The sequence below is a fragment of the Cuculus canorus genome, chromosome Z (genome assembly GCF_017976375.1).
Source record: "Cuculus canorus isolate bCucCan1 chromosome Z, bCucCan1.pri, whole genome shotgun sequence".
NCBI lineage: Eukaryota > Metazoa > Chordata > Aves > Cuculiformes > Cuculidae > Cuculus > Cuculus canorus.
This window is the reverse complement of record NC_071441.1, coordinates 13,182,992-13,327,170: the sequence shown is the minus strand read 5'-3', so window position 1 is coordinate 13,327,170 and position 144,179 is coordinate 13,182,992. Positions and strand designations below refer to the sequence as shown.

At 39.8% G+C, this 144,179-nt stretch overlaps 1 protein-coding gene across 7 annotated transcripts; it reads right to left on the bottom strand.

Moving 5' to 3' along the window:
* Nucleotides 1-75,167: 75,167 nt before the first annotated feature.
* On the bottom strand, nt 75,168-135,943 carry PIK3R1 (phosphoinositide-3-kinase regulatory subunit 1). 7 transcript variants are annotated; one of them, XM_054053625.1, is made up of 16 exons: nt 135,807-135,943; nt 130,877-131,643; nt 104,707-104,799; nt 102,949-103,023; nt 100,077-100,208; nt 99,004-99,205; nt 98,725-98,804; nt 88,516-88,618; nt 87,755-87,853; nt 87,454-87,634; nt 86,865-86,990; nt 85,697-85,839; nt 85,247-85,423; nt 85,067-85,135; nt 82,829-82,999; nt 75,169-82,372 (listed from the first exon to the last, which is right to left on the bottom strand). In XM_054053625.1, exons 2-16 carry the CDS (start codon nt 131,208-131,210, stop codon nt 82,183-82,185), a joined length of 2,175 nt encoding a protein of 724 aa, XP_053909600.1. In that variant the 5' UTR covers nt 131,211-131,643; nt 135,807-135,943; the 3' UTR covers nt 75,169-82,182. The 7 variants fall into 7 exon arrangements, with proteins under 7 accessions (XP_053909603.1, XP_053909602.1, XP_009564596.2 ...); XM_054053626.1 differs by lacking the exon at nt 135,807-135,943 and adding an exon at nt 131,856-131,992; XM_054053628.1 differs by lacking the exons at nt 130,877-131,643; nt 135,807-135,943 and adding an exon at nt 109,270-109,413 and having other exon boundaries at nt 75,168-82,372.
* Between the last annotated feature and the right edge of the window lie 8,236 nt (nt 135,944-144,179).

The following is a 144,179-nucleotide window of genomic DNA, read 5'->3' as shown; positions in this document are numbered from 1 at the left end:
TGATAATGTAGACCTGAGTTCCCGAGTTGGGTTGATCAAGGTTTCTTCCTGAATGCATATGGCCAACATGGTATGCCACTAAGCATCACTGCTGCCAGCATGGCGAAGAACAATGGGTGCTGGATGGACAGTGACTGAAACCATAGTGCCTGGAATGGGGGAAGGTCAATTACTTCCACAACTTGAAAATAATTAATACTAAGACTCTTACACTCTGGTGTAAGGAAGCTGCATTCAGACTGTGTAGTGCAGCTTATTATAGTGTGGGAAAGCAAGCACAAACAACATAAAAACTTCCTTCTGTGCCTGCCTGGGTTGTTCTTCACCTGGGGCTAGACTCTCAGGACACTCAACAGCGCCCCGGGAAGAAATATGCCTGAACAAACTGCAAATAGTTCCTTACAAGTGCAAAAAAATTTATTTTCCACATTGAATGGACAAATTTCGGTCATCTGGATAGACCCTTTCTGATCTAGTCACTAGGGGGTATATTGCTTCTTTGTGTGAACAGAATTCTCACGTAGTATTAATAGCAGTTATGTGTATATTATTATATTATTCTCTTGTGCACCAAGAGAATAATATGTTCCTAAGGAAATTACAAATAGCCCTGAAATCTTTCACTGAACCACCACTGTAACTTCCAGAAGTCCAATAGTCCCTCGAAGCTTGGAAAAAAAATTATATAAAGATGCACTGGCAGTCCTAAGAAGACCAGAACTCACTACAGGGGTCAAGATTCAGTCTCTGTTATTTTTTGTTGCTTGGTGTGATGCCTATGCCAATTTGCCCCACTGCAATGGTTGAAGACCAAGTCTATGACAAGAAGTTTGTGCTGGTGTCTTCTTCATTTTACAGTCCCTCTGTAAGAGTGCACTGGAACACCTTTGAAATATGGAAGCTTCAGCCCTTCAAAGAATGAATTCAGTAGGTGTTTGTCCAGAGGCTGTGGAAATGCCATGTACTTTATTTATGAAAATAATAACATTTCCAGAATAGGATAATCTAGAGGATCTTAAGTCAGTTTGTTTTCTCCTCTTCGGTTGGTGTTCATATCCCTGCTCAAGCCAATACTTTGAGTGTAAAAGCAGAGGTTCCCTAGCCAGGGGATATAATATTAGTCTGAATTCACTAACCAGGATAAACTATAGTTAATACAGCAGACTTTTTTTTTCTCTCCCTCCTATCCCTGTCCTTGCAGCAAAGTTGGCAGCTCAGCCTCAGGATCTACAGCAAAGGAGCAAAGGAAACCTGCAGGTTCTTTTCACTGAACATGACACTGAAAAAGGCAATCCAAAGCCACAGTCAGACAAAATGCACAAGAAAATGCATGGCTAGGAATTTTGCTTCAATATCTCTGGGCTCGTGGGCACCCACCTCCCAGCGGTACTTCCACACAGTGTAGAACAATGCCCTGTGGGCTGGATCAAAGTTTCAAACTCAAGATGGGGGTCTTGGAGAGATCAGAGTCCTGTTAGTTTCAGAACAGCATCATGTAGGCCTGTCTGTGCTAATGATGTTACCCAAACCAAGTGCAGCCAGCTCAGTCATCCCTGCTTTCCTTGGCTTGCAGATCCAGGGTGAAAGCTGGCAGAGCACTATTCTGATCTGTGTGCACTCTTGGCTACGGCATGGCCTGATGTCATTTCTCATGGACTCACTGCAACTCCTTGCGTGCGCTTACTCAGGTGGAGGAAAGGTTTATACTAATTCTGCGCTCTCCTCCATGTTAGTTAGTAGAAGGACCTCTCGTACTTTGCCATGACACCTATTCCACATTTAGGTCAGGACGTGTTTTCAGCTTTTGGTGTGTAGATTTTTCTCCAAATCTTCCCTGGATGTGCAGTGAGGGAGGATCCCAAATTATTTATGGAAACCTTTGTTGACTCTATGGTACACACAAAAAAGTACAAACATCTTTAAGGTGAAACTTTGAATTTATGAGAATTTTCAAGTCAGCCTCATCATTCTGACTCACAAGGTCTAGACATTTGGGGTCAGCGATGTGTGCAAGCCTCTTTGTGTGCCCTCCACTCTTTGCCTTTCACTTTGGCCCCGGCTTAACAGTTGCATCAGGAATTTACCATTTGGGCTCTCTGTTGCTACTGCAATCATGCTTAGGTGATTTGGGGGAGGGGGGAGTAGTGGTCTGGGTACAAATTTCCATGGCTATTTTTAAGCTGCATGAATTGCTAATAAACTAATACCTTGTGATTTCCAATTTGCTGATTTGTCTGCATGTTCATAAGCAGGAATGCAAACTGGCTCCATATTTTCAATTAAATTTTGCATGCTCTTATCCTCTGATGTGGACTAGGAGCCCTGCTATAACTCGATTTGATTTGAAACAGCCAGCCCATTAGGACTGGAAAGCTGACTACTGAGTCATTTATGTTCAGAAGGTTTTAAAATGCCATTCTGTCCTGGTACCAACCCTCACGATGGCTTCATGCCACCCACTGGCAAGATGCAGCAGGTGACAAGAGTCAACATAATATGTTTTATTAATATGAGATGTGCTTCCTAGGGGAATTCAGGTTAGATTCTGACCTTAGCAGAATCTAGTCTAACACCATAGATTCTCACGGTACCATTCTGAAATGATTTTTCTGCATTGGAATGAAAACATTTCTTTGGAGATGGACTTCAAAGATGGCCTAGAAGTTCATGTGAAGTTCTTGTTCACAGAGGTACAACTTGCCCCAACACAGGCGGTCTGTGCAACTGCACTGAGACGTGAGGAATGGTTCGAGAGTCAGCTAGGCAGTAGTCTTTCTCTGCACGAGGCAAATTAAACAAAAGAACAGTGAAACTAACAAAGAAAATGTATTTTAAATTGGCAGAAGCTCGTGTTGTGTAAACATATTCTAAATTATCTCACACGGCCTTGATGTCTTCAAGAAGAACCCTTAATATACACTTCTACTTAATTTTTTTGCACCTCTTGAAAAGTTAAGATCAGTGAAACCACTGGGGAAAAAAACTAGAGAAAACCAAAACCCCACCCTATGAAATTAATGGCAGGGTTGTACTTATTCACGCAGCACATAAGCAGAATTCATTGCCACAGGATGTTTTATGGCCTAGATGTATAAAAGGTAAAAAAACTAAGAGAAGGTTTCATGAGGAGCTATTGAAGTTGATGGCCTGGGAGTGACCTCTGGCTAAGGAAATTATCAAATCATTGATTGCTGGACTGTGGTATAAAACCCAATAGGGATTGTGTTATCCTTTAGGAGCTGCCAATAGCCACTGAAAGACAGGACACAGGGGCAGATGGACCTCTATTGTAAGTGTGGATACTTTAATACTCCTGAGTAAAAGATGGAGGATCAGATGGAAAAGTGGTCTTCCTTTAGGCCCTGTGGTGAGCTTTAATAGTATCAGAGATAACTAATTCATCTTTAAATTACAACACCCATCTCTGAATATTTAAAATGAATTTTCAGAATAAAAATATGTTATTTTTAAAATTACAAAAAAATTAAGTTAGCTCTCTGACTTCAAAATCCAGGAGAACATTCATGGGCATATTTCTTGAATAATTCGGAGTAATATTTTCCTGTGAAGGAGTATGTTTAAAATGAAGACTTTTGTTAAGGAAGCAACTTTTCTAACTTTGGAAAAGTTTTGGTGCTCTGCCCAGATAACAATGAAATGTCAGGGTAGACTTACTCCATAGATATACCATTTCATAACACCTTTGGAGAGAGCTCTTGCAGATCAGTGTGGATCTAAACACTATTCCAAACTCTGTGTTATCCTGATGAGTACCGTGAAGAAGAAGATTTCTTCTCTCTCACTTTAATGCCCCATCTAGAAAAAGGTTTGCAAGAACTCAAAATGGCACCTATAGCTTCTATGGGAATTAGATATCTGTCAAAACATAAGGGGTGAGTTCTTAGACTTAAATGGCCTTTTACTGGCATAAATTATTTTCCTAAGTGATTTTCCTCAGTGATTTTTAGTCTGATACAATTCCTTCCAAGGGATGAGGAGTATCCCTTTAGGTTTTGACATAGTTAAAGTTGCCTTCAGTGCGTATCTATAGGAGAGTTTTTAAAAGCTAAATGGTAAATTATACCATGGTCCCTTTGGCAGATGAATAAAAGAGAATGAAGTTGGCATCCTTCTCTGTTTTTCAATAATCTTTGCTGAACTTAATTACCTGTAAATTATACAACCCCAGGGCAGGTTGGACAATAGAGAGGAAACCAAGTTAGTACACATATACTTTTCTGTTAGCAATCACAATAGTGATCAAGGATCCTGATTAATTTTGATTTGGCATCAGGCAGCAGCTGGCATTTTAAATTCTCCAGCTTGTTTTCATCATGTCTCTGTGACTCAGACCTACTGCATAGACTTTCCTTTCAGCCATCGACAATAAGGACTGAATAATCCTACTCCAGAGTCGGGAAGAGCAAAGAACAGGCAGTGCATGTTCTGCTCAGTGCTGCGTGGAGAGGATGGGGGGAAGGACCCTCTCCTGAAGATGTCAGGAAGAGGCACGGCTATCACTGTTGAAAGGGAGGGGATCAGCATGGGACAGTGCTGCCTCTGTGTTGCTGCCAAAATAACAGCTGGGTCTCCTCCCTGCATGGGCTCCCCAAAATCCTAGTCGTGGAATATAACCACCACAACCCCTAAAATAAATTGCCTCCATTGCCTCTACACGAATTCTCCACTGACTCAGAGATGTGAGATTTGCCACAGTATTTCCTTCTTACCTTAAAGCATGAAAAAGTGCATTGATCTGATCTCTGGGTCTGAAATAATCAGTTCTAAACAATGGAGCATTAAACATTTACAGAGACGGTGAGGGCTGGAAACTTGTGCATTCTGTCACTGGAGAGCTGGTAACCTTCCTGCCTTCTTTCTTTCTTGATTAATGTAAGGCATTTATTTCAAGTTCTGGCTGGGTGTGGGCCCTAGACTCACACTACTTTAGCTGATAGGAAGGCTGGTTTATATCACTTCCAGACCTCATAAATTTTCCCAAATCTCTCCACCTCCCTCCTGTGTCTAGTAAGAATCCTTTGGTATTGAAGCAGTTTAGCTTTGGGTGAGTATATAAAGATATATGGAGAATATTCATGCTGACCTATAACTTTTCCTGAAAGTTTGGTGTAAATATGGTCCACGTTGGTTTGTGATGGTGTGACTGTAGCTCTGGGTGTCGTTTGGCCAGAGTAGTGAATCACCTGGCTGGGCCGTACCTGGGGGCTCTGTGCACTGCAGTTTTTTGCTTTTCTCTGTGAGGTCTCTGCTGGTGTGTTCCACCAGCCCCAGTTCTGCGCTCCCCTAAAACATGCCTGTTCCTAAGCCTTCATCCTTGCCTCACTGATGTGGGAAGGCATAGAGCACAAGAGGACTCTGGAAGAAAAAGAAGAACAAAAAAATATCACTGCCTGAGGATAGGCAGTGACTAGCTGAGTGCTCAGCTTTACCTCAGAAGATCAGTCCAGTTGTTCTCACCTGGAAGATGGTCCTTGCCTCCCCACTGCATGCTGCACCTGTGGAGATGGTTGTACTGGAATTCACAGGTTCTTCAGGTTCTTCCTGTGGTAATTCCCACACGGGGAACTGCACCTAGGGCAGGGAGTCTAGATTTTAACTACACAAAGCATCCTAGTCCTTACATCATCAAGAGGAACATCCTCTTGCATTGCTTTTTCAGTGTCTCTCAAAATGCAGAGGTGGGCAGTGAGGCCAAGGATCTGGTTGAAGGCATACCCAGACATCATGATGGCCAATGTCAACTCCAGCAAAGTCAGCTGCTACTCGCCCATCTAGCAATGCCTATTTTGGTTTTCTGCCTCAGTTACATACATCAGCAGCAACTTGACATTGTCTCTGCTCCCAGTGATAGCCAAGGGCTGATTGTGGTCCCCCTGCACCTGCAGCACCCCAGGCAGGTGGCTGCCCTTGGCCAGGAGAAGTGGCATTCTCAAATATCTGGTTTCTTGCCAGGGTGGGCCCCTTTCCATTGACATGAGGGCACTGTGCCCTTGACAAACATTTATTTTGAAATGCATTTAAACAAACCGGCCCTGCAAAGTTCTCCATGGCTGGCTAGCACCTGGCTTCTCTCCAACAAACACGGTGGGACAAAAGCTGTGTTGATGGTCTTCTTCCCTTAAGTCCTTAAAGATCTTGTCCCTTTGACAAATGGTGGAGAAAAGGACTGTGATACAGTGTGAGGAAGAGTAGAGTGGATAGCCAGAGATAGAAACAGGGGTCTCAGAGAATACATGTGCACTATCGAAATAGAGATCAGACTGTTTATGGAAAAGAGCTATGGAAACCCAGCATGAATGTAGAGAGCCAGATGCTCAGCCTGCCATTACTCCATGCCAGCCTGGGAGTACATGACAGCTGGACCGGCAGTGTCACAGAGAGCCTTCTGGAACTGGAGGGCTGTCACACGCACAGACTGTGCAAATTGTCTTACACTCTAGTGTCATTGACCATGGTTACTGCCAGCTGAAGATCAAATGTCCTGAATCATTGAAGAGTGCTGGCTTGGCACTGATGACTTTATCCTTATGGTTTATTGTAGGTAGCACTGTGTTCACCTACTGAGTTGATGCAAAGTTGCATTCAGTGGGATGCTTCATCTTTTGCTGAAGCATAGGTGTGTTGGTAGTTCTGTTTGGGAAGTGTTGGAAGAGTTAGTTCAGCATCAATGAGTGGGCTCCTTCAGCATACAGAGGGAAATGGGCTGATCCTATTTTTCTGTGTTTTTCTATTCTGCTAGGAATGCTTTTCTTTAGTTCTATCTCCTTGATAAGCATAACAGCCTTAAGTAGTCACAATCATAACTAAGAAATGCCCAAATTATGTAGTTTGCTTTGAAATCAACAGAGCAAAGATCACTTGGTCTGCTTTAATTATTGTTTAGAAAACGTTGAGGTTTTGTAAACTTCAGGCATACTGAGAGCATGCTTGGGACCTTTTTTTCTCCTCTCCTATCCCTCCTTTTCTACAAAGTGTAGGGATACACAGTTATCTTTATTTCAGACTACAAAACATGGTGCTTTTTTCAATATATCAAAATACTTTAAAGACCTGTGCCCATGTCTTTGAAACACCAACTTTCTTATGCTGTGTTTTGAAGGATACAACCAAATGTGTTTAAGACTAGATGCCTTGTCCATTCAGAACACAAGCTGAAAACTTGACCTTATGAGCAGCCAGAGGCCAATGTCTGAAGCATGCAGATAGCTACTCTGAGTCCCTTCCTGGAGGTGAGTCTGAGGACAGCTATAAACTATATGGTCTGATATGTTGATTCAAAATAAATCCAGACTACATGTGTAAAGTTATAGGGAAGTGTTGAAAAGCAAATGCCAACATCTGTGCCCTAAAGAAAGTGTCGCTTAGAGGTAGAGACCTTCCAAACTATCCTTTCATGTGGAATCACTGAGTTGGTATGTGGAGTCAATGCAAGGTGATATACGTGTGTATAATAAAAGAAGTAATCTCTCACTGCCTCAGTGATCCCAGGGTCCCAGCTGGCAGGCTGTGTCTGCTGCTGAGGGAGGATAAAGGCTTCCCAGGGCTGTGCAAAGTGGCTATGACAGTCAGTTTGGAAAGAGGTGGTTTGCCTATGCACTGCCCAAATATGCTGCTTCCTGCAGGGAAGTTTCAGGGATGTTTGCCGTTTGTTAACGCCTCTGCAAGGTTTGCCTGTGAGCCCACTGCATGAAGCTGTTCTTCCCCAAAGCCTGTGCTTGTGGTCTCCAGCACATGAGCACTTGAAACCTCAGAGTAAAATGCATCGGGTACTCATGGTGTGAAGGCTTGCTGTCAGAAGTGCAATGGCACTGTCTGTTGCACATCTTTTTGGCCCCCTCACTTTGAGTCCTTCTCAAGCAGGTTTTGCAGCCTCAGCATGCTCAGTTTTCTTTGGTGCTTGCCAGACACAAATAATTATAAATGATGAAGACTTTTATATAAACTAGTCCCAATTCAAGGAAAAAAGAAAGCACAGCCCATCTCGGGAGTAAAGAACTCCAGCAAAATACTTAAGTCAGAGATTTATTATGAAGCACATGTACAGTCCTGCTAAAATCAAATAAAACTTCGTAAAGGCTTTTCTGAAGCACAGCCAGGTGATCTACCCAGGTATACCATGCAAAGGCAATAGGAATTACTCATATGCTTAGAATTAAGCAGTGTGCTTTGTCATCTAGTGGATTAGAGTCTATGTGCTCTGTTTACAGAAAAATGTTTTCAGAAACAGCTTATGCAAACTCTCACTCATGCATATCATCTGGATAACTGCATATACAGACACCTGGGTCTTGTGCACAGGCAACAGTTAAATTTTGTCCAGGCACCTGCTTAAAATGGGCCTTAAGGCAGGATCACAGAATCATAGAATGGTTTGGGTTGGAAGGGACCTTAAAGATAATCCAATTCCAACTCCTCTGCCATGGACAGGGGCGCCACCCAACAGACCAAGCTGCTCAAGGCCTCATCCAACCTGACCTTGACCACTTCTAGGAAGGGGGCATCCACAATCTCCCTGGGCAACCTGGGTCAGTGCCTCATCACCCTCATTGTAAAGAACTTCTTCTGTCTAATCTAAATCTTCCCCCTTCCAATTTAAGGCCATTCCCTCTTGTACTATCAATACATGCCCTTGTAAAAAGTCCCTCCCCAGCTTTTCTGCAGGCTCCCTTTGAGTACTGGAAGGCTGCTGTAAGGTCTCCTTGGAGCCTTCTCAACTCCAGGCTGAACAACCCCAACTCTCTCAGCCTGTCCTCTTATGGGAAGTGCTCCAGCCCTCTGATCATCTTTGTAACCCTCCTCTGGACCTGCTTTAACAGTTCCATATTCTTCTTGTGTTGGAGATTTCAGAACTGGACATGATACTCAAGGTGGGGTCTCATGAGAGCAGAGTAGAGGGGGAGAATCCCCTCCTTTGACCTGCTGGCCACTCTTCTTTTGGTGCAGCCCAGGATACGGTTGGTCTTCTGGGCCGTGAGTGCGCATTGCCATCTCATGTTGAGCTTCTCATCATTGAGCAACCCACGTCCTTCTTTGCAGGGCTGTTCTCTTCATCTGGGGATTTGTGAAACCTTGATTTCATTAGCCATTAAAGTAAAAGTTGTGTTATCTCCTCAAATGACGCAAAACAATGGGTTTAATTTGAAAAATGTTCAAGCCTTTATCTTATCTGGAGTGCAGCCTTTCTTGCTCTCAATGCAACTGAGACCAACCCTGTGGAGATGTGGAGTAAAATTCATGTATGACTTTAAGTTTTCAGATTGCCACCACTGAGGTTACATCAAAATCCTTTTCTCTTAAATGACAGAAATGCACCTAGTGACCTTTTTCTTTCATCAGAACAGCAGATGAAGTTATTAATTTTAAGGGTAAATATTAATTATGTGCTAATTAGGAATTGGGTCAAAGAAAGCAAAAGTGAAAGGCAACAAGAGCCCATGTTCAGTGAGTGCAAAGCCACTCATTTCACACAGGGGAGGATGAAGGTAGAAATCTACTTGCTTTTGATGTCTAGATCTTGAGAAGAGTTCAAGACAACAAAGATTACTAAAATAATAAACTTATCCCCCGGGTACTGATTTCAGTTGCAATACTTCTTTGGTTTTTCAGCCTGGCAATTTTCTTTAGGGTCAACATGATTTTGTCTTTCAATGTAGACAAGCTCTTTGGCATTTTTTAGAGCAGGCAGAGACAAATATTAACAAAGATAGCTGGTCCGTTGAAGAGCTTGTTACAAATAAGACTGGAGTATTCTGGTAGCAACACAGTACTTGCAAGTTACAAAAGAAAAGACTGCATATCAGAAGCAGCTAGGTGTTGCTTCTGTTTTACGTAGAAGGAGATTCACTGTGCCTCTTGCTCACAGCAAAATAAATGAGCAGCAGACCAGCACCACAATACCTTCAATTTTTCCCTTTTGTTTAGAGTGTTAACTTTTACTGTTTTATTTCTTGAAGTCTCAAGAATATATTAAGTCTCGTAATAAGCATAGGCTTGGATGAAATAGTAGGCATTTCCAGAAGTTGTTACAGTTTTTAATACTCAAATGTTAGTCATCCACAGTCAGATTTTCATAAGTAATTATATTTTGAATGTGAGTCTGAGCTCATTAACTTGGACATAAGATGCAAGTAGTCATGGGCATTAGCAAACATTGGGACAGAGTGAATGGGAAAGAGGGAAAGGTTAGCATCTCGCTATCTGTTGGCACAGCTGTAGGCTTGCTTCTGACCACAGTTAGGGCACTTCATTTCTGCTTCAATTACCAGGAGATGGTTTCTGTTTCCTGGTGAATGCCACCAACGTAGGTAAAGGTAGTAGAGAAAGGCAAATTAACTGTTTACATAAAACCAGTAGATATTAAACTTGTTAATCCATGAGTGGCTGAGAATGAACAGCCCCACAAATGCAGTGAAAAGATTACACTGCTTCAAGGGATGGGCAGGTACTGAAGGCTGTGGGCTTCATTCACCCTGGTACAGAGCTGGAGCAAATATCATAGCGGAGATGAAGCCGGTTCAGGGTAGACCAAGCTGCGGTCGAGCAGGATTCAGGTAAGCCCCCTGTCTTTGCTGATGTCAAAATACCAGCAAAAGCAAATTCATTCAAATATGGCCCAGATTTTTAAACCCACTAAAACATTTTCCTGTGTCCTTTCAATGCATGAGGACAGCAGGTTTCCATTTCCTGTGTGTTGGAGTGAGAGTTAGGGGCTAATTTTTTGTTTGGATCTGGGCAGTAGGAGCCTAAATGGCCTGAGTGTCTGTTTCAAATTGATTGTAATAATCTTAAACATTTGGCCAGGTATAAAAACTAAAGGATAGATATTGATTTCAGTTGCATACCTAGGAGTGTATGATATCTTCACACCTCTAAAGAACGAACCAACAGATCTTCAAGCCAAAACCACCTCCAAATAATCAAAGTGAAACAATGCCTACATTCCCTTTGAATATTTTTATTTCAATACTTTCAGTCATTTACTAAAGCAACTAGAAATTATTTAAGAATTCCTTATTCTGATAAGGCTGAATTCTACCCTCAGCTGGGCTGTGCCCCTTGGAAAAAAACCAACAAACCCAAAACCAGTAAAAAGGATTGTTTTGGTTCATTAGAGGACAAAAGGAAACTAAGTTAGCATGAGACTGCTGGTCTGTTTTACAATGAACTGTAAAGTACTCCTGCCCTGCTATGATGGTTGGGCACTACTGGAAAGAAGACCCCTGTGTTGAGAGGAAGATATTGTCCCTCATGAATTTCCTTTTGCAGGAAAAGAAATTATTTTCCCCATTCCTCTATCTGTCATATAGATAGTGAAACAAAATGTTTTAAGCAGCTATTCTGTACCCATGACCCACTGCCCTCAACTTCCTCTAGCTCTGAGAAAGCCCTAGTTATCTCTGCAAAATCCTTGTGGGCAATTATTTGTTCTTCAATTTTGTTGCATTATATGGGCTGGAATAAATCCAGAAGCAAAAATTCTACACCAGAAGAAATTTCAGTACCTTTGTTCTTCCTTTTGTCCTTGCTTGACATCAAAACTGAAAAGACTGTCATTTACTATAAAATTAAGTTCTTCATGTATTTAATTTTGGAAGTGCTAAGAATGCTTTTAAATGAAACATTCTATTTGTTAAAAGCCCCTTTGCCTTATTTTGATTAGTCTAAGACATCTTTGTCTGACTTCTTTGTTGCTTAACTTTTAGGTAAAGACGTAGCACAGAATAAATCATATGGACCTATAAAGGGAATCATGTTTTTCCGTTGAAAACCATAACCAATGACCAGGTAACTTTTCTCTTGGCTTTTTTTATATTATTGTATCAGTGTTTTCTGAAGGAAAAAATTGTGACCTGGAAAATTTCCAGCCAGTGTTATGGAAACAATATTCGTGCTTCTGTGTCCATCTCCTTTGAGGTCAGGGGGCTGGTTATTATTGGCAGAGATGTATAACAATGGATATGCCCTTATATAAGTCAGCAATTTCAGTTATTTCAAAATCAGCAAAGTTTATTTAACACAGATATGAAATCCAAAGCTAACAGAAGCTAAGCGGAATATATCCCAACACCGGCTATGATAAACATCGCTAGCCTGGTTTGTCTACAAAACTGGCTGCAAAGTATTTGCTAAAGGGGAGGAACCTTAAATAGCATGGAGACCTGGCACAGCTGGGCAGAGCTGTGTCTCTGCAGCCCCGTGCGTTGGGAGCCATTCAGAGACATCCAGCCAGAGTGGGCAGCAAACCTCTGCCTGCCCTTACAATGGTTTTTCAGGGTCCCTTCTCTTTTGCAATGTGAGATACAGCAGATATGCTCTCCCTGGCTTTATGCTGACATCTCAGCACTCTTCGTTAGCTCCATCTCTTTATGTGCAAAGTGGTAGACAACCAAAATGTGCCCTACTAGTGAACTGCCTGGTTCAGCTGCCCCTCTATCAGGTAATACCTGTGGGGACCAGGAGCTCCCTGCTGCTGACTGACTTAAATTGAAGTGTAATTTAGACCTGTAAAATAATCTGCTAAAATTATGTTTGAATTCATATAGATTAAGTGGTATAAAAACCAGAGACATGGTATATTTGCAAGAGTTTCAACACAAGAGTAAGAAATTAAGACTCTTCCCAACAGAAACACTCACTTTTGGGGAGAAGTCATATCCGTTGCTGAATCCCACCCTACACGCTGTAAATCATTGATTTACAGATAGTGTACAGTAACACCTGTCTCCACTGATGCAGTGCCAGTGCTGGCAGCAGCTTGAGCCCACAAGGGGTGGGCAGCTCTCAGGACACTGGCTCTCAGTCACACCGGCAATATTCAAGAGGGCTGGTCTGAAGGAAAGCTGGAAACCTTCACAGTTATTAACACTAGTTCTGTGTGCCACAACTCATCCTGCAATACAAATCTCACGCAGGTGTTGTGTTCAAGATGCAAAGCACGTTTCTACCCAATGCTGGAAGCACAGAACACAGCAGTAATACTGCCCTCACGCCCTGCACTGGCCTTGTGGAGGCTGTGGAGCAGACCAGTCCTGAGCTGGTATCAAGGACAAGCTACTCTTTCACTGTTTTTTTTTAACTGAACGAAGGTGGGTAAAACAAGTTTGTACCAGCTCAGAGCTCCACAGCCCTGCAAAGGTGATTGGGCTGAAGTAAGGGGCCAGCAAAACAGGTTTAGCACCTCAAACTCTGTGGCCGGTGACTGCTGGTTATTCCTAGACAGACACAACTGCAAATGCCTTTACAGATCTCAGCATTTATAATTATGCATTTGTATATTTTCCATCTGGCCACAAGGCATGAAGATGAGTTATCAGTTTACACACACACACACACACACACACACGAAATCCCTTTATCTAGGAAGAAGTAACTTTTTGCTTGCTGATACACCAGTGTATTAGTTTCCCTGGCTGAGGGTTTGTTTTTTTTTTTGAATGCTAAGGAAATCTGAACCACGCTGTGTACTGAGAGCTTTGACTGAAAGACTAGGAATTCTTTTGCATGCTAATGCCTCAGCGTTATGCTGAGGTCTGACATCCTACTTGTTTGCCCAGGATTATTTGGTTTTTTCCCTTGCTCTTAGCATTGTTGCTTCACGTTTGTAGGATGGAAACTCTCCCTCTAAACCAGATTGTTGTGATGTGGCAGCAAGTGATCCCATCACATCAGTCCCTAAAATGTATTTGGATTAGTGTGCTGATGAGTGCACACTCACGCTGCTTTATTTGGACTCCTAACCTGCTTTAATAAGTTTTCCAATTCGTCCTCCTTCTACCTTGCTCCCATATCCTGGAACAGACTTCAGGAGCAAAATAAACAAGATTCTTATTAATCAAGGCTGAATGTCAGGCTTTTCATTGTAAGAATAGAAATAAATTACAAGAAAAGACAATGTAAATAACAGCACTCCAGGTGAAACTAGGTAGCTTTCAAGTGTCCAAGCACTGCTATGCAAGAGCACCCGAACACGAAGCCCATGGACAGGGATAAAGCAGCAGCTGCGTGTTTACTTCACTTTCTGCAGGTAAATCTTGATGAGTTCTCTGTGCCATGTCCTGCCTCACTATGGCATATATCAACTTAAAGGGCTGTGGAACATGTTTTGATGTCACAGGTTTCCATATGCATCTGCTTATTTTTGAATAAGAACTTGCCCTTCTTCTCCTGACATACTGCTTCAATACAGAATTTCATTTCTTTCTCCCCTGCGGTCACTGGTAGTAGGGGTTTTGGATAAAAATGTAAAAATCATCCATGGCTCCATTAATAGGGAGGCTGGTTAAGTTATTAAGGCTTCCTCTCACTGGCTTATTTCTATCAGTTTGCTGTTTATTTACTGCTGACCAATATGGACCATTTAATGCTTATGCTTGTTGGATCTACACAGACTGCGTGCTAAATAATATGAATAGTATAAAAAGACTTAACTACATATGTGTCCTGTGAAGATGGTGGTCTGTGTTGTGTTACTAGCCTCCTAGCGACACCATGCAAGGTGCATGGACAATACTAATGACAGACTTGTGAGAAAATGGTTTGTTTAGTCCACTTTTTACCTGCCAGAAATTCTTTGCTTTAAGAGATTTGATTTCACAGCTGGTCAAAAAAGTACAGACTAAGCATTCTTCTGTTAAAAATTACAATCTAATATATGTAGAAGAAATATTACATGCAATTAGGAAAAATATGTCTCTTTCAGTAAGCTTGTAACTAGAAAAAAGAAAATTAATTGCTTGGATTAATTTTTGACCTTATCAGAACAGAATATTTTCATAGTTCAAGTTTATATTACTTGGCTTTGAATTAACATGTTACAAATTATAAAAGTTTATGTTATTTATATTTTCACTGAATTCAGGTCTTGTCAAAGAAAGGCAACAATTTTGTTTAACATTATTATGGGTCTGGTTGACGTAGGTAACCATATTGATACAATAGGTGACAGCTTGAAGGCATCCTGCATAAGAATTTGATTAGAATACTTGAATTATGTAATTTATGGTGATTGTGCCAGATGGTTTAAAAATCAACTTGCTGATGTTCCTCAAAATGCAATTGTCACTGAGGAAGTATCAAAGAGCAGGCATACAGTTGATTCGGGTGAGATTGCTCATATATCTGCTCACCATCATAAGCTGGTTTATAATCCATATACAGACATAATCTTATCATGGAGTCATCATCAAAATATGAAAATCAATAAATGGTCCATGTATTGGCATTAAGAGGAACACATTGGGGACATTTAACTGCACATTTAGAAGGTTATTCTTGAAGGAAGAATTAATCTTCTGGATTGAGGCTGGTATAATTTCACGTTTGCAGGAGTTTTTATGTGAGTCTGCATTTAAAACAACAGCGTGACTGTGGACACATCTTAGTCATGTGAGGAGGCAAGAGGCATGCCACATGAGTTTTGCCTTCAGTGTGATCAAACCACTTCCTGAAAGAACAGTTTTCTGCCCCTTGAACTGGTACAGATGAAGTCTTACCTTTAGATAGTATCAATCACACTATGTTCTACAAATCTAGTTTCATTTTGCAAACCTTTTTTCTTTTAGCAAAAAAAGAAAGAAAATGAGCAGAAGTTATCTTACTTTTCACTATCTATTGTTTTCTAAACATAGCATCAGTTACATCTGCACATTGTTGAGGGTCATGGAATGGTGTTCCATTCCTTGGCTCTGTGAAGGCATTAATTGAAGTCCCCCATCAGGTTCAGTCCTGTAATAAGAGTAATTGCAATGACCTACTTCTACCTGAGAGAGAGTCATCACCGTGATTATCAGTGACATTTCATTGTAATGAACTCATTCACACTTGTTGCTTCTTCATCTCAAATTGCTGCACTGGATATTTATGCATGGAAAATATGTCATCCAAAAGAGGTACTCCTTACTTTCCAAAGAGCAAAGGTGCTTTGTTTCCATTCCAGATCTGGGTATGATTGATGAAGTTAGGATATGACCAGAGTAATCTCTGGTGCGTGCATGCCATTGACAATGATGGAGAACAAGACAGGTCTCAAGCTATTCTTTCTTTTTAATGAACGCTTTTATTCATATGTTTGGAGCCAACAAAGTACTGTCTACAGAAATAACATTGCCTTGTGGCTTTTCTATGAAAACCTACTACCCAAGGATCAACAAGAGGCAGTCAAAAAGATTTAATGAGATTTACACTGGCAGAACTTGAAACTTTCACCCCATAGGTGTGAAATCCTTATCTTGGACACCACAGCTTTTGCCTGGATTATCAAAACCTGGCTACTCACGTAGTAAAATGGCAGATCTTCCTAATTGCTTTTTCTTTCAGCACAAGGTGTTAACTGGCAGAAGAAAGTTTTATAGTCAATACAGTCATACATATCACACATTCATGTATATCATATGTGTATTTATAGAGGTATCATGAAGCCACATATTATTTTGAACTCCACTCCCAGTTGAAAATCAAAGCAGAAGTTATGCACATTTCTGCAAAACAAAACCAGTATAGCCAGAAGACCATAGTTATGGGTGGTCTTGAAACATCTTCAAGAATCCCAGAGGACTTTCAGAAGAATAGAGAAGGGAGGAGAAATTAGACAGGACTAGGGCTAGTGCATAGACCTAAGATTAAGGGTTCCTCAAGAAAAAGTCAAGTAGGAAAAAATGCAGTACATGAATTTCAAAAATAGCACAGTCTGTGGCTCACCCTTCAAGTCTTTCTCTGAGGTTTTCTCACAGTAAGTAACAAAACAACTCCCATATAGAACTTGCTACAAAAGACATTAGAAATGTAAACATACGTTGACAAACACAAAACAAGCCTTCCCCTTAAGACAGAAATATTTCAGTTCACCAGTGTAGATCCTTTTCTATTTTAGCCAGTCTTATCACTTGGGTTCCTCTTCATTAAGAACATGTCTTATCAATGTCAGAATTACTGGGAAGTTATTTTTTAATTTTATAGGACTTTGTTATCTTTTCATGAGTACCTCTCATATTTGAAGTAAAAAAGCTGAATCCAACAGCATATTGAAGTAAGAAAGTACCTTTAAGAGTTTGGTTTTGCATCAAAGGTACATTAAAACAGATGGATGTAAGGTAGGCAACTCTGATTCTTATTTTCTTAACTAAATTTATTGCATTTAATTTCTGTCTACTATGCATATTCTTGCATCCAAAACTGTGGACCGAACTCACATGTTATGAAATGCTCCTCTCTAACAAAATGCAGAGGAAGCCATGCACTTATTTATGCAAGGAACTTAGAAAACCCTACAACTCTCTGTACCCTGTTCCTTATTACTTTCCCATTGTGGTTTTCCTTCACAGCATAGCAAAACTTTTTGAGTCCAGCTTAAGGGACTGAGATCTCATACTGAATGACAAAAGAGACTCAATGCATGCTACTGAGCAAATGCTGTTTCCTGAAATAACTCATTGGTGTCCTGCCCACAGCATCACAAAATAGGTCCTGCTGCTGCTAGAGTCCTCCTTGATGTTTATCTCTTTGCTGTCTTGCTGGAGAACTGTGCTGTAACCAGTGGCAAGAAGTGATGCAAAAGCATTACAGGAGGTCCACTTTCTACTGCCGAGGCAGGGGACACAAAAGACTGGTCCTGCTTCCCCAGGACAGCGTTCCCATGGATGTACCAGCCACATAGTAGAAGCGTTACACTCTGTAGCTCAGGTACTGTTGAGCTGAGACCTTCCTGATGTCCAAGGCTGACACAACAACCTGTACAACACACAGGTGTTGCATCTAATTATCTCTTGCGTAGTTAGGAATTAAAGCCATAGAGGTCCTACTAATGCCTACCTGTAAAGAAGCACCTGCACTGAGTCTGTTTCCTATGAGTTACTAGTTAATACAGGATCAGCTCTCACTGCTCCATGATCTGGTGTTTTATGTCCCACAAAGGAGACACGTTACAGCCACCGGATATTTGAAAACTATGATTGTGATAATCACGTGTCTAGTTGGTTGGGCTTCACTGAAATTTTGTAACTGGGGAGATGGAAGTACCACAGAATACACATGAATAATGAAAGACCAGAAATACTACTGATTCTGGCACATTGAACTTTCTCCAGTACAGCAACAAAGCACACTTGCAGGGTCTAGTCTGTGTAGAATATCTATGAAGAAAGGCAGGAATCACCATTCAATATAATTCACCATTATACTAGAAGGATGTTACATCTCGCAAACAGGTAATTGGCACTAGATCAAAAAGTGCCATCTAGAAGTTATATCCTACAGCCTGATGGTTTGGGCTGAACTAGGGTAGGTGAAAGTGAGACTTTTCACAGGCAACGTTTATCCTAATAAGTGATGTCTCTGTCCTGTGCTTGTGGTCCCTGGCTTGCTGGAAACCTCAAGAGCTGAGGTTTGGCTGCTTCCGAATGTCTGGGAAATTTCCTGTGATGCTCTTGACCAGATCTTCAGAAGGAGTAAGCACAGATACAGAAAATGTTCCTGAGGAAGTCTTCTTTGTGGGACAATGCATGTGCTGCATCTGAACGGTTCATAGAGAAAATCCTGGATGATCAGCCTCTGTCTGTTAAGCATTCTGGATGTGAGAGGTTGTTGGGTATCCGGCAGTTTGAGTTTAGAACGAGAAAGGCTGAGGAATTTGCAAAAGCAGCATCAGTGGGTGAATGTAGATCTTTGTCCTGTAAGATGTTTTAAAGACAATTTTGCTGCTGGCCCACAGAGTTAGAGTGCATTACATGTCCAGGGCAAACACAAGAACAACAGTTAGATGTGAGAAGAAGACAACAGTACCTTCACTCAGAGGTACTGCTGCTGTCATGCAGCCCATTGCACTAGTGTTGTCACTTCCCTCCAGTTGTACAGCTGCTGCATGAGAGAAAACTGATAAAGCATGATCTCAACCATTTAGAAACTTTGAGGTTGTGGTCTGCCCACTCAGGATTCAGGCATAGATCTCAGACCTTGGGAGGAATAAGTTCATGTGCGTCAGCTGGGCTGTAGTAATGAACTATATTTTCTTTCAATGTAAAAGACAGCAGATTGAGCATCAGTGAGAAGCGTCTGACCCCATGCATTTGAGGCTAGCAGTATGCACGATCACACAGAACATCAGCTGATGCAGAAGAACTACAGCACAGGAAATCAGCCACACCCGAGATCTCTCTAACCTTGTGGGTAACCTCATGACAGCAGCAGCCGTCCAAAAGATCATAAATGAAAGACTAAGTTATAAAATTGACATTTTTTTCGCTGCTGAATCTCCATGAACAAAGCCACATTGTGTATCAAGGAAAGCAGAGAAGTTGTTTTATGAGGGTACTGAAGGGCTTCTTATGTGAAGGATGCCACAGAAATGTGGTACTCAGCTGCAGCTTGGAAGGAGACAGCAGTGGGGGACATTTGTCCTCTGGTGCAGCAAGGACCTCAGCACAGCTCTGTAGCAATGCACATTTAACACAGGCAAGTCCTTTCCTTATCTCCCTTCTCTGCAGAGTGGACAATCCCCAGCCCCGGACACCTACTAGAAGGCGGCTGAGATCTGAAATGCGGGCCTCCCCTGCCTCCTCCTCTGGGGCCTCTCTCCTTTGCAGCTAAAGGGAAAGCCAGAAGGACTTGATGATCCTGGCTTTTTGAAACTCCTTTTGCCTGTTGCATGCTGAACACTTACCCCAGGCAGTTTGAATACATTGGAGCAATAGCTTTTTTGTCCATTCACATAGGTGGTTTTGTGTTTAAGAGCTTCTAACTGGTCATAATTATTTCTTCATTTGATAAAAATATTTGTAACTGGTGACTATTCCAGAGAACAGTCAAAAACTGTGAACCGCAATGACCACATCCTGTTCTCTGAGTCTTAGATAGTTATGTTCTTTTTAAAACATTGTTCTTTTTAAAACATTGTTCTTGCTAGAGCATCAGTCCCTGTATATTATTGGGAAATTTAACTATTCCACTCAATATCGAAAGGAGGTATCTGCGATGCCTGTACATGACCTTCAGAACTCACAGAAAATAAACCCACATACTCACATTTGGACTGGGTGTCCAGTCTACCCAATGCAATGTTGCTTAGATTGTCTAGGTTTGTACATGAAAACAGAGCAGCCTGCTCAAAGTAACCACACTGTGCTGCTCATCTAGAAATTGAAATAAATGCCTCAAAAGTTGTCCAGGGATGATTTAGGCGGATCCATTCACCTTCTGAAGGGCATTGTCTTATACATGTTCTGTCCTAATATTACACTCCTCTCTCTGTTTTCATTAGAGAATGGTGTTGCCTTAAGAACAGAACTGTTAGGAGGGTCATGATATTTAGAGAGGACCATTGTCATTGTAATGGTGGTGTTGTTTGTCTCCTCCTGTATGGGCTGCATGGTCTGTCCTCTAACATTGTAGAGGTACCTCAGCCGCATTGGAGGTGTCAAGCGCTGTGAAGGGTGGTACCTCACTCAAATATGTCAAAGTCTACTGGAGTGTAAAATGGTTAGAGAATAAAAAGAAATTTTCCAGCAAATGTGATTTTCTCTGTGTGTGAAGTTGCACAAGCAAGATACGTTCAGATATGCAGAGGTCTCTTAACTGCAAAATCACTGTACCTTGTAGAGATTATTAGCAGTTTATTGTTTCTTTTATTAAGAGAGAGTTAATGAATAATGGCTACTATAACTTTCGTCATTGGGGCATTTACTTGACTCTTCGTGGTTTTGTTAATTTCTTGTTTCATTAATTCTTTGGATTGAGGTTTATGCCGTGCACCTCTTTTTTTTGTTTGTTATACTTTTTTTTTTGCCAGCTTAGCAGTGATTTGGTAACCATTTTTCATCAAGATCTTTTAATTCACCATACTACCCAGTTCCTGCTAAATCTTATCCTACCTAGTTTCTATTCTCACCCAGGAACTGAAATTCCTTTAGTAAATTGTGTTCAGTTCTTCAATAAACATGGTACTTGTCCTTCAAACAAATGATCTTCCTGAACACATTTTCACTGTAATTTCTCCCCACATGATACACCGAAGAGCAAGAAAAACCCTTAACAGGTTTTAATCTCCAATTCTACATATAGTATAAAGTCCAGTTGTAGCAAAGGGCATTTATGAAGAGATTTTACAGCTATTAAGACTTCATGTAAGTTGTTATGAAGATGAAAGCTTAAATTACGCAGTGGCAGATGAAACAATAGGCAGTTTCTAACAATAGATTTTTTTTTTTCAGTGTCTTCTTTCCTCATTGAGTTGCTATGAAACGCATTTAGTCTGTATGGACATGCAAACTACACCTGATCTTCCTTGCTTTTCTTCTGAGTTCAGTTCTACCCCTACCCTTGAATTTTACTTGGGCCAAATAAATTGTGAACATTTCTATAACCTTTTTCTGTCCATAATCTATACTGTTGCCAATATCTGGTAAAACTTGACTTTTTTTTAGATGAGAAGGTACAAATGTGGCACTAAAACACCAAGAATGGGTCAAGTTGACACCTAAACATAGTTACATATGGGTTTTGTGGTTTGAAGACTTCTTGTGAACTGTTGTGCTAACTGGGTGCACGTGGACAGGCTGATCAGTGGCTCATTACCTTGTGATGCTCTCAAGTCCTGTAGTTTCAGTGTTGTGAGAAGGGTGAATAAAATTCCACATTTATTTTTTACTTATTTCTGGTAACACTTTAAACTTCATAATTTTCATATATCTTATTTTGGAGGTAAAAGTTTCACTTTTTCCTTCCCTAGAGTCAATACATTACTTTGCATGTATCAAGTGCAGAAAGGAACAAAGTATAGGTATGGACCACAGAGTACACTGGATCAGAGAGAAAGTATATTTAAGATACCTTCTAGAATAATGAGGCTTTCAACCATGAGTCAATCTCTGACTACCAGCCAGCATCAAGAAACAGAAAGCACTGAAATTTCAGCTTTACGGTACAGTTCTCTAACCTGAGAGAACATATTGACCAAGGTGTAGATTGCATTTAGCTTCTTCCTATTATGCAATATAGGGCCTTCCTGAATATTTCAAATACTTTTTCTCAGGTGGGAAGCAAAAAGATGAACAAGATCTCTCATGGGATTTCAGTGTGTTGTCTTGCTACTCTCTGGTAGTTTCTACTTTTGGACATGAGAACATGTGCAAAGTAGAGCAGGTAGCACGTATTTATACTGTTCAAAACTGCTACAAGGTGTAAACCCATTGAAACAGGTACTTGTGTGACCATTCGTAACTCTCACAGGAGCATTTTCCATAACATGATTTAGTGTTACGTTGATTTTCACATCAGTTTGGATAAGCTTTACTAGTCTAATACGTCAAGGCAGCTGACTGTTTCACCCTAGATTTTATTAGGGTGAAATTTTAATATTCTCCCTGCAGAACCACTGTAGCTGCTGGAGGCCCTGGTCTGTTGCAAGACATAGTCCATCTCTCTGGAATGCCAGATAAATTTTTTTTCTTAGTCATGTGCTGCTGACAATGGTTCATGAAATCCCAAGAGTGCTGACTGATATTAAGATAAAGAATGAGTTTCTGGTATGCAAAAAGAGCGACTGCGTTTTAGGAGACAGAAAGTAATATAAAGGATGCTATTTTCAAGCCAGAATTCTTACATGAAGCAAGTTACGGCACTACTACGTGATATTACCGGTGCAAAATAAGTGGTTGGGACAAAGCAGCTATATAAGCCTGCTACAGCTTTTGTGGCAGGCTCCTGGTCTCTTCCATGTAGGTTGCCCTATTACAATCAGTGGTTTGCATACTTCAGGCAGGCAAGGTAACTTGGCTGTGGTTGTACTGAGTCTGGTGGGAATGGAACACCCCACTTTTGTAGCTAAAAATCTGTTGATAACACACCAATGTGTTGACTATTCCTGAACAGTGCCTGCACAGCACCAAATCTTTCTCTCTTTCCCCTCTCCCCACTAGAGTAAACTTGCGGTGAGCTAGAGTTTGGGAGGCGACACAGCCAGGATACCTGAAGGAAGAGATATTCCCTGCAGTACGACATCGTATTGAGCAATAAATACTCAGGAAGAGGAGGAAAGGGGGATGTTAGTGGTTATAGCGTTTGTCTGTCTCAACAACCCTTGCATCTCCTGAGGCTCTGCTTTCCAGGAAGTGGCAAAACATCCATCTGCCAGTGGGAAATAGTGAAAGATTTCCTCTTTTTGCTTTGCTTCTGCATGTAGCTTTTGCTTTTCATAACAGAAAGTAATTATCTTGATCCATGAGTCTCCTCACCTTCTGCTTTCTCCCGATTCATGAGAGAGTGGAGTTAGAGAGAGTGTGGGTGGGGGACTGGCAGTTGGCCAGGGTTAACCCACTGCAGTGGTAGTAGATTTTTTTCCCTGCATGTAGTTATTAACACATCAAGATCACAGAAGTCACATTGCTTAATGCAATGATGTATAACGGAGCAGACAGCAAGTACTGAAATACATAGAAAATCACTTTCAGCTGTTTTGTCCAGGGAGTAATAGGTAGGCTTAGTTAACATTGCAAAACTGTTCACACTTGCACTTCAAAAATAGTTTATACTTGATGATTCATTTTTTAATCCAGTTATTTCAGAGAAGAGAATCTACACCTCAAATATACAGCAAGAACAGATTGTTCAAGTTGTTAATATTGTATTTCAATTAAAATATTTCTTCTCCCTGTAATGTATTGGAGCTTCAGCTGAGTACGAGAGAGAAAAAGACTTCTCAGATTTTTTCTGCCCACACGTACCTCACAGACTGAATAGTTTGGGGATTTTTATATATTTTAACATTAATTCCAGTAGACCTGCAACACAGAAATATACCAGACTTCCCTACAGAGATTTACTGCCACATCCACTCAGCTCACGTTAGCCATCTTTTGGCTACACATGCTATAAACCCACTGGTCCCATGCAAGGACCTGACGGCTCACAAAACGCTGCCATATGCATAAAGCCATCAGATCCACAGAAAATACTTCTGAGTCCTAATAAAAACAGTTTTTCACATGATTTCCCTGTTTACTGAAGTACTTCAGTTGTGACATTTCTAACATTTACAGAGGTGAGTGACGGTTGGTGTGGCCCCCTGGTTTCCTGGCTATTCATGACAGTAGCACTCAAAATGCACAAGTGCCTGCGGAAAGTGAGTTAAGAAAGTCAAATGTGACTGAATATCCATGTGTTTTCAAACATGAAAATGTTTTCAGACATTGCTCTTTTCCTTTGTGTGGGTTTGTAGTGCTGAGAAAGAGTGAGTGCAGTGAAAAAGCTGACCTCTGGAAATGCGGGAGCAGCTTAAGAGGGACGGAAATTCAGCTTCTTCTAAGAAACTTCTGCATCCAAAATTTGCTTTTATTTCTGTTCAGAAATACCAATATATTCAAATTTCTCCTCCAGTATGTATCCTAAATAAAACATTTTTTTACAATGTTTATTTTTTCTAAATTGTGTATCTTTGTTTTATTTGTATGTGTGCTTTGTTGCATAATGTTATGTACAACTACTGACTTGTGAAGAAATATAGAAGCAAAGCAATAAAAAAGGTTTTAAAATGTTCAGTTAACATGATAACTGCATTCTAAACAAATTCTATCTTGAAAATGTTGCTTGGAAGTTTATAAAATTTTATTTCAAGGTTTTTTCCCTCTGCTGAATTTTGCTATACTTTAAGAATTTTATGGAAAAAAAGACTTGTTCAAAGGGAAAAATCTTTTAGACCAAAAGCCTCTGATCAGTTGTAACCTGATAAGTTAATGGTCATTCCCAATCTTTGGGTTTATCCCATGATAAAAGGATAGTTCAGCTGTTTCTGCTCACATAAAATTTAATGAAATATTTCTTTTCCTTGTCACTTAGGCCACTATTGGCATTTGGTATGGGGACTCCGTATTATAATTATTATTTTTATTAAAACATTTTATGAGCAGTTAATAAAGTACACACTTGGACATGGAATATTTTTGACTTTGAGCTGGAGCGACTTGCGTTTGGGGTCCTCACTGAATTAGGCTGGACTGTCTTCCACATGTAAAACTCCTGATTCTGTGAAAGAGGCAGTGATTTTTAAATGGCACTGCAAATTGTTGACAAAATATGCATTTTAAGCATGGGGCAGCAGTGACTTGCAATGAAAGAAAACTTAATTTCTTAAAATTATTTTTTTGATGATGCTTTCTGTCTGTTATGAATGGCTGAAAAGGTTTTGCATCTCAAAAGTTACAAGTAATTTTCACGTATTAGCTCCATTTTCAAATTCAGCATTGTGACTTTAAATACTACCTATGACTATTGATGTTCGTTTTAAAAGTTTTCATATTAAAAAAATGTTGGAGAAGTTCATCTGAATGCTTACCTGGGTTTTGTTATCAGTTATTTGTAATTTAACACTGCAGAGCATGATTTTGGTTGCAAAGAGAATTGCAGAAAAATGCTACCAACTTCAGTGAGCCAAGGACAATACATACTGAGTCTTCTACATTACAGCTGTAGTGGCATTGGTGGAATTTCATACCAGTGACCATTCAGCCAACAAAAGTACGGTAATGCGGTTGCAAAACAGCTCTCTATAGAGTCATTTATCCCTTCTCTTGTTTCCTAAGGAAACTGTGTATTATTAAAAATCTACAGGATTTGTGTACTGCAGCTTTCATAGCTGAGTGTTTCGGGCTCATTTCTTGGTTTTATTTCTGTTTGGTGTGGTGTGGTTTTGGTTTTTTTTTTGTGTTGGTTTGGGGGTTTTGCTTTGGTTGGTTGTTTCACTGTGTTTTTTTTTTTTTAATCCGGGTTGCATGTTTTAAAAATCAAAGTTTCTAAAATGATGATAGCAACTTGTCTATCTGAACAGTGAGTTGGCAGTTATCTGTACCATATTCTTACCTTCCTTTGAACAAAATACTGTCCATATTCAACTCAAATTTACCTTCTTCTCTCTGAATCAAGTATCTCCCTGTCTATGGCAGGATATCTAAGTGGAAAATGAAGGATGCCTACAAATAAGATACCTTTGTTGAAATCTGACAACATATTTGACCCAACTAATTTCCTGTAAGGTGACAACCTCTCGAAGCATTGCCATTCCACTTACATGGACTTGGAACAAAATGCTATGTTAGACTAGTGGTGGCTAGAGATATCTTTTTCCTTGTAAGGTGGAAAATCTAATGAGTCCTGGGGTAGAAGCTCAGGCAAAAAGTGATGAAGTGACAGCAGTAACTTAGGAACAAAGTTGAATGCATGTCACAGAAGGGGGGAGCACCATAGCATCTTTCCATGAGTCCTCATTCTTCAGAGATGATCGTATACCAAGGTTAGCAACACATTCCTGCCCTATCATGTCAATCTACCCTGACAGAACTTCTGTGGGATCCTGACCTTCATATGGCTGTTAACTAGTGTTTTTCTCACTACAGAAATCCTGGCTACCTTCGCATCTTTAGTGCCAAGTAGTACCATAATAATGAAGTGTAAAGTTTATAAAGAGTAAGAAGGAGAAACCCAGATAGAAATCTGCAAAGCCAACACTGTTTCTAAAGTTATTTTTTGCAAAAACTAATACATAAATTAGAAACAATCTCCTCCCAACACACAACTCGACAGTCACTTCTCTAGGCAAGCAGAACACGGATAGACAAAGGACAACTTGCGCACTTTTCTGAAAGCACTGAGTAGATACAATCCCTGTTTTAAGCTGAAGAAACACAACTGCATTCCTATTCCCAGAAGTAAAGTCACTGGCACAGGCTGCAATATGTCACCTTCAAATTCAAATGAAGTAGGGTTTTTGCAAGTAAAAAATCTGAAGGCATGAGATAAATATAAAAATTCAGGAAAGAACTCAGTAACAAACTGTCCGTTCGCAAGAACATAAAGCTATAAATGGATCAACAGTTTTGCAATACCACAGTTACTTAATTACAAAATGCACAAGTGCAATAAAGAGCACAATCTGAATGTTAGCTCACGTGGCACAAAGTGTTTAAGACGATGCTATATTTGTAAACAGGACATTAGGTAGATTAGCACAATAAAAAGCAATTCAATTACAGACAGCGTGACCTTTTATTGCTTATGCTCAAAAGCAGCAGAAGAGACCTCGCCTATAACGAACATTTTGCTGTCTCTACCTCGTTGCTGTTTTCTAGCATTATGTAAGTGAACATGTCTTTTCTATACTGTAGGTGAATTTGACTGTCTGCAGCCTTTCAACAGGGAGATTTCCCTTTCTCAGCTCAATGTTCTGAGTCTTGTCAATGAAGTCATACATATGTTCTCAGTAATATAACAGTAGCTTCCGTTTAGCCATCAAGATATTGATTTCACCCTTGGGAAACTACCAAGCTGAGAGTCATTAAAATAACATTTGCCAGTCATTGCAGCAATGCCGTGCCTCCTCTGGTGCATAAGAGAACGACATTTCTCCTTTACTGTCCTTCCCATGGTGAAAGTCATGCATCAAGCAGTACCTTCTGCAGGTAACAACAATGTTGCTTGCACTATCTCACCTTAGTACATTCAGAATCAAAATTACAACCTGGATTAAGATGTGTTTTGTCCCAGAAACAAAGGAAATGCCATTTAAAAAAAACCTACTGACTTCACGTAAGAAATATAACTATCATTTATACATCAAAATTAATGAGTACTGTGTGATCAAGATCTCAGTTTTATCTCTCTTCTGTATGATAAAGTGTTATGACCCCTTCACATCATGCTGGCAAATTGGCTCTATAATGACTCAGAAAATGTCACCTCCACTTGCCACCCAGCAGCTGAGTTTAACTAAAACTCCTTGAATCAGAAATACAATTTTCCAGTTAGGCTTTCTTTAAAAAAAAAAAATTACTGTTCTTCATTATGAACACCCTGTATCTGCTTTGTTTTAAAATGTACTGCTTGGCACATACATTTTGTGATACTGAATATTATCCTCCAGTATAACAAATACTGCAAATATATGGTGTCAAAAAGTGGATTGTTGAGAGCAGGAGCCTAGTTAACATGGAAGAAAGGCACCTTATTGTGCAGCATTGGATAGTCTTCAGGTACAGCTACTTGACTCTATAGTCTCTCTCAATGCTGTGAGTGGAACAATGAGAAGAAATTAGATAGAGGATTTAATTACAGGAAAGTAAGGAGCAGGGAATGGGTAGGTCTGTGATTAGTGGCATGTTCAGTTAGGCTTTGCTGGCCACCTGGATTTCTGGGAATTTAATCAAGTGCCAGAAAGCTTGGACAGATAGTTAGTTAAGGATTACCTCTATCAAGCCACTCCAGCTGCACCTGGAGGCATGGAGGGAGTTAATGAGTTCCCCTGGCCCCAGCCAGCCAGTGCCAGGAATGCAGCTGAGTCAAGGGGGAAACCATGAACTCACTGGATGGACTCACCAAAGAGACTAAAAGGAAAGCTCTCTTTCCTCCTGGAAATCCCCAGATGAATGTGGTGCAGGGAGGGGGGCAGCACTTCTGCTAACTCTGCAGGACAAAGAGACTATATATGTACATCTACTTGGGGTCATTGTTAAAAGGAATATTTCCACCCTACTCTTCACACAAGCATGTTGGAAGCAGGAATAAACTTTTTTCCAATTAAGGCATTGCTGGCTTGTGAGGGACTGGAGACTCTAGGATTTCAAAGAGGATTGAGTGTACTAAAGAAGGCACTTCTCCGTCATTTCCTCTGGACTTTTGTCCCTTCAGCCCTGCTGTGATGATTGCCCAGTCAGTATATATGCTAGTTTGTTCCTGAGCTTCTTTGTGTCATGGACCAACTAATGGCTACCAAGAGGAAACCCAGAACTAGTGAATGAACACTTTGCTCGAGGATCTGCTTCACACAGCCAACAAGATTGTGGGCTGTGCAAGGGATCACTGTTGAGCCCACCAGTCTTTCAGCATTATCTATAGAAGTCTTGGGGTCTCCCACATGCCATGCGTGCATGAAACACTCCTGCTTTCCTGAGATGAACACACAATACTTGTGAAATACCAAGGCTATTTCTCTAAGTATATCTGTCTTATATTGAATTGGTACCCTAAGAAGAGGTAGCACGTTGCAGGGTCACAGAAGGGCAAGATGAGGCTGAAGTGTTCAAAGGCTTCACAGGTGCTCTCTAGACTCCATCAGCCAGGCAACTCTTACCAGGTGGCATGGCATCTTGGCACATTAAGATACAACCACTGTGCTGAGCTGTGCCAACTTGCAGTTCAGAATCCAGCCTTGTGTAGGGCCAGAGATGCCATCAAAAGGTCTGCTGCAACCTCACATAAATGTGCAAGCAGCACTGAGTCTTGGGTGAGGAGGTCCAACTCTACTGTACCACCAACTCTACTGTACCAGCCTCCCTCTGGTCTGAGTCTGGGACTCTGTATCAAGTCAGTTAGGCCAGGGAGCCCAGCTGCCATCTCCATGTCCTGAACTGTCAGCACTAAGGGTGAAAAACCAGAGGAAAAGCCCCTCACACAGTTGATGTTTATTCCTCATGAAGAGGAGATGGTGGTCCAGAGGAGGACCAGTCCTCTGGAAGTAGGTGAAAGCTGATGCTGAGTTAGTCAGGGTCAGGCGAAGGTGGTTACAAGCACACTGGTGCCAACAGGCACTCGCCTCCCATACAAGAAGCGGCTTCACAGATGGTTCTTGTGACTGAGCTTGTACAAACCTGTCAGCACTCTTCCTGCTTTGGCCCACTGGCTGGACTACAGACATGGATCCTATGAGTAGCTCTTCCCCACAACTGGTAACCTTGACTGTGCAATGTGGACTATGTGGGTGCACATACTTTGTAGAGTGGCATTGCGAACATCTATCACCTGTATGATCAAAACAGATTTTTTCAATCCTTAATTTAATGGCTCTGTTAAGTTTGGTATTTTAAGGGAGTGGCTTTGAGGTCTGGTGATGTGTCCCCAAGGGCCCTCCCAGTTCCCAGCCAGGCACCTTAGAGATGGCCTTCCATCTTTATAAATTTTGTAGCCTGGGATGTTAATTTCACATGTTTAGTCCCAACAGTGAAAGACAGACAGTGGCGCCCATAACTCCAAACGTTCTCCATACAAGGGAAGGATTGCAACCGTTTGCAATTAAAACTGGAGTTTTTTAGCATGTGGGGCTGTGTTGAGAACAGCTAAAAGCAAGTGTGGTCTGGAGATCTAGGAGCCAGAGTCGCACCATATCTGGTGGTACTCTTCACTCTAGCCTGCCCCGTCTTATGTGGGTTCCCCAAGGCAGCATCCATCCCAGTGAAGGGCTTCTGCTATCACGTGCCAAGAATCTGTGAGTGCAAGTTGGGGAGGAATAGGCTGAATGTCACTTTGCCAGGCAGTAACAATTAATATGTGCTGCCTTTTCTTTTGGTGTGCTCTGTTGTGGTCCTCTGCAGAGTGCGACACACATGAGACAGGGGAATATCCATGAATGAATATGAAGGGTTACAGGACTGGGACCCCAACAAGATTTGCTCTGACTTTTGCTGCAGTCAGTCAGCTCCAGGGAGGCTGATGATGAAAAGCATGAACATGAATCATCCCTCACCAGCTGATCAGAGGCCCCAGCCTCGCTCCATGGATCATAAAGGCTGCATAGATGTTGCCTGAATGTCTCTGTAAGCATCAGAACTCAACTCAGGCACCACTATTACTCACAACTTGTCATATGACAAGTTAAGTTATTTGGAATCTGATTTTCTAATAAAAGCTTCTAAATCTGTGCATTTTTTTGGTTTTTTTGCTGGTGTGTAGACATCCAAATGACAGTGCTGTCCAAGGAGAAACTCATCACTAAGTCTTCCTGGAGTTCACAAAATTTATATCCTCCTGCATATTCTGTTTTGCAGCTCATTCTCGTGTGTATATCTTGAACTGATTGAACACAAAGGATGTGTGGAAAGCAGGAAGAGAACCTAGTTACCATATCACCTGCTTTCACCTGCTGCTGAAACTTCCTCAGAAAGACCCATTAAAAAGTTGTACTCACATCTGGACTGCCCTGTGGTCCAGACTGAAGCTTCCGTCACAGTCAGGATCTCATTTCTGGTTAGGTCAACTGCTGCACAGACAAATATCCTCATCCCCGGCTGCTCAGAAAGAATGGCTCTGCCATGAACATCTTGGCTTGCCCCTTGCAAGAGAGGAATGATATTTTTTGTCCACACTACTTATTTGAAAGAAGAATTTAGGTTGTTAGAATCAGGACAGTGTTCATGAGTTAATAAATCATCAGTTTTCACTAAAAAGCTTTGATAAAAAAATCCCTCCGTGCCAACTCTACTATAGATCATCATCAGATCAATACCATAAAATAACTCCTCCAAATTAATATTTTTCTATTAAATATGGTTCTGACCATTCCCCATTTTGTAACAAAAATGCACATATTTTTGATTAATATTGGTCTGAAATGCCTTATGAATTTCAGGGAAAAGACTATGTTTTGTAGTATTGTTACAGGCAGGTAGAGGGGGAAGTGAGGCAGGAGGTGGCTAAAAAAGGGTCTGTAGGTTTGCCATACTAAACATACTGGAAGTGGCTTGCTGATATTCTAGGTTCTCTGGAGTAGATGGGGAAGTTTCAGGAGTGTTTAGTGGTTTGAGTGAAAAGGAATGAAGATGGGATTTTTTGAACAAAATCTTCCTTATTTCATATGTTAATTAATAATTGATGCTACCTAGGTGTCAATAAAAACAAGCAAAATATGAAGAGCTTTGAAAATTCCATCTCTAAATCCTATCATTCCAACCTGTTAATGCTGAGGTTATTTTGCCCTACATAATCTCACTATTTCATTAGCATTTAACTGATTTAGGTCTTCTCAATCTGCGGGGTTTTCTAGACTACATGTCTGATGAAAAAGAAATTCCTAGGGGAAGAGATCGTCTTTTGCTATTCACTAGGGCAGAGTCCCAGTCAGTCATTTGGGTGCTGATTGAGAAGCAGGACCTTTAGCTACCATACCAGTGGCAATGACATGAAGAGCTCCTTTCTTTCCAGGTAAATTCTACCCAGAATTTTTTTGGTCTCTGGTTGTGAAAAAATGCTGAGGAAATAAAATCGTAAGTGACTTAGGTAGGTCTCATCCCCAGCCCTTCAATGGTTAAGTAAAAGTAGTTCTTCACTCATGGTGACTTCATCACTTCAGGGTTTTTCCATCCCCTCAAACACGTGGTACACTCTGTCTTTCTTTTTTTCTGATGCAATGCAGTCTACATTATTGAAACACTCCATCGCTGATTTACTAATTAGCCTTTATTACCAGAATTGGTCTGACCTTATCTACCTTCAGTACTGTTCTTCCTGGCTCTGTTCCTCCAGAGCATTCTCAACAATTCCCATGTACAATGCAAAACCAGATGCTTGTTTGGATTATGAATCAGAAGATAAGTCAGTCTCCTAGTCTGCAAATGTAGCTGGAGGGCTCCTGAAGCTTAGCTCTAATCTCCAATATTCTTTACAATATTTATTCTTAATTGTTGTTTTTTATATTCTTTTTTATTCTTTTTTTAATATTCTTTATTTATTCTTAATTATTATTTTCTTTACAGAGGAGATTGAAGGATCGATGTCCAAAAGCAGCAGAGATATTATTATTATTATTTGGTATTTCTAATCTAATCTATAGATTATAGAGAATATTTTAGAGGCATAGGAGTGCATACCCTGAATATCACAATGTTTTTTCCTGCTGTTAGGCGGGGCGGGGAGGGCTCTCAAGGGTCTTCAGGATGAGGTGAACAGTTTCTGGAGGCTGAATAAGGTTTGTTCCACTGTGTACTTCTTGCTCTGAAAAGGACAGTGGAGGTTGGTGGGAAGCTGTCATCCCATCTTCTCCTTCCTGAGCACCTGTGCTAACAACGGTGCCATGACATAAATTATCAAAATAACATTAACTTAAACCAAACACTAACCAACTTGGAAAACCTCTCTTGGAGTAGGCAGCTCTGCTCTGCAGACTCCCACAAATGTGCTTATCTGCTCGCCAGGCTTAGGTGGCAAGTAGGAAGCCTCCCCAATGGGCTGATTCACTTGCAACCAGCAAGACTACAACGAATTACAGACAGTTTAGCTGAAAGGCTAGGGCTGCTATCAGAAGCTGAGGAGTCCAGCCCAATAAGAAAATGGTTGCTATCACAGATTTATGGGGAGAGCACACAGGAAATTACTGGTACTTGGGGTTTTGGACAGGCAAAAGAACTGTGGTGTTTCTCTGAGAGGCTCTGTTGAGTTGTTGATCCCATAGAACTTGTCTTATTTCTTCAGATCCGTGAGCCTGCTGCCTTTAGTGGGGCAGCAACACCCAACAGCAGTTAAGGGACTAAGCATGAGGAATTATACATAATTATACATGAACAGTTAATAGCTGTTCATACCCTGCACTTCATGAATATTGCACCACATAGCGTGGCAGCATGGCAGCCTTAACATTTTGCTATCTAGATGGAAGGTAAGAGGGATTTCCTGCATTACGTGGATGTGACTACAACACTCTCATCACTATATGATTTATCAGAGAGATCACTGAAAGAATTTCTGTAAAACACATTTTTGCCCAGGAAATGGAACATTAGAAATGGGAATAAGTTCTAATGGAAAATTATCTTTCTGCCTTTTGATCCCCCCAGGTCAGACAGATGCACTTTATACTGTTTTTTTTATTATGCTTAGCGTATATTTAAGTACAATGCATAGCACTTCTAGCTGAACACTATGTATGAACCTGTTGTGTAATGTTGTCTCCCGCGTTTGTAATACAGACCGTACAGACAGCTGGTACGTGGATTACACTGTAGGCAAAGAGGCAAAACCATTTCCTTGTGAGGCATTGTAAAATTATTGACAGTATAGGACAGCCCAGTTATGAGCAGGCTGGAGCATTATTTGGAATAACACCTGCAATTTTCCCCATAGATTTCATCCTAAGAGAAGATGGTGGGGTCATTATTCATTCTCTCTATAAGGCTATAGCAATTTGGCACTCATCCTCTCAGTTGAGGGAGAAGAAGAGAACTGTGGTCTTTATTCAGACATAGCCATTTTTCAAGAAAATACAGCTGACAATGACAGAAGACTTCCCAACAGAGTACACAAATCAGGGACAGAAAAAAAAAAACAAAAGACCCTCCAAAGTGCTCCCAACAGTGCAGGCAACCTTCTTCAAACAAAGAATATGGTTCCTGTGGTAGCGACCAATTTCCTGTTGCCAAGCAGATGCTCTTGAAAAGGGATGAAATTATGAACTCTTTTGGCAAAACTATTTTCTTTTGATTGTGCTGGAACAGCTAGAAGATTACAAGAGGCTGGCTAACAAAGAATGCAAAATTAAGAACTGGGTATAATATTAGCATGGTGGGAAAGGTCATCAGCTGCATCAGCTGCATCCAATAGAGGCAGAATAGGAGGCTCCACCCAAAATCCTGCAAATACTCAAAAAACATAGTCAGTTCCTCAAATACATAAACAAATAATCTCTGTTTTCAGCTAAAGTCCTCAGAAAGAGAAAGAATTAGAGATCGGTCAGTTTACAATGCATGCAAAAGAACTGGATAGAACAAGGAGCACCTCATAAAAGGTGAAGCAGTTCGGACTAAATTCATAATCAAGACGAAAGGGAATGACACAAGCAGCCTTGTAACTCCACCAAGACTGACAGTTCTGGGCAAGGCTAACGGGCAATTTTTCACCCGAACACAGAGCAAAGATGGGATAGGCAAAGGGGCTGCTGCCAGAAAACATGATGGCATAAATAGGGAAAACGTGCCTGATTACACAGAAGATAAAATACAGAGAAAACTCTTTGAATGTCATGATGAAAAAAACTGTGGAAACAATGGAAACAAAGGAACAAAATCACAGAAACAAGCAAGAATCCAAGGAGTGAATGTTTGCACATAGATGAGCTTAGCACAGCACAAAACACCAAAGGAAACCACCAACCACAAAAATGCAGATGGACAGAAAATGTCTCTAGACCGTGGTGGAGCATCAGATGCAAAAGAAGGACTGCAGCCCTGAAAACCTAAAAGCCAGAAGCCAGACACTGGGACACGACTGGGTGTTTTATGTCATAAAGTCACTCTGAGCATTTTGCAAGGAGAGAAATTGAAATTGCAGCAAACCAAAGCAAATTAAAATCATATGATAGCACGCTCACAAGTCTAGAAACAGAGTGTAACTTAAAAGCAGGGTACAGGGAAAGAGAAAGGCTTGCATTTCAGGTAGACAAAAAAGAGAACAAAGAAGCCTCTCCTTTTAAAAAAATAGAAGTCCCTTACAACCCAGAAGCCAAATGAAATGTTCCTCTTAGAGACAAACAGCAAAGTGAAGGTGTAGCAGGAGGAACTAAATCTTCTATCCCGCTAAGGTAGAGAGAAAGCTAATAAGTTACCATCAAGTTATTTTTTTGCTCGACCGGGATATCTTCTAGGCTTGTTACATGGGATAATAGATAAAATAGTTTGGCAATTACGGAGCTGACTCACAGAAAATCAGTTCCATTACAAGAGCATAACAACTAACAATGGGAGCTGCAAAGAGAATGGAAAAGGAGATCATTACAGAAGCCAAGAGTTGGATGAGCAGCATGGTAAAAAGAGCTCAACATCAAAGGCCTGCAAAAGGAGAAATACAAACTGACTTGACATCTGCAAAATATGTTGGCAACCAGCGCCAACAATGGATATTAATAAATGTCATTTGAGCTACTTCACCATATTTGGATTGTCATCGGATGGATAGACATGTCAAAGAATGACATTTTGGGGTAAAATCTAAGGCCAAGACTTTCAGTGTTACCAGAAAGTTGTACAAACAAGATTCTTAGGAACTTGCATCATAACGGATGGTGTTCTGGCAGTACAAATACAATGATAGCTCAGGGGAAGATGCTGCAAACCATGCCAGAAATCCTCACTGTCTTCTGGTACCACCCAGGGACGCAGGACTTCAGTTGGAAGTGGGATCATGTGCAGGAATCCACTGACTGTACAAGATCTGTGACCTGGCCTTGGGAAAGCAGAAGTAATAAAACACGTATCCACACTAAAAGAATTCGGTCAATCTACAGACTATTAGCATTTATGAGCTTATAGACGTATAAACCCTTTTTTCCCCCAGAGCCTCTTGGCATAAGTAAACTTTCATGATTTCTGCTACTCAACGTGGTATGTGGTTATCACAACGTTGTATAGTTATTCCAGATCTCAGACACTGCCAACCCATCCGGAAATACTGGGATATACACAGAGAGAAGTGACAGAGGCTGCAAAAGTGTCAGTAAGTGGCTCCTGTGTTGAAGGCCAGACTTAAACAGGGGTTTGCAGGACCGTGTGAAAAGTACATGGGAAATAAACCCAGCACGTCTAAGCATGGGAAACCTTCAAAGAGAAGGTGACCATGAAATACTAGATAGCTTTTCAAAAAGTCGTTACTGTCAGTTTCTGAAAGATTTCATCACAAGCTGTTGCAGAACTGGCATTGAAGTATACATATCTGGAGGCTTGAGATGTACCTAGTTGGCTTCTTTTCGAAAGAGACATTGTAGCTTGAAGCATGGCAGTTCCCCAGAAATATGAGATCATCTATTTGAAAGAAATACAAGGAAATGGATGACACAGAAAACATTTATCAAGGTAAATTTCAAGAGAGAGGTTAGAAAGTCTGAGAACAAGCTACATAAAACAAAAAATTGCAAGTGTTCATGCCAGTTGTTCTTTTGGCAGGGTGAGCAGAGTGAGGCACAATCTGCTTTTGAAGACTGGTAAGATGAGATGAGTGGACCATGACAACTTCATATGTAAAAGCAAAAGTTTTCTTCAGGAGATGTTTGAGTCAATCTGGAGTAAAAGCAGGCAAAGCAGAGATTCAGTAGCCAGTTGACCATAAGACAGTGTGGTCACTTCGGATACATGTGTGAAAATTAAAATAAACCACTTTCCTAATTAATCTGGTGGTATTGCAGGGGTGAAGATTTTCATTGCAATGCTTGAGTGTGTTTCCAGTAAAAACTGCTGCTCAGACTCTTAGGGGCCAGAAAAATGGGCAATATAATCACAGGAACTGTCCTGGACAACACAAGGAAGATGAGGCAGACTTGCAATCTTATGGTGTGGTCTCACAGGGGAAATACAGGTTATGCAAAGCTTCATTCATGCTACCTGTGTCTGGGAGGTGAGTTATATCAGATCACCACTAGTGGAAGAGGGCTAGAAATGTTTTTTCATGTGCATCAGAATGTTTCATGATTACTAAAACTTGTTTCTTTGGCAGCAAAATTTACTGAAGGCATTTGTTGGATATTGTGAAAACTACAGGATAAAAACACACATGTAGAAGAGGGAATCTGTAGTCCAAAGATGGGGCTCCTGTTCTTGACTGTTGTGAATTCAGTGTTCAAATTCTTTACTCAGCAGTCAGGAAGGATATTTAGCCAGGTATTCCATATTGCATCTTTATCTAGAAATATAATCTGTGCTGACATCACTTGGCTTTTTTCCTGAGAATCTTTCCCTTAATCCTCTCTGCTGTTGATCTTTTTTAGGGGGGCAATGAGGGGAGGAAATAACTACTTTTTGCTAGGGTTAAGCTGCCAAAGATCAATGGGAGCAGTGTCCATAGGGGACTGGCAGATAATTCTCCCAGGCAGTCTCCCACCCTTGACTACTTCAGCTCAAGGGGTATCCTAACTTGGACGTGCCTTTGCATATTTGTTTTTTTCTCCTAGTACTTGCCTGGTGTCCCCCTGAGCCCTGTTAACCTTCAGTAGTTAATGCTTTGTCACACTCCTGTTGTGTGCTTGTATGTAGCGTAACATAACGCAGCCAGGTGCCTTAAACCTTTGCTTGATTCCTCTATATGGAGAGTTATAAACCAGCCTTTTCGGTAAAGAAAATCCTTGAAGTGGCACAAGGCTTATCTACATTAATTTATAAAAAAAAGTCTTTTTGAAAAGAAGAAAGTAAAACACTTCAGATTTTTCATTTTATCAAATCATTATACCAGCAGCATCCCTTCGGATTTAGATGTTATCCCACTAAAGATAGTTTTAAAACTTTATATACTAAACGAAAAGTTACATTCTACAGGATTTATAATTAAATGACTTAAATAGCTTTCTCGTTAATTTCTTCAGGGCTCCTGGACGTAAGCTTCACACTACATTTTTCTGAGAAGTTCTGAATACTAGCTGATGTGTAAGAGTCTGCTTGATCTGACCGCTCCTCATAGTCTGTAGGCATATGAAACTCCTTCCTAAATCTGTCTATACGAAGCTCTAATACCTGTTTTAGTGAAGGCCAGTGTAGGTCTGGGCTGAGTACAGCTGTGTGGCAGGGTACACTCTTCCCCACACCATCTCATCTACCAATGCTTGTGCCTCTCCTCTCAGGGAAGTCTTGGAGATAAGGTTTGAACTAGAAGGAAGATAGGCCTGATATTAAGAGTTAGAAAGCCAGAACTGGCTGCCATTGCAGGCAAGTGTTATTGACAGGAGTTCACTACACAGAGGAGTTAATAACTAGAGACTGGCAGATTTCTTCCCACCTCAACCTGTAGGAATTTTTAAGCATTCAGTTTTCCTGTATCTCATATCAAAGCAGAAAGTTTAAATACTGAAAGCTAAGCCAAATCCTCCCTGCACCCCCTCCCCCCCCCCCCCCCCCCCCCCCCCCCCCCCTTTCCTTCTGGATTATGTTATTCAAAGTGTCTTTCAATTTCAAATGTATTTTTTCACGTTCTTCTATTTTTGTCTTCGGGAGGAAGTCATGTGTTTTCTTTGATCTGCTCTCCTTTTTCCACTGCCCTCCAGAAGGCATCCCCTTGGCAGTAAATGCCCACACCTCTGGCTATGCCCTCTCATCATCTACTAGTGAAGAGTTAAGCTGAGCTGGTGTAGGTGTCCTCAGCACTTTCCTTCTAACTGCTATCACAGTACCTACCCAGCATAAAATAGAAAATAATTCAGCTCTGATTTGTGACTGACTGCCTCCCAGGTAAAATGCAGTGAAGCACTTGGACAGACATTTATAAGAGAGAAACAGGGCCTCTGCTGATTTTACACTCTATAGCACAACTGACTCTAGAGTGAACTGACCTTGTTTTCCAATGCTGGTTACTCTAGTAGGTCCAAATGAGGCTCAGCACTTTTGAAAGTCAGACCTTGTTATTCAGGGACTCAAGCATAGATTCTGGATCTAGCTTCAAACACAAATGTTTGTATCCCATGTTTACCTTAGACACAGTAAATCATGTCACCTACATCTACAGTATTCACCAAGATGACAGTGGAAATGGTTACACTACTATTGATTTTCCTCAGAATACAGCTGTGTTACGTAGGGAACTATACTGCTGTAAAATGTGATTTTTCTGGAATCTGGTATGCACCTCCTCTGTATTTATATTCCTTGTTGACTTTCTTTGATTATTATTCAAGTTGATTTGCTTAAATTTGATTCAGCTTCATTTAAGTTCTTAATGCTTAGTCTCTACTTAAGAAAAGATAAGAAAACCCCTACTTCTTGTTTTGCTTCCACCACCAAAATAGTGAGTATGGTGATGTCTGTAGTGGGCTTATGCTTAACTCAGTAAAGCAAGATAGTATGTTCCAAACAAAGAGACTGGCTAATTTTATTCAAAAACATTTGTTAAGCTGAATAGCTCCTGATTTATCCTCTCTTTGTGCATACCTTTAGTGCCACAGTGTATAAACATCTGCAAGGAATACAAATACCTAATATCAATAAGGAAATTCATACCATCCAGGTGCAAGTGTGCACAATGGCATTCCCTTAATGCATTGCCTCCTATCTAATGTCTTTTAAAATCATTTGCACCTAAAGCAGATTGTAAGGGATACCTGTTTTTTCTGATGGGGGACAAGTTGCCTTCCTCTTAAGGAATGCTTTTGTGTATCATTACAACTACTATATGCTCGTGTTGTTGTGACATCTATAAACCTTGGTCAAGGCTCAAGACACTCTTGCTGTTGGACCAAGTATTATTTACTTGTCATCACAGAGTCATAGAACAGTTGGGGTCAGAAGGAACTTCTGGATATTACCCAGTCCATCCCCCGTACTAAAGGACGTTCACCTGGAGAAGAAGGCATGGGAATTTGTCCAGGTGGATTTTGAATATCTCCAGAGAAGGAGACTCTACAACCTCCCAGTGCAGTCTATTCCAATGCTCTGTCATCCTCACAATGAATTTTTTCCTCATGTTCAAATGAGACTTCCTGTGCTCCAGTTTGTGCCCATTGCCCCTTGTCACGTTGCTGGGCGCCATTGAAAGGAGTCTGGCCTCATCTACCCTTTCGATATTTACTACATACACTCATAAAATCCCCTCTCAGTCTTTTCCAGGCTAAATAGACCCAGGTCTCTCAGCCTCTCCTCATAAGAGAGATGCTCCAGTCCTCTAATCATCTTAATGGCCTTCTGCTGGACTTTCTCCAGCATTTCCTTGTCTTTCTTGAGTTGTGGAACCCAGAAATTACATCTCTTCATGTAAGACCCATAGGTTGTACCTTCTCTTTCCCCAGCAATTGTAGTGGTAGTAGTTGGTTAATATTGTTATTGCAGGTGCTGATCGTCTTTATTACACACTGGGAGCCACAGTGCCAAGCAGGGAGCAACCGAAGAGCAAAGGCGGTTTCCACTTTGGAAGACTGTAGCTCAGCAGAAAGAGGAGGGCTTGGGCAGATGGAAGAGCACAGGGAAGTAGAAGAGCACTGATTAAAATCACAGGGTATTCATACTCACAACAGCACATGGGCACTCTAACATTATCAGGTTGCCCACAAATAGCTAGAAAACCAGCCACACCTCCACAAGTTGCCTCACAGTTCTTCCAACCATAACCCAAAGGCACAAAAATCAACCAGCTGATAAAGTAAAACCAGAAGTCTGTTTAAATCCATCCTTATAAATGCAGAGATGGGAGCAACGGGGCAGGGCTGGTAACTGGGGATGTGTTGAGCTCCTTGTGGCCCCAGGCAGCCTGTTACCACGAGCCATACTTGAAGAATATCCCAGAGAAAATAACTATGGTCCTAAAACGTCTTCTGACCTCCTAAGTGTGCATCTACCAGGGACAGCCACTGTCCTAGAAAATTTTGTCAGTGGCCCCAGAATTAGCAGATTGAAAAGAGACCTGAGTAACAGACATTTGTTCTGTGAAATCTCACACCAATTCAATTTTAGGTAAATACGCATAGATGGAGTCAACCCACTTCTACTTCAGATTAATAGCACTTATTTATTTATTTATTTCCCACACTCACAAACTGGGAGAATGAACCTGCCTTCTTGTTTAGACCTGCATGATAGGCCTCATCCAGAAGCTGGAGGTGATTTTTGTGAATTGATATAGATGAGTACTTAAACCACCACCGTTTCTGCAAGAATCCTAGAAGGCAGAAGCTGCAACATGCATTAGGTAAAAGAGATGACAGAAAAATAGAGCAGACAGTAACAGGAGGATCAGTAAAAACCTGAATGACACAAAATGGCTTTATGCAGTGTTTCTGGTGCCTTGGCTTAGTCCTGTGGCTTATCGGACAGCATGGGAAAACGTTTAGTCTTGCATCCCTGGCTCTGGTCCAGATCAGCCCTTGATGTGACAAAATACCTGGAAAAAGCTGTAAAGAGAAGTGACAACAAGGACATGGCAATGAGGTCCCATTGCCCGACCTGCTGCCGTGGCAGGTCCCAGCAGGAACACACAGTGCATGTACTGCAAGTATACAACACACGCTGTTGCTTGAGCAGGAGGGTTGGGAAAGACAGAATTATGCTCCTTCAACACTGCTCCAGACTGTTCCATCTCCTCCACTGCCTTCAGGATGTATGGTAAAGCACCAGAATTCAGCACTACGGTGCTGCGCGTTCCTTGGCAGCAGTGTACTGTTATCGTTTCAAACATAGAAGGCAGCTGTGGTGTTTGCACATGAGGCTGCTGGCCTAACTGCAGAAGTGCATGCTCTCATCTCAGTCTTCAGCAGAGTTTTAGTTTATTTGCTCCAAACTATTTATCTAACATTTTTAAACCTCACACACACACCGGATTTCAGCAATTAAAAATGTTTTAAACCGTTTCCACCTCCCCCTTTGACTTCTATGCTGAAAGAATGGATACTTTACGTGCACTATTTAACACTAAAGATGGGAATAGAGTTGAAAAGTTGGCAAGCTAAAGCTAAACGAATACTTTGCAGTGTATCTATTGTATTCTTGCTTGGTTAAAAAGACCCAGCCGAAATCGCCTGATACCTAACTTGTGCCATGTACCATTCAGAAATCAGAACCTAAGGAAGATCTTTGGCAATGTTTTGTCAGCAGATAAGCCAGCTAAACATTAACAATTTTTTTGCAATCCCTAATCAGAGGTTTCCATTCATACCTCTGCTCTGTACTCTGAACCTCGAGTTAATTTGTCTTTGTTTTACAGGAAAGCTTTGCTCACGTTGCTTTTGGGCTCTGCAGGCTTCACAATGTGACCTTCTGCTGCTGGCTCAGGAGAGAATATGATGCTGCCTCTGCTTAGGTCACGTTAGTTAATGAGTTCACGTAGGTCCAATGATTAGCTTGTTAAGCATGGCTTGAGGTTTCTGAATGAATCTACCATCCTGAAAGTAGAGGTTTGCAGGTTAAGAGAAAGCACTATGATTTAGAAATTCACATTGGATGGAATAAAAATATTTCCAAGTCCTTGTACAGGAGTAAAGGAAGCCTGAAACAAGCTACCCTCCAGGCAAAACAAACTCTGTCAGCAGAGGAGTTATAAGCCCCCAGGAATCTTCTTCCATGAAAAAAAAACCCAGAAAAATAGATATTTTGTTGTTTCTGGATAGACTGTCAATGTGGTCTACTTTTTGAATATAAGTGAAAGAGAAACATTAGCCCAATATTGTCATTTATTGATACTAAGTATTAAAAAGGAAATAGAGATAAGGGACAAAATAGCAGCAGAAATGTTAGAGTCATACATTGAAGGTTGTATTTTAATTTTGGTAATGTAGGATTGTTTTATGACTTCTCGGTAGAATCATAAAATCATAGAAAAATTTGGGTTGGAAGGGACTTTAAAGATCATCCAGTTCCGACCCTCTGCCATGGGCAGGGCAGGCCAATCCCCCATCCCACTGGATCAGGCTGCCCGAGGTCCTACCCAACCTGGCCGTGAACACCTCCAGGGATGGGGCATCCACAGCTTCTCTGTGCCAGTGCCTCACCACCCTCATGGTGAAGAAATTCTTCCTTATGTCCAGTCTAAATCTGGCCCTCTCCAGTTTATACCCATTGCCCCCAGTCCTATCACTACAAGCCTTTGTAAACAGTCCCTCTGCAACTTTCCTGTAGCCCCTTCAGGTGCTGGAATGTCGCTATAAGATCTCCTCGGCGCCTTCTCTTCTCCAGACTGAACAACCCCAACTCTCTCAGCCTGTCCTCATAAGGAGGTGCTCCAGCCCTCTGATCATCTTTGTAGCCCTCCCCTGGACCTGTTCCAACAGCTCCATATCCTTCTTATGTTGAGGATTCCAGAACTGGACACAGTACTCCAGATGAGGTCTCACAAGAGAGGAATAGAGGGACAGAATCCCTTCCCTTGCCCTGCTGGCCATGCTGCTTTTGATGCACCCCAGGATACAGTTGGCCTTCTGGGCTGCAGATGGACATTATTGGCTCATGTCAAGCTTCTCATCAACCAGCAGTGCAGAACTGATGCTGTAAAACTTATTGTGGGTCATATGCAGGGTTCTGGGGTATAAATGTTCTTGTGGAGCAGCCCAGTGGCTCCTTGGTCGATCATCAAGCCCGGTCAGGAGTCTGGGGAGAAAGAGCAGAAAACATCTTATAATACTCTCTGCCTGTCTCAGCCTGCCTGGACTCTGGGAAAGCTCTGTAGGCAGTCCTGGGCCTTCATCTCTGCAGAACAGACCCATGTCCTCTCTTCCCAAAATCTGCAGCTCTGAGACTTTTGGGCTGCAGTGAGATCTTGCGCCTAGACTTGTTCTCAGTATGCTGTGTGTCAGGGCTCTCACCTGCTGAATTTTAAGGATGCCACTGCAGGCTTAGCCTGTCTCTTCTGTGTCCTGAGAACCGAGTTTTGAAATATTATTCCTCAGCTCCTGCTTAGACATTTTATTTTCTAGAAAAGAATTACAACTGGGTCACAATTCAATAACCCATCCCTATTCCACACAACACTTCATCACATACTTAGCTGTAACTTTAGCACTGACCTGAAGGGGATGTGAACACATGCTTAACTTACTGTCCATATCGAAGCATTTTCCTGATCAAGGGCTGGCAGAAGGATCAACCCTAAGCTGAACCGGGGTATTGCCAGATTTTAGTTTTTAAAGCTCAGCTGTTTCTTTTCTATTGTTTAACTTTAAAAAAAAATAAGACAACAGCATTGTAAGAATTTTTTTATACTATGAGAAAAGATATATTTTTAATGTTCTGCTGCAACTCAAAAACAATTGAAGGGATAAAGGTTAAACTGATTTATTTATGTTCAGAAAGCCTAGATGAACATATTTGGCTCTCAACCTGAATGTTTGTAAGGCTCACAAAAGGTGAGAACTGAGAATGATGACTGAAACTGTCTTGTGGTCTTATTGCAGCCTTCATGCAAAAGATCCTGAGTAAATAACTTCTTCATACATGCAGCCTAAGGAAGTAAACTTTTTTTGTAGAGGTCCTTACAGTACTGCAATGTAGTCCTGTGGACATAAGATCATCAGTACAGAAATTATATTTATCTTTCCAGTTGTACAGCTCCAAGCGCGCTCTGGGAGGGATAGTAGCAGAGTACAGGGTCAGATATAACACTGTGTTAAAAACGCAGCACTGGTGATTACATTAGCTCTGACTGTGGGTGTAGATAAAGACATTTTCCAATTGTGTTACAGCTGTGGCCAAGACAAGCTCTCCACCAGCTCCCAGCAACTGCAGTTCTTGCCTAAGGATCTTAATTTTAGATTTTCACAATGAAGAGCAGTAATACAGAAGCCTCTCCTATCCCCATATCCTTTATATGCGCACTGTACCACTGATGCACGGTGTTTGCTGCAGTATAAGTAACGAGTGGTTTATAAGTATGTTGACTCTTGCTCCTATTCTCAGTGTGAATCCTGACAGAACAGGCTCGGTCCCTTGGGACACAAGAGGGAGTAAAACCTCAGAGGAGCCTGATGCTGCCTCTCTGTCCCACACAGCTGCCTCCCCAACCCTACCATGCCACTTCTACTGAGGCTTTTTTGAGAGGTACTGAGGTCCTCCAGCGTCCAGCCTGTCATAGCCCTACTGAAATGATTTGTCTCCTGAGCGTCCTTCCCTTCTGAACCTCTACGAAACCTTCCTACATCCTGTACTGTCTCACCTAGGCAAACCTGCTTTTCTCTGGTATCTTTCTGCGCTCATTTGAGAGAGTGGGAAAATAATTTCCTCCTAAGAAATCCTGCACAGCTTTACTTTTAAATCCCCTATGACTCACTACCCTCATGAACAGATTTCTTTTACCATTTTTGATGTCAGATACAATCTAAATTATATTTACATGTGTCCTAGGCTTCTGCTATGCAAAGGATTTCCAACATATTGAAGCAAAGCCTGATAACTGCTTAGGACTAAGCAGTATTATCTGATTTTTTTTTTTAGTGTCAGAAGAATAGTAATCATACATTACTCTGCAGTAGAGCCATTATATAATGACCCATCTGTGGAAGAAAAAATCCCATGAACCTAGTAGTAAAGAAATGATTCATTTTAACCGCCTATCACTTCCTTATGAAGCAGAAGAGCATGGCTATATTGCAGAAAATTTCTTCTCCAGGAAGGCTGGTGATAAGGAGAAGCCTCTGGATGGAAACTAGTTTGCCTGAAAAACATCGTGTTGATAGCTGCATTGTAATAAATATCTGTATCTGTTTAGATTTACCTCTGTAGTCACTGAGGGATAGCAGAAGCATATAGTGTCATGTGCAATTAGAGACTCCATCCTTCCCTGTATGGGAGGAGGTAGCACAGCTTTCATTAAACATCTTTTTATCCCAAGCTAAGAGTGTACAAAACTGATGAATAAACCGGAAAGTAAAACATACCTTTTATTCAAAATAACAAAAACTCAGACTGAAGTATAAGCACAAAGGGTCAGACTGTGATGTCCTTATGGGCAGAGAACAACACTAGATGTGGTTTGGTGGAAGCAAACAGCAAACACAAGGGATCTAAAGGGTTAGCCAGTGTCAGGAAAGAACCGCAGTCAGGCAAGATGACAAGAGAACAAAAGAGATAAAGAAGGATGAGTGAAGGGGAGGAGTCTGATATAGTGCTGGCAGGGTTGTATGGAACCGTGTGGGGTTTCCTCTGAAGAAAAGTGTAAGAAACACTTCCTGATATTCAGTGCCTTGGAATACTAACACCCTCTCCCAACAGATGTTCACAAAGACATCGCATTTTGCATGAACCCATCTGAGTATATATCGTATGTTGGTATATATAGATTTGTTATATGCATTCTTGTTGAATACAGATATAAGGTATAAAATACATGTTATCCACTTTACAGTGTCCAGAATAACCTGTAGAAAAAGAGCAGTGACTGTTTAGGGCGTCTAATCAGCCAAGTAAGTTAATAAAATGTAATGAAATTCTTCCTGCCCTTACAGCACATGGACAAAGGATGCACCTTCTCAAGATTGCAGTGGTTTTGCAACTCTTGTTTTCCTCTCTACTCTTTGAGTTTCTGTGGGCAAGCTGACTTACATCTGACTTGTGATTCTTGCAGGGCAACCATTGGTGATGAGGTAGAAAGTTGCACTGTGAGGTGTTCTTTGAGTTGGCTGTACTTGCAGGTGATCAGAAGATTTTGATTTGTTTGTTTCAGGGGTGTTTTTTTTGTTTTGCAGTTTCTCTCTTGGCTTGTATGTATGATTTATAGCTTTCTTTGTTTTCATGCAAGAGCAATCATTCATTTTCTCTCTGCATGAAAACTTTAATCTGCTCTTTTGTAGCTGCTTTACTCTTCAGGATTGCTGTTTCAAATTCAAGAGGTCCTAGCAATACTAGTTAAAATTGTCAATTTCTGGTCATCATTTAGAGGATAGGGGACAGCAGGGCCGGATGCAAGCTGCAGTGCCAGTGGTGGAAGTGGGGATGGATGACACTTGACACCCAAACAGACAATGCCAATGCCTGTAATCCCCTACTTGCTACTATGTGAGCCAGATATACACATGGGGGTAGGGAAGACTGTCTGGTGCATCTGTCCCTGTCTCCATATTCCTATGGAGAAGGATTTAGAGTGATTATTTGCAGGACTTGATAAGCCTTCATCCATTTGAGGAGCTCTTCTCTTTAACTAAGAGAATATATTAAGGCAGAACCTCAGAATACAATCAGTAAATGAAGCTAATCTTCCCTGTGCTTATTTTACACTAAACTGACTGCCTTCATTTTGTATGTCAAAGACAGATATCCTCCTTTGCTGCCCGGCTTGGTATGCATTCCCAGCAACTGCCAGCATTCCCCCTGAAGATGACTGATTCATTGAGAACTCTTCAGAAACTGAGTCCCAGAAGCTTTCTCCTTTGCCACAAGCATAAACTATGATTTATCTTCATGACCATGCACAACTGCAGATATAATTGCTCGTGACAAAAATAACCTCCTAACATCCAACCCAAGTTTTTAATTCTGTAGCAACTCTGAACTGTGAGCCACACATCTTTACAGTTCTGCTGCTGAAAGGTGGGGTTTAGAGGTCAGCAGGTCCTACTGGGTAATAGGACATACAACCCAAAAGAACTGAACATTTTACCCTTTCCTAAGACAAAGACACCAAGTGAAAAGAGTCAACAAGAGGCCTAAAAAGATAGATCCTGAACATGCAATTGAAGTTGAGTTTGTCTCTAGTAGCTCCAGAAGCATGCCCTATGTTTGTAAGCCTGTTGACAGCATTAATGGACACCAAAGGCTTGTGTTGACAGTCTTGAGGACTGGGCAAATGTGGCTGATTAGTGGTAAGGTAGTAGCAGTTGCACAGAGTGAATCTTCACATTCATGCAATGCAGCTCCACATTCTGCTGCTTACAATGCACTTTGCAGAACTTGGATCCACATGAACAGGAATTCTATTATTTCCATAGGTGAGGAAATTGCATCACGGAGAGGTCAAATTATTATCCCTCGGTTACGCAAATTCAGAAACAGACCACGGGAACATCTGATTCATTGTCCTGGCTTGAACTGTCAGATGAAAGTTCTTTGGGATGAAGAAAACAGTCAGCTTTTTCAATAGTAGGACACAATTGCTCTGTCACAGGGAAGATGGTTAGGCCATTGTTCATGGTATTTGTAACCATTAGGACACCATTTGAAGAGGTGAATAAAATGTGAACAATCTTTATGAAATGATTGTTCCAGTCTCTGCTCTTTCTGGTGCTGGCATTATCACCGCAATCCTCTGTGCCTTTCTGAAACTATGCCATTTTTCTTCCAGTACTTACTCCAAGGACTTCTCCCATAGGCTTTGTAAACAGGTTTGCTATTTCAGATAAATGTTTTTTTAAGAAGTCTTAGGGAATAAATGCAGTGGTCAAATCTTACTCCCTTCCAATGTCTGTTCAGAACCTGCCATAAGTCAGCACAATGGTGTGCTAACTCATAACCAAGCAATTATTTGACTAATCAAGTGCTTTGATAAACTATGAGAGACACTGAACAGAATATGGTATCATCTTTCTTTCCCTAGGTGCTCAATTTGAGTCAGATTTAAAACAAAAAACGTAGAGGGAAATAAAGAAAAAAAGAACAAACAACCAAAACTGATGACCTAAATAACAAAACAAAGAGAAACTAGTAGAGCAAGGGAAGTTTTTAATAATGCAGGAATCCAGTACTTCAAGTAGAAAGAACTTTAATCAATTTTAAAATATTTAAACTAGAAAATCTACTGTAGGAAACATTTCCAATAATTCATTCCATTAAACAAACAAACAAACAAACATTATCAGCGATGTGTGCATGACGGAAAGCTGGAACGATTCAAACCCAGAATGGTGAGGGATTTGTAGTAGGCTCCTGATTATTTTCTGTGCCAATTCTTCACATTGTTTCCTGGATACAACACTTTCCTAATTCTGTTGCCAGCTGCCCAGTAAGCATTAGAGGTGAGCATGCAGTGTCAAAGGTTCTACAGAGGTGACAGAGGCAGTACAGCCCTCAGGGTGCTGTTGGCATACAGGAAGCACAAGGGAACCAGAGTGGTTTGTGGAGAAAAGCATCACCTCCCAGTCATAAAGTAGAAAGGGAATCCTGCAGGAACACTGGTTTTCTCCTTGAATCTGCTGGCCAGAACACTGCCAAGTTCTTTATACCTGGTGGTGATAGATACCTAATTTTCACAGCAAAGAAAATTGGCACACCCACTGCATGGTGATACAGTGAAGAACTTCAGCACAAGTGGAATGAAACTCTCTTGTACACTGCTGTAGGATTGCTTCTGTTTACCCGCTTCCAGATGTGGGGTTTTAAATGCATTTTGGGGTTGCTATTAGAAGCTAAGCAATCAGCACTCACAGCTCTTCAGCTGAATCTAGTGCTGATGTAAAACTCAGTCTTTAGCTCACGCAAAACAGTCCAGAAGAACCAGACACCCTGCTGGATTGTAATCTATTCTGATGCTACAGGAGCACACTCCTTTGATGTAGAGGCATGTCGTGAGCATGTTTGCTCTTCTACAGTGTTTGTTACTCAGATGTTTTTTATTATTATACTTCCATTTGCTCTTTGCTCTGAGTTCACCCCTTTCCTGTTATTAGTTCATCAGAACTAATTTCTTTTAAAAGTTTCTTACTCAACCCTTTTAAATGTTTTTGCACTGAGTATCAAATCCCACGAGCAAGCATGGATGTTTTTTTAAGGCTGTAGGTGTATACTAACCTGTAAGTGTAACGAAACATAATACCATGAATTAGTCTCAGGGGCTTGCATGGTGGTTAACAGGTATAAAAGAAAATGTTTCCCTGGTTATTGCATAATCCCGCTACTCAGAAGTACTTTGAAGCCAAGCGTAATTTATAGGATCAGTCAGTTCCAAAAAATGTTCCCAGCAGATGTCAAGCTCTGGTTTAGTAGAACCAATAAGCCACTTTCTTTATGGCAGTGTTGACAAACTCTGTCAGTGATGGTGCTTGTAGGTATTTTTCATCAGCTATGGCTGGAATGGATTTGACTTCCATGTGGTGACTCCGATTTCTTTCAGCACTTCTCTGATGCTTGGCTCTGTTAATGTGCTGAAATCTGGAAGAAGAGGAAACATATCCACTCATGTGCTTTTGGTGTGGTTACTCCCATACTGGAAGGGCTTCTGCAGGGCCAGGTACACCTGACGCTTGTGTTTTCCCGTCCCTAATACTGTGCAATGCTGTTTTCTGGAGAGACTGGGGGCGCTGAGGGCTGGCAAGTGGAGGGAGAGTCTGACAGAGTCTGGAGTGTGGGAAGCAGTTTAAGAGCTGTAAAGCCAGGACTGAGAAATCTCCCTACGATTGACATCCCTTTGGGGATTTGGGGAATATTGGGAAAATGTCTGAATCTGATATTTTCCATCTTCTGTTTTATTTTCCTTCTGCAGGTTTAAAACTTTTTTTTTTTTTTTTGCAGGAAAGATTTTGGGACAGATTGGCCTCCTGCGATAGCAGTCCTTGTTGGTATTTATATAAAATTCCTTATCAGGTTTTAGGTGCTCCAAGGAGGCAGCAACAGGGTACATTCCTGTTGTGAAGCATCAAAGGGATTTATGATAGGCAAAAGATGGAAGAAGATGCAAAAAAGATGTGTTACCCTGTTAAGTTTTAAGGTACAAACAGAATAGTGCTATATCATAAAATTAATTTACACTCTTTCATACATTCTCCCTGTAGTATAAAATGCCCTAAATATCTCTGGGCTTCTCTTCTTATTGGAAAGTACATAAAGAAGAGCAGCCAATTATTAAAAGAGCTACATAAACACTATGTTTATGTGTTTATGTACATAAACAACAAAACCACTACATAAACAACAAAAAATTCTAACACATTAGTAATGTTTTGCTATAAACCAAACAAATTCTTTAGAACGATGTGCTGATGTGTGAGGTTTTTAGCTTATCTGCTGTTAGGAGATTTCATGCTGCTTGCCCCAAAGTTATGACTATCAACCCTTCCTGCAAACCAAGAGGAAGGTTAGTTATGTATTTGTTCAAGCAGTTACAGAAAACCAAGTTTATTTAGTTTGGCTGGATACTTAGGTCACTTCAGTCTTCCCATTCTTAGACTGATAAGAGTGGAGAGGATAAGGATAGGAAATAAGAAGAATGATAAGGATGGAAAGGTGGAGGAACCTGAGTGTTATCAGGCTGAGCAATTCAAAGGTAAAATATCTGTAAGTGTGAGTTGAGGGTTAGAGAATTGCCCTGTTACTAAAATGCCTTACTACTTTTATGAAGAGGAAAAGTTTGATCAGGAGCTTCCAAGGAAAACTAAATTCACAGGTAAAAATTCCCTCTAAAGGGCTAAAGGTGGCTTGGGCAGGCAGGTAAGGGTTTAGCATTCACTAGAAGAAGGTAAGAAGCCTCTTTCACACCAGATTTAGCAGATGTCTGTCTGAGCAGTGCTGGGGGAAGGAATGTAGAGGTACAAGTAAAAATGCTAACGAAGAAGCGGTTTGTAGAATTTTGTATGCATGAGATTTAAAAGAGCAACTTGGAGTGAATATGTAGGTTAGAGAGGCAGTTTGTGGAAGGATAGCTCAGGTACAGAAGGAGTGAAGAAAGAATTGGAGAAAGTGCTGGCAGAGGCATGTCTCCTTCAGCACTGGAGAGAAGCTGTGCAATGAGCTCTGAATAGACACCATTTTTGCCTCTCACTAACCACTGTGTGTGACAACAGTCAAATCATTTTACTTTTCCTGTCTTTTTTTCTCCTTTCCATTTTGGAAATGCCTCTTGCTTCAGGTTTGCATAGTTCTAACAAAGGAGGGCCTTAGGTTTTCTGCAGCCTTCTGGCACCATGGCAACAAAATAGTGCCTAATTATAACAGAAATAATAGAAAGGAGGCCAGGTCTAACTACATGGCTGGAAACATAAGGTAATAACTAAGAGGGAAAACACAAAATACCCATAAACTTTGCTAAGAAGGAGGACTGTTCATCAGCTTTGAAATTTCTATATCTCTTCTCTTTGTCCATCCCTTTCCCTCCTGTCATTCCTCTGGTATTGTGCCTTCATTTTTATAGCTACCAGCTGACATCCAGTAACTAAAATCTACTTGTGTCATTCCAATCTGTAGCTTGCACATTACTACAAACTGCCTTGCTAGCCCTGTTTCCATGGAAATAGAAGCTACCAGCATGACAATAAAACAGGAGACAAATCATCAAAAGAGAGCAGTTTAATACCTTTATTTTCTGTTTAGTAGTATCAATAAAGCAAATGCTTTCCATCCAGAGCCATTTCCAGTGGTGGGTCTCAAAACGCTTTCCAAACATAACTGTAGTTAGCCTCAAAACAGCCCTGAGGTAAGCAATACTCCCATTTTATAATGGACAAATAGACTTTCCAGACTTGAAGATCCTTTCCCAGATATGTACAGGGTCCTTGTTTCAGACTGGGCCTTTTAGGCACTGTATAGCAGAGTCACATAGCATGTGACATGACAGGCTCATGCCAATGTGTTCAGGAATAGACCCCAGGGCTGACTATCATAACACTCTACCCCAACAACTATTTTCTTCATAGGCATGAAAAGAAGTAAAATGGCCTTTCCTGGCTTCCTGGGATTATAGATTCATATTATACACTACAAAAAAACCAACAAGAAATGAGTGTTTGGCTTTCATTCCCTCTTCCATTCTCAGAAAAACTGTGATCAGGGAATAGCAAAGCCTTTCGAGGACATTAAAATGATTGCCTATATCATGTATGTGACCTTCTCACTCCCTTTCCATAGTAACAAAGCAGAAAAAATTGTGCAGTAGAATGGGACAGAGGACAATTATGCAAGTGCATGTAATAGGTGTCACTAATAGACTGCAGTTTCAGGTTGGGTGCATTTTAAGTAGGGAAATTTAAAAAAAAAAAAGCTATCTGAAGGGAGATCTCTCCCCTAAAAAAAATCTTCACCAGCCTGCCAGATTTAATATTTCTTAGTGTTCATATCACCATAAATGTTATTGCACTGATCGATAGGTCTCTTCAGGTTGGTTGTTGGTTGCACCAAACTTTGCCTTGTAGTCCTATGGAACAAATGTACTAGAACAGGTACACAATGAACACCAGAATCTTAAAGAAGTCTGAGACACATTGAAAACAAGTCTGTCTGTCTATTTTGTCTGTCTATTTCTCTTTGATCAAGAAGTCTGTGCGACCTTAAACAAAAATTTTATAAGATGTTGTAATTCTTTACAGCTCCTTCAGACTCTCCTCTGCCCTCACTATGGACTATTCAGTAAGAAAATAGTAAAAAAAAACACCCTGAGGCCATAGCAGGCAGCTACTGCAGACTCTTGTTAAAATACCAGAAGGAGCTCAGAACAGAAAACAGAAAACAGATTTCAATGTGTAAAGGGGAGTCATGGAGGACAAGAGAGAGGGAGAGACTCTGGAAGAAAGAAGAGTAGTTTGGAAGAGTGTTGCCAGCAGATGGAGGAGAGAGCGGGTCGTAGAGTATTATCAGTCTTGCAACTGTTGGGAAAACACAAAGAGTAAGTGAAGGGGAACTGTGGTCTTATGGATACTCTGGAAGAACACAAATAGGCTGACTTAATCGGACAAGTTATTAACTGTGAATTACTCATTTCACCTGGATGATTAGCAAGTCTATTTAATCTTGTAGCCCATTTTATATTTCTTGACAGATCTCACAGGTAAATGCAGAACTGGTTACTTAGGTAAGGCATTGTGATAAAGGAACAAGGCATATTAGTCAACTTGCTTACAATGGCTTCCTGCCCAAGGGCACTTGACACAGATTACCTTACACAAAGAAATAATTCAGGTGTGACTCTGAAACAAGCACATGACTTGCACTGAACTTTTATTAGAAACCTTGTTAATTGTTTACATGTGCAATTAAAAAGCGTATACCTCATCTTGGCATGCACAGAGACAGTTCTATTCTCCTTGAACTTTACTTGGAAAATCCTGAGTTTAGACCAAGTAAAGGAGATGTGCCCTTATCAGTAGAGCTAAGGTGTTTTGACGAGGTTGGCCTGAACTGTAGAGAGGTATTATGTGATGGTATCCTTCCACTCCAGCAAAGGAACTGCCTTACTCACTGACTAATTTATTTATCTTCAGATATTGCATGGAAAGAGAATTGCTGTCCTGGGAGAGACCTACCTTTCTGGTGCTACGAAAGTCAGGGCAAGTTAAGTCAGAAAAAAGGGGGCAGATTAAAATCCAGCTCCTCTTTGAACTGTTTGGGAAAGCTTTGCTTTCTGACTCATCTAGCTTTTCACTAAACTGATGTCACAGCAAGTCTGACAGATTTTTTTGCCTGTCAGCCAAGACACCCAGAGCGGATTGTTTCTTCTGAGAGGTGGAGGACAAAACTCTGGTCTTGGTCTGATTCACATGATTATCTGCCCTGGGTCTGCTAGATCTGCCTGTACTTCTGGGGGCATAATTCAGCCAGAAACACCTCTTAAGATCAAGGTGTTTGAGGCTTTCCACACGGATCTGCATAGCTCAGGTTAGTTCTCCCTCCACTCTCACAGCTCTGCTCCAGATGTTCTTTCTTTGCTGCAGTAGAACGACTCCTTCACTGTGTAGGTCTCATCAACAGTGACAGGATTTTTGATTTGCTTATCAGAACATTTTGTGTCTGATACCAAAGCTTCTTCATATATGAGAGATGAGAGTGGGTGACTGATGACAGCTCCTCTGCTTCCCAGCCTCCCCCAGTCCTTGATCTTTGCCTGTCTTCCTGTTAATTATTTCTTTGTTCTGGAGACCAGCAGTGCTTTCCTGGTCACTTGACCCCTAGCTGCCTTAGGAAGAAGATGCAGAGGTCCAGACACCACAAGGAGGAAGGCTGATGCCTACTGCTAGGAGCTTGCTTCTCCCTTGGTATTACGATGCCTCTGTCCTGTTTTAGAGGAATGTGGATTTCTTTGCTGTGCACAGCTCAGAGGCAGTCATGTAGCTGTGGTAGTGAGTCTCGTGCTCCAGAGTGAGGCTGCTCTGGGTGCACTAGGTCACCCTGCATTTGTGCCTTACGCAGGGAGAACCAGTAACAGGTCCCTTTCTCAGAAGATTCTCAAATCTAAGCTCTGTCTTTCTTCCTTCACGTGAAATTAACACACCAAAATGGAAAAGAAGGCATACAGTGGAGTGAGGTATAGTAAATCTGAAGATAATTTTGGTTGACTCTCTTCTGGAAGCCGTGTGGCTTGTTTACCAGAAATCCTTTGGGTCTTTTGAGGAGGGAGTCATCGACTTACAGGAACAGTCCTGCTCATTCTTGGATATCCGGACTTCCTTTTAAAGCCATCTCTGTCATCCAGAGGAGCTCAGTTCTAACTTCTCCACACTGCAGTGCCTCTGGGATGCTGTGATGCAATGTGGGGTGGTACTGCTGGGAGGAAACCCCAGGAGCCCCTGGGTTATGCCCTGCTCAAAAATCACAGCTATCAGACACCACAGAGAAAACAGGTGCAGAGCCATTCATCTCCTTAAAGAGATAAAACCACAGCCTTCTTGCTTTGCCTTTCCTGCTTATGAGGTTGGTAACATAACCTTGGAAATGCACTTCAATTTTGCAAATATCACCTTCTGCTCTCAAACATTCTTCAGGAATCTTATCAGCAATGCTGAATGTTTTTTTGCATTGAGGTAAATTGCCAAAATAGCTGTTTAGTTAGGTTGTCACTCAAAAGATCTGTCTACAGTTTAATGCTCTACACCAAGTTAATTTGCGGTCATAAGAAGATCCCTTCCTCTGGCTGTAATGCAGATTGGTGAACTAACAGTGAGGTCGGGGATTTAATTATCTAACATTTTGCTTGTCCAAATGCAGAATTTATCACGGCTCCATAATATGTTAAACAGGAAGGCAGTGAGTGAAAAATGCCAATAAAGTCTGCACAGCCTTAGAATAGAATTCGTGAGCAGTGAAAGGAAAGAAATAAACTTCTAGAAAGTTCCAGTCAGTTCTGCAGCTGCCTGCAGTCCCTAGAAATGTTTTAGCATGTATAAGTTCGGAGTGTTTATTAGGTCTATATGCAAGTTTATTAAAAAAAGAAAAGCAATCGTGGGTACGTACTTATGTATGTAGTTGCACACATATAGAGTTGTAATTATAAATGTAGGTTACAGTTTCATAGATAGCTTATCACACACGCTTACATGTATATGTATTTTTTTTCTGATCCAAGGAAAGAGTGAAGACCATTCCCATTATAACAGGAGTCTCTCCTAAAAAGAAAATGATCACAAAAATCACCTCAATTTTATCTCTGTTCTTCTAAATGCTGCAGAAATCAACCAATCTATTCAAAAGGTATTGGAGAGACAGCAGATCAACAACACAGTTTTCATTGCCTTAGAAAACTAGGCCAAAAATCAAGCTTAGAAATTGGAAAGATTTCTATAATACTCATGCTTTAGCACCTGAACAGGCAGAAATAATTCTTTTCTAATGTCGTCACAGAAAAATTACTTTATCTATTTGTTTACCTTTTTAGACTCTAATTTCCCTGTATTAATTACTGTGTTTTTCAGACTTGCCTCCTATTTTCTGCCCATTTTCTTTTTCCTGTTGAAAACAACTTACAAAATGCCAGGCAGAAGTCTGCATAGCCTCAGGCTAGTGATACCTTGGATCAGCTTCTACCTACTTAACAGCTTTATCATGGTCTACAAGTAATTTTTGAATTAGGCTTGTCCACCTGACTGGTCACTGACTATATCGATCCTGTGAGACAGTTACGTTCAGCTGTCTATAGAATTCAGGTGTTTCATGGTGTGTTGATGCATGCCTGTGACCTGAGACCCTCAGCTGTTGTTACGTCCATACACAGCCTGAGCCATATCCTCACCCCTGAGCCACTGTTGTATCCAACTGACCAGCCCATAGCACGGCCCCAGAATCAACACCCCTTGCTGAAAAATTGGCTGACAAAGAACTCAGCTTTAAATGAACAACTTCTCAGGGCCAATACACACAAAAGCGCTTGTTCCTTGCCTCTCACTTCCCCCAAATCCACCAAAGCATACTGCAGTGATTGGTCACATGGAGAAACATCAAGAGATATTTGGAAACTGTGGCAAAAGTAAGAAAAGGACAAACTCATCAAATGCTTATATTGTCCATTCTTAAGCTTTGACCCAGGGTGTTTGTTCCTTCTCATTAATTTTAATTACAGAAGTATTTTGATTCTCATCTTCATAGGGTACGAAGCTTGTTTGTCCTGAAGAAGAGTGTGGACACATTGCTTGTTGCCACTGAGAAAGTTTCTCCAAAGTCTTGCTCAGACTCTCTACAAAAGGAATCAGAGTTAGTCCCTCAGCTCTCAAACCCAAGCTGCCCGCAAATCCTGTCCAAATATTTTCAGCAGTGGTCACAGGACTGAAAGCATTTTCTGGGGTCATCTTACTCCAGTGATATTACAGAAAATTGAAAGAATTCAGCACCGTGCACACCTCAAATAACGTCTTCATTTTCTTTAGGTGGAGAAGTTAATTTTGAGTGCTTTCAATGCATAAAAGACACCCTCTAAAGAGAACCTACAGGTGATGCAACAGATATTACACTAACAAGAAGGCTGGAAAAAATATGGCTCTGGAAGTATTTTATAATTTCAAATCGCCTTTTATAAGTTTACATATTCATCAAGTTGCATTTTTTCTCAAGATTCCATCAGTTTTGCATAACATTTTTTTTTTGATGATCAGGGTTTTAGAGTACTTATGGCCTTTTTTTTGGCAGGTTCCTATTTCTTGTGACATCTGAAGCACAGGAACTATCGCAAAACCTTCCTTTAAGTCACTCCCAAACATGAGTTCCCTTCCTTTCCTCTCTCCACTTCACCTCTGTGATCTCTGTTATCACAATTTAATCTTCCAGGGCTTCTTGCTCAGCAGCCACATGTCCAGGAAGAAAAGAATTCTTTACATCCTCCTGACATGATGATTTACCGAACCCTGTGTGCTGGCACTACTTATATTCTAGGGGGCTGCTTACATGCTATGCAGGCACTGGCTTTTGGTCAAACTTATATCCTGTTGTAACAGCCACTGTGCTCTTTGCCTTGCCTGATTCTCTCCTCTCCTACTCCTCATCTAACCCATCTCAAGTCCAGTGAACGCTGCCTAATGACATAAAATATGGCAGTGACACAAATTTACATAAAAGCACAATCTACTGTGGAACAGTATGGCTACTGGAAAGCCCAAGTCCTTTATCTGTTTTTCCTGAGTCATATTTCTTTAGTTCTTTCTACTTTCAAAAATACTTCCATAACCTTGCAGGCACCAAAATGGATTTTCCTTCTGCTTTTGTGTTGATCATGGTGGACTGCTCAATGTTAAACATAATAAGTTATACAAAGAAGGCAATTGTTTTGGCTGTAGTAGGACAAAGAAGTTAAACTGTACCAGCCTGAAATAAGCATCATGTGTTTTCAAGCTTACTGATAGTCTCTTATCCAAGTCATTCATTGATCAGACCCACCAAAACAAATGAATTATCAGATTTTGTGCACTTCTCAGTGTGTCTGTTAATGTCCTGTCAACTGTAGAAAATAAACATTTAGCTGAAGGTATTCAACTGCATAAATAACTTATTAACCCATCAGCATGCAGGCTGGGCTAAGGCAAAACACCTATATGACAAAAACTTTTTAAAATATGTCTTCGTATTTTTCTTGGCTGGATTTCTAATCCTGGATATAATCTTTTATTTTTTTCTTTTTTTTCCATCCAGTTCCAAGGGGAAAACAAACCAGGATACTTTTGCATCTCTTCCACGCAATGCTGTGAACTACTTTGCTATAATCGTATTTCTCCCCTGTACAAGAAACTAGCTGGACTCATCCTCCATGTGAGCGCATATGAAGTTAGAAAAGCCCCCAGTGATTTCCAGGTTGAATTGATTTCCAGTTGTGGCCTCTCCCATTATGTTCTGATGGAATTAGAGTACTGTGGGAGGAAGAAACCACCAAGAAAAAGGGTTTTTAAGTTCTGCATACTGTTAGATGGATTTAGGTCCACAATGTTTCATGAAATCAAGAATATCAGATCAGATTACATTGATAGGGAATGAGGTGAGGGCGTAAGCGTGGTTTAACTTAGTGAAACACCTTGAAATATCTCAGTCACTGGCTGGAATAACAATCAATGGACTCAGCATGGTGTTGAAGGTTATTCTTTGCAGTGCAATCTTAGCTTACATGCACCCTCCCCGTTGCTGTAATCTGTATTGGTTTGCCACAGATTCTTCAAAGACGATGAAACACTGTTCTCTCCTGAATTTCACGTTTATTAAAAGATTTCATCTTCTCCTGTGTAATGTTTGCATCACAACACAAATCATCAGCTTTCTTTGACCCTGACACCATTTTATAGGCTTAATAATAATAAATCTATGTCCTGGAATAGTTTCTGCAGATTACGGCAATCAATCAAAATTCAGGGAGCCTTAAACCATTAATGTCATCGGCAATGATCCAGCACCCTGGGAATCCATCTAAATCAGCCATTATTACTGAAAATGCTCCTTAAGAGCCTTAAGATAAAGGTAGTATTTGGAAGCATAAATTGCAGTTCTATTTTTATCAGCCATTGAGGGATGATTTTCATAGCAATTTTTTTGTATCTGTTTTGAACAACCAAAGCCAGAACAATTCTTTCTTTTGCCTCACACAGATGTTTCAGTTATTGTACTAGAAAAAGAGAAGGCAAAGAATAACAGATTGCTCTACTAGAGTGAAACAGAAGCATTTGTTATGTAAAGGAGTCTTCAGATTTTTTGAAGGAAAAGGAAAGATCTGCCATTACAAGTTGTTAGTGCACTTCATGTTGAAACATTCCTAGTTCAAGGCTATGCTCCTAAGAGAAGTTGTGCCCTCTTATTGGACTACAGATATCTACAGATTTTGGTAATTTCACACTCTAGAGCTTTGTGATGTGGAGAAATAATGCAAGAGTTCAGGACAAAACAATTCCTTTGCTGAGAGATACATCTATAACTCTTTGTGTTCGGATTTTCTGTAGTCATCCATTAACAGAGTACCCGAAAGCCTATCATGTGAAATCAATGGTAACAGTGAAATGATGCAGAACTCAGATACTTTTTATCTTTTGTGTGTAAAACTCTGTTTACTTTCTGATTTCTGTGTAGATTTTTAAAATTAGTTTTCTTTACCAAAATTAATCGCATTTGTATGCAATTTTTTAATGTTATTTTTTTGCTTAGATGGTTGGTTTGAAGGATGTTAGTGAAAGAGAAAGGCTCCGTGATTCGGGGTAAGGTCTTTTGAAAGTATTTAAATTATGTTGTGGTGATTATCATACCTAATGTTCTCTGACAGCCTGTTCCCACTCATTTGTGAGCACACAACACGTCTCAAACACATCAATATAAGCTCTGTGTTCAGCATTTCCTGAGAATAGTCTTCAAGTTAAAAGGATCAGAGCTCCATCATTAGTGGGAATGGATCCAAGATGCCATTGAAGACTAGGTCCTGCCTCAGATTTGCTAGAAGCCAGCTGATCCCACAATAAACTAAACCTAAGGGACAGTGCTGAGGCTGTCTAGCTGCCTCCATCTTCAGCAATCCGTATTTCCTTAGAGATGTAGCCAGATAGCTATAAAATGTACCAGCAAACTCCAAGCTAAAGGAAAATGTTTAATTTGTGTTGCCTCAGACAGGAATGTAAATCAGCTAATCAGACTGCCCCTATCATAAGGCATCTCTGAAAACAGAACAAAATTTTTTCCAGTGGCCTGGTTTATCCACAGGTATTATTATTATTACAGCTACCATTCTGTTGCTCATGCCTTGCTGTTTCCCCAAAATAGAGCAAACCTGAGCTTCATGGACGATTTTGAATCTTAATACCTAAAAAAATGGGAAGGACACAGAAATAAAAACTGTCTCAAAAACCATGATAGTTGTTGAAAAGCACCTTGAAGTTAGATCTAATTCAAAGGAATCATACACGTACAGAGAGGTTTTCAGTGTCCCATGTCACACTGAAAAGCTGAATATGTAAGAGAATAATTTGTTGGTTCCCTGCTTGTGAGAAGCACTCTAGTCTCACTTGGTGGCTCTCTTTTTCTGCAACTGCTATAATTCCTTGATAAGAGATTAGCTGCTCTTCTGCACTTGAAAGATGACATTGACATTGTTGTCTTTTAATGGTTCAAAACAAGCTTCAGTGTCTAGGGAAAAAGATTTCCACAGCTAACACATTCTCAGTGAGAAATCTCTAAATTTTTCTCCCTATCACCACAAGGTCTATAAAATTCTGGTTTTGCATGCCGAATTCCTTTACTTGAAGCTGGATTATAGACCGTGAAGTCTATGCAGTAGAGAGAGACAGGTGTAAGGGTAAAACAGGCATTGTCATCTGTTCTGTGGGTTAATGGAAGAATAACCTTTGAAAATTATAAACTACAGAGCACAGAGCTAAATCACCTTCTCTTGTTCTCCCTTTAACCTTGTATTTCCTAAAATGATACACTTGACCTTTCATGTCTTTTAAATTTGATAGCAGTATCTTTCAAAAACAGACAGGCAATTCTGACCTCGACAATGTCAAATAATTTTATCTACCATTAGATGCCAGTCCTTCTCGTTTAACTGATTTGCATTCGGGACTGCAGCTCTCCCTGAGCTAGGTGGCTGTTAATGGGGCCTGCTGCTGTGGTTGGTGATGCAATAAGCTATAAATGCAACCTTTTATTTTAGCTTTTACTATGCAAGTAAAACCAGTTACTGTAAAAGCTGTTTGGGGAAACGGGTGACGAAGCCCATCAATTCAGTAATGTAGCCCATTCTACGTCTAATTTTGCTGCAGGAATTACAGTTAAAGACTGAGAGTCCGGACCGAAAAAGGCCCAAGGCCAAGACTTCAGAGGTGGGTAACTACTACTTTAACGTAGTAGAAGAACAAGCAACAAAGTTTTTATTAGGTTATTTCTGAGGAAAGTTTCCCAGATGTACTAAATAAAGCACTCAGCTAAAGAGAAAAAGCAGCGTGTGAAGAGGAGATATGTAATTTCTTGGGGTTCATGAAATTCCCCATTATCTTGAGGCTGGTCTAGGGTCCATCTCATGGCTGCTACCCACCTGGTAGGCAGGACAAATATAGATTTCCCTAGGTTCTTCCTTTCCTGCACTTCTTTTTCTCACACCTGTCAAGCTGCATGAGATTGCTTCAGCAGCTCTAACGAACGGCTGTGAGATCAGTATAAAGTGGTATTACCGTGTAGGAATGAGCCATAAGAGAACCCCAGACAATAATGAAACCCATGGACCTGGGCAGTAACAGAGCTGAGGGATGTGCCACATAATGACTTAATCCTCAGTTGAGGATAAAACCAGGTTCTTTCTGACTTGCATTTTATCTTCAGCAGAACAAGCAAAGGTTAATTAAGAATACCTATACTCTCCAAAAATTTTTGAAAGATTTTAACCCATGAAAGCTCTTGGAAAGAACATTTGGACTTTGAACACCTAACTCTTGACACAGTATCCTTGCTCTCAGAGGACTGTTATCTTATCTGAGAGAAGGGCTAATTTGCTCTGAGTTGTGTTTCTATGCAATCTAAACAGGAAGACAGTATTTCAGAACTGGGACGTTTTGTGTGTGTGGACTCCCTGTACTCGTGAACATTTAGTCTTTTACTTAACTTTTGACCCTCCATTTCTGACTGTCCCATTCTGGAAATCTGAGGGTTTTGACCTATGAACTCTCATCTTCCACCTAAACTGAAAATTGACACATAGATGTCGGCACTGCAAGGGAGAAAAGACCAGCAGGGTCACCCTCATTGCAGAGTGTTTTATATAGCATAGACAGTCCTTCTGGCGACTAACTCTCTCCCAGAGATTTCTAACTGTCTTTTGGTTATTTTGAGGAGCAGCATAGATTCTGTTATGTAGCACTTTGGTGTATGCTACAGTACATAAATTAGACAATAATCTTACAAATCTCAATCTGATTTTTGCAAATAACTTACATGTATTTAGTAGAACACTCATTGCATTTAGTTAACCCATGTCCATAGAACGACTCTAAGAGCTGAACCTTAATTATTGCATGTAACCTTAATTGTTGTATGCATTTTGTCCTGTCCTACATTCTCTCAGATTTATTCCATAAAAAAGTCAGTGATAAGGTTTCAAAAGTGTGACCTTGGAGATCAATGGAGTCAAATTAGTATAGAAAGGCTTGGAGTACAAGTATGTATGTCTTGTTGAATAAATCAAACTCCGTCTTTCTGAGTTTGGATTAGTTTAATAGTAGAAGATTTTGGTTTCCTGATTTCCAGGTTCCACACCTTGAAGATTCAAAATCATTCTGCTAGTTCAAGCAGCTCCAGGCATTCCCAGTTCTGCTGGATCAAACACCATTGAGAAGCTACGCCATAAGGTACCCCTTCCCTCCAGGTGCACAGCCCTACATCTAGAAAGCTCCTCAGGAACATCAAGTACTCTCTGTAGGAGCAATTGTAGCAATATGAGGTCTTGAGGGACTTGAAATAAAGAGTATGTTTCACAAACGGCACTAGGTTACCCAACCATTATTCCTGCCTACAGGCACCAGGCCTTTCAGATCTGCTACAGATGCAGATAAAGCAATCCAGGCCACAAGCTGGTAGGGTGTTGAAGGGGAGGACTGGAAAGTGGACAAAAATGTCATCATAAACATACCAAAATGTACAGAGAAATTCTTCAAAAACTTCCGGAGACTTTTCTGTTCCTAATCTGAAAATGTAAATTTCTTCCTCGCTGAGTTGGTTCTCCCAATACCTGCCTCTATACTCCTGAGAATTTGATCATCAGATGAGGGCTAGGGAGAAAATGCAGTAGCTACAGGCAGACTGGTGAGTTAGAAAGAACAGGATTTACACTGCTGGTTTTATTGAGGATTTACACTACTGTTTTTATTTATAACTTAAAGACTTAATGCTTATGGCGCCATTTCTGAAGCTAAAGATGGAAGGAGGGATTATTATTTTAATTATCATTCTGCTGAACATCTGAGAAAAGCATTTAACAATTTCCATACTGTCCATGAAGTGTTAGTTGTCCCTGTATTTTCAGGAGATTAAGGCAAACTATCCAGTATCTGTTGTCACAGGAAATTAAGTATAGTAATAAACAGTAGGATTTTCCAGAAAAAAAAATCTTGCATTAAATATTGTTAGAAGTATATATAAATCTTTCATTTCTGTGTAGACATGTACTGTCATTCTCATGGAGTTGAGGCAGAGTCTGACTGCCGGTAGAGAAAGCTGAGAGTACAAAACAGTGTTATCTGCACAGTTGTAGAGTAATGGGCTATGGTCAGGAAATATTTTAAGCATTTAGACTTGATGTTGTGATGAGGTTCAGTATACCCAAAGCCCAGTGAGGTTTGCAGAACAGATTGACCATAGCAGAGAAACAACATTCATTACTTCTTTTTTTATCCACATTATTCTAGGTATAAGGAGGAGCAAGCAACCTCAAGATGTTACATCTCTGAAGTGTCTAACTAAATTTCTTAATTTCCAGTGTGAAGTTTTTACTTTTTCGTGATGAAATGTTAAGTGGAAGTGTTGTCTGTATTTTGGACAAATATACAGTGGAGGGTGTCTGAAAATTAGCTGTAGTTTTGACTCACTAATTCTACAGCAAACCTGTGCTTAGTCTGAAATTATGCACAGCTGTTAGCAGAGATGTAAGAGAGAAACATATCTCAGAGTATTTCCTGGTTTAGGGCTTGCCAAATGTTGTGCAGTTCTCAGTGGTGACGGATGTTTTTGAATCCCAGGAAGTCAAAAGGATCATTAGGTTCCTAGCACTTCTCTGTAAGAACTGAGCCAACAGGCTCATGGCAAATTATGTCCCAGAACAGTGCAGGTAGGGAAGTGCATATATGCTGGTAGGCAGAGTTTTAGAGGTCTATAATCCCCCAAACAACATCAGCCCAGATAGGCTCTGATGCCATCTTGGGGTAACGCTGCAGCTTGGCTTTTTGTGACAGAAAGGTGGACATGGCTGAACAAAGAGTTCTTGATTGAAGTCCCATCCATCCATGGTACTATGCATGTCAGCTACAAAACAGCAGGTTTCCATGCTTTTTTGCACTGCAGTAGAAGTGTGTTGTGCTTCACCGGCTGTGTAACAATATGGTTGCATTCAGGACTAGAAACTCCACTTAGAAGAGCACAGAGCGAGTAACTTTTGCACCACATCTATACCAAAGCTGTGACAACATTCACAACTGTTCGGGATTTTGCCTGAGTATCTTGGTGGGTAGAAAAAACAATCCGCAGCATAAGCTTATCCTTTCATTTTGATCTCTGTTCCTGCTCCCTCAGAGATCCTGTCTTAGTAAGCTAAAAAGTACCCTTTTTTTCTCATTTAAGCTCAATCAATGCAACTGAGAAATTGTGTCATGTTAACAACTAATATGGTAAAAAACTTGTTAGCTGCCCATATTTGACCTGGGGCAGGAGTCTAAGCTACAATACATTGAGTAATACACCTTCAACCTTTGCTTTACTCTTAACAATTAATCTGAATATTGATCTAATTATTAACTGGAATAAAACCAGAAAACCATGTGGGTATAATTGGATTCCAAAGACACACATCCATCACTAATACAGATGCAGATAGATATACATGTAGTTTCACTATCTACCTTCTTCAGCAGGTTTCCAATAGCATTCACAATACTAAAATGAAAGCCCACACAAAAGCTACTGAAAATTAGAGAGATACTAACATTTTTGTAAATTGCCGCTATGTATTGTACCGGGCTTTTCAATCATCCTAAGTTAGCTTAGCTGCTCCTTTTCTACTCCTAAGGGTGGATCAAACCCACTTTTTCTGTTTCTCCTGACTTGTGGCGAATGACACTTATGTGACTGAATAATCAAGCTAAATCAGTGTAACAATTCTGTTTTATTTGAATATGTTTGTCCAGGAAATACATTCTCCCATTGTTCGTGAGGTACATGGAAGCTGGATATGGGTAGATTCATGTAGGGGTTGGCTTCTTGGGTGCTGATTTCAAAACCAGTCTGAGGACCAAGCCTCAGGTTTTCCAAGGATTTAGACTGAGCTCAAGAAAGAGATGAGAGCATTTTGGACCATTACAAATTCACACCAAGGGTATTTAAACACACAGGTGAATTCATATATTGTTACTGTTGTAAGCCCATTCCAAGCGCGCAGCATGATATGGATTTGCTGCCTCTCAAATCTTTCTGGCAGATGATAGTGTTTGCTCTTGTAGTGGTTCTGTTTCTGTTTGAGGTAAATGGCAACCAAAATACATTATTAAAACTAAAAAAATATTTCCTAGACCACATGAGGATAACATCCCTTGTGTACAGGGCAGCTCCTAAACGATGCCCTGTCAGTCTTCCTCTGCCACCACAGAGAATCTTGTGCACCAGCCCATGGGAATCTGTTACCTCTGCCCCACTCCTTATGCTCGTACTTGCAGGATTTGCTCCGCAATATAACCACCATCACTGGCAAATCTTCTTGCATGCTTTCTTTGAAAAATCTAACAAAAAAAAAATAATATCCAGAGCACTCTCTTAGTCTTCCCTATTACTCATAGCTTTAAAATATCTAAGCAGTTTATTTTAAGCAACTCCTTCATCTAATTCCATGTCTCTAATCAAATTATCCTGCTGTTAGCTGTTCTCTCAGTAATCCTCATAAAATTGTTTCTCAGCTAAGCTGATTTGTAACAAAGTCTCCTCCACAAACTCAATCCTGGGACCAGAGCTCCTGGTCCTTCCACTCTGATCATGAGCTTTTATACTATTGCAAGTTTGCGATTTGGGCTATTTTGTCTGGGCGTAGACCAGGCAAGGTGATACCACACTGCTGAAGAGCTCCACAAGCAGAGCCTGTTCCAGCTGACTTCAGAGTCCATTTGCAACAGTCCTTGTTTTCCTTCTATACTCCCAAAATCACTGAAAAGTTATCAACTGAGCGGAGGTGACCCGCCAGCAGGGATGCAGGATTTTTGCCACATCAGTGGCAGACAACAAGTTTTCTTCTTTCATGAATGTAAATGTAAATGTAAATGTAAATGTAAATGTAAATGTAAATGTAAATGTAAATGTAAATGTAAATAATATGAATTACAAATAATATTACTGTTTGTTGGGAGAGGACACCAGTCTTGTGCTCACTAGGATGGCTAATAGTTAATTAGTTTCTGTCTCTGAGTCAGTCTTGGTTTCATTTGCTTTTGTATTTGCAGTGTTTGGAAATAGAAAGAGATTCCATTTTACTAGTACTTGTTCAAGTAATGGGGAGTGATAAAATAGGCAAATGGCAGAAGGGACTGATACTTCAGGAATGTGTCCGATGGAAATTAGATAACTGGCCTATGATACTTCAGGGAGGAAGGGACTGAATCTGGCATGAACCTAGGGCTTTCATTTTCTCTCCTTCCACTCCAAGACAAAACTCCCCCTAATGGGTGAGCATTCGGTAATAAAGAAAAAAACCCTAATTTTTAATCTTTTTTTGTGTGGGAAGAGTTTTCCAGAATGGAAAGGAGGAGGAAGTCTTAGTTGAACTACTGGAAATTAAAAGGACTAAATGGTCAGGAAAATATTTCTAACAAAGTGGATGTTATTTTCATGCAGCAGGAGTTCTCAATACGTGGGCAGGCAATTACCCAGTCTATTATAGGCCACTGCATATTTGGTGGCAGCTACTGAACTCAAGGCTTCAATATGTTTGGATACAGCAGCACCTTAATTCTTCTTCCCTGTTATGCTAATGGGAAGAACAGCAGCTGGAGGGAACATTTGCTGTGGGCAGAGCGTAGACCGCATTAAGGATCAAACATTTAAGCAGAACATTTCAACAGGGATGCAGAACCCATTTAGATTTCAGCTGTGAACATGTTCAATCTTGTTTAAAACTGAGCCTCTTAGAATGCCTCTGCAAAAGCTGAGAAAGATTAGAAATTAAGCTTCCATTTGCCTTTAAAGCCAAAGGACATAAGAACACCATAAGAATATCCCCTTATTTGTTTATGTTGACAAATACTTAGAGTAATTTTAGTATGTGTAGCTGTAGTACTGTAACTCCTAGAGTTTGAAAGTGAGACTTGCATCCTCTTGTAGGGATGGAATTCTGTCAGGTTTTTCCAAAACTTTTACTTGATCAGCCATGGGCTCATGGAGACTTAAAAAGCAAAAGTAATATTAATGAGACACGAGTTTGAAACAAAATTCAAAAAAAAAAAAAAAAGCCAAAGTAGAACAACACCCCACAGTTCTAAAGGCAGAAATTTAAATAACTATTAGGAGCTGAATATTGCAGCTGAAGTTATAAAGAGCCTACCCCTAAATTCTTAACAAATTTGGAACCCAGGTCTGAATTTTCTCAATAACTTCTTTTCCAGATACTTGATTAGTGCTAATATAATATATTTCTTGGTTTAGTATTGCTTCAGTTCTTCCTCCAGTCTAAGGATTCTGCTGCCCGACAGTTGTAGCAGTAGCTTTTGTTCAGTAAACCTGATGGATTTAACAGCCATGAATTTCTCTAATAACTCTTTGATATTCACAGTTTCCCATGTCAAAGAATTTCACAGTCCACCTACATATTATTTATATAAATTTGTTTTAAATCAGCTACCTGTTAAGTTCATTTGATGCCCTTTGACCTTGTGTTCTGAGACACAGTAACTACATTTTTTTTGTTTGCCTTCTTCTGTTTTTCAGTAGTGGTACCTATCACACCTGCTTTCCAGCCTGTTTTCCAAACAAAAGCACCCCAGTCTAGCTTATCTCCCCTCTGAGGGGGAGACGCTACTCCACACCTTCAACCCGCTTTTTCATCCTACCGGGTACTTTTGCCAGCTTTTTCATCTGCTTTTCTAGATGAAGGAGACCTCAACCATATGTAGTCTAAGATTTCTACCATCATTGAAAGAGTTGAGTTGTTTACCAGTTTACAAACTGATCTTCTTTGGGTCGAGTACTACGTAAGGCTTTTCTCATACATTCAGGTTTGATAAAGCAATAGACTGAGCTGTGAATTTTTACTGCCAGCCAGAGGAAAAAAGGTAGGTATGGGCTTCTGACTGACTGTGCTTATGGTACAAGCTGGTGCTGCAGCAGTGACTTGCTACTAACTGATTTGTTGTGTAAGCCTCTCTGCACACATGCAAAATCCTCTGAGCAGCTTCATATATTGCACTTTTAGAAGAGGAAATGTACACCTCCCTTTGCCCTCACTACTAACAGAAAACCCACTTCCCCTCTACCCCGGCTCAGCTAAGCTATCTCCACAATAAAACAGAGACTGAAAAGGTTGAACCTTCTTAATTCAGGTAAATGCCGCAAGAATATCTTTTCACAAGCCCCTGTGAATTTGCTTTCATATCAACTGTTTTTTCCACCCTGCAAGTGACTGCTGATGACCATGTAAGACAACAATTACTGCCAATTTGCTCTCCACCCTTCCTCCCCACAGCTTGTTTTTTAGGCTGGGAGGTAATTGTGCAGAAGAAAGTTAAAAAGAGTAATCCTTTCTGTGGGAACAATATTTAGACAAAGTTTGTAGTTCAGATTTAATGGAAAAGAGCTCAAGAAAGCTGGGCATCTGTGAGGATATTCAAGCTCTCTAATTGGGGAATACCAGTTCTTTTTTCCATTGCAAATTGTCATTCAGGTACACTGGGGCCATGCAGCCAGGCATGCAAGAGGAACATGTTTCTATAATAGTAGTACAAAAACATTGCATGGGAGACGGCAGCAAAATTAGATGGGACTGATAATTTACACTTTCTCAGTTACAAATGCAGTATCCTCAGTAGTAGATAAATTATTGAAAAAGTCATATAAATTGCCTAGTGGATATGATTTCCATTTTGTTGGTTGAAGAGCATTTGAGCAGGTGTTCCTCCAAAACCCTCCAAAAAGGATTACTTGAGTGAAGTTTTAATGCAACTCTTCTGAACTTTCTTTAATGAATAGCCTTGTTGTAATTCTGGCACTCATTCAGGAGTTTTGCACTTTGATACTGTTCCCATGCTAATGATAGGACAAAATTTGTCCACTACAAGACCATGCATGTCTTCAAGGCTTGGTGTCCTGAACAGTGGTTTCTGCTAAAAATGTTGAAGTAGAAACTATTTAAAGAAAGAAGTAGAAACTATTTAAAAATATTTTAGCTTAGCAAGTAGGCAGAGCTAATCATTTTAATTTAACAGTAAAAGTAGTAACCTGAATGGCAGCCAAATCTGTTCATAGGGAATGAAGATAAATCTGGGGAGATTCTTGTGCTGGGATTGGATGGAATCAGTGAACCTAAAGAGATTTTTGGCACACACAGTCCTGTGGCGTACATTTCTAGTTCACAAGAATTTGTGCTGCAACTGGTGTAGTCTGGAGGGAAGGGATTTGAAACGAAGACCAAAAGGTCTTTTCTGACTTGGAACTTCCAATCAATTAACAGTTAGTTACACTGTGATGTATTTTTAGAGCCTTAAAATCTTCTAATACATTCATTGGCATTTTGTTACTGCTGTGTTCAAATGTTCATGTTTTGAACCAAAAGACTAGGTACTATTGAGCTTTTCCAAAAAAATAAACTACACTGAAACTGATGACCTAAGATACCTTTGATTTCTGGGTGGATAGAGTACAGTTGTGAAAACGCTATACCAGTCTGGCTTCTGTGTTATACTCAGATCTGGCTGGCTTTGGTTTTCTGCTCTGTTTTTAAGTTATATCTGTTCAAAGCAGGTTTGTGATTTCTACAATTGCATGAGATGGTTTTTGTGGCAGAAATACCTCACAGACTTTGGTCCTTTAGAAACCAAAGCCAGACTCACATTGGAGACCTTGAAATGTGAATATTGGTCTAAAAGTATTTCTGATTGAGACACCACTTCTTGAGCTGTAATAGTCAGTAAAGAACCAAGAAGTCAAACTGCTTAGAGAAAAAGACCACCATCTCCATCCCTATACATTTACCTGTCTCAGTCTGAGCATGCTTAGTTTTCAAGAAGCTTGAGGCTTCATGCTGTACACACAGAGTAACAATTGAAGATGAGATGTGAATTCAGTCTATCCCTTTTTTCTCTAGTGAGTGCCGTAACAATTGGACGTTATAATAATTTTTGTTTATCTCAATGAATATTTTTATTTATGTGGAGTAAAACCACCAGTAGATAGAAACTAAAGTTTTAGTCTGATGGGAAAAACATTAACCTAGGATGTCTTATCTCCGACTTCATCCACTCCTCACCAGAGGCTATCCCAGATATCACATATGCTAAGTGACCATTAGCACATTCACTGTTGGTTACCAGGCTATATTAGGTTTAAAATGGAGTCCTGGTTTTAATTTTGAACATTGCAAAGTTTTTGCTGGATCAATAATCCTTACTAGGGTTTCATATCAAACAAGTGAGATTTTAAAAAAAATAATAATTATTCTTGCAGAACTATCATTGATCAATTCTAATATGTGCATACTGAACTGTACCTTCCTTGCCTCTTTCAAGTTCATGATTAGATTGATTTCTAGGAAAGGATAGAAATGACGACATCTTGTTGCTGAGTGAGTCATTTATCTGACACATGAACGTAGCCTTGGATTATGAAATGCATCAGCACTAACATATAAATCAAAAACTTTAAATTGATAGAGACACTGGGCTGGAAAATTTTGACCTTAATGATCTGCAGAGCAAAATTAAAAAGATAAGTAAATCTGTGGTTTAAGAAGAATACGTGAATAGAAAAGCTAGTCATTAACAATCTTGTCATATGTGTTGGCCTTGACCCTTCCTCTTGCATTCAAGTATATCTTCCAGGAAATTGATCCACTAAAAATGAGTAGCTCAGGAAAATGTTGGAAGAAAATTCTATTTCCAGGTCTCCCTCTCTCTCGCTGGGACTCAGTTCTCAAAGTTCCAGAGCCAGCTTTGCTTCAGAAAGTACAGAGCTGAAAGTGTAGAGAGACTTCAGATGTGAAGTGTCTGCTGGGACTGATGCCCACAAGTACCCATTATTTTTCTTGTGGGTAGCCCCAAGTCAGCCACTTCAGCTGTAAGACTGTACAGAGTAGAGCTGATATTAAACAAAAAAAAAATCAGAAGAAACCATCTGCCTATCTTGTGCTCATGCTTAGTGTATGAAGCTAAAAAGCTTTGAAGATGAGAGCTCAAGAAGAAAACATTCCTGTTAAATTGTGCATTGATATGTGTCAGTCAAGGCCTATAAACGTATTACTAGATACAGAAGCACTTTCTTTGAGTTTCTGAGATCAGGCATGTTCCTGAAGTGGGTCTCAATTTCACATCAGGGCACAAATTAGCCACAACTTTCCCTTGCAGTCCCATTACCACAGAAAACAATGCAGGTGCACGAGTGGGAGCAGCTTTGGTCTGCTTCAGCCGGCTCCCCTGTCAGTGGCTGTAATGCTAAGATTGGGTGACAGTCAGAAAGACCCCAGTCTTTGGCTTTTGACTGGAGATGAATCCAGGAAATATGATCTAGAAATCATAAATACTTACAGCAAGGATGGGATGCAGTGACAGAGCTGGGGAAGACTCACTTTCCAAGCTCCAGAGTGTCTTTTCTGGAAAACTCTCATAGCAGTGGATTTCAATCATGCAGCACCGTTACTTCCTTACTGAGTCATTGACATGGATTTCTCAGGCTTCTCAAGATGCTTTTCACCAATTTTACACCATTTCCAAGGGGTAAAGGAATTTTAAGAATGAGGGTATTGTGGCATTTCGAAAGGAAGACTTCATTGGCACAGCCTTGCTAAGAAGTTGAATACATTCTCAATTAGTCAGCTTGTCTTCTGACCTGAGGCCATATTAAAAGTTATATTCGGCTAAGATATGTCAGGTGATCAGAAGTGTGCCCACGGGTATAGCAGTCACAGTGTCTCCAGCATAGACACCATGAGGGAGCATATGTGTTCAAATTGCAACAGATGTTCTGAAAATAAAGGGGGAGAAACCTGTTCATTTAATTGCCACAGTTAACTACCTTCCCCAGGAGCTTTCTTGAATTATCTTAATGGAGGATATGCTTTTCTGCATGTGACACCAAAAGGAAGATTCTTGTGAAAAAAGTTGTACCAAGAATTTAATAGCAAACCCTTTCCCTTCCCCACCCCCCTTCCTCCAAAACGTGGCGGCTCGGAGGCAGCATTACCCAGGAATTGTCACGCAAAGCTGGCCAGAAGAGTGCACACCTTCCCAAGTGACTTGTGCTAATGGAAGATAACTTGGGTCCAGCCTCTGGATGCACTCTGATGGAAGACCGTGGTAAGATAATGCCTAAGAGCCATTTTGTCCATAGCAAAACTGTGGACAAGACCTTGCTCATCTATGCCCGCCAAAATTACAGTGGGAAATGGATGGACCTTGACAAGATTTCAGTTTTAGTAAAAATGTTAGAGGTAGCAAAGATCAAGACATTTTGAAACATCTTTTAATTGTGAGCATTTTTTCACCAGTTGGCCTTTTTCTTTTTTTTATCAATCAGTTTTTCCTGTCACCCTCTCTGAAATACTCACAGTCCTGCAGGAGAGTTGTGCACATTTATTCACCTGATAGGTGACCCTGTCTTTACCTAGGAGTGTTGTTCTTTTGTCTAGAAACCCACAGTGCCTACCATAAAGAGGTGCAATACTGTGGACCTATGCTGAAGATCTTATTCATGCAGCCTGAGGCCTCATAGTCCTCATGGGTTGTTTGATGGTCCATGGCTTTCTTGTTTACATTGCTGCTTTCCCACATTCCTCTGTGTGCAGTCCAGCATTACAGACCCAAGGAGCAGCATCTTTTGGAACCTGTCTGCTACCTTCACAATTATTCCAAAAGACCAAATTCTACAAACCTACAGAACTTCCTGCCCCAAAATTAACTATTCCTTATCATTATGTCTAAGAGCAGAAGATGTTGCAGCTGGTACTTGAAAGATTAAAACTGAACTGTGTTAGCAGGGAAAGGACCAAGTTCATCTAACCTTAGTCACCTCAAAGTTGCAAGAATAGCATAAGCCATTTGCTGGGGCTTCCCCTCCAGCCAATGGAGTGACTTCAGAGATGTGATTCACCATATCCTATGAATAGTGCCTGAGGTAGGTGGGGTGAATCACCCTGGGGAATTGCTCTCTGCAAAGTGAGCTTTGCCAGATGGTTTTCTTCTAGATATTTAAAATTAGAAGAGATGAATCTCACCCCTAAATGTTCAACCTCAGCGTCTTTCTGAAACAGGGAAGAGCTGCAAATTGCATGAGCATGCGAACAGCTGTTGGTTTTAAGTGGCATCCTTTCCCCAAAAGACTAATAATCTTGCATGGATTCCACAAGGGAGGTGCAAGGTACCTGGAACCCCAGCACAACGCAATCTGCGTCCTTGGCCAGAGAGCATGGTAAATATGCAAGGCTGTTGCCTTCTCCTCCTGGTATGGTATGGCTGGCTCTGGCAGCGGCTGGACTTTTATTCCTCTCATCTTTTCACTTCAAGCTCTCTCAGGTCTCTACTCCCATTCAGGCTCACAACATCCAAGCTGCTGAGAGCTGTCATACCCATCTTTAGGCAGGTAAATCTCATGCCCCACTCCCCTGAGCGTAGCAACAGGCCTGAAGGCACACAAAAGCTAGAATCAGTATGAAGACCTGCTTTGGGTACAGACAGGTAGGTGTGATGAACCACCTTGTCATACAAACCAGCCATGAGATTCACGACAGGAAGGTCACCAAATGTTTACTTTTGGTGTGTCTGTTTCACCTAATACCCTGTGGACAAATCTGTTTTAGTACTTTGGGTGCCTGCAACATAAAATTAAAAATAAAAGGATTAGTCCAGCAACCTCCACAGAACATTTATTTTACACCAAGCACAAGATTTGTGGAAAAATAATGTAAACCATGTAGGAAAAAAACATTTATAGAGGAAGAAATGTTTTCAGGTATTAATTCATTATCTTTCTTCTCAGGCTAAATCTTCTAATGAATTTAGGAATATCAGACACATGACAGTGAAATCATCATCTGAATTAACTATATGCATGTCTGGTTTTGTCAATATTGTTTGTTCAAAGACCAGAGGACAGCAGGTTTTAAATCCTTTTCTGTGCTACCTGTTAAATTTTTCTCCTGTCAATATTTGCTCATGTTTAAATCAGAGGCCTAAACGTCTACCGTTTTAATATGTAAAAGTAATTTCTTTGTAGAGGAAAGAACAGTGAAACAAGAGGTGTCCTTGCAATGCTTTTCTGGCAGGAAACATGGTCTGGCACAGACATAGATAAAACCTGCTTTTTCAAAGAATTGTCAGGATGTTTCTTGTTATCTGATTGCTGTTCAGAGGTTAAAATGCTGGTCCCTGCAAAGATTATCCAAAGTTTGAATAGTGGCTGATCAATAGATATCTGTTTACCCAGAAGTCCCTACAGACTTTCTATTTTTGGTAGTCTATGTATTTGAGGACACTGGTCCTCAAAGGGATTAAAAAAAGAGAAACACTTCAACTATGTCCTCTGCATCACTCCCACAGTTCATGCTTTTTGTTGTTTCAGAGGCGGTACTGAATGTCTATCGCCTTTTGTACAGCTCACATCTGACAGGAAGCCTGTCTGATCCAGCTCCCTCCTGCTATCTGACAGGGGAAGCAGAACTGCTTATTTTTAGCCATCTTTCCAGCCAGGGACTCTGGCAGGACCTCACTGTTTGCCACTTCATCAGTTTCCACACTCTAAATGAGGGCCCCTAGTGTAAAAAGTGTATCCTAAACATGATAATCCCAAAAGCATCCCTGTGTGAACTGGTGGGGCTCTTCCCCATGGCGTAAGGCAGTGCTGCCCATATGGGAGTCTGCTAAGGGCAGCAAGAAGGGGCCAGGGGGCCTCAGCAATGCTGCCACAGGGGTCTCTTCACGCTGCCATTTCGTGCCTTGGGGTCCCCACCTGCAGCTCAGCCGTGGGAGTGCCTGTGTATGTCCATGCAGAGCCATCCACAGACACCCACGTGGGCTCTCCTGGTCTCCCTGCTTGGGTCTATTTGCTCTACAGGGACCTTTGCCTTCCGAAGCCACCCTTGCTCACCAGCCTGCTGATCACAGCTGAGATACGATTTACAGCAGGCCAGGTTGGTTGGCTGAAGGAGGTGTCCTCCTGGGTGCTGGAGGCTGAGTGATGAGTGGATGAGGTGCCACCTGTCTCTTCAGCAAAGCCTGGGCAAGGCAATAACAAGAAGTTAAATCTCCTCTTCCCTCTCTGGCTTTGCAGCACAGACAAATGAATTTGTGTGAAGTTGATTTGCACATGACTTCACAATCAGTCAATTGTCTTGGGGATAAAAAAAACCACCATGATGAGCATTCTCAAGCTTTAAAAATATCACACCCACTTGTAGCCGCAAAAAGATATATTTGAGCAGTTTTTCATAGTCCCTATGAAAATGACCATTAAGCATTAGCAAAAGACAGAGAGGGAAAGTGGGTGTGTGTTTATCTGCAGATAATAAAAATAGAATGACATTTTTGTGAACTATTTTTTAGTTTGCAAAGAGTAATTTCTATGCAATGTATGACATGCACACGAAATCTGCCAGTCTGTATACTTCTGCTGTTTATGATCAGTCAGTCATAATTATCCTCAGTAGCTGATGATGGATAATGCACGATCCATGACCTAGCTAACCTTATTTTTAATGTTGAGCTCTACTGTCTGCAGAAGACTTTGTGTTATTCAACACTGGTTCAGGAGCAGGAATGAGATAAATTATTTAAAAAACACCTGTTTAAAAGAATCAGCATAGCAAATGAGAATACCTGCAACCGATACGTTCTTTGGTGATCTAGTCCCAGTTTCTATTAAGTGGGTTAAAAATATCAATAATAGCCTTAAATCCATGTTTCTTATAAGAAACTCTAAGGGCCGGTGACAATGTTGTGACTCTTAGTATTTATTTCAAGCCTGTGCTACCCAAGTACCTCAGTCAGGGGCTATTATGTGACTATTGTAAGCAAAATTGTGGGCAGATTTTGGAATGGAAACATTGAACAGAACAAGAATAGGAATCCCTTTCCTCTTCCACAGGGGTTGGCCGATTTCCCTGGAGGACCTCTCCGGGGGCAAGATATGGGCTTGAAAAAGCCAGATACCACATACCAATAATGAGGGGATGAAAACCATGCTCAGAATGAGTCTTGCCCAATATCTCCCTCAGTTCCTCACTCTTCTTCATTCTCATGTTTGTTTTTACAATTAGATGCAACCATGAAGATGATAAATCACTTCTAGCTACAAAGGCTGACAGACTGGCTTCACGGAAATCAGTGACAAAACTCACACTGATTTAAAAGAGCCAGAACTTCATCTGCAGTGTAAAAAGCAGATCACAGATAATAAATACTACTTTTACAAGAAGATGAGATGAGAAGAACTGTCATTTTGGCATTGTTTGACATGAGACTATTCTGGAGCTAGTCAGCTGCCTCATTCAGTTCAATACAGTAGATGGCTGTGAGTCAGTTGAAATTATTTGCTCCCTAGTCCCCTCTAATAATACGAGTATTTGGATCTCATTTTCAAAGCAGTCCGCATAAAGACAGGAAGTCAGATGCTGGCAGACAGACATCTCAGTCCTCAATGAAGCCTCAACAACTGAAATGCAGTTTTAAAACAACCTTTATTCTGCTTGGAGACTTATTACAATTTTTAAAGCAACTTAAAAACAAGACACAGCTCCATCAACTCTATAGCTCGAACAAAATTCCAAGGAGGCACATTTTCATTGCTGCCTTGTAAAGGCAACTTACAACCTACTTTACCCTCCACCTGTCAAAGACCATTTTTAAACAAACTAATTCTAATGTTTCAAAGACATTTAACAGAACAGAGCCTTATTTTTAAAAACAAGAATAAAAAAAATAGCAGCATCTTGGGCAGCTAATGCTGTCTCATTAGGACAAGTGCAATGTAACGATACCAACTCCCACAGTCCACTTTAGTCTTCAACTTCAGTAAATACAACATGATTCAATGTAAAATGTTGCACCTTGGAACCTTGTCCCATGGGAGGCATTGTACTTTGAGCTGCCCATTTCTGAAGTGACCCTGAAAAAAAATATCATCAGGATTCACTTTCCCAACTTAATACCATGCATAGCAAAAGCACTGTGTGAAAATCGGCATAAGTTTTCCCCATTAGAAGCATCTGAATGTTTTTCCAAGCATTATTATTTCATTGCCAATTACAAGACAAAGCCATTTCTTCACTACAGAACAGCTGAAACCAAACAGAAAATCTGAAGATTTGGTTTTAAGGACTGCTTAACAAGATTCCTTAGATAAAAAAAAGAAAAAATCCAACAACACAGCAGAAACTTGGTTTACTAACTGTAGTTGGAAAAATGCTGCACCCACAAAGGTCTAGTGTGCATATGTGTGTGCCTTTTAATGAAGTTAATAGTACCAGTTACTGAATTCAGCAAAATGATCACGTCTGGTGAAAATGCACCTATACAGGTATCTATTCATACATATACACAGTAAGTGTGCACACATATGCACATATCCCCAAATCTGCAAATTCAAATTTCAACTTAAGGAAATCAGAAACTACTGATTTTGCTTGTGGGTCTTGGTTCTCTGTGATCTCTCATAACTTTTCAAAGGCCTTGTGAAAGTGCTGCTACAGTGCAGCATAACTCTGGGATTCAAAAAAAAAAAAAAAACCCAAAAAAATTCCCCAAATAAAAAAATGTAACAAAACAAATCCTGCTCTTGAATCATATTAGATGGTAAACTACATGTTACTAGAAATACAGAAAAGCATCATGTTTCTTCAATTATATCCATGTGCTTTTTTTCTGTTTATATTAGCCTACTTGAGATCAAATCAAAACTGGAATGAACAGTATAGTAAATTAAGGACAAACAGCTCCGTAGTGAACAGGGCCTTTGGCAGGACATAGCTCTGTGCATTAAGAAAAGAGGGAAGTGCGGAGGCCACACAATACGTAAGTACCAAAGAAAACCCACTTATGCCAATTTGAGGGCGTAAGTCATCCTTGCAAATTGCACAGACCCTGTGTAGGTAGAACTTCCCCTTAGGAAACCCTAACACTTATCCCCACAACATAGTGCTTATTTCTCATTGTTGCTTGTGCAAGAAAATGAGTGCCAAATTTGCTCACACACAATTTTTTTTCTCTGCTATAACCAAGGATGGAAGAGAAGTTGTACAGCATGATGGAAACAAATGATACCCCATACTGGGCTGGGCATGCTAAGGATACGGCCCACTGACAGCAGAGGTTTTCTTAACATGAGGAAAATAAGATCCAAATGCCCCATCTACAATACGTTTCTTGACAAATGCTACATGAAACATCAATTCAGATCACATATATCTTGCTTATAGAGAAAAAATACAATTTTACTCTTAAAATATTAAACATTCAAAAATTAATATGTCCAAAGAATATCTTGGATTGCTACAAGTGTTAAAATGGTTGTATACTGAACTAGTTTGTAACTTCAAGCCCAGTAGTATAACTGGCATGCGAGTAATAGTTGGTGCTTTTCATAGTCAAAACCAGTTATTAATAAACCAAATTTACATGGTCCTACAGGCCTGAAAAGAGTGTGGAATGAGGAAGGGAAAGGATGAAGACTAAAGTTCTATTCAGAAAACAGTATTCAGAATAATTGTGTAAATGATGACTATCCCCATACATTAATATTGTTGATTCTTGTTTCCTGATATAAATTCTAGTAAGAAAATACATCTATAGGAAAGCAAAGACAATCCACCAGAAAAACAGCACAAAATCAAAATAAAATCAAACAACTTACAGCCTCAGAAATGAAGGAATAACATAAAAATTAAAAGATAATATAAAAACTACTAGAGACTGGCAAATACCTTATTATTTCAAATAGCTTAACAAGCACTACATACTTTGAATTAAAACGTGTATCTCTATAACAGAGCTATTAAGAGGGAACTCCAGTGGTTTTGCTCTTCTGATTGTGTATGCAACTTTCTTTACTATTAAAGGACCTTGCCCTTGCATCTTGAGAGGAGAAAAATTTGTATGTTCACTAGTCAAAGGTTTTTGAAGATTTCTCTGAACTTCATTACTTTATCGATTTGCAACATATGAACTTCCTCGGTGGTCAGGACAATAAATAATCATTGCAAACCACCCATATTAAATTGTCCCAGAATTCCTAGTAAGTTTGCTCTAGTGAGATTCACTTACTTGTTTTCTTTAACTAAGCCATCATTTTGTAAAATCTCTGGTGGCTGAAATTACAGAAGTGTTCACTTTGATTATGCCTAATCCTGCAAGCTTACAAAAACAAATCCAAAATGTTAAATGTGACAGCCTAATCATTTTTAAAACAGAAATTTTCCAGTCTTAATTAGCTCTACGTTATATCCAGACACTCTCAGTAAAGATGGGAGCCTTTTTTTTCCCAATATAAAAAACAAACCTAGGCAACAATTAGAGAAACTTCCTTCATATGAAATGAAAATACCATTACATGCTGATAAAAATTCTGTTGCAGTAGGTCAAGAAGTCATTTATTTACTATGAAGAGTGGATTCATTCTGAAATCCAAACTATCTATCTCAGTAGCCAAATTTCCTTTGTGTTTTGTTTTTTTTTCGCAATGGCTAACAGAGAAGGATACATAGTTTTTCATCTTCCAAATACAAAGACAATCATGACAGAAATGCAAAATGCTTCAAGAAGCAAATATAGCATGGTACCGTATTCTAAAGATATCTCCAAAACAATATTGTTGGACTCAGTGATATTTTATAATGTTCATATATTTTTTATTGAATAAAGCAGCTTTGAAGCTTATCAGGCACTGCCCAACAAATTATTTTGTAAAAAAAAACCCCAAACTTACCAATGTTTTAAACTTTGAGCTAGCAGCTCAATATTCTATGCAAAGAAAATTGGAAAGTATTTCACAGCCAACAATTGCTGGCTTCCTGTACATTTTTTTTAAAAAAAACCACAAAGAACAAAACGAATAACAAAAAATAATAATCAGGAAAAATATTCTCAGGCAAAAGAAAGAAGAAAGATGACAAGGAAAGAAAAACAAGCTTAACCTGTAGATATGCTTGAGAAAAGACTACAGCCTAAAGAAAATTGAGTATTGCATAGCACAGTCTAAGAATTCAGCTCTCAGCAAACAGAAAAAGGAAAAGAGAAGCAGTTTGGTATTGATACTTTCCACCAATGACAATTAGTCATCCAATACTATTTACATTATTATCTACTGTATGCCACTGAAAGTCCTGTTTTCTTCAGGCTTAAATATATTCTTAAAACAGGATTTTTAAACACCTAAACCAAACCCTTCCTGGCACTTTGCTACTACATTTACTCTGAACAGCATACTGTAACTGAAGTTCTTTTAAAGTGTCCCTTAGAAACCAAAGTGCCATTCTGCTACATAGCATTCACTAGGAACCAAAAGAATCCACAATGCTGTGTGTCCGGATCCACTGGGTGCAGCAACACCAAATCCAAGCCAAGCTGTGACCATGAAATTCCAATAACCGAATGAAAAAGAGCTCTTACACCTTGTATCTGGACAATCCAATATTCTAGCTGGTAAAGCTTCAGAAGTGGTCGTAAACAAGCACCATGGTTAAAGGCCTCTATGTCCCTGCAGGGAGATCAGATTAGGATTTTTCTCTCTTGTGTTTTCTTTTCTTAATTTAAAAAAAAAAAAAGCACTTCAGATTAGAAATGTACATTCACAGCTTAATACTGTGATCTTTCCCACTGCAGTTGTGAAGAAAAGCTCTAGTCCCATCTGAAGACAGATAGCTTTGATACCACAGCTCAAAATCTTGAGTACGGCTGAAAGGAGCCTTCTCTCTCCAGAGGCCTCAATGTTGTCAGATCTTTAGAAAACAACCAAACAACGCAGAGTACTAAGATCTTCATCGCCTCTGCTGTGCATATACTGGGTAGGCTAGTGTGACATTGAGAGAGTCATTGTGCTGCACAAGTGACGTGTGTTGATAATGTAGCACCAATTCTTTGAGCGAGTTGTACAAGTTATATGGCTCTGCAAATCCATACCCAGTAGGTGTTTTGTTTATCACGCAGTGCTTTACTTCTCCATCCACCCTAAAGAGGAAAAAAACAACCAGTCTTTAGTTTGTCAGTACAGTGAAGTTGAGCTAGAAAATACGTTACTGGCAACAAATCTTAAGATGCTATTAACTACATAGAATTCCTGCCTTCTGTGGTGGGATAATGGTAAAAGCCTAGGTTTAACCTGAATTCCCAGATACTGTGTTAACTAAGGGAGGCAAGACATACGCAGGACTTCGCAGCTGCACCTAAAGGCATACATCCATGCTTTGATTTCCCTTTTTCTGCGTGTGGCTCATCTATGCGAGTGCACAGGTTTGAGCTGTTAAAGAAAACGGAGCAGCAACAAGTATGACCTCAGGACTTGTTGGTCTCCTTCTAAACCCAAAGGTCCAACGGGATTCATGTATATGCAAGTGTCCATCTGCTCCTGGCTATAGGTAGGTGCCTGAAATATTGATTACATCACTCAGAAATCAGAATACGTACACAACAGAGCAGGCATAGCAGCCTTGTTTGCTGCTCTCTCGAACAAGGAATGTTCCATCTCGCTTTCCCCGCAGCAGATTTTCAGCTTGGCTTCTATTGATATTTCCCACATTCCATGTTCTCTCATCATGATGAGGCAAGTCTTCATCATCTTCTACCATAGAGTACTGGCTGTTGAAATAAGATAAAATGTGTTTGTGAAACACATAGCAGACCAAAATCCATGAAGTAGATAGTCCCCATTTCTTATTACTCAGAAAGAAAAAAAAAGTCAGTGGTTAGTAGGATGCCCTCCTGGTAAAACTAGGAATGTAAACCACTGCCATGTTTAAATCACTGAATGAAAATAAAAGTTCTGTGTCTTGTTTTGTTTAAAAACACTCATGTAAGTCTGAAGAAGGATATTAAAGGAAGCTGTGCTATCTTTCAGAATCTGCTGTGAGCTGTTCAGCACTTCTACAATTGCTCACTGTTTTGGTAAACAGCAAAGCCCAACAAATCCAAAACTTTCTGAGCCGGCTTTGTTTCCAAACGAAGTGAAAAATCATACAATGTTATCAACTACAGCTGCTGCTTGGGAAAGCTGTAAGCAGTTGTACAGGTAGATAGATCCAGTATTTATAGGGTGGCTGGCTTTGTGGAAAGGGTGTTCCTCCTTCTCTGCTTGCAATCAGACTGGGGTTGGCTAATATATTTGTTCTTTCTGTAATAGGTTTTAATCAGTTTTCCTTGGTCTAAGAAATCATATTTTCTCATTCATCCACAATTCTGCCTTTCTGGAGATTCCCAAAGTAGCCTATAGAAATCAGCAATCTCACGCAGAATTCAATTCATCAGAAAGAAGGGTCCTTTCATTTCTCTAGCTCCCTTATAGTAGTACTCCCTTGTCCTGCATGATATTCAAGTGCATTCAGCAGTGGCTTTATTTTCAAACAGCACCTAGAGAAACTGATTCCTGCTTTTTCTGCTGCTCATTATAATGATATTTTCTGCATTACAACTTTTTTTCCTAAAGTCATATTCTGAAAGTTTAATTTTTTAGCAGAAACCTGAGCATTTACCAGACTCACTGGCAAAAAGAGTCACAGAGCGAGAGAAAAAGAAGATTTTCTTGAAATGTTTTCAAGTACTATTTTGATGCTACATTAATACTACAGCATCACATTATTCTTGGACTACTATTTAAAGGATGGGAATACTACTGGAAACAGATACCTACACACTGTCCATCTTTGAGTTAAGACTGAGTGAACAACTTGGCTTTAAAACATGTGTGCCATTTTTATCCTCTGCTTCTACCCGTGCAGCCACAGCAGAGATGTATAGTTTCCAGGATAACAGCAGAAGACTAAATAAACCAAGCCAAATTAGAACAGACGTGGACAGGGCTAGAATGTAAATCCACGAAACAATCATTGTCAGTCTGCAGCTTTTGCTATACCTTCAGCCAGGCAGCGTAGAAGGCATGCATGGTGCATACAAATACCTCGCCCTAAAATGTTGACACAAATACCACTCACAGAACTTTGGTTTTCCATTTGTTCATTCTTTACTGTTACTACACTTTTGATATTATTTTGTGGCTTGCTTTTGTTTAAACTTGGTCTACATTCACACCATCCAGGTGCTTTTCACTTTTTTTTTCCCCAGGAATGAAGCATTCATTAGCCAAGTTCCTGCCAGAACCCACAGTAAACTAAAGTGCTGAAATGACACAACACTATCCTGCCACTTCTCAGAAAAACCAACCAGAACACAAAACCAAAGAAGGACCACTCAGCATATACAATTTTATTATCGCCAATAACAATGTGATACAGTGATGTGGGTACCACTATACTAGATAGCACCATACTACCAACACCTGAAACTGGGAAAAAATTGAGGTGCCTGCCCATGCCTAAGAGAATTCTGAACAATTTATCCATCCACATGGCACGTCTTTAAGACACTAACACCTTATGATCTCTATTTTGCTGGTAGGAATAAAGACACAGGTTAAATTTCAGTGCTTTTCTATAGTAACCTGATTATGTATGTCCCTGAATAATGAAGAGAAGAGAGTGAGACAAGATCCTTTCTAATACGTGCATGATGTAGGCTGTCATGTGTTAACAGTGTGCATTTTTACTGAAGACCTAGGCTTGAGACTTCTTGTGTGTAGTCCAGGAATTAAATATACACATTTGTGTAAGATGATGTGAAATACCAGAAACATTTAAATCTTTTGCTACTCACTCTTCTGTATTTTCATTTCCAAGCCATTCATTTAGCTTCTTTTGCCGAACACCTTTTTGAGTCAGCCACCTGGACAATAAATGTAAATAAAATCAATTATTATTCACAGAAGTTAGATGCCAACTAAAGAAAAAAAAACAAACTAAAAAAAATAAATTAATAATTCATAAACATACTCACATCAAGTACTGATCTCTCGTCTTCCTCAGCTGTATGAGGTCTGGCTTAATGCTGTTCATACGCTTGTCTATCTCTCTATATTCAGCTGCTTGCTTCTTTAAATCCTCTTCTAATCTACGCCTGCTGTCCACAATTTCACTTATCCGAGACTTCAGCTTTTCATAGTTGTGCATAATTCTGAATGGAATAATGTAATAGGTTAGATTCTAATGATGTCTGATTCATAACTTTACAATCTGCTACTCAGCAGTGTAGACATTTAAAAGAACAGATTATTTCTCTGGATGCGGCTATACATTTTGCAAGTTCACATCTACTCCATTTGAGGCTTGGTCTGCTCACAAGTGAACAAATTCACTTGCCATCTTGCTTCTGTTTTAGCCAGATCTATACTGGCATGGTTTCTTTCTTCAAAGTCATACAATTTGAAATGCAAATACAAATACTGACCTTTGTATTTCTTTCTCATTGCCTTCCCGCTTAAATTTTTCAATGTACTCCTTACTGTATCTTTCTTGTGTCTGGCACTGCTCTTCAAATATTTTTATGGTTTCATTAAACGCTTCGATAGCTGTTCTTTTCATTTGAATTTCCTGACAATAAAATAATTGTTATTACAGTTGTTATCAGACAGAGGGAATGATTTATTGGCTTGTATCACAGAAACACTTCAGTATATTTTAACACAAGACTTTAATATCCCTTTACCTGAATGCATTCTGTCTGCAGAGCCTTGTAACTCAGAAAGAACAGGCCTTTGCAAAACGGCAATCATGATGAGGTATTCCAAGAAAGCAAAATTGCTAGACAAGGAGCTATCTACAACCTGTATTTTGTATAAACAAGCTTTATTTGTGATGATTAGAGCCTTATGGAAATGCACTTTGCCCTTCATACCAACTAATGTCCTCAGAGACTCATCTGGCTTTCTGAAATGAAAGTGTAAGATATGGGCCTGCATAGGTCCTAAGAGGTCACCTAGTGCATCCTCCTGCCTCGACATTGCTAACTGATAGCCAAGTCTTTTAAATTATTAGTTCAAATTGCCTGCACTTCACCATTCCTCAATTATTTTTAGGCATAGTTCCTGCTTTAAGAAATAGCCTTGATTCTAGGTCTGTAAAATGGCAATAATTTCATGGTACTGCAAGACTTGGCTAATTATTGATCGAGTTGAAAGAAGAATTGAGGCAGCTTTCCATTCCTGCACTGTATTTACACATCATCTCTCTACCTTGCATAGGCGAAATCAGACCTTTCAAAAAACTAGTAGTAATACAGAATGCTTCCCTGCAAATAAGTCTTGAAAACTGTAGCTTGGCTTGATGAGGTCAGTATGTAGAAGTGTTGGTGAATCAAGGCAGTTATGTGCTTGCTCTAGAAGCAGGTGTCAGACTTGGGCACAGGATGGGTTAGGTTACAGGTGCTGACTGTTCAAGCATGAGTAAGAGATTCCACCATACTGAGCAAGCACACCAGATACGTTTCCTCTTTTGGGCAGTGGTGGCGGAAGGCAGGGGGAAGAGGATGGAGGAAGATGGTAGTATGAATTCACAACGATGTTTTTCTAAATCTACAGAAATCTTCCACTCTCCCTCTGGTTTCAAATCTAGCTCACCTGAGATGTTCTTGTGTAGTCTTCATAGAGTCTGTCATATTCTCGGCTTTTTTCTTGGAACTGGGTATTATATTCGTGTAATTTCTTTCCCACAGCCTCAATGCTATCCTCTTTCACAACCTGATCCTGGAATGATGAACAAAAGGAAAGAATCTCTATAAAGAAACAATTATATTGCAAAGATTTTGAGGATAAAACTGCTTAAAAAGGCCTAGACAGTTACATGGTAAATGTGACTCCTCTTTCACCAATATGCAGATATAATATACCTTAAGCATAATATGCAAATGAGAAATTAATAACATAAAGCAACTTTGGATTGCAAGTATTCAGCTTTATACTGAAAGTATTTCATCATTAATAAGTGAGATATTTATTAACAAAAGTTCATTTCTTAATGATATATCTGCAGTATTTTAAGTTTTATATGCAAACTGTGGAGTTGACTTTAAATAAATACATCCATTTTTATGCCCACTTTATTTTTTCAAATATTAGCAGAGCTGAAGTTGTTCATGATAAATGACTTCCTACTCTGCAGTAATTTCTCTGTATTTAAGTGAAAGACAAAGAAAATAGACCAAATTACCTGTTGGTACTTAGATACTGGATAAAGTAATTTTACATCCAACTTAGGATTATACTGGGCTAAAGATTCATTCCGGTAGTGATTTATTAGCTCAACCACAGAGTTGAAAGTTAATGGGTCAGAAAAGCCATATTTTCCATCTCGATGAAATATTTTGATTAATTTGTTATTTCCTCCTTTCCTGCAAAATAAGTTTTTTGAAAAGTTAGGCATACTTCAATACTATTTCCTAAAGAATATTTTAAATTGCGGTATTGCATTTTACTGTCAGGTATTACAGACCTAGCATAACTAATCTTACCTTAGTGTAAGTGTGTAGTCCCCAAGCATTTTGGTTGAAGCATCCCGTACCAAAAAGGTACCATCAGCAGTGTCTCGAAGCTTCTCATTTACTTCTTCTCTAAAATGAAAGCAAAAGTAACCAATCATTTCTGCTACTGCTCCCTCATTTACCCTCTCACCGTGCTCTAAATTCTTCCTCTTTAAAAGTGGCTTGTATAAGCCTTCTTGATCTCCATATTAATAAATAGTTATTTAATAACTTATTTAACATTGCTGGAGAACAACTGTGATATAAAAATGGTATATCTATGTCCTGTCACTGCTGGACAAAATTATACTAATGCAAAAGTCTTTCTGCTTGTTCATACAAGCCTGCACAATTGAAGCAGCCAGTGCTCGTCTAATGTACCTATATATAGTACAGTTAAAAATGTTGCTAATATATGACACTTGTTAGTCTGGCTTGTTAACTGTTGTGCCTGCAGTTGAGATTCTGGATTGCAGACAAGGAGAAAACACTTATTTCTTAGTGCTGTACTTTCATGCTAGCATTTCATGTAGCTGTCTTAAAGTAACAGAAATATTATTCCACGAACTATGTTCTAAATGACTGCCAGTAACTTTTTAGTCATGTTTGGAATAAAACCAACTGTAATATATTTATGTTGGAAAACATCCTAAAACTGTCTCTTAGAATTCTAATTTTTCTATACTTAAGCATAATACATACAGACAGAATAGCATAGGAAGAACATAAATACATGTTTTGAGCTGATTTACCTTGAGATATCTCCCCAATACCATTCAGCTTCTTGTAATGACATGTTGTTATTCAAGCCGTTGTTAGTTACAGTATTAGGCTTTGGTGGCTTAGGAGGCAGTGCTGCAGATGAAAAGGGGAGAAAAAAAGTTGATTATAATTCATTGAATACCTGAACACACATAACGAAATTATACACTATTACATGATTGAGACTTAAAAAAAAAAAAAGAACATTTACAAAATAGTTTTCTATCACTAACGAGCTTTAAGAGACATTAGAGAAATCAAGATATTTTACAGAAAACAATATGATTCAACAAGAAAGATGTACTGTTTCAACAAAGTATGTTACTCTTGAAATAATTTTTTTTTAAGCAAAATATAACACCATACTCATCTCCTCCCTCTGTGAAGAAAGTGTTTGAGAAAAAAAATTCCCAAGTTTGCTTTTACCTTTTTCCGCTCTCTTCAGGTGAATATAAATAATAAAACATGCAAAATGTTTTGGTTTTTTCCCTCCCACATAACGATCTTGGAGGAATGTTGTTGCTTCCTCACCTAGAAGCCCAGTAATAAAAGAAGCAAACCCACAGCAATACTGTGTATCTTACAAAGAATGGTTTTTTTTGTGATCCTCAGCATTCTGTGCAATGACTTGCCAAAAAAACACTGTAAGAAACCCATCTGTGACCCAAATATCCCTTGTGTTAATCTTAGTATTCTACAGAATGAAGTGTGTTCCAAATGCTAGAACTGATTAAAAACCACATCCCCCTTTTTTCAATGTCAAAGCTGCATATGTATACCAGTGGGTGCCAAAGAAGATACTGCAGCACTCCTAACTTAGTAGCAAGGGGGACTACATTGCAATCAGTATTAAATATCAACCCAGCTCTTTAAGTTCTCCTGTAAGTATATCACCCCTTACAAATGCCTCTGTCCTATATATTATGACCGGCTACAAAAGCAATGATTTTTAAGTTGCAAAGAATATCAAGATAGCATGTTTTTATGCGATATGAAAGCAATGATCCTATTTCAGGTATTTAAATAAAATCACTAGATTTTAAAATCTGTTTTTCCTCAAACAATCCGAAACAATTATTTGTAATCACTGTTTCAGCAAATAAAAGTGTTATTACAGCACCTCCTTTTAGTCATAATGTTGAACGGAGAGAGCAAAATAGTAATAAAAGAAATAAGAAATGTTTATGCTATAATGGCAGAGCCAAAACTACATCTGACAGAAAAAACAAAATCAAAACAGAAACAAGTCAATTCAGTAAAAATACAATTAAGTAAGCAGACAGGTATTTCTACAGGTATGACTCTAATTACTATAACCATGCACTAAATAACAATTTAGTTCTAATTTATGAAAAAAAAAAAACCCAAACTATTTGTATCAATGACAAAGTAAAGAAATCCCACATATCCAGTAAGAATTTTTTAGCATCTATTGTAAAGATCAAAATGAATTAAGTCTTTCATAATAAGACTGCAGTTTTACCTGGTGGATCCATCTCTATGTAAAACATCAACTCTGTGCCACAATTTATATCTGTCTTAGGGTAGTCTATATCCAGTTCTTCCATATTCCAAACAGTATTGTACATTTGTATGAGTTTCACTGAGTGAGCTCACATATAAGAAAAGAGTCAGGCTCTCTTTGTAATGGTGTCTTGGAATTCATTTTAAAACCTATAAGGGGCTGCACTGTAGTCTATTACATCATAATCCTCAGCCAATCATGTCAAAATAATGTCACCAGACCACTCCTGTTTCATCATTTTGTTCTACATTAATCTTAAAACAATTTCAGCTTTGGAAAGAATCTACATTTAGCAAAACTGCAATATAAACCTGGTATTACAAACAAAAGGAGTGAGTGGGCTCTCCTTGCCTGCCTTCCCGACTTATTTTCCTGACTTTGCTGCATGGTACAGTCCAATCCTGGCAGGATGACAAAAGGCTGATATGCTGCAGCACGTAGCTCTTACACACACGCACACACAACACACACACACTCACACAACAGGGCAGCTCCCTTTAGAAGTAGGTTGGTCACATCTCAGTTGCATTCTGCTGCTTCAATGCCTAAAGTTTACCATTCAAAAGGCTTTAAAATGCCTCTATACCTGCTGTACGTAATAAAGATGCAGGAGGAAAACGAGCATGATTCTGTGTATCCATTACATAGCCATTTTACATACAGATAGACACCCAGGCGTGCATATATATTTATATATTCACATAATGATATATAGAACATGTTTTTAAACTGTGCAGATTTCTATTATCTAAATGGACACAGATGTCTGATATTTGATGTTATTATATAAAATACATTTACTGCAGACATGTCTTCCCCTCCCTTATCATCTTGTAATAAAATACAATTCTAATCAATCTAAAGCCAAAAGCCAAATATTGTTCAGTAAAATAAGTAAAAACTAAGAAAGATCTTGAAACACAATTTTGCTGAATATATAAAGCTAGTCTGTCAGGACACAACAAGATCTAGTCTGCCTTTTCACACTGTTTCTCTACCTTGCTCTCACTGGGATATTTACCATGTTAATTGTTTTTAAAAGCTTGAGTCCCTTGTCAGTGTCTCCTTCCTCACTTGACTTTACGTCACCAGTATCCTCCTACCATTTAGAAATATTCCATCTTAACTCCCCCAAGGTTGACTGTAACTCTCTCAGATCTCTTGGAAGAAACATGCACAGATAGACTATTAATTCCAGAGCAGAATGCTATGTAAAGCAATGTGACTGTTTTATACTCATTATGAACTATGGGGGCAGAAAACCAGATACCAAAAATAACCACAACAAAGAGTAGCTGTAGCAACTATCTGTGCCTACAACATAAGAAATTGTAGCTTGGCTAAAATACGCTCTATCTCACAAATACTCATTACAAAAATTAACAGACTCTACATCCTTCTCACATACTTCACACATATCTACCCCCTCTCTCTGTACTTGTCAGCAGCTTACCCACTTAGACAAGCATTAACATACAAGAACATGTATAGAGTACCAACGGCTACAAAAAAATGCATGCATTATATGTTCATAAGCTTAAATTTATTCTGAAGTAGATTCTGCCCTCCCTGTTTAGGTAGATGTACTCCAAAGATTCCATAATGAAATATGATACTTAAAATCACCCCAGACAGAAATATAAACACTGAACTTAGAGGTTTAGCCCACCTGCTACCCAAACAGTCGAGCTGTAAAAGTAGTTGTTCAAATTAGGTTATAAAGATTTCCTACAAAAACTACATTGCTGCACTTAGGTCTCATGTAGGATTAATAAGGTTTTTTTTTCAGTTGAATAAATGCTTTTAGGAAAAATTATTTCTCCAGGGTTTCACTGGTGGCGAGATTCTGGACTGCCCACACCTATATAATCAGGTTAGTGTTCAGCTCAGACTAGCTTAGCTTGCAGGCAAGGAAAGACAGCAGACAGATACGCAATAACTTGGAGAGGTATCTAGATACTCTACTTTCACTTACGTATATTAAGACCATGAAAGCTCTACTTGGTAATCAGTTATAGAAAAATACTTCCATGAGGCGATGAAGGAAATATGCACAGAAATCCAAAATCACTTACTTTGTAAATTATGCATTGCAAATTCTTGCCCTTGTAATGCAGCCTGAAAATACAATCCAATGATCTGAAAAATTAATTGGTTTCCTCTTATAAAAATTTTGCTTGAAAACACTGCAAAACCTTTTACTAGGAAGATCCTCTGAAGCAATGAAGAAAAAAAAACTTTGAAAAAGACACTGCTCTGCTTTCCAACCAATGTTCCATAAAAATCCCCAAAAAGCTGAAACATGTGGTGAGAAAATCCAAGCCTTCCCTCTATTCTTAACTCCTTAAAGCTCTATGCCGTGCAGAAGGTATCCACTTTTGTTCATCATTAAAAAGTGAACCTGCCTTTAGTACTGTAAAAAAAAAAAAAAAGAAACCACCAGCCTCAGTAGCTTGCACGTCTCTCAGATAAAGATCTCAGTTTCATGATTAACTCAGGCAGGTTCAAATATTTGCTGAGCCAGGGATGTCAGGTGGGGGAGGGGGAGTCAGATTCAAAGTAAAAGTTGTCATCAGCTAACAAGTGGCCAGTGCAGGGCTAACTTTCTCATTTTAGCTAAGTAAATGAGAAGACCATTGTAACAGGCCTTAAAATAGTCTCCTGTCACTGGCTGTGGAGTGCAGAGTTAAAGTTGAGAAAACACCATGAAGAGCCAAATACAGGAAGTGGCTAACTAATTTAATGCAGAAAGAAAAAAAATAGAATCAAAAAGTTTCTTGAAAAGAACTGCACCTCTCAAAGCAGCCTTGTGCAAGCAAAAGAGCCTGCTTGCAAGCACAGCATCACTTCCTACACACTCACAGTGCATCACAAATACAGGTGCTGCTTGAAGACCTTTAGCATGATGCTGTGAGGCATTTTATCCATTTCCTACAAACCAAAATGCATAGAAAAAACACCTATCCAAATCCATGTTGTTCTCTAGTAGATCAGGATTTTTCATTTCTTGGGCAGGTGGGCAAAGAGACTATACAGAAAGGTTAGGTTTAGGTCAAATATATTTTCCTTGCTTTAGTATTTGGTGAAGATCAGAATTGCTAAAGGAACAGAGCAGCAACTGAAGATCCTGCTCCCCATTGTCCACAGAGGTTAACTTCTTTGCCAGCTATGCTTTTACAAGGAAATAAATTCAAAGTGAACGGAGAAGACGACCACAAGATTTAATTAAGAGAAAGAAAAGAAAGGGATTAACATGTTCCTCCCACTAGCTGGAAACAGTGAGAACTTCTAGTAGCTGTGGTCCTTGAGATCAGCTTGTTCTCCTTATGGCTGTGAAATGGCAACGAAAACTTTTCACTTCTCCAACACTCCACCTACCAAAATCCTCCTCTGCTACAAAATAGCAAACACACCTGTACCTCTTAATGAATCCCAAATATCTGCAGTACATTTTTAATGTTTTACAGTTGATTGATTAGCTTCACCTATAACAATCCCTTGCTTTTCTAGTTTTAGCTTTTGCCTACTAGAACATTTGCTAGCTCTACATATCATTGAAAGCACCACAGCCATAAAAGTACAGCCTACTTCAAATAGAGATGGTAACTTGAGTTCCTGAACCAATCCAACTTCTGACAGCATATGATATGCCTCCTATCTACTGTTAAAAATTACAGAAGGGGTTAATAACACGTGTTTTATTGGGCCACAATACAGAAGCACATTCTCAGAGGAGAAAAGACAACCTAAACCTTGTTCACTCTGAAAAGCACAGGTACCCATACAGAGATAAAAGATAAAGCTTTGTTCCAAGGAACTTTTTTTTTTTTTTTTATGCCAGTGACTTGTGCAAAAATAAATACCCAATCATCACACAGAAGGGAATCAAATGTCTTGCAAAATATCTGGCATGCACATACATGCATTTTCACACAATTACCCTATCTTAACTTTTACTTAAATTTTAAAAGCTTAAGTGGTGCCCATTGAATTCATAGATTCGTATTTGCAAAGTCAGCAGCCTACTGTTTTCTGCAGTTATACCCACAGCTTTTTTCTGTCTATAAAGGATTGCTTTTCCAAAAAGTGAGGTATTAAGCAGGAAGAGAAGTGATCAAGCTTGACATGCTTGCATATGTTTGTTACACATACTTACGTACAATTACAGACACACAATCAATCTGACAAAAAGTCTAATAATGCTGTACATGCTGTTTCAGTCCTACCAAATACCTTCAATTAGGTACTGAGAAACAAATCAAAACCTAAGCTGAGACTACAGCATTCCTAGGTATGGTGAATAACAAAGCACTCTGCTCTCTGTTAAATCAGGTATAAAGCCTGAACTTATTAGCTTAGAAGGGGAGCCCTCTGCCGGGTGAGGCATGGATGCGCAATACCCCTCTCAAGATACATCAGCTCTCCCCGGTACGGACTGCCTTCTGCACTCACCAAACCACGACTGGTGCTGCAGACAGTCCAGCCAAGCCAGTGACATGATGCAGGAAAGTCCTGATGAGGGACAGTTTCCCTTCGGATTTGCTTGTGTCCTCAGGACACTAGTGACGATACTGTGGCTGGAGCCTGACTGCTGCAGCAGTCCAGCGGAGCCACGTGTCTGATTCCAAGAGGAATGCTACCATGCTTGCTAATATTTTTTACAGCTAAAAGCAAAACATCTGCATCTTGGTGATGCTGCCAGGAATCTCACCCCATCAACAGCAAGTGAGCAATTATGTGTAAGGCAGTCTCATCACACTACCTCACTCTTAGCCATGACCTTGTGAGTAGTAAAACCTACCTCTTCCTACTTAAAGCTGCAATATTTCACAGCTTGAGCCATTATCTACAAGCCTGGGAAACAAGAATAAACTGGGATAGACAGTCCAGACAAAGCAACTCAGCTTGAGTTAGCGTACAGACCATTCGAGGCTTCAATTCATCCACACAGGACAGCAGCTCCCTCCCACCACTGCAGTAGCTCTTCCTCTGTTCCTCATCAGCTGCTCTGCCCATAATGCCACCAACTCCCCATGTCCTTGCCCTCCCACCATGTCCACCTTCCTCTCTGCCTCCTTGAGAAAAGACACAGCTTAATCTCACACACCCAACGACACTCCACGCTCCTTAAGACCCTGCAACCCTAGGAGGACACAGTCTCCTTACGTTCTCCCTGAAAATCCCCTCCTATCATCTACCTCCCTCTGTGTGACCTGCCTTCCCAGCTACCACCTTCAAAAGGACTGTACTGCTCCAAACACCCACCAGGCCCTAGAGACACCTCTAGGACCTGCATCCAGGGCAGGCCTTGTTCAGACGGCAAAGCCAGGAGCCCTTACAATCCTTGAAAATTAACTGAAGAAAACATCCAGTCTTCCATACCTACAAACATATCCTATTTTTCAATATTTAACTCTAAAAGGACATGTGCCTTCACATCTCTTTACAGTGTCTGAGATTCTGTGATACATAAGCAGTACTGTTAGCCATAATCTGTTACAATTAAGAAATTTTCTTCTAATATTACTATTTTGCATATTTAGAGACATGTACTTTGTTTCTGACAGTAAAATCAGCATTACCTTTTAAATTAAAGCCTGTGAAGCTGTTCATCAAGTTGGGGTGTTAAGAAGAGATGCTAAATCACCTAGCTTGCCCACTAACACCATCTTTTAGCTCCTCTACTGACAAAGCTGAAGAATGAGACAAGAATCAGAAAATGCATCTGGTTACCAACTATTCAAAACACCTACCACTTCCCTAGTCTTAATGCTCCTTCAATATTACTATGTCTTCACCTACTACACACAAAGGCACAACAGGTATTTCAACTTCTGTATGTTAATTTTTCTGGTGGGCTAAGCACCATTCTAATTCAGAAACTAAAATGAATAGTTTGCTGTTGAACACTGTGACAGAGAAGAAAATAACAGTCCAGAAAAAAAAATCAAGTAATGGTTTAGGGGTACCTCCAGTTCTTGCACTACAGTGTGCAAAGCATCACTCTAGCTGTAAGATGTCCACTAAAGACGCACAACTTAAGATATTAATTTTAAGATATAATGTCCAATTGCATATTTTCTATTGCTTTGAGGCAAGAAGGATACTTAGTGGGTGATGCAATAAGAAAAAACCCCACAGTTGTGCAAAGATGTTCTCCCTGTTTAGATCAGTTATCTCCAAATAGTACCTATGTACTGTGTAAGATAGCACTAAAACTTCATCAAAAGTTTTAAAACCCAGCTCATTTTAAACATAATGTTCTCATCCAGGCTTGGGAAGAACAGAAAGAAAAAAGAAAGGAGGCAACTATCACTCCAGCCTGTGAGAAAAAGAAGAAACCTGGCAGCATTGGCTTCCCTGTTATCGCTTAGCTGTCATTACATTATTTTCAACAAGTACAATTCTTTTTGCTTAAAACTCCTTAACTTTAACATTTTAAAAATTCTATTATAGATGGTCATTCTCAGAACACTTACATGAAAAACAAGTTATCTTTTCTAGGAATCTTCCTTTTATTACAATACCTCAAAGCAATTTTTATGGAAACTCAAGCCAGCACTAGCAATAATCTTGAAGACAATAATTCTAGAAAATACACCTCAAAGCCTTCTATGAGAACAATAAAAACAGCATTTCAGATTAACTGGCTGCCGAATGATTTTGGTAAGGAAAACAGACTCATTTTCTAATCCTGTAAACGTACGTAACATTCTATTAAGACAACTTTTGAAAATTATTCAAATACTTTACAGTCACAAGAGCAGAGAGGCTAGCTAACCAGAGACTACAAAGATTGAAAATTCATATCTGAAGGCATAGTAAATGTGCAGATATTCCACTAAAAAAACCACTCCGCTGCCCAGGATGGACTTCGAAATGCATACATAAGGAGCTCTATTTTTGTAACAGATCATAAGAAAAACCCCAGGAGGACCCTCAAAATAAACTACTTCATTAAAAAAAAAAATAATTAATGCAGAAGCAGTATTAAAAACAAGCAGATGTCTTATTATACTTACTAATGTACTGTCAAAGCCTACCAATCTGCTGGATACAGCCACATTTCTTCAGGTGCCCTAATCATACTCTCAAGATGACTAGACTCCTTAGTAGTTCTAAGGAGAACTACTAGACTACTCATTAGTAGTTCTAATATCAGCACCTTTCACTTTTATACTTGCCTCAGGATGGCATGCAACTATGATCTCTCAAGTGCAACTTAGAGAACTCTCACTTTGAGACTTAGGAAACTCTCACTGTTCACCCTACCTTTCTAACCTTCAAGTCATGGCCTCTGGGTGTAGGAATTTACATAACCTAGAGCATTTGCAAACATATAATTAAAAAAAGAAATGCAATTAGCAGACTCTTTAGGATATTAGTGAATTTAATAAAGCATTTTGTTTTTTAAGGCTTATAACAAGAGGAAAAGAAAATTCTTTAACAATCAGCAGTTATTTGCTGATATTTAGTCAAACAGCACAGTCAGAAGACTGGATGGACTCTCCTGGTTGTTATGTAACATTTGGAGATAAAAACTACAGTGGTTCTGGAAATGCCTGCTTAAATACGACAAAATTAAATGAAACTGAATAGGTATAGACTAGCTGAAAACAGATAAACAGTAAATGTTAGAGAAAGCTTTCTAACTAAGAGCTGACAAGGCTGGAAGACTTCCAATCAAAGCTGTTAGAACAAAAATCTTAGCAATTTTAAAATAATCTTCACTTGTTGATGAAGGAGATTATACAATACACCTACCTGAAATAAAAGAAATAAGACATTCTTCTGCTGCTCTAGGTTTTCAGATCTTAAGCAGACCTCGAAGTCCTATCCTGTGAACTTTGTACTACGAATAGAGAGGTGGGAGACCTATAACCTGCCCAATGTTCTGTTCAACGTTGCCCTATCCTTTGTTTGGGTATTCTCCGCTAATGGGCTGTAAAAGGAATCACTTTAAAAAGCTAAAGTTTCCCCGGTGTTAGTAAATTCCTTTGCACACAGTTAGCAGGTGTCCTGCTCCTACCAAAGATTTGATTTAAAACTGAGGATTTTTGCATAAATTAAGGGTGAGGTTTACTCCTTGTTGCCTAAATTAGATGCTAACTCACAAAACCAATAAAAATGTAATCTAACTTTTCTGACGGGAGTTCTAATATTCTCTGTGTAGTTTATGGATGTTGATAAATAAATAAATCTTTAAAGTCTTTAGATTAAAAAAATACATATATGTGAATAAAGGAGGAAGTTTTACTTTATTCTGATGATCTCCATGAGGTACTGTAGTTCCAAGAAAATTTGACTGGGAGTGGAGTGATAGTTAAATAAAATCTCCAAAATTTACCCCCCCCCAAAACTGCCTGATATACATTCTACTGGTTTACAAGTCATAAAAATTCACAAATTCCTATTGACAAGTTACTGAAAAGGAAATGAAAGTCTTAAGGCTATAGAAACCATGTGTACTAAAATTATTTTAATGTAAATGACAATTTCCTATAAAACAAATGTTGCACACCACTATGGCACATATGAACAACTTCTACTTAATTTTGTAGTCATTAAGTTTGATTAAAACAGAAAACCAATGAGCTTTTAGTGTCCTTAAGTTGAATTTTAATATTTAAGAAAACAATGGTACATAACTTTTTAAACTAAAAACAGTTTCTACCTGGTACAGACTGTCTCTCATTCCATTCACTGGTGATTAAAACCTCAAGGATTTTTACGTGGTGTTCAGTATTATCAGAGCTGCAAGAGATAGAACAGGTAGTAAAAACTGGGGAGAATGCAAAAATTTACATCAGAATTAGTCAAAAAACATTGGAAAAACTTATAAGAATACCCTCCATATTAGATGTAAGATCAGAAAATGAATTACATAAACTTAATTTTGCATATGACTAGGTCATATTTACAGTATAAAATATAATAAAGATGACCCACGTACCTTGCAGTCTGAAATTTGAAAAGCAGAGGGCTGAAAATTTCAGCCAAAGCCCTTGTATTCAAAAGATTTTTGCTGGAGGCTTGACAAACTCTGAGGAAATGTTTGAGCAAATACTGGAGTGTGAGCCAATACTGGGGAGGTATATTTGGAGATCTGATGAGTTTCTTCAGCAACTGAGCATATTCCTCTGAGCTCTGCACTTCTGCAAGCAAACAGAAAAAAAGTTCTTGATATCAGCACAGAAACATTCAATGACTAAAATGAAACTATATCTGACTCTTTCAGAAGCATCAATTTTACAGATAAAAAATAATAATCCTGTCCTTCATTCGTGCTGAAAGACTTCTTATTTTGAAATGCTCAGGGAAGAGCAAAGAACAAATATTTAAAAGTCAAATGGAAACAGATACGCATTTTGGTAAAAACCACAATGTGTTCAGAGTGTACTGGCAGAAGTCTGTCTCGTGTTTAGTGTCACACATGATTGGATAGTTCTGAGATGCACTAGATAAGACTCACAGGTGCTGTTCTAACTTTGAAGGTTACCAGTAACAATATCCTGTCCTGAGATATGTAGCAGAATAGTAGGCCTGCGTGCTGAAAGCCTACCAGCTGTACTTGTTTGAAATGACCACTGTACATGATGAAAGTTACATGCATGTGTTTCTCACTTCATAATCTGCAACTCCCAACATACCACAGAACACCATGACCTCTAATACATTTACTTTGTCAGCACTGATAAAAAGTTAAAAATTAGCTTTCTGCATACAGATAAGTCCTTGATTTTTCCGCCCCCTTTTTCTATGCTTATTCTACTTACTAAGATGAAGACAGCTGTGTTATCCCTTTTATTTTCTATTATGTTTACCTGAATACCCAAGGAACTTATATATGTCTAGATCTGAATTGAAGCAGCTTTCATCAAAAGTGGTGAAGGTATATACGCTTTCTGAGATGCTGTCAGGTTGTGCAGAATCTTCCCTGTTCTGTGGATGATAGCAGGACCACTAGATATTCAGAATCTTAATAAGTTTTTCTGTTTGACATTTAAAATAACGTAATAACCATACCTTGAGTTACAGAGATCATGTCACTGTAAACAGCTGCTGGAATGACAGGATTTGGCAGGTCCAGGAGATACCTCTTGAGAGCATCTGATAAAGTGTGCACATCAAATGCCTCTAAATCCAATGAAGAGGCATCTAAAGGGAAAAAGCAACATGGGTTTTTAACACTGGAAATTGGAAAAAAGATACAGGCTTATGATATTAGGGCATTATATCAACTCAAAACTGCTCACTTATATCTAGCTTATGTGGAACTACTCATAAGGAAAAACGTAAGACATCACCAAGCATCTTTGAGATGAAGATCATACAGTGCTCAACAGCATGCCCAGGCCTTTGGCATCTGATGAACCAAATGGCTTCCACAGCTGCGTGTAGCCTTCTGCCATTTACAGTACAGGCTGAACCCAGAATAATGGTAGTGACCTGCCGTATGTTGGCAATGTTATGGAACATCAGAATATTTTTAACAGGTCTCTGTTTCACTTGTAAATATTTTGTGTAAGAAGTTAAGTATTAATCAAGGGTTTGGGTAAATGCAGCTTCTCTACTTGTAGCTACTTCTATTATAACTGGAAGTTTGACTAACAACTTGGGGGTTCAAGCCTGTAAATATTTATGTGAGTAAGTCGAAACATATACACATGCGGAGCTGGGTGCTGGCTGTTTTATGCAGCTGCTAGGACTTATCTTGTAAAACCTGATACCTTTCCAGGACAGTTATGGCTTGAGCTGAGATTTAGGAGTGTCACATAAAGGACTAATGGTTAGCACTGGAATAAGGAATATTAGCAGCAAAAGTAAAATGGGAAAATATAGAAATGTTTACTTAGTGCAAGAAAGATTAGAGTTCATCTCAAAACATGAAACTCTGGCACAGTAAAGTCATAAATGTTTACAAAGGTTGATATTTGGTACAAGAATTTACAGGTATCAATGCTGATCAACTTTCTAGGCTAGTCAAGTCCCCTGAATCTACCCAGCCAGTTTAAACCAAATTCATCAGGGACATAGACAGATCAGATATGTAGTATGTCTACACAGACAGCAAAAACAGGCAGTCAAGAGGTGGTAGTGAGAAACTTAAGTGCTCCTCCACCTCCTTTATGTGCAGTATGAGCTCAATTATCACCAGACACCAAAGCATTTACAGGAGAAAAAAAGACACTATGAATGACTCAGATGATAAAAAACTTGCAATGTGGGCATGAATTCTAGAAGGGCAATTATATGTCAGAGAATCCAACCACAAATATGTAAGAAATAGTTTTCATTAATTTGTGGCTTACAGGATGTTTTTATTTCATAAGCCATGCTAAATCCTGGTTCTTTCCGTGTTGACCTACTCTCTGAAGCATATCCTGAATTAGTACTATGAATACATGAGTAAGAGTAAATGTATGGTACTTTGCAGCTCTTTGCGTGTAATGTCATAAACAGACCTGAACTCTTTCCATCCGCTGAGCTGGCCAGACGCAAATCAGCTCTGATTTTGGAGCTAGATAGCACTGTGTTGAAGCCAATAGGCAGTTATCAAATTAGTATTAAAAAATCACAGAATCACAGAATCACAGAATCACAAGGTTGGAAAGGACCCATTGGATCATCGAGTCCAACCATTCCTAACACTCCCTAAACCATGTCCCTAAGTACTTCATCCACCCGTTCCTTAAACACCTCCAGGGAAGGCGACTCGACCACCTCCCTGTTCTCTCTTCTCAATATGAATTATATTTTAAATAAGAATACATGTAAACCACAAGTTCTTGACCCCTTGAGATATATGAACCTTTAACAAAAGTACACCTCAGTTTAGAGACTTAAAAAGGGATGCAGATTAAGAGATATATTCATACTGGTGCCATAGAAAATTTGGTTTTATCTGTACCTAAAAATGTAATTATAATACTAAAAAAATGGCTTAGGCTGCCAGCACCACACACACTTCTCTCTCTTTGCTTGCTGCATTCATATACTTCTTTACTAGCACCACAATCAGAAGAGGACAGAATGCTCTTTTCATTTGAAGGAACTGACAACTCCCAATAGTATCATCTCTTGTTAATATCCGCGATTACTAAAATTGAAGAGAGCTAATTCACAGTTTGAGTTTGCTTCCTTTGCCCTTTTGGCAGTATGGCATGTAACTAGTTTCATTTTCTAGCCCTTCTATTTTTGTGCTCTTTTATGCAAGGAAGGTCACACCCTCCACCGCTTCCCAGCTTGCAAAGGCATGCTCAAGCACTGCGCTTATGATAGCTCCTGATCTGAAGTAGCAATAAGGAGTATCACAAAGAGAAAGAAATATATTTCAGGGAACTTGTATGGGTATGTGGTGTTAGTGGTGCAGCTGCATTTTTCTGTCCAAAATCTGAGAACCCTGAAGCAACATTAATACAATTCTCCTTCCCTTCCAGCAAGAGGGAAGGTGCAGCTACTACTTCTCCATGTACTGGACCAAAAAAATGCACACACAAAACTGTATGTAAACAAACAGCCCTTTGTTTACAAAATAATAAACTGCAGTCTTAAAAGAATAGTGTATTTTTGTCTTGTTTCAGAGTAAAGCACCTTGTTTTTCTCTGTACAGCTAGACTGTCAGTCCTTGAACAAGCAAGCAACGAAGAAACAATTAAAATAACTACTCTTGGAAGAAAACACGCAGTGTAGTCACTAAAGAAACACAAACTGCAAAAGTGAAAAATGCCTTTCATATTAAGTGTAAATGTTAAAAACCTTTTTAACTTGTATTTGTCCTTTTAATATCATACTGTTCAGGACCAGACTAATATATAAGCTGAGTACGAGATCAAAGAAAAGAGGAGCAGACTGACCAAAAAATCTCTAGTGCTTTAAGGAAGAGAACTGTACTTACCACATTCAATAATTTGTCTTAATTCTGCTGAGCTGCTTGAGCTTTGTGTTGCATACAATGTCGAGCACTCCAGACCTACAAACAAAATCAATGGGATATGTTAATATTCCAGTGACTGTTGCCATGACACAACATACTTCTGTTTTCTTCAAATAAGTACTCACAGTATAAGCTAGCAATATTCTTCTGCCATCATACACCTACCACACTACAGAATGTGATCGTTTTTTAAGGCTGTAAGAAATCTCTTTCTACATGCAAACTGCTGGGTCTGCAGAACAAGCTGGCCAAGGAAGATCAGAGATGCCAGCAGTCCCATATATTCTGCACAACTCTCCACAGGATGGCAGGACTAGGAAATGGATTCACAGACCCAGGGAAGAAAGCAGCTTGCAGTAGCAACATGGAAGCCAGATCTTCCTTTACAATTTACATGGCAGTTTGGAATGCCAGGTCTTTGAGGTGGATAAGAAGTGGGTAATCTAAGCCAGGCCACCCCACAAGAATGGGACTGGGACATGACAGAAGTTCTGACACGTCCTCATTAGCTTTGAAGATTTAACTGAGCCATCTAAGTCACAAGCATGCCTAACCTTTGCCACCCTATGCAGTCAAAAGCCCTTTCTGTGGACAGGTAATCCTTACACAACCTATCCATACAGCCCGTGACTTCATGGTGCAGGTAGGGTGAGCAACACATCACTGGTGCGAGAGAAAATGTCTGTATATGTCGCACAATATGTGTGATAATCCACCTGAATAAACAACACCAATGCAGTGTTCTCATGGGAAAGATGCTCTTTAAAACTCCCCTACTTCAGAGAAAATAGAGAAGATACAGGGAAAGAGACCATTCCTAGGGAGGCGGAACAGCAATGATTTAATACTATCACTAGCTTTCCTGGAAGCAGTACTTGCTTATGCAAACTCTTGATAAATATTTGCCCTTCTCATTGATACTAGCAAGTGCTCAGTCATTCAGGAAAGGCTTATGCTCTCTTACAGTGTCAGAGCAGTATGTGAGAACTTATGTCCCCAAGGACAGCAGCCTGAATCTGATCAGAATACCAACTTTCCTCTTGCTCCCTGTCTGTATGGCCACTGATTGAGCAAGGCCCACTGAGCTGCTCCTTACCTCACTAGGACTATGAAGGTGATATCAGAGGAGGAGTCAGGAGCAAAGAAATAGGGCAAAAGAGGCTAGAGATAGCAGAAAGAAGAGAAAAGCCTCAAAAGCATGGAGACACATCAATAAAGGAAAGCAGGAGAGCAACAATACCACAAAAATAGCACTAGCTGGCTGAGCATACAGCAGCAATAAAGATCTGACTCTTGAAGCATAAAAATGGTTCTTGTAACTTTTTCATAATTAATTTTTTCCTCCCTCTATTTGGGTAAAACATTACTTGTTTACCTGTGTATCCAATTCAATGCTTGATGGTGTTTCCAAAATCAACGTAAGGTGCTTATCACTTACAAAAAACAAGGCAGTATCAAACCCTTCTCTCTCACCTACCAATAATACATTAATTAAGTCATTAAATGTCATTTGAGGTAAGCTTTGTTTTTGCTCCTATGTTCCAAGTAGCCTCTACTAAGCAGAAACTAATGCAACAAAACTTAGATGAGATTATTTCATATCTGTTGAATAATGTGATGCATTAGCAGCTTTAGCAAGGGGAGATGTCAGCTCTGGATCTGAGTCCGCAATCTTGGCTCACATAACAAAAAAACTTGATAGATTATTCTTTGGCCTACCTTTCTTTTCAATTGTCTCCACTATCTTGATAAGAATCAGTGGAGCAACATCAGGAGGTGCAAACTGTTCTGTAAGATCTGGAAGTGAAAAAGCTGTAAAAGAAATAGAAGAAAAATAAGCCAACCTACATCTGAATGCAATTCCTCTTTATAAAAAGCATAACACATAATGCACCCAGTTAATTTTTCAGTATGGAACAAATATCCCACATGCCAGGCTTAAATGGAAACACTCCACAAGTAATCAGAAAGCTGAATAAAAATGATGACAATTGCATTTTTATAGCATTTTCTTTCAAGGACCTTAGTCAGTCCTAGAACTGCTCTCCATATTGCCTAGGAAAAGAAAACACTGGAGTTTGAAGTGTATGGATGGGAGAAATACTGTGCAGGGAAGAAAAGAAAAAAACCTGTAACCTTTACATACAGTGTGCACCAGATGAGGGAGCTAAACTCATCATCTGGAAGCTGCCAATTCCCTGCGTAAAACAGATTTATAGAAGCCTGAAACAGCAATAGAAACAAATATTTCACACTCAGTGAAAATAATTCAAATATTTCACACTTTCAGTTTTCAAGAATAATAATATTAATTGTATAGTTTTTATGAAACAAGAATTTTCTTTTCTACAAGGAGTGGTTAAGAATCAACAGTGGTATAATCAAGAATATTTTGCAGATTCAAGCAAAGCTGAATAAGGATTTCATACGAAGTAATTCATGCAACCCAGTTTCTTCACAGTGAGAATACAATGCATAAAGGAATGTTCTCACGGTAAAGTGAGGGATGATCTATCTCTTAAGCACACTATTTTTGCCAAAAGAGTAATTCAAAAGCTTTATAACGGTCCTGTTTAACTCTTGGAAAGCAAGAATGTTTATATGAAGATATTACATCACTGCCAGAAACATCCGGCATAGTTTGATGGATTATGATTGATAAACAAAGATTAATGACTGAAGCAAAAGCTGCCAGTTGCTTAAGTGACAGTGATCTCTGCCCAATCAAACTCACCATGGACAAACAGACAGCAATTCTTAAACACAAATGGATGTGTGCCTACGTGCACAGATATATATACCTGCACATACTATTTCTATAAGATTGAAACTGATGGAAATTATAAGGATAACTAAATAGAAGGAGAAATACAATAAAACACAACAGTGAAATATCAATAGAGAGTTCTTAATGAAAAACTTCTAGACAGGCAAAAAATTTAATATACCACAACTGAGAAAGAGAAAGCACACAATTTTGGCTGAGAATATTTTGGAATCCACAATTACATAATTTCCTAAAAATGCTGACAATTTAAAAGTGGTAAGACAGCAAGGAAGATAATGAAGTCTGGAAGTGCAGAAAACTGAAGAGAGTAATTAAAGACAATAAATAATTATTATTTATGAACTAGTAATAGAAGTGAAGCTTACTGGGACACTGAGACATGTCCCTTGCAAAAAGAAGTAGAATGATGCTATGATAATGACAGAAAACTTTCCAGTCTATTCATAACTGAGAAGGACATTAGAAAACCATCTACTGGTCACAACAGTTTAACTTAGGAGGCCCAGAAAATGAGCATTTGGGAATCCCAAAAGAATTGCCTAAACAGATCTCTGACCTGCTGATGTTAACTTTTAATTACTTAAGGAAAATCAGAGCAATTCCTGGGATCAAAAGAGTTCTAATGCCTGATCCACACCATGAAAGGACAAGTAAGATGATTAAACGCTGGTTACATTATCAGTCCTGGGCAAAATAGAGGAAAACCTAATACTTAACTCATATGATAAAAAAAGCAAAGACAGAACTGTAACTAAAGATTGTCTGCATAGCTTTTTAGAGAATAAGTTCCATTAGAAGCCACTCTACTTCCTTTCTTTTTGGCACTGTAGTTAGCTGGAAAATGTAAATGAGTAGACATAATAAGCTCTGAAATTTTGTCAGATAGATGACACTATAACACTGTGATTAAAAGCTCAATTCAAAGAAAGCACAGGTTATATAGGTGTAGCTGACCAGCAGATTTCTAAGAATAGTCATCAATGCAGAACAAGCTACTCAGGAAAGGAATGGACTTTTCATCTCTTTACATCATCAAGCCACTTTCAGGTTGCATCTAGATCACCTCTTCTAGCTTAACATCATATTTACTTTATCAAACATAACTTGGGCATAAATAGAAGATGCTGCACTCTAAGCAGCCTCTACTGAGGCATCCTGAGTTACGGACCATTTGATTTTTAATATTCAGATTGAATAGTTGCTTTTAACCGCAAACTATGCATCTATATTATGATGAGGGCAAATCTACTTAAAGAATAAATGGAAGATCAGATCAGAGTCATACCAAAGGGCATGTTAGGAAAACAGATTATGAGATACAAACAGACTCACAGAATGCTAAGGACATAAAATGCATCCCTTACACAGTAGGAAAGAAGAACAGGTTTTAAGAACAGAGTTTACACAGGCTTACATTTAAAACTAAATTTCTGCTCCCTTAGGTAGCAAGGTACATTAAGTACCTGTCTCTCTCTGGCATCACAGCAATGAAATTGCATCATCTCTGAACAAAGATGCTAATGTCCTAATTCCAGCTGAAGGCATCACGAAGAAACAGTCAACAGTCTAAACTGAAACTGAGGAAAGAAAGAAGAGACAAAGAAATAGAAATAGAGGATGGACATTTGCACATTTCAGGTGACAGCTCAGCAGTTCAAGGACAGTCCATCCAAGGTACCAAGCAGCAGAGAGATCCATGTTTTCTTGCATTAACCAAACTGTGCCTTGAAATAATGGCATGATATACACTCCAAAAACCTATGAACAAAGTATATTTAGAAAAATAATTCTGTTTCCCACTAGATTTCCTACATAGGGGATGGAGTCTAAGCAAAGTGAAAAGAAGAATCCAGTATCAGGTGAAGACTTCAGTTCATGGGAAGAAGCTTTTGCAGGGTGAAGAAAGACACTACAGAAAATGGTTTGTCTCCACAGGACATAAAGAATGGTCTGGATGCAGATCTTGTTCAGACTACCTAATCAAAGAGTGCCTCTTCCTGCAACCTACTCGACACTTCAGGCTCTTCATCTACACTTTAAACAGGATCTTAGCTTATGAACTAGGTTTGTATCATCATCTGTTACTGAATCATGGACCAATAATATTTCTAGTGAAATTGAAGGGCTTTTGCAAGCTACATATTTACCTTCGTATTTATGCAACACCTATAACACGTCACCAGAACATATACGTATAAACAAATGGCAGACTGGTTAGAAGGAGATTTCCAACACTTGTCTGCTACCCTAAAATACGCAATTGGACAACTATTAATATTTTAGGAATTCAGAAGATTTCTGATATCTCTTCCTCCCTTTGCCCCATTCCTTCTCTTCAAAAATGGGAATTTGTATGTACCAGAGACATTACTGAACTTTTAGATATGAAGAGAGTCTTTAACATAACGACAATCTATTCCATGAACACACAAATCGTAAAATACTTGTGTATTTGACTGAAAACTCAGGACATTCATCTCTCTTTTAGTACTACGCACACACTTGTGAGTGTAAACTCTACAGCAAACACACAAATGAACACATGCACACACACAATGGCAGGTACAAACCTGCAGCTGCCTTCAACACAGATGTATTCTTCTGCTGTTGCTAAGTCACACAGTTACAGTGCTCAGCAACATGGAAAAAATAATTCACTTCATCAACATATAGGAAAGTTCATTAACAAATTAAAATCACTTAACGTCCCACTTGCTCGAGGATTTCCTACTCATTGCACCATCTCCAATATAATTAACTCATAGCATCACATTTACACAAAACAGAAATTACATTCCTTTAAAGGCAAAAGGCCTCACAACACACATCTTTCAGAAAAAAACCCCAAACAGACTTAACAGTACTTGTAGAACTGAAGGCAGTTTACAGTAGTATTTGGGAACAGTGCCATTCAATTTCAAAATGCTGACAGGAAAGGGCAGAGGCTAAACTGAGGAAAATAACACCTAATTTTGGGAAAAATAAGCTGATTCCTAGAGACAGAATAGAAGATATCCTTAAAGAAGTCCTGATTCTAGATTAGGTGAAGAAAATTCAGCATGCGTCTTAAGATCTACAGAAGGAAAGGAAAATTTTTCAGATAGGTCAGCTTTAGCAGAAGAGAATGAAAGCCCGCATGCAACTTGCTTTAGTACCTGATTTCAAAAGTGTCTTTTGCTTTGAAGCATGCTGTAGCACAGCACAGAGACCTGGAGAACCAAATCCACTCTTAAGAATCTGAGCAACTTTGTAGATCCTTTTGCTACAATCCAGTATCAGTTTTTCACTTAAAGCAATCATTTTTCCCTCCAAGTCCTGTATTTATTTTTTTTTTTTAAATTCTATGGTCTCAAAAATGTTAAGGTCCTGAAAAGTTGTCATGCAGTTTTTGTGTCTTCTTTCTAATCACAAGTCTGGTAGTGGGTCTCCAGATAGTAAGGAAGCTTCTGATGACACATGAGAAAAGCTACATTTTCCACTAGCTCTATTTTTACCTTGCGACAGCGAGAACCAATGAGATGAACCACAAGTCAGGGTTTGCTCCAATCTGCGAACTCTTCCTTCTCTCTGATACAGACAGTCCTGCACAGCTCTAAAGCAATGGCAATGTGGGAGATGAGAGCATACCTTATGTTCAAGGGTTGCCAACACCGCTACAAAGTGCAAGATGAAACCAGTACACAGCTGCACCTTTTGGACGGGATCTCAGTAAAAAGAGATACTTTAGAGTTAGTATCTGGCAAGGACAAGTGGAAATTTAAAGCTGGAATTTTGTTTCAGACACTTCTGAGCCAAATTTTTCATTACTGCCAGAAGATGAATGAAAAATGAAACTATATAAAAAGACTATAACTTAAAATGTAACAACACACACCACAGAAAGTTTATTTCTAAATATTTTAGAGGAACTATATACTAACTTTACTTGAATTTAGGTTTTAGTTAAGCTTACACCATCCACGTTCTTTGTTTTAGAAATGGCATTTAAACTTGTGCATACATACTGCATTTGATAACAGCACAGCTCTACATGAAAATCTAACGTCTGAGAACTTAGGTCTTAGGATGATCATAACTGGCTTAAGTGTATGCAGGTATACTCTTTATGCACGTAACTGTATCCACTAACAGTGAATTATGGACTCAGACATTAACATATAACCTTGTTTGGAAGTAATACAGTATATCCAAACATGAATTGTTCGACCAGTACTGAAATAAACTATATTAAACACAAGCATATTAATTAAGGCAGAACAAGAAATGCAAAAGTAAGGGTAATTGTCAAGCAAGCTGTGATAATGCCTTCAGCAAGATTACCCAGTAAACTATGAAGAAACAATGGTTATCAAGCACCTAAAATACAGTGGTATATATATATACATATATATACATGTATATACATGTATATACATGACATGTTGTGGACAAGGGAGTGATTTCCACAAAGTTCATACCCATGCCTGCTATGGAAAATTTCGAACCATGGGAGCTCGCTTTCTTGATTGAAATGTTATTTCAGAAGTTATGCACTGTACTAGGTATTGGGAAATGGAATTTAAAAAATGTCCCACTACTGTCACCCATCTTCCTTGAAAGAGCATCTTAATTTCAATAAGGATTCATAATGGCTGAATTTCACATACGAATAAATACCAGAGACATCTGTGGACCATAACCTTGCCTTAAAATTTGTAGTTTAGATATCCTAATGGCATTTTTCAAAAGAATGGGGAAACAGAGTGTTCAGAGCAGCCCAGCTGCTATTACCAAAAGTTTTCACTGGGCAAGAATGAAAGGAAGACAAGAAGGTGAGGTGAGAGTGAAGACCAAGAAGTTGATGTCACTGTGTGTCACAGATAAATCAAGGGCTGTAAAAGAAAGTAAATTCAGCTGTAACTGCTGGAAGAGAGAAATACCTCTCCCTAGACCCCACTGACATGAGATGATTTAGTTTGGCTGTAGTTAAATTCTTTTAGAGGCTGAAAGCATCACTGAAAACACCAGGAGTAAGAGCTTGCTCAGGTTTCAACCACTTTCTCCAGTACTCCTTTCACTAGAAAGATTTTAAAATACAGCATTTTTAATGTAAAAATACGGAAGTTATTTAAGCTTCAGTAAACATGACACATCGTTACAAGTGGCTTAATGTCTGTCTACTAATACTTGTCTTTTATTTTTATCAGATGTTGTCAAACAGGCAGACTATGGACTCAGAATACCACAGACACCTTAGCAGACATAGGAGACTAGATCCAGGAGAAATGAAGAGAGGTGAAGACTATCCCAGTACTAGAAAAAGGAATGGTCTAGCCCACCAACACTATCAGCCCCCAGGCTCACAAGAAGCCCATTTTTATGAAGGCAGAAAGATGTCTGCAAGTCAAGATTTACTGCAATACGAATGACCCCAGAGCTATAAAAGGGAATAGTGAAATGAAGCCTGCTCGTGACCGTACATGACTGGAGTATAACTGTGAAGCTGGATGGAAATACTGTCAATTCTAAAATCCTTCAATACTATGCAGCCAGCACAGTCTACTTCTTTCACTGGTCAGTACGGGTTGGATGAACTAGAGGATGAAGTGACAAGTTCATTCAGATATTCTCTGTTAATGGTATGCTGAATATTTTAGCTACAGAGGGAAATACAGATATATGCCATATATCTATATATTTACTATACTGTAAAAATGGTTTATTGCATCAGCTGTCACTCCTCTTTTTCTTCATTTTCAATGGAGAAATACCTCGAACAAAGCAGTATATCCTTTCTAGGGCATCTCAATGACAACATTTAACCCTCACTGACAAACAGCACTGTGTTAATATGCTTCTGGACTTCAAACAGCTTTTTAAATCACCTATATTTCTGCTACTATTCTATTTCAGCAATACAGAGTGGCAAAGAACTATTCGAAGAGGCTTATTCCCAAGTATGATGACTGATTGAGTTCTCATCAGCATGACAGTCTGAACTCCAGTCAGTGCCCATGTGCTGCCTAAAATGCAAAGCCAGCACCTCCAGAATCCTCTGCGCGAGCTAGGTACCGAAAACTTGAAAGACCTATAAGCTGGAAAAGCAGCTTTCAAACTCACTTTTGTGGAAAAATGTACACAACTTGTTACAATATATGTGGTATGTAATAAAAATATACGTATATTATGACTGGGCCATTCATAGTCCAACCATCTGAACGTAGGAGGGTTGGAACAAAAACTTAATGTTATTTCATTTTATCTTAGCTACAGAAAACACATCAAAAAAGACAGTCACCCATATAAGCCAATGCTGTAACAGAGACGTGGCAAATACTTTCCCTAGATACCTTCCAGGTTTATCAGTACATGTATGTAAGCAAGGATGTGATTGATAAAATATCACGTGCATGGTGATTATGCAGGAAGTTTGAAGGGGAGGAGAACTGAATCCTCTCTTCACCCCCATTTATAAAGTTGTATCAGCTGCACCCTTGGTGCTCTTGATGCTCAAGAGAATAAGGGGCAACAATGGGAACAGAGGGGAAACGAGCCCAGGCAAACACAAACTAGTACAAGAAAAATCTATAAACAATACATGAAAGAACTATATACAACAAAGCTCTGATTTCATATACGTAGTCACACTTCCTAGTGTACCAATTCTCCTGAAAGAAATCTGGGGTCTCTTTATCGTTCTCTGACAGAAAAATGAACACTTGCCACAGAGCTGCTGCCTTAATCAACAAAGAATCCCTCTAAGACAAAATGAAAGTGTGGAGAGGCAGAAAAAAAAGACGACAGTGTCTGGCTTGAGGAAAGTTTAGCTGCACAAATAAGAAGAAAAATAAGACCACCAAGCAATTTAGTGTAAAGCATTATATTCCTTTGTAATAGTTTAATACTTTTAATAGTGGCTGCTAACCATGTTTCATACTTACTAATTTAACGATTCATAAAGCCCTATTTCTATCATCTGTTGAAAGGGAAGTGATACTGTCTGTCCTAGGAAGGAATTCTGTACATAATATTCTATCAGATTAAACCTCAGTAACTTTATAAATTACGAGCTGTCAGGCACTTTTCTCATCTGCTACAGAATACGCTTCTTAGAAACAGGAGCTATAAATAAGACAACAGATGTTCTTTGTTGGCTTCAACTGAAGCACAGATGATTTTTAAAAGCAGCTTGTAGTCAAGACTGTTGTAAAGACAGTATTCTGCTTCCCTCTATGGGTGAGCTTTTGCAACACTCCTTTTCAAACTAGAACCGTATTTCCGATTTTAAATGGCTGCAACTACTTGCAGATAGCATTAACAAAATTAGAGAAATAAGCAGCCCTGTTCTGAGGAAAAAATTGTAAGGCTTCTGAAAAATATATTAGCTAAGTGCATAGGTTACTATTGTCATTAAACATCCAGATTGCAGTAGTAGAATCTAGAAGCCCTCATGAAAATTAGAACAAACTTGTGATAGTTATTTACAAACAAAACCTCCCTTATTGGTCTTATGATGGACCAAGTGATTGCTTAGAATTGATGCCAGCTGTCCTACCACAAACGCTATCTCATCTTTCCCAAGGATATTAAAGCCATGATATTCTATTAACTTCTGCACTCTAGACTTTCTTTTTAATAAAAGGAGCAGTGAAACTAGTAAAAGCGTAATTTGTTTTAAAGAGCTTATATGCAAGTTAATAATAATTAAACAATGAATTCCTGCACTAGAACTATTTTACCTAAAGGCAGTGACATGTATTTTGTTCTGAATAGTTTGGCACTAACCAGCCTCAATTCCCTTTCCACATAACCATGGTGACGGTTAATAATGGTGCTCCAACAGCTTCTGTTTTTTCTGACCGAGACAGGACTGCAGGATTGATGTTCACCGAGATACTGGGAATGGTCCCTCCAGAATGACCTGTCCCACCTTTAAAAGACCCCCGTTCCTTACTGTTGTTTCCTCTTTTTTGGTACCATGAGGCTGTTTCTTATGCAAGGCCATTACTCGTTTGTGATAACAACTCCACTTGAGAAGAATATCTTAAGGCATTCTCTATTTATTCAATAATCATAATCCATAAAAATTAAGGACAGCATGTTGTTTTGCTCTGAAAGAATACTTTGTTTTGCTATGTTTTTGCTGTGGAGAAACTAATGGGGGAAAAAGTGCAACAAATCCTCCTTGAACTATTCAGAGGCAAGCAATCTAGAGGGAAAGAATAAGTAAGCTCTTTAGCCCTGCAAGAAAAAGATAGTGTGTATTACTGTGCTTGAGAAGTCAAGTTGTCTAGATTTGGAAGATTTACATAAAATACTGGCAGAAGCTGCTGATAGATAAAAGCCAAAACAACTACTTCATCTTTTGAGGATTACGGGAAACAGTTACAAGCACAAAGAAAGTTAAAAATGAGTGTATAGCAGTCACCCAGAAAAAAAAATATGCAGACAATGTCAACAGCAATCCAGCATCAGAAGGGTATTTTATGCTGGAAACTAATATATTTCAAGGCAAACCTTTTTCTTCCTCTTAAAAAGGAAAAAAAAAAAAAAAAAAAGAGGAAAAAGCAAAAAGCTTAGGGCTGTAGCTGCAGTAAGAGAAATACAGAAATGCTGAAATGCAATCTTGTAAGAAAGTAAAACTGGGTTAATCCTCGCAGTCATTAAACCATGGGCTGATCTGACACAGATACAGAAACAACATAATTATTAGGAAATTCCTGAAATGGATCTACAGAAAGCTAATCCCACCATCATCTTTAATTTCAGAAGAAGAAGAAAACTCTCAGTCTGTATGCATCAAGATTTTCTGACCCGTATCAGACACCTGTTGAGATTTCTCTGCATAGTAACGTCAACTCTGATTTCTCATTCCAATGTATTTCACACTATCAAGATACAATACAAAATGCATGAACTTAAAGACCTCTCTTCCATAAGCCACTTTTTATTCACAGTCCACAGCTGAAGTACGTTCAATTTAGACCTCGGTGGTTAAAGCAGTGAATGAATTTCATGGACCTGTTGAAAACAGTAAGGGTATCAATAGGCTGGCTGAGACCGGACAAAGATCTTATTTTGTGTACTGTCTAGCACACTGAGTTGCAGAAATTCATATAGCGCAAAATCTGTTCACAGGAAATGTAAAAAAAGAATTGAAAATAAAAGCAAAGATGGTGTTAATGAAAAGCTAGCATGAAAAAATGGATATGTTTCTACATCACTTTTTGCAAGCCAAAGATTACCTGAATTCAGGGTAAAGAAGTATGAAATAGGATTTCAGTCTACGTTGGGAATATTAGTTTGTAGAGAGACTAAAAGCAAGAGGCAAAACCTCTCTTTAAGAAAATCCAAACATTATTCTAAGCACTTCAACTTGGAGAAATCCTTTTGCAACCTCCAAGCAATATCTTCAGTGTTACAGAGTTTAACAGGTCTAAAGCAAAGCAAAATGTCCATCTTGAAAACAAGCAGTGCATTGTGAAGGAGCAAGGAGAAGCAGAAGAGGTTGAAATAACTGCAGAACATATTTTGTAAGCAGTCCTGGAAAGGCTAAAATGCAGAGAGGCTGTGCAAACTCATAAAATACACACATCCGGTTAAAAATTGGCAACATGTCCCCTGTTATTTTTGACTCGGATGGACCAAACGAAAGCTTCTCTTCCAGTAAAGCAGGCAGGGAGGCAGGAGCTCTTTATGTCCTCTACAAAGACTCTAAAGGTGAAGCAGTACTTTGACCTTTTGCTTTCCTTCCTTGGCTCTGCCACCAGGCTGCTGGCTTATTCCAGCACAGGTAAATGGGCTGTGGACATTCTCTCACCTCCCTGTAGAAAATTTGTGGAGAGAAGGATCAGTGCTTAAGTGATTGTCTCTGAAATTAGGAGAGTACTGAGGGTAAAAATTAGCGTGCCAAGAATCTGTTGAATCTTTTGATCTGTTGAATACTTAAGTGCTGCAACTGTACAGAGCTTCTACAGATCATACACACTAAAAAAAACCCAGAACACTTTTTGTACCATTCTGCTCCTGTCAAGAGAGTTAGCTGGTTTTCTAACTAACCTATTCACATCTGAGAATATAATGGCACTATATAGCTATACTTCTATTCTCTATTTCCACATAGGTATAAACAGGGCTTAAAGCTACAATCACTCAGTTGTTTCAGAATGTTGACTATAAGATGCAGTAAAGGAGTAAAAATACATTCCTAATTTGCACAAGATGTGATCGACCATGTGAAAAGGTTTTCCAGCTATCACTCACTAAAAAACGGGTGGAGGTTTGTGAGACTGAAAAGCTGCTACCTGGAAGGAGCAAGCCTTCTTCCATACTGGCCAGCAAGGACTGGGAATTGGCTGCTATTCTGTCAAAAGGCCAGGTATATCCTTGTTGTTTTCCTGCTACCTTACTGAGGAAAAGGAAAAAAAAAAAACAAAGTCTCACGTGTGTTTTTGTATTTGTGCTCCAGAGAAATCCCTTGGTCATCTTGCCAAAAGAAAGAACCAGAGCTACCTTTATTTGACCCTACCAGAAGGGAACACCTCTTTCTCGTTTCATTTTACCTTTTTTAAGGGAATTTATTGATTTATTTAAATGTAGACCATGTCCAGAAGGGAAAGGATGTCTCAACTCCCATATGAGGAATCATTCCAGAAAACCAGTTCCCTGTCGAGAACAGAAGGAAAAGGAATGCATTAATTTTAAAGTGACCTGATTTTTCAAACAGGCTCATGACTCCTTGTTTTTGAGAGTAGTTCACATGAACAGCCTGCTACATCGGAACAAGCATCTTTCTACCTAAGTTTCCTTCTAATTTTACCCTTCCAAACTTGTGCATGAAGCTGGAGAAATGTATACTAATTACCATAGCTATGGCATCCCCAGAGAATTCTTCTGAGACTTTTACAAGATAAAGTTGTTCAAAACCAGTAAATGCAGTAGACAGCTGGTGTAACTCATGTAAGTAACTCTGCTACATTACCTCCAGGTACATGGTTCTTGCACAACTCAGAATTGCCAAACACAAGCCTGCCACCTCCAAAAGGGTTCTACTATTTCATGGTAAATGTACCTCTAACAGTCTCCTTCAGAGAGATCAGTATGAGCAGTTATCTGAATCTAAGTCTTGTCTTAAATGAAATGCTTTTTGTCCGTTGGTTTGTTCGTTTGTTTTTTTTTTTCCAAAACAGCACATTTCTTCATCTCTCAGGGGAGCCAGCCCTTCTGCTTCTCTTTTTCTTGTGTTTCACTAGAACAGTCAGCTTTCCACCAATCAGCTTCCCACATTTCAAAACTTGATCTCAAACTGAGAAGTCTTAGGGGACAGAGCAAGAGGGCCAGCTATTCTAATGACATTCAGCTAGGAATAAATAATGCAAAGGATCAAGTGAATATTCTAGGCCACAGGTGTCAACCTCTCCAGTCACATATATTTGTTTGGCTGCTGCTTCCAAAACCTAGAAGGACACCTTAATTCCAAACTTGGTTTGGTTTTGTTTTGGTTTATTTGCCTCAAAACAGCTAGAAATTACATATCACCAAATTACATGTAGAAATTTAACCTATATTGGGAGGCAATACTGTAGTCTTTCATCAGGTTGATCAAGATAAAGAACGAAATGATCTGACAGTGCTTTGTAAAGCTTCAAAGCAAGTTGTTCTTTATATTATTAATATTTCAGTCAGGAAAAATAAACTTGGACTAAGGATTTCTGACAGGCTGCAGATAGGTGACCAAATCATACTTAACATGACAAAAAACTTTATATTGTCTGAAACATCAAATCCATATTGAACTGAGATAAATTCATGCTTTTACTTCTGCATGGCTATCAACTTGAGTCCAACAGAACAAATTAGAACCACATTTAAGCCTACATTTTCCTGCTGGCTTTAAAGCTTCTCCATGCTTTCTGTATATTACATGTTCTCTCTATCAGCATCTGGTCTCCCTCCGTTTGCTATTCTGTAATCCTGCCAGCCAATGTGCTTTGCTTTTAATAACTAGATCTGCCAACTTAAACACCAGTCTTCTAAGGCAATCAAATAATGAAACACACATGTATGTACTTGCACGTAATCTGTAAAATGCTTCTTTAGCCCACTACAAACAATTTTCGCAATTTGGAGTTTTCACAGGAGCATGCATTCGTACAGTCTTGGTTTTCAAATATCAAATGCCATGGTTCTTCAGAGTCCTGCACCTGGTTAGCACATACAAACCCAATAACCCTGCCATTTCCGTATCAATATCTAGAAGATACAAAATAAGAAAAATGTAAACAGGCAAAGGTTGTGTGCACAACTTCATAAGAAATAAGCGTATTTTCCAACTTGGCATAGAGGCCTGGTGTAAGACAGCACAGATTCCTCCATGGCAGAACATCCTTCCCATGTCCTACTGTGTCTGCAACGTTAATGCATAACCATTTCAGGTGTCAAGAGTAGTTTTTGTATCTCCTCCTTTACTCATCTATCATCCACACCGAAGCTGCCTTGATTTCCACTTTCTAAACCAGTATTCTGCAAAAGAGAAAACTAGTGTAGGACGCTAACAACAGAGTACTCCAGGGAAAAACACTGTCTCTCACACTGGGATGAAGTCACACTGACACACCTCGTAATTAAATAAGGTTGTGGTTTTAGCATTGCAGAATAAAGATAGCAGCATCAAGACCAACTGCAAGGCCCTGCACCTGGGTTGGGCAAGCCCAAGCACAGCTACAGGCTGGGTGCTGAATGGATTTAGAGCAGCCCTAAAGAGAAGGACTTGGGGATGTTGGTGGATAAGAAGATCAACACAAGATGGCAACAAGTGCTTGCAGCCCAGAAAGCAAATCACATCTTGGGCTGCACCAGAAGAAGTGTAACCAGCAGGTTGAGGGAGGTGATTCTGCGCCCCCTAATCTTCTTTTAGGAGATCTCACACGGAGTACCGTGTTTGGTTCTGGAGTCCTCAACACAGGAAAGACATGGATCTGTTAGAGTGAGCCCAGAGGAGGGCTACAAAGATGACTGGAGGGCTAGAACACCTCCCATAGAACAGGCTGTGTGAATTGCTCTTGCTCAGCCTAGAGAAGGCTCCAGGGAGACTTTACACCAGCCTTCCAGTACTCAAAAGAGGTCCTACAAGAAAGCTGCGGAGGCACTCTTCATCAGCGAGTGAAGTGATAGGATGAGGCATAATGATTTTAAACCGACAGAGGGGAGGTTTAGTTTAGATATCAGGAAGAATTTTTTTACTACTAGAGTGTTGATGCACTGGCACAGGTTGCCCAGAGAAGTAGCAGATGCCCCATCCCTGGGGAGATGTTAAAGACTAGGTTGGATGAGACTTCAAACAACCTGATCCAGTGGAAGGTGTCCCTGCCCGTGGCACGGGTTTTGGAATGAGATGAGTTTTGAAGTCCCATCTAACCCAAACCATTCTATGATTCTACATCCCTGAAATACATATTTCTATCGCAAAACATACTCTACATATATAAAAAACTTTGAATTCTCAGAATTGGGAAACAAGTGAGACAGCACTAAATTATGTCACCACATCTGTTCAGTCTGTGCTCTCACCCTAATAATTCTTCAGCTTTGGTGCTTAAATATGTATTTCAGCTCGCGAAGCTCGATAATGCAGGCACAGGTATCCCAGGAAGATCTGTTCTGCAAGAAACTGTCTCGGACACTCAGTAGGCACTTAACTGAAGCCAGCCGTGGAGTGAGCTCCTTCTGACAGATAAAGCCTTACACTTGTCAAACTTAAGGCAGCTCTGGCTCCTGGTTTTAGTTATTTTGATGAACATTTAAGTGCTAGCTTTAAGAGTTCTATAAGTTAGAGTTCTGACCCCAATTCAACCTTTTGAAGTGTTTTTCCACGTGAACTCTGTATTACTGATATTAACCTTAAACTATCTTAAAACTGTCTTTCTGTTCTTTCTCATTGCTCACAGGAATTATCACACTACCTTTGCTCACAATGGTACCCTGAAGATGACTTGGTATTTGTGAACATGATGATCTAGGAAGCTGTTATCAGCCACGTCACTGGAAGGAGCACAAGAGGCAATGAAGAAACCTGTTGCCAAAGAGACTGAAGGCTGTGAAGATGGCTTATGACCACAGCCTAAACAATGAGAATGAAGCAATTCTCATTCAGCGAAAACCTCGACATTGAACAAAGCAATGGTTAGCCAGAAAATGGATCACGCAACTATGTAATTAAAAACTCTATCAGATGGCATACACTACAAGAAGGTATAACTACATATACAAGAGTTTTAGATGCATAATTTTGCAATCTTAATGTTCCTCTACCATAGCATGTAATTCACCACATGTGTACATGCATTAAAGTAATAAAACTGTATTTATTGTAAATGTAATAACTTGTTACAATAAGAGAATATGCAATTAAAATTGTCACAATTTCATTTCCTCAGTCATAAGAAACCGTCATTACTGTCACTTTCCATTTCCCAAGCAGGCACCCTTAAGAAAAAAACAGCTTTGCCAAAGTATCTAACAGGGTGGAGCAAATTTTCACAGGCATTAGTGAAGAGGACTGAATACAACAGAAGAAAATAACATGGTGAAAATTCTATACTGTCAGATACAATTAAAAGTATGCCCCCCCCCCAAGTGAAGATATTTCCATTAGTAAATTAGCAATTCTTACTATATTATCACAGAATCACAAGGTTGGAAAAGACGTCTAGGATCATAGAGTCCAACCATTCCTATCAACCACTAAACCATGTCCCTGAGCATGCACATACAATGGCTAAAAACTTAAGTCATTTACATTAACTATGTACTAAAGAGAGGAGTTTGGACTAATTAGTAACACTAAATCTGTCTAGAAGCTACAAGCTCGATACAGAAATTACCAACTTAAATTCCATTTTGTGCATTAGCCCAAGACCTCAGAAAAGATGATCCCAACAGCATCTCCCTTCTGTATCTTAGAAATTTGCAAAAGGACAGCCAAGACACTGTTCTTCATATCAGTATTTATCACATAGTACTTCATGCACATTCATATTATATGCAATCTGGTATACTGCTGTCTCTTTAGAACAGGGCTAGTGTTTGTGCTCCAAGCCCAAGAGGCAATGGGAATTTTGCCTGAGAAATGAGAATAAGAATAGTAGTATTTGTCCCAATGCTGCTAAACCTTGACTAGAGGTCTGATCCTGTTGCTTCTAAAGTCAAAATGGGTTTTGGCACTAATTTAAGAGAATGTAGAATAGGAACCTGCTGCTTCTTGTATGAAGTCTCTTTAGTAAATAAAAAAAACCCCAACCATGCACAATATTTTTAAGAACATCAGTACTTTAAAATATATGTATTTGTAGTTCGCACCCAAAGAGATTTCTAATAAAACATTTTAATACTCTGCTTAAAAGAAAGCAGCTCACATTAACAAGCATGAGCATGTTCCTTCTAAGCTACCAGACAACTTACCACATTTGATTGACTGGCTATTTAGAAGAAGCAGACAATGAAAAGCAAAAAACCCATCACCACTCTCATCTTATTGGCCTGTTCTTACTGTGTCATAATACAACTCTAGCTATTTGTCTTAGAGGAAACATCTGGAGAAAAAGCATAACAGTTGGTAACTGTCTTCCCCTTTTTTTTTTTTTTTTTTTTGCTAAACTGTACATGCAACTCAAATTCCTACATCTTAAATCACTGGGGAAGGCACCCACAGCCCACTACCCTTTTCAGTAAAAGTTTTAACAGGTAAGATATGAGACTTCTAACTGTCACTATGAGACAAGTCCAAAACAACGATTAGTATTACATACAAGTTATGTGCACAAAATGTTCCTCTAAGCAGAAAGTCAGAATTCTTCCAAAAGCCAGAAGACAGTTCAAAAGAAGTGAGACTTCATGCCAGTCACTCTGTAGTAAATACCGTTAAACCATTGACTTAATATAACCTGCCAAAAGTGTCCTGATAATAACAGGGTTGTGAAAATCTCTCATTTTGCATGGGTCGGTTGCAGCTTACACACACTACCAGAAGGGTTTTGGAATTGTCAGGACCACGTATGACCCAAGAGGAAGTTAGAAAAACATGAAAACAAGTGGGGAATGCAAGCTAATTTTCCGACTTAGGGTAATAAATTATAAATACAGCAGAGCAAAGAGAATTCAGACATCCATCTTTCTGTGCCCTTAAGGACTCCTCACTGAGTAAAAAAGGGTCCTTTATTTATGGACATGTGGGAGGAAGTTTTTGCTACTTTTTTTTTTTTTGAATGTGAGTTCCTTAACACCTTCTCTATTACCAATTAGGCCAGATTACAAGGACCACTAAAGCCCCCTTTCTTCTCAGAACCCCCTTGCACTAAAACAAAAGGCCTTCCTAAATCTTTCTCTCCATAAGAAAATTGCTTACGTAGGCTAATGACTAGCCAACACTACTCTGGCTTCCGAACGATGGAGTCGATTTGGACTGGTAAGAATATATTCTAAATCATGCTCAAGCATCTGTACAGTTTTGACTTCAAAGTACCCAAAATAACTTGCTTCAAAATGTCAATGATGACATTTTCTGATGTTTCTCCCAAGGGAACAGTTATATTACAAACAGTGCAAAAAATATCAAACAAAGAATGATAGACTGTATTGCAGTAAGAGGCACAAAGTCTGGTCAGCCAAGAGTGTTGTCCTGTTCTAGATGAGTTCTCAAAGGGCACCGACCCCTTGCAGAAGATCCATGCACCAGCAGAGCTCAGAAGACCAAAGGAGCAGATGACACCTCACTCCACTCCACAGCGTCCTGGAATCTCACAACCCTTTGCAGACCACACAGCAGGGCAGATGCCCCAAGCATATGCCAGCCAAGTAGGAGGAAAGCAAGAAATGAAGGAGAGCTTTGCCATGGCCTCTTGCTCCTCACCTGTGCCAAGCAGCTGTGCCTCAGAGAAGAGAAAATGCAAGGCTAAGTTCGTAAACATAACAAATGTTTCTGCATCTCCACCCAAGCATAGCACATGAAAAATTGTGAATTAGCAACAGTGGACTGGAACACAGGGTAGAACACCATGTGCATGTAAGAAAATGACTGCAAATCTTTGCCTTTATCTGCTTATTAATGGAATGTTCCTGGATAGAAAGATAACAAAACCAGACACAGCTGTGCAGCCTTATCTACCACAGCACATAATTGGTGGTTTCTTTCATTAATTCTCTAATTTAAATGCTTTGGTCTACCTCCAGCCAAAAACAGCTTAGAAAGATGGCTTGGAAATTAAAAGGTAACCTCACAAATTAAAAGCCTTCCCTTTAAGACAGGCTGCTGGAGAAGCTTTAACATGGTTTGAAACATGGGTCTGCAGCGTCTGATATAATTTAAAAGTTTCTTCACCAAGAATAATTCTCCATGCTTATCTGCTCCCTAACAATCTTGTCCAAGTGGGATGAGGAAATCTAGGAAGAACTCAGTGACAGCACTAAAGTCTTCTCTCCTAACCCCAACAAACAAATTGCACTGTTGTATCTGTAAATAAGACATACAAAACTGGTGCAATCATGCTTCCTGGGACGTGAATTCCCTTTTCAGTTCATGTTACTCTCCCTTCCTTCCCAGCTGGTGAGCAGAAGGCTACAGCACAGGAGTGTTCAGACATGCTGCATTCTACAAATCCAATCCCACAGAGGAGGAAGAACAAGGAGGAGACACAGTCTGATGTGTGTAAGAGGAATAGTTTGGCTTTGGTCAGTATCTCTACATTTTAAAGTGTGCAAGTTTTTTAGAATAAAGCATCAAAACTTGAAAGAAAAGCACAGTTATCTTCCTCTGTTTTTCCACCATAAATAAACTCAATTTCATAAAAATAAAAAGCCCAAACCAAATCAAACAAAAAAAAGCAAAGAAACCACAGAGGAAAACCAGCCTCGCATATGCCTTGCCTATTTACTGAAAAATACAATAGCTGTGCAAGAGCTTCTGGAATCTCAAGGGACAAGAAGAATCTCCTCTTCCTGCAGCAGGTCTTCCTTCTGCAGGAGCATCTTCCCATCCCGGACACTACTGAGTGGTATGCCAGCAGCGATGAAAAAATGGCATGTTCAGACCTGTCAAATCTCACTTCTTGCCCTCAACATTCACAATCTCTAGTGAAGAAATTATCTCGGATGTTAACCTCTGGGAAATGCTCTAACACAAAAATGATGTCAAGCATATAAGAACAGATCCAGTGGATTTTACAAGCAAGTCATCTGACGGTTAATTGAACTGTTAAGGACCTCTTCCATAATTCATACCATAATCTACATAGTATTTCTGAAGTACAAGATTTTCTTGAATTATATTTTTAAACTAGAGAAATCATACAGAATTACATTGTTTGCTAGCTCAGGGCAATACCAACTTGCTGAAAATTTGTCCTTAGAATTTTGGTAACAGACATATTATCTAAAAAGCTGTCAGCATAAGCATTATTTTTAAATGTTGTCTTACATGCAAATTGTTCTATAAAGTTGATCAACACATGACGAATAGTGTTTGAGTGCTATTCTTGTGGACTGCTGTGTACAGCATTCATAAAAGACTGAACAAAAAGCCGTCAAGATAGTACAAAAAGTTACAGCTGCTAACATCTTACCAAAGGACTTCAGGCAACGTCCAAGGATGCAGGCATTTCTATAACAAAATGCCAAAATGTAATACACAACAAAAAAAAAAAAAGAAAAAAAAAAAAGCTCTTCTATTATTAATGAAACCACAAAATAGGATTGTATTATAGCACATATTTTGCTGAAAATATGAGCAGAAGTTAGCAAGCATTAACCACAGTTATTACATCTTTATCTTTTAAAGCAACAAATTCTCTTTAAACTCTCCCAGTTACCTAGACTGTCACTGAAGTACTCTCAGGACTTAAAAAACTTTCTACAGTAAAAATAAATATTTCTTTAAAATCTTGTAATTTCCCTTGTAATTCTTAGCTATCCAAACAAAGCAGTTCTTTGTGTTCTAGCCTTCAGATTGATTTCATGGATGTTCATCATGGAAAGCAACTTTGGAGCAAGATGCAGCTGTGAAAGAGTACACAGCCAGCTGCAATTACAACACCTGTGTTCTTTCACACAGGAAAATCTGGATGCGTACATGGCATCACACAACTATTTAAGTGGGCACGGTTAGTTGCTCGAGGTGTAGAACAATCCATTCTTGGCAAATGCTCAGCAGCATGTGTTGCTGAAACTTACAAACTGATGTTATCACATGCAAACCTAAGTAAGAATTTTCTAACCAGTGTTTTTTTCAGATGTTCCTGGATCACAGCTACAGGAAGAGATCCAAGGGAGAGGAGCAAGCTACTTCACCTTTGCCTTATTATAAATCTGCCTCAGGAGCATTGATGTCAGGATGATTTACTAGCAGACTGAATCTATATTAATGAATGCTAAAGAAAGGTAAGCTAAATTACTCAGCGTAATGCTACTGTCTTATCCTCAGAAAGTCATATTAAAATTGGTGTGATACAAACCAGACTATTTTATAGCATCAAAATAGGAGTAGTATTCTTTCAGTTTTGTGTAACGAAAGGCAGTATTTTTCCAGACTGATTGATACAGCTGGTGAAAAAAGCATTCCAGCCACGCAAGCCTTTTCAGGTCTGAGGTCATCTTTGAGGATGAAAAGGGAGTTCTGTGTGCCCAGAGTAATAAATTTTTCCCAGAAATATCAATTGGCCAAATAAAAAATTCTTCTCAAAAGCTGTCTCTCACTTTTATCCTGTGACTTTAAAACAGAACATGGAAGATAGTGGTTTTGCAGCTCCTTCCTCCGTCCTCTACCAGCAGGTGGGGCCACACATCAACCACAGACTTGCCCAGATTCACCGTTAATACACAATTGGTACTTGTACTTGCAAGTATATCCTTGTGCTCCCTGTGGTGCTCACGAAGACTTTTGTAGTCACTATTATACTGATTCCATCACTGTGAAAAAAATGCTCTGCCTCACTTTAACAGAGCCTGCAAAATCCTCGTTTTCATTAGCGATATAGCAGCTGGGAAGAACTTTTGTTTTCAGATACACATGCTCATCTGGCAGCTAGAAATTTGCCTTCTACACCAAGAAACATGACCACAAGCAGTTGGCACGGCCTTCTGGCAGGAACCTGCCCCATTTCCAAGTGTAAGTCAAAAGCAACTTACTTGAGAAGTTCATGACTGCAGGGCAGTTCTGACGACTGCAGCAGGACAAAAGGCTTACGCTCAAACCGGACTTTTTAGAATGAATCAAAGGGCTCTGGCTTGAATGGCAAATACATTTACCAAATGAGACAGTGACTCATCACTTCACCCCATAATTTCCTTTTTCCATCTGCCTAAATCAGGAGAGATGATGACCATTTTCTTCCCAGTGGAGGCTCTGGGCTCACTGCATTCCACTCACTCTTACAGCCCCTGATTTACAAATGTAAATAATTTTCAGAAACGCAATTGCTCCACTGGCTTTAGAGCGAAATTAAGGAAACAAATCCTACAGCATATTCAGTTCAAGTATGCACAAACGATTTTATGCTGTCAGTTTGGACCTTTGTCAGACATTGCATAACCAGGTCTCTGAAACGAGAGTTTCCAAATGTTCCATGTAATTATCTTCGTCTAATTTGCTGATCTGTATCTGTTCCAGAAGAAAAGCATAAAGAAAGGTGTGGGTTTTTTTTTTTAAGAAAGAAACCTATGTTATAGTTTCAATGTAAGAAGGAAGAGCTTTGGATTATTTTTAGGCTCTGGACCAGCTAAAATGTAAGAAGTGTTAACATATACAACCTTTTTAAGTTACACGGGAAGTCGCAGGAAGCTCCAAAACATCAAAACAGACAAATAATAAAGTTCCTTTCTGCCCTTCTGCAATTTGACCCTCATTTCAAAGTGGGAATTTAACATTCCAAGTTAAATCTGAAAGTATTTCTGTCAATCAATCACAACTTTATGCTCCAAAGTCTGCTTAAACCTTCACAAACCCATGGAGAAACAATACCGCATGAACCACACTAAACATAAGCAGTTGAATCATGAGCTGAACAGACGTTCACAAAACTCATCCGGACTCAGTACAGCTTATGCACTTGGTTTTCAAAGAGTTAGGCAAGACAGGGCTAAGTGAGAGGAACCAACTCAATGTGGCCCAGAATTAAGAATGAAAGCATTTCAAGAAAAAAAAAAAAGAAGCCATATCAAATCTTTATTGTTTCATGTAAACTTCAGATGCCTAGTGGAGGGCATGCAGATGATGTTATGCCAGGTCTCCACTGTTACAAGTGCCTTGATCCCTCTAGCAGCAGCCAGTCACCCTTGCCTGGTGGGAGAAGAAATCTGGGGAAAAGCAGGTTGAGCCAGCGAGAGCCTCACAACAGCAACAGGAATTAAATCTCCCTTGCCACACCTGGGACCTGTGCCAGACCTAAAACTGAGAGGTGCTAGAGACTTCCTGGGGCTCTTTATCCCCTTTATTTTCATATATTTTTAGTTGCAATAAAGAAAAAAATTTTAAAAAAGCCCCACAAACTCAGACTAAATCTACTTCTTTATTGACAACGCAAAGGGGAAGACAGCAAAAATGCAACAGTCCTAAAATTTCAGTCAAGGACCCTCAGTGCTGGTCTCAAAGGTTCTAGAAATTCAAATGGGTCAGAGATAAAATAAAAATACGGAGAAAGATTTCACCCAAGTGTTGTAATAAATAAATTAATTAATTTCTTACTTGAATTTGAGACCACTAGAAGTTTTATTTCTTTTCAGATTGGCTTTAATATTTAAAGAGCTCCCTATTTCTGCCTGTGATTGCATAAGACACTGCCCGATGAGCCACTCTACCCCTGTTACTAGCTTTATTGACTGCAAAGTCTGTTCAGATGCCTCTAATTATTTGCATATGAGTACCACGGTATTGTGGCTAAATATTGCAAATTTGATCTAATGCAAAACAACCTGGACAGTGATGATCAAGTGATCAAACTTAACAAAGCCAGGGGAAAAAAAAAAAAATCCAAATAAATAATTAACTATTAAAGACAACTGAAATTATTAGAAAGTATTTTTTCTTTTAACTCTATGTATAAGGTAAAATTTCAAGAACTTATGTGATTATATATTCTTCATACATCATATATGTATTCTTTGCTCGAAATGAAGTTTCTGATAGTCTTATTCAACATATACACAACAAGGGCACAAACAGAATTGACTTTTCACAGAAGGAGAAAAGTATTTAGATTACAAATAACCAAGGTACGCTTAAGAAATGTGCCCTCAGTTTCCCATTAATGTGTTATTTTGATCCACAGCAGTTTCAAATCATCAAGTACTGAAAATGTAAACTTGACTGTATTTGGTCAAGCACATTTCATACTACGCATTAATTTATTTGAAATACACTCTAGGGGTGTAGAAAGAATTATCATCCTGGGAAGAATCTTCTGGCCCACTGCCCATTAAGTTGGCTGCTGGACAATATTAACTGTGCTACTCCTGCACCAAATAGCGAAGCCACTAGAAAGTCAAACTTAGATTACTACCTTATTCTTTACTTGAACTGTATTTCCTCCTGCACCTCTGGTTTCACCATAGGTATCTTTTTTTTGTATCCTTCTGCTCACCTAAAAATTACACCTTGGTTTTGTTTCTTGTAATACTTTTTCAGTGCAAAATTTCCCACGTTTGTTCCTAATATTTAAAATGCTCTCTGCCTTAGTTTTTTTACAGTATGAAGACCTGTAAAGAGACCACGTTACTTTTTCCAATTTCTTCTACATAAGCATACAGTATTTTAAAGGTTATTAAACTTCACTTGAGCTATCAGAACTTCAAATTTCAGTGTTCCCCCTAATTCTGTTGAGGGTGGCTTAATCTCTGATCCTAGGGCATTACTGAAGGTGCTAGCCTCTTGCATGAAGCTTAAAATCTTTAATTCAAAAGGAGTTACAGGAACTTGCCTTTTTTTTTCTTTGAATAAAAAATTACAAGGCTGCATTGCAAACTAACTCTTACAACATTTTGGAGCACAGCAAGACCATGAATGCAGACTAATGAGCTATCCCATAAATTAGCACATTTTCTTGTTTCAAATCTCTACAGTCCCAAGCTATTAAAAATAAACACATTGTATATAACTAGTAGTCTGTCCAGAGGAAATAAACTTCTGTTTAGGTGAGATCTAATCACCAAAACTTGGAGCACTGTGTCATCCTAAGGAAGCAGAAAAGCCTATTTTTAAGCAGACCCCTCCCAAAATCTGGAGCATAATTTCCCAGAGTAACTCTCGTAAATGTCTGTTTCAAACACAGCTCTGGGGCAGGCTTGAGAATTGCAAGATTAACACCACGACTTTGCAGCACAGTGCTGTGGCCAGCTCACAGCATGGAGATGTGAACAGGAGTACAAAGTTACAACTTAAGTTTAAAGCAATAAATGCATCAAAGCCTGGGATGCTAGTTACTTGATCAAGCTGTACACATTTGAAGAATGAGATTTTATTTACACCCTCTACCTCTCAAAATGACCTGTAAGCATTGAGATGTCTATCCAAAGAGCCACGCTTGTTCTGTAGTTACATACAATTGAGACAACCATCTCCACAAGCAGGTTAAGAAAAAAGCCAATGTCACCTGATCAGCACATATTAGCTTGCAATACAAGGAATGATCAAAGTAGTAAAAGTGTTTTCTTTCAAAAAAAACCCACCTCATTTTTGGAATTAATCTAATGAGAAACCATGAGGGTCTAACAACTAGGGGCTGAGAGTTCAAGGACTAAAGAAATGAGGGCAGTATAATCTAAAATGCCACTACAAGCCCATCTGCTCTCATCTCCATTCTAACAACGATGTACATCTAGGCATTATATACCTGCAAGCAATTCTTCATTGCCTGAGGACATTGCTATGTAGAACAGTTCAGATTACACTTATTAAGCCCCCAACAATCCAGAAATGCTTCTGCCAGGTTTCAACTGGGTTGCCACAGTCAATTTTCTCTATTTCTGTTCTTATCTTTGTTGATTGTCAGCACAGTTGAATATAATCAAATAGGCACAGAAGAATGGAAGTTGAAAAACTGATACAAAAACTTCACAAGTGATGCTGCAAACACTTCTGTGGAGTCAGGGGTTAATGACGCCATTCAGGATTATGGTGTCACTGTGAGAACCAGGGTCACGTACTACAACTTCTATCTCCTATAGCTAGAATCACTGAGAATTTAAGAAGTATTAGATGTTGAAATAACGGAAGCTATTCTAGACTTTCAAGAAGTGAGAGACCAATGTAAAATCTATGCTAAGATGGATTTTGCTTGTTAATATGCAAAACCCAAATTCTCACTGTCAGCAGGTAAGAGACAAATCACTTAGAGGGTGTTTTTTCCAATTAAAAAAAGAGAAGACTGTTCTATTAACAGTAGAGTTCTGATCAAATTCTGAGTTCTGCCCAAAATAATATTGCAAATTTAAGTTAAAAAGCAATTTAAGTTTTATAAAAGGAAAGGAAGTACCTTCCTTTGTTTAAAATAAGTGCTATTTTTCCTACTGCATGCCCTACTCCCAGAAAATGTTAACTCTAAATTTCTCTTTATAATCATACCATTATTCACGTTTAAATACTTGCCTTTACTTTTAACGCCACAGGTAAACCTTCACCACAAAGTACTTATTTTTTGCAGTTAGCAAGAGATTTATAATAGGAATATGCTGTTTATTTGGAATTCCTACTGTTGGATTCACCAAAAAGTTTTTCAATAGTGAGCCTGATGAACCACAAAGGAAAACACTTCTAAGACACCCAAAATAAATGTTATCCTGCTTATTCTCCATTTAAGTCTTCACATTAGTGAACTACAAGTGTATTTTCCAACCTGTGAGATGTACCTCGCAGTAAGTTATTGGTCTCTGTGGTGCCTGAGACGAAGCACATGAAATTACAAACTGTGTGAGGTAAATATTATGAAATAGAAACATTTCTTAATTGACTGAAATCAGCCATACTCTAAAAGAGCTAACCAGCTAACTATGTTATATACATAAACGTAGAGTCAGATGAGTCTATTGAACAAAAATATCTGAAAAACATGGGGTGACACACCCTCCAAAATCAGTACTGACCTTGTTGCTCACTCTCTGCTTCACTTTTTGCAGAACTTGGTGCTACAGGAAGAGGTCGAGGAGGACGAGGCTTTGGAGTTGGAGGGGATATTTTTTTTCTTCCAATGTACTCTACATAAGTTCCTGGGAAATCCCCCCTCTCCCCTGTGGTTTCATTAAAGCCATTTAACCAACCAATTTCTTCAGGCTTTGCTTCTTCCCCTTCACTGAATCCAAGCGCTAGTAAGGTACCTTTATTCACAGTTAATATATCTCCCAAGTGCAAGTCGATGTCCTCTTCTCGCTCTTTTTTGTAGTCATATAAAGCTCTGTATTGATATCCTTCAGCACTCATCTTGGCAAACGATTTAACATTCAAAAGTGTTATTAAACAGTATAAAAATGCAATTGTCCAGTTATATTTTTATGTACAGAGAGATTCAGTATGTACTAAATGAGATAATAAAAATGTCAATAGCAATGCCTAAGTAACAAAATCCACTAGAAAATCAAAAAGCACCAGGCCCTGTCATTTCACTGCTGATATTCTTACAAATGCAGTTATTCTGAGTCAGTGATTGTTGCAGAAGTATATGTCCAACAACTTCTTCTATGTCTAGCAATATTCCTCCAACTATTTCCTTTCCTGGGCTTGCTGGCTCTTCTGGGTCTCCATGCTCAAGTTCAGCCGATTCTTGCAGCTAGTCATACTTTCTTCAGATGTACTTGCCACGGATTGCCCACGTACCTTAAATAATCTGCCACTGAACTCTGCATACATGCTTTTCCTGGAAAGAGAAGGGAAAACCGGTGAAATTGTTTCAAATTCTCTTGACAAGTGCAAACTTGGATGCCACTTACGACTAAGCGTTCTGCCACTGTGGCAGATGTGTCCCACAACAGAGCCCCAAACAACAATAAAATAAATAAAATGACCGTACAAAAGCTGGTATCTGCCAGCTAACACCTGTGTTTTCATAAAGGATGCAGGTCTATTTACTTGAATCGAATTTGTGCTCCTGCAGTATGAGGCATGCTTCCTTCCCTGTAGCTTACGGATATCAAAGCTTCAGAGAGGGCTAAGCCCTGGAGCTATCCTTGAAGTGCAATATACAACCTAGCAGCAAGATTTTAAACGTTACCCCCCTGATGACACATGGCCAGAAACCCTCCCCATAAGAGGTCTGCCACTACAGAGGAGAAGCTCACTGTAACTGGTTCTGATGCTCATCAATGGTGAGTCTCCTCCCATTTATGCAGAGGGTGAGGATGGCAAACATCCCTCAGCCCAAAGCCTACATTCCAGAAACCTACTGGAGGGAGGGAACTTATCATCATCTGCAGAAGAATCAAAAAGTCCAAACCACTTGTACTTGATGAGTACCATATTTCTGTTTTCTTAGAAAGAGGGGCTTCCCCAGTTCCCCATCTTTCAGATGTTTCTTACTGTGTTTATGGTACAATACTAGAAAAACAATCAGCAATTGAAAAAGGCACACCCAGACCACCTAAGCAGCACTAGCAGGAGTAAAGTATCAGGGTGTATGCTTAAATTATGCTAAAGGCAAGAGAATACAGGCCTGAACATTTGACTGAAGGCTGCCCGACCATAAAGTACAAAAGCAAAATATGAAAAAGAAGAAAAATCAATTTAGAAAACAGTAGCTTAAAGACATATAGAACAGTGAAAGTTTTCTAAACTTTATTTCAACTGTTACTCATTTTCATCTACTTAAAAAGAAAAATCCAATCATAATTTGAAATGCTACACTGGGAACCAGAAAATGCTAACTACTCAAAGTTGCACTGGAACTCCTGAACTATAGCTGAATAAAAGACACAGGGGAGCTATGTAATACCAATAGGTAAAAAAATGGACTGTACTATGTACCTAGTATACAGAAAGCTGGTGGGTTTGGTTTTTTTGTTCTTTTTTTTTTTTTTTTTTTGAGAAACTCTTTTTTTACATTGCAAAGAGAAACCAGCAGACAGGGCTGGAACAGGGAACTTCTGACAGCTCTTTTCCACACTATTTGCTCGAATGTCTCAGTCATGAAGTCCCTAGAACATGACTAACTGACAGGCTAAAAACTACTTATAAGAATGTATATGGGCTTCCTTTGTCCGTGAATGACCATGATCCCTAATTTGTATGTGGCTCCTTTCCAGTCCATTATGTCTAAATATAGTTCCCTGCAGCTTATTGCACAACATCTCTTATACAGAACACAGAAGAAAATCTTGTAAGGTCTCGAAGAACTTCCTTATCATCCCTTGCAAACAGTTTTAGCTGTAGGAAAGAATTATCTGAGCCTGAATTAGACTTCTCATTTCAAAAAAGCCTACACACAAGTAATTATTTTAATGACTTGGAAGTGTATCCACGTGGATTAGGCATCCAGCTCACACCAAAATTTTAGTAAGAGATTTCTGCAGCCACTTCTGAAAAACCAGATTATGATGCTTAGCTCACGCTACCAAACACCACAGACTTTGCAATTAACCTGAAGAGAGTTTCAATGATGTTTCATTTTCCTTCTCCCACCAGAGGAAAGTGTACAGACAAGAACTGGGGGGGGGGGGGGAGGGAGGGAAGGAAGGAAACAGAAATGTAAGAAATGTAAAGCACAAGTATAAATTAAATAGTACATAAGCCTTTTCAAAAGCATGAGTTCCACCCATTTCATATAGCAAGGGAACAAAACGCAATTACACACCTCAGTTCTAAGTGTTGGAGCTAATCTAAATGTTTCCAATCAAAACCAACTATGCACAGCAACGCCTGCTACAAAATTACCACTTCGACTACATTAAATAGTCTTGAAATATTTATTTTCTCTTTAAGAAAGGTTCAACAAGTGCTCTGCTACAGCTACTCATTTCACTCCTACTGCCTACAGGCATTCTGGCAGTCGACGAAGCAACTCTTCCAAACACCATGTAATTTAACTGACTTGACCTACTCTTCTGATCTTTTATTATCAAATGTATCATAGTGACTTTAGGGTCAGATATTTAAAATGACTACTTCCGTCTCTTATGCTTGGTCCGACAATACAGAACTGGAAGTGTCGTAATAACATAAAAACTGCTTATGACAGTGATTAAGTATATTCTAAAAACTCAAAATCTGAATCAGATAGGACAAAAGGTCTGATTTACTTGCATGTCAGAACAACTCAGTTCAGTTACAGCAGCAAAGTTCCCCTAAATCCAGTTTTCCTGGAGCTCAGAGCTGCAGTACGGGTTCATACTTACTCCTCAGCACTGCCCTGGGTACGTGGCCCCCCAGGACCTATCTCCTGACTGACCTACAGTTTGTGTACCTGAAGCCATTCCTGTGGGCAAGTCATGCCAAATTTCTTGGATCATACCTTTTTCTATTCTCATCATCAGTCAGGTTTGTGAAGAAAGGAGGAATCCTGCAGACAGCCTTTACCACAGGGACACCAGTTCTCCACACCAGCCCAGCAACACTGCAGTGTTTCCAAAGAGCCCTCTTTAAAAGTTCTTTGCTTAAAATAAAGAGCTCCAAGACCATCTTAAGTAGTGGGAAAGAAACAAACCAAACACTTTAGGGAAGAATTGTTGTTGTATTTGAGAGATGATGTATTACTGGATTTCCATTTGGCTGGTAGAATGGAAAAGGAAGAAGAAGTATTGTAAGGGAACCAAACACTCATTTGGTTTTTATTTGCTCTCCAAAAGTTTGATCCCAGTGAAAAAATTCCTGAGTTCAAGCAGAATTCTGGACTTTCAGCAGAATGGTTTATGCTGAGCACTTCAACAGTTATAAAATTTAAAATTCAATAGAGAAATGCAAGAAATTCTTTTAAATTTAAATGGAAAAGGAAGGAGATACGAACGTTTCCCCTCCCCTCCTCCCTTTCCCCGTATTAAAAGTGATGTCTGGCTCCCACTTCACTGGTACACAAGTATTTCCTCTTAAACTAGCTAACATTCCTTTGGTCACCCAAGAATAAAAACTTCTACTCCGCGAATCCATGTTACTACCAGCCCAAGAAGGCGAGTGCGTGTGCGCTACTGATACGGCACCGCTAGGCAAGACAACAAATATGTTCTTCACCTTTCTATCAAGACATTTAGTAACCTTATCTCCTCGTTCTGCCATCGCGCTCATACCGTTTCCAAAAACCCCTAGGGAAGCGGTGCCTAACGCGAACTTCCCTCTCACTGCAGCTATAAGCTTTGTGAATAGAAGAGCAGACTAACGCACTTAGGGGGGCATTGAGGTAACGAGAATTGAAATGTAAGCAGGGAATTTGCCTGGAGACCGACTCTTCTCCCCGCTAGGTGTCTACACACCTGTAACTGCAACTGCAGTTATCTCTGAAGTAGGCTGCTGCCGCTCTCCAATTAAAGACGACCGAGGTAAGGACCACACCAGAAGTCTATTTTCTGAAAGAAAGTCTGGCTCACCCCACATCGCGAAGAAGGAGACGCGTACTTGTAACACCTTATAATACCACTTCCAGTCTTTCAAAGGGTGATTTGGAGCCTGCGAAGATTCTACCACCGAACAAATTCAAATACGCACACACACAAGTAGTACATTCACTTCACTCCGGACACTGTAAACCACGTCCCATTCAGAAACATCTCAAGAAAGGTGGAGAGCACCAAGACCGCTTGCGAAAAATCATTAAAATAATAATTTAAAAAACCAAAAACACACAAACCAAACAATTCAGGCAGTAAAATCGAGCTCCCACGGTGCCGGGAGGCCGGCGCGGGAGCACCCCCGGCAGCCCCCGCACGCTCGGTGCCCGGCCCGGGCAGGTCCCCGCTCCCCGCGCAGCCCAGCCCCGGGGTCGGCGGATGGGCGCCCGCCCAGGAAGCGCCGCGCCGGCCCGCTCGGAGTGGGGGGTGGAAAGCCGCTCGGTGCGACAGCCCCGCTGCCCGCACGGCTCCGCGCCGGCTCGCGCTTTACCTCAGCGGCGGTGCCACCACCGCCACGGTCCCACCACCGCCGCCCCGCTCTCTCCGCGCCGCGCTTCGGCTCCCCCAGTGCTTCAGCCGCGCTCCAGCCGCCCCCGCACCGCCCCCTACGTTGATTGACAGAGGAGGGATGGGGGGGCGGGGCCGCGCGCTCCGCACGCACCGCCTCGCGCTGCTGCCGGGCCCGGGCGCCCCCGCGGGCCGGGAGGGCGGCGCGCGCCGCTGCCTCGTTCTGGGGTAGCGGCGGCTCGGGGGTGCGCCGGGGGGGAGCTGCGGTCGGGGGTTCGATTGATGCCTTTCGTTCCCAATGCGCGGGGTCTGAGCTTGCCACGCAGAATAAAAGCACAGAATGCCTGGCCCCAAGGAGGGTAGAGCTCTCAGTGGATCTGGCAATAGCAGGGTCTGACATACTCCCTCCGCCCTGCGAGAGAGTCGTGCAGTTGAGGTGTGTGCGCGGGGTTGGAACAGGTCTCTCTCTAGCTTTACATGCAGACACGTGTGAGCACACCTCGGTCCTTGTAGGTGTCGCTATGGAAGAGGAGAAAGGAGTTTAAGCAGCCGTGTCCTGGGCTGCATCAAAAGAAGTGTGGCCAGCAGGGCGAGGGAGGTGTTTCTGCGCCTCTATTCCTCTCTTGTGAGACCTCATCTGGAGTATTGTGTCCAGTTCTGGAATCCTCAACGTAAAAAGGAGATGGAGCTGTTGGAACGGGTCCAGAGGCGGGCTACAAAAATGGTCGGAGGGCTGGAGCACCTCCCACATGCGGACAGGCTGAGAGAGTTGGGGTTGTTCAGCCTGGAGAAGAGAAAGCTCCAAGAGACCTTATAGCGACCTTCCAATACCCGAAGAGGTTACAGGAAAGCTGGGGAGGGACTATTCATAAAGGCTTGTAGTGATAGGACCAGGGGCAATGGGTGTAAACTGGAGAGGGGTGCATTTGGACTAGACATAAGGAGGAAATTCTTCACCGTGAGGGCGGTGAGGCACTGGCACAGGTTGCCCAGGGAAGCTGTGGCTGCTCCATCCCTGGGAGTGTTCAAAGCCAGGTTGGATGGGCCTTGGGCAGCCTGGTCTAGTGGGGACAGGCTTCTGCCCATGGCAGGGGGGGTTGGAACTAGATGATCGTTAAGGTCCCTTCCAATCCAAACTATTCATGATTCTGTAACACATCCAGGCTGGCAGCTGTGCAAGAAGCAAGCTAAGGGTTCACTGAGATCTGTGCTGTGAATCCTAGTGCCAGGAGTTGACCTGGTGAAAAACAGCCGGATTGGAGTTATGTAGAATATCAAAAGCAAGAGCAAGGTGTTTGTCAGGACGGAGTGCAAGGATCAGAGCTTGAAATACCCTGTGGGAAAGCGTAAGAGCGGTAAAGTAAAGCAGCCTGAAGTCTTAGTTTGAAAGAAGAATATGTGTTGGCTGGGGGGAAGGGAAGAGTCTACATTGCTTTAACTTGGCAGTTGGGCATTCTGAAACAGGGAATTAGCTTATGGTCTGATCATGGACAACTGAGAGAAAAAGTGGAACAGTTTTACTACACAAGGTGTAATTTGTTTTTGCCAGGTGCAGTGGGTCAGAGTGTGGTTTTGGAATCCTTAGACTCTTTGAGGTATTTTTTCCTGAAAAATGTTCCAAAGCAAGAAATTTGCTTATACTGAGTATACCGGAAAAGTGGTGATCTCTTACCAGCCATAATTTCTTTAAGATATGCTCTTCCATAGCCTCTTATGCTTCAGAGAGGATTTTACTCTTCTTTTCCCCATTAAGTTCCTTACTTCACAAGCTTCCAAGAGACACTAGCAGTATGTTTCCTGACAGCCTTTTATCATTTGTGCATTGATTCATTAGGACTCTATTCACTTCAGGACTGCCCATGAGAGAAGATGACAGCTCCTAAGGCTTCTTGGGATGACAGTGTGGATCTGACCCCAAAGGAGTGTGACAGAGCACTGCAAGGCTGCAGCCTTGGGGTTGCAGGATCCAGTCTGGTGAAAATAGTAAAGATGCCCTTATTAGCCTATCTGGCAATCTAAACACACAGAATAACTTTTAAACTAAACACTCCTTTTGGAACAGAGACCAGTGTTTGTACATAAGCAAAAGCATTGCTGTAATTTAAATACTAAATAGTAAAATTCTTGAGGGAAATGCCAGCTCTCCTCTCATACATTTTTTGTGGGATTGAAAACACAGGCAGGAGCAGAGTTAAGAAAGAATGTTCCATTTCTTCTATCCAGACTGCTGTCTCTGGCATTTGCTGTTGCTGAGGGCAAAAACAGCATGGATTTTGAAAGGGATTAGACAGACTGGCTTGTTGGAATGCCAGCGCTGGGCACTGGCCTGACAATGGGTATTTAAAGGAACTAAAAACCTCTTAAGCAGTGGTTCTCAACTGGTGAGACTAGACTTGTCCCACAGACGAAATGCAGGGCTAGGGTCTATTACTGTGCTCCCTCCTTGCTGGTATGGTGTACCTCAATGGAGGGGAAGGTCCCCAGCACGGGGCCCTGGACCTCTTTCCAGCCTCCCCTCTGTGGTAGCTGAGCATCTTGGTCACTGCTTTCTTTACCGGTTTTCCTCCCTGAACTTGACTTTTGAGTTCACCTTGAGCACCTCACTTGCTGCCTTCTCTGTTGGTCAGGGAAAGAAAGGGACCCAAAAGAGGGAAAACAGGAAATAGCAGCAGGTTGCTTTGTTGCACCCCTTGCTGACTTTATTGCCAGGCCTGTTGTGATTACTGTCTCAAGATCACTGCAGCTCCCTCACATCCATTTCCCCGCAGGCCCCAGCATTATCCCAGTGTCTCCAGGAATCATTTCCTATGTCTCGTCTTGGTAGGTGAAGGATATGCAATAAAGTTTGCTCTAGGAACAGAACATTGGCAAGCAGTACTCTGGCATAAAGCTTGATAAGGAGGAGGATGCACAACTTCAAAACCTGGATTCCTTCTTCAGCTACTTTTTAAGATGTTTTAAGGACTGCATAAAGTGTTTGCATATAAAGCCTGCAGTGTGTGTAATGCATCTAGACAAGTTTGATTAGGTGTAGATTTGTTGAGAAGGATGTTCTCAACCAAATGAAAGGTTAAGTCATTGAGGCAACATGTAAACATGAGGGATTGTCAAGTGGAAGGAAGTAAAGACAGAAAAGTGAAATATTGGTAAAGAGAAGGTATATCAAGATACAAGCCATACACACTTGTTCTTGCTAAGGAAGACAACTGTAGTCTCCATCTGTCAGGAGGTCTCTAGAGCATTCTGCCTGAGGCTGCTTAGTGGAATGCAATAAAAAAGTGACACATTCTTTGGTTCAGTACTAGTCGCAGTCAGGTGGTTTAAGCCTTTGCCTCTTACCTCTGGGTAAGCTTTCTGTGGCAAAAGTCGTGCAGCACTGGAGAGTTCCTGGAAGTTCCCTTTCCTCTGGAGAAAAAAAAAAAAATCATCTTGATCTTAGAAAGGAAATTTTGAAGTATGGAGGGATAAACACACTCTTCAGAGGGTCTGTGGGGAAAGCGGAATTCACAGAGCATCAGTTGTCTTACACTAAAGGTGGCAAACTCTGGTTTTTATTTTTTACTGGCACATTTTAAGCACAGATATTTCCTTCTGTTTCTTCTAAGATATCAAGACAAATCCACTTGTAGGTAAGATACCTAGATTAATGGATTTTATCAGTGCTGAATCTGATCTCCTGGGATAGCGTGGGCAAATGCTGAGGAGACTGTGCAGGGGAGTTTTATTGGAATATACCTTAAATATAGTGATGAATGCTAATGGCATATGTAATTTACTAAGTTCAGAACAGAGTCCTGTGATTTGTGACATAATATCTGCAGCAGTGGAACTTCAGCCAGCAGATTTAAAGGTTGAAGTTGAAAGAGAATCAACGCTTATATTCTTTCTTGCTCCCAAAGATGAAAATTCATACAGTGTAATTATACTGGTCTACTAGCACACATTGCTTAATGACTCATGTAAAATTCTCAAAGGAGTGACCATAGTGGGAACTCAGGAAAATGACAGGAAAAACTGTCCATAGTTATTTTAGACATGAATTAAACACAAAATAAATAAAATGGATCACAAGAAAGTCAAGCATCAAAGGCTCTGAACGGTGATGTTTTCCTGTCATAGCTAGGACAAAGAAAATATTGCTACCCTGTAGTGTGGTTTTAAGTGTGTTTCAGAAAAAAAGGCAGTAGCATGGAAAGCAAGTTGCTTCACTGCTTAGAAGAATTTTAGCATATAAAGGAAAAGAATGAGCTAAAAATAAGATGGAGGAATCCAGGAAAACTAAGAATCAGAGAAATAAGTGTGACCACCTTCATGCAAAACTGGAAGGAAGCTGATTAGCAGCATGCCAGTCATGCTGGTCATCACAGGGTGATTTGATTTGAATTTATTTCAGTTCTGTGGGAAAGATAGAATGGCTTCTATATGACCAAAATCCTGACATCAGCAATACATGTTGGTATCTCAGCTAATCAGACAGATCCCCCTTTATAGTTATTTCCAACATTGATAATATGATAATATGTTGGAAATCAGAGTCCTTTCTACATTTTTCAGGATACGGAGTGACTGAGGAAGTGGTGGAATCTCCATCACTGGAGGATTTTAAGAAGACTAGTCAAACAGCTGTCTGGCAGAGATACTGATTGTCCTGCCTTGGCTTAGAGAAGGAATAGATGACCACCAGAGGCCTTTTATGGCTCTGTAAGTGCACGTATATATCAATTATAAGAAGATGACACAAACCCTGAGAAATCACACTTCCTCTTAATTAAATTTTCCCACCAGAAGCCAAGTAGTACAAAAATTGCTTCTCTGCTCCAACCTGCTGTCTGAAAGCCAGCAGAAGGGAAAAGCAGAGGGCCTTAGCTCTGCAATGTACTCTGTTAGCAAGAAGTTTCTTTAGTTTGCATTGGAGAACATTTCTAAAACACAAAAATAATGGAAAACAAGATTTCTGTGTGCAAATCACAGCCAGAAAATAATTTATGCTTATGGAAATTCTTCAAAATATTTTGCTTACAAATCCCAACTATTTTTAGTCATCTGAAAGTTGTCTTTCTATACAATCTTTTTCTCTAGTCTCATAATTCGGGCTACTTAAATGTATGAAAATTTACATTTTAAAACCTGAACCTTTTTTTTTTATCTACAGTCTACTAAGACAAATAAGTAGACAATATTTTTCCATGTCTGAAGCACAGCATAATTGATAAAATAATGTTATAATATCTGCAAATGCAACGTCTGTGTTTATCTTTCAACCACATAAAATTACATAACCATAGATTCTGGTTTTTGTCAAATCTACAAGTAAATCCTCCTCTGCTTGTTCGGTGCTTGTGCACTAAGTCGTAGCAAAGCCTAGGCTTGACAGTCATGCAAGACTCGTGTCTTCTATGTAGACACTTCTATGCAGTATGAATGGAAACCTTGGAAGTCTTCATGTGCAGTGTGTCATTTGTGCCCCCCACATCCTTCAGCACCATCTGAATAGACCATCAGGGGTAATAAGACCCCCATGAGTAATGGTGTATCTAAATTTCCAGGACCATCTGTAGATGTGTTTTCTACTGAGACTGTCTCCTTAATCATGCTATTTTTAGTTTTTGGTATGGACAACTGATCACAGGGAAATTTACATCCTGCAGTGGTGAGACTGGTCTGAGATGCAGATGCAGTTTAATGTAGCTTGAGGCTATTCAGTCGTTTTGTATCAGTTTGTACAGAGTAAGGGTTGTCTGATTTCCTCCAATAACATGGAAGTGGAAGAGGTCACATTTTATTACCAATTGTCTGAGATATGCTGGACTCTTAAATCAATCATTCATACGTGTTTCTCGTCACAGTAGTTCTCGATATGGGGGCATGATAGATTGAACTTTCCCTTCTCTTGCAAAGTGCATAAGATGCCAGACCGGATGGGATCCACCCAAGAGTATTGAAGGACCTGGTGGATATGCTTTCCAAACCCCTTTCCATCATCTTCGAGCGGTCCTGGCTGACTGGGGAGGTTCCACTGGACCGGAGGCTGGCTGATGTTGTGCCTATCTACAAGAAGGGTTGCAGGGAGGATCCAGGGAACTACAGGCCTGTCAGTCTGACCTCAGTGCAGGGGAAAGTCATGGAACAGGTGGTGTTGAGTGCTATCATGAAGCATATGCAAGAGAACCAGGTGATCAGGCCCAGTCAACATAGGTTCACGAAAGGCAGGTCCTGCCAAACTAACCTGATTGCCTTCTATGACAAAGTGACTCAACTACTGGCGTTGAGTGTTAGGAATGGTTGGACTCAATGGTCCAGTGGGTCCTTTCCAAACTGGTGATTCTATGATTCTATGACCAAGCCTTGGAAAGCTTGCCAGTTTAGATGAGTTTTTTCAGAGCCTGAAAAATTCACTACAATATGGGCATGAATAATCCAAATTCTGCCAGGCTGTGCTGTTGCTCCTACATAAAATACATCTTGAGTGACATCTCTAACAATTAGAGTACTAAGAAGCAAATACAAAATTAGAGCTCATCCTGTGAAACTAGTAGGAGTTCAGGGCCAGAAGAAAACTGTATTTGGTTTAGTTTTGCTGCCTGGGACAGAGAAGTAGTTCTTTTTTTTATTGCAACAATAAATGAATGAATTTTGCTGCTTAATCTAATGGGCCACAGCTATTATATTTTTTAAACTTTGAGACAAATTTGCAAGACAGTTAATTAGCTGTATCATGGCATTTTGTTGCTAACTAACGTCACAGCCACAAGGCTTCTGCGTTTTTGTTGCAGATATTATCACACAACATGATAGCTTTCAAAATGATAGTATTGGTGCTGTGAGCTGCACCTTAGGAAGTCAGGCTTCCTTACATCTCAGTTAGCTGAGAAGGCTGAGAACATTCGCCTCTCAATTTTTCAAGGAGACATGGATGGCAGTAGACTGTCTTTGTTATTCCTACCTACTCCTCTTCCTTGGTAGCAACAATAAGTGGAACTAACAGTGCCATTTGCACCTTGCAGCTGTAGGACAGGATCATTCACCATGGGTCTTCTCAGTGCACATGTGTACGAACACATACACACATGTAATTGATTGTTAACTGTGCCAGCTGAGTAGGGTGTCTGTGTTGTTTGTGGCAACAACATTCTTGCTGTGCTAAAAGAAACTGTGTCTTATTGTAAAAACGTTAAGGAAATATTAAATGAATGTCAGTGTAAAACAAGCAATTATATGAGAAGTTTGTGTCTGGAACCCTCTTTTGTTTACATGATCAGTTGTGTTGAGTTAGCTACTTCAGCTAGTCCTCCTTGGAGGAGATTGGAGAGGCTAGACTGAATGACCTTCAAAGGTCCTTTCCACCCTAAATTGTTCTGCAAGTCTGATTCTATAAAGATGGAATAGCTTTTGTTTTCATTTGGAACGTAATAGAGTTGATATAGTACATACACCTTTTTAATTAGACAAAAAATAGGATTTGACAAATGCATGTATGATAGTATATTTTAGTATAAACTGAACAGTTATTCAGAAACTACTTTCATTTAAAAAAAAAAATAGGGAAAAGAACAAGAAAATGCTATCCTTGGTGTTCAGTTGTCATTTTCTTACTATCAGTGAGTCTCAGAATAACAGAATAACTTAATGTTTTTAGATGCAGCAAAAGCAGTGAAACCTTCTCCCATTCTGACTTTATCTGTTAAACCGCAAAGGAAAGTGTGTGTGGGAGCAAACCACAGTTTTAAAGTAAGGTTTGGTGTCTAAGGAAAAGAATGTAAATTAAAAGATAAGGATGGTAGTGACTACCCATTACCCACCAATTTCTACATTGTAGTTGCATGTTTTATATAAGTAGTATTTCACTTCTGTATGACTGTGGAAATAAAATGCGTTTTGGAAAAGGAGTTCCTCCCAGTAACCTTTACAAGAGAGGAATGTACCTAGAACAGAGTCACATAATCTCCAGCAGTATTTGTTGCTGGTGTAAAGAGGTTAGGTTTGTTGTTTTTTTTTTTTTTTTGGATGAGCATAGGTTTGGATGGCAAACAGAAGTCAGTGGCTGGTGCAAAGGTACCATGATCCCTCGGACCATGCTGAAAGTGAGGTGTGTTGTCTGGAGAAGGGTTTCGTCTCTCACTGTCCGTGTTTGTGTACGCCAGCTGCCTGAAGCAGAAACTTTGTTATGAAGTGCAGTTCCTTCATGTAACTTGCTACTGAAAAGGGATCCCTTGATGTGATGCAATTGTGTCTTACGGTAGGGTCACCAGCTTCTTAAGAGGCGGGACTGCCCTCTGGCCTTTTTCCTGAGGCATCATTTTTTGAAGTAAAGGAATTTGGGGAACTTGTAGTTCACTAGCTGTGTCATATCATAAGT

What these genes read in the sequence shown, in the direction of transcription:
- PIK3R1 (XM_054053625.1), bottom strand. Translation starts at nt 131,210, where the DNA reads ATGAGTGCTGAAGGATATCAATACAGAGCTTTATATGACTACAAAAAA. An exon ending in TTCAAATTTCAGACTGCAAG is followed by an intron (nt 98,805 to 99,003) that starts GTACGTGGGTCA and finishes TATCTCTTGCAG; the next exon opens with CTCTGATAATACTGAACACC. An exon ending in GACTACACACTTACACTAAG is followed by an intron (nt 87,635 to 87,754) that starts GTAAGATTAGTT and finishes CTTATTTTGCAG; the next exon opens with GAAAGGAGGAAATAACAAAT.